Here is a 131,005-nt window from a genome sequence, read left to right as displayed (position 1 = left end):
TTGATCCTATTTTACACATCTTTTGTCATTTCTATTTGGACTTGTTATTCAATGTGATTATATTCACCCTGATATGAGAACTTAGTTGAAAATTACAGAAAGATCGAGGAATGGATGAGAAATTAGCTAGAATCATATTTTTTATGATAATGAGTCAGGGAGAGGATATTATGAGAAATTGCTTGGACACCTAGCAAACTGTAATCTTCCCAGATATTTAAAAAGGATTAAAAAAATAAATGAAGCAAAAGTATGGTCTGTCTGCAACATCCACCAAAGCACCTTCTGATTTGTGTTTAGGCTTCAGAAAAAGAATGATGACCAACCAGAATTATGAGAAAACGAGTATTGCCCAATCGATGATAATAACCCTGCCACATTTGGGTCGTGATGTTTTTATGCCATCTCTTCTTTTTGTCTGTGTGAATTTCCTCCCAAACTTGTCTTGCTTTTTCTTCACACCTTTAAAGTTCTTTCACACAAACTTTACTATAGATGACAAAAACTAACGAAATAACTAAAACTAAAATTGAGAAAACATGTTTAACTGAGGGCTGCACAGTGGCGCAGTTGGTAGAGCTGTTGCCTTGCAGCAAGAAGGTTCTGGGTTCGATTCCCGGCCTGGGGTCTTTCTGCATGGAGTTTGCATGTTCTCCCTGTGCGTGCGTGGGTTTTCTCCGGGTACTCCGGTTTCCTCCCACAGTCCAAAAACATGACTGTCAGGTTAATTGGCCTCTCCAAATTGCCCCTAGGTGTGAGAGTGTGTGTGCATGGTTGTGTGTCCTGTGTGTCTCTGTGTTGCCCTGCGACAGACTGGCGACCTGTCCAGGGTGTACCCCGCCTCTCGCCCGAAACGTTGGCTGGAGATGGGCACCAGCACCCCTCCCGACCCCACTGAGGGAAAAAGGGTGCAAGAAAATGGATGGATGGATGGATGTTTAACTGAACTATATAAAAATTGTATTTGATGGAGAAAAACTACAACAAACTGGGACTCTATCGTAGGTTTATAAAGCTAATTAAAACATACTGAAATTACATATGCAATACTCTTCATTTTCGTTTCGCTACGGCACATTTTTCAGCCATTACAACTGTTTAATCGGTTAAGATGCGGTAAGGGGATTTTCTGAACCGTCTTTAAACGCACCACGAGCATAACGCATTCTGACGCCGCGGTTTAGGATTTACGTAATCACCGAGGCCAGACCACCAGCTGCTGATGAGCGGAGCAATTAGCCAGAAGCCAAAGGTAAAAAAAAAACCCAACTTGGCTATTCGAAATAAACCATGTAAGTTGAGTAGCTAATGGAGGTAAAGTTGGCTAAATGACTAGTTAATAATCCACGACGGTATATCCTATTAAGTTAGCTAACAAGATGTTGCCACATCCATTGCTAGTTAACGCCAGAAATAAACCCAATACTCAATTTCTGTACAGAAGTTGCGCTCACTGTTGCTTTCCACATGTTAAAAAAATTCTTTATTGTCACGATAGAAAGGGCAAAGAGTCAGGATGGAGACATTAGACTAGAACCGGACGGTGATGCAGGTTTTCATCCGGTAAGGAGAGATTAGAACTCGCTGAGAAACAGATATTTGCTGTACAGGGTTTTTACAGATATTTCTGAATTATTCTATATATATATATATATATATATATATATATATATATATATATATATATATATATATATATATATATTTCAGATATTGTGTTGAAGAATTTTCCATATTTATACCTTGGTTAATTTTGTATGTCTGTGTTGTCACATTTGACTAAAATTATTCCATTTTGTTTAATAACTTGTACATATGAATGGTGTTTTACTGAGTACGTCATGTCCAGTGTTGCTATTTGGCACTTAATAATCTGCTACTGACCATATGAATGTTTGAGTGTAATTGTGTCAACTCAATCTGCTAAAACATTGAATTTTGTTAGTGTACAGATGGATGCTGCAGTGAGGTAAAAACACACAAACTCTAAGGACAGGTGAATGCGCAATGAGGGAAAAAAGTAAAGTATGAAACAACAAAAATGACTATAAAAACTAATTTGAAACTTAGCAATGTGTAACTAGTAACTAATAAAAACCAGCAAACACTCTAAAAACAAATCAAAACTGAATTAGACAAAAAGTCGTAACAAATTAAAAGTAAGCTATATTGAAAAACAAAACTTTTATAAACCCGTTTCACACATAGTCTTTTTCTTTCTGTGGAACTGTGTTTGTATTCAAGATTATTAGCCAATCGTTAAGACGTTAAGATTCGCCGTCAACCATGCCAAGAAACTTGAAGTAGGAACCAACAGAACAAAACACTTTGCAAACTTGCTGACTAAACCTGAAACAGAGTATCGTTTTCCACTAATAAACTCGTACTAGTCTGGACTTAAAAGCTGCTCGGCAAGGAGGAAGCTATTACTAAAAAAGCCACATAAAAAGTCAAGTTATGGTTGGACTCAATGGACAAAAGACCAACACGTAGGTGGCACAGCTATTACAACAGTGCATTTTAGCACTTAGTGGAAAATGGAGAATGTGAGTGTAACTTGTTGGAGTTCAAAGTTTAACAATATTAAGACCAAAATGACCAATTCTATTTTTCCCCAAAGAGCAGACAGACCTGGACAAACACAGACGGTGAGGTCGTGAAGGCCTAAAAATATCAAACTTTGACACGTGTTCCAAACACGCTTGCCAATCTGTCAACTGTGTGTCATAAACGGGCAAAAAAGTGAACCTGGTGATGGATCACCTTGAACTACATCGCGGTGCGAATGGAAAACATTCCCCTTGCCTGGAAGCCGTTTGCTGAACATTCAAAACAGGTTCAGCAGATTAGTCAGTGAGTTCCTGTGGTGCACATAGTGAAACCAGATTCATGTGAAATCGGGGTGAAAAGCATTTGACATTTATCCCTGTCTGGTTTATATCAACTTAAACCCAAGACTTGGCTCTTATTTTTAGATATAGGATTTAAACATCACCTGTAGCGTTGATATTTGTGACAATTTGTTTATTTGTTTCACTTCACCTTTAATGTCTTTAGCCAATGTTTCTGTGTCAGTCAGGTCTAATTTTCTCAGTAGGTTTTCCTTTCTGGGTCCAAATGTTACCCCAACAGATTAAAAGTTGTGGTTGGTTCAGACACAAAGACTTTTTCAACCACAAATAAAACACATCCCCAGTACCACAGTATGATGCTGCATCGCTTAGGATCCGAAACCAAATAAAAATACAGGACCAATATCGCTGATACCGATACTTTTTACTGATATATCATCGAATGTCTGACCTTTAAGGTGTTTCTGTTGTTTTTCCTTGAATTATTTTGTTAAAACTTTGTGACAAATTTTGGACAAAGTTTATAGCTACCTTACAAAATACTTTAATAACTTATTTATGTGATAACCAGAAACAAAACAAAAATTTTTTTTGCATTTTTTTTCTAAATAAAGTGCAAAAAATATATAATTTGAGAGCAAATCAAACCAAAATCTAATTTCCATCCCTGGTCCCATCGGGAGGTTAATGTTTTACAATAATAAGAAAAAGCTACTTTACACTGCAGCACAAAAAAGAAGAAAATGAGATAATTAAACAATTCGTAGTCTATAATTATCTTGAATAATTTACAATTTAAGTTGATAAGTTGACATAACTGCGCTAAAAATAGAGTAGTATGCAGTTAAGCTGTGCTAAGCTAAGCAGGCTAATGGTATGAGTAGAAAAATTAGCCTGTGTCGTAAGCCAGGGTTTTCCACACAGCAAACTGACTTCCTCACATGCTTGGAAAGCTTTAGATAGCCTCTGAAGGTCCAGACAGAGCTGTTAAACAAGTGCCAACCAGGAGTCCTCGACCCGTCTCTCACACACTCAAACCAGCACAGTCTGGGTGAGGAACAGCTTGTACAGGACAGGAGCGCCAGATGACTTCTGCCCAGACTGGAGAGGAAGAAGAGGCCAAGTCAACATCAGGCCATCACAGCGAAAACATTTTTTTTTTTTACAAAAACACATAAGAGAACAGTAAACAGATTAGAAAACCCCAAAAAGACCGAACAGTGAGCCCATTTCACAGCTGCTGGCACCTGAATTATACTGGATGAGCTGGATTTGAACAGTTTGGGTTTATGCTGAGATTGAAGCACACATTTAGGGAATCCATTTAGGAATCAGGGGACTAAATGTTCCCTGAATTGCAAAGCTGGTAGAGACATTCCTCTGAAACACTTGAAGCTGTAATGTCAGGAAAAGGTGGGTTTGTAAAGTTGTTGCACGATTGTGGGATCGACAGAAATATAAGCCACACTTTTCAGATATCAAAGTTTGATATTTTTAGGCCTTCTCGACCTCACTGTTGGTCTGCTTGCTGCTTTTAAACAGTTCAAATCAGTCAACAAACACATCTCTTTGTCTCTTGCCTTTCAGAATGCTTAATGGCTTCTCTGTAAATGTGATTTTTTATGTCAAAGGTCAATGCAAAGGTGAAATCAACAGAACTTTACCCTCACACACTTGGCTCGGTCCAGTTATTGTGAAAGACTGACGATTTAAACACCAGCGGCTGTTTGACTTTTAAACTCTTGACAGCGGCTTCGCTCCCTTGAGTGGCATAAGAAAAAAATACAAGGCGTATGACTCAGATGTCTTGTCATTATCCTGCAGCAGATGTTGCTTTATGATTCACACGCTTTCCTGTTTAGTGCTGGAATCAAGCTGGTGTGCTGTTCCCACCAGAGATATGCATCAAGATTCTGTTCATATATGCTTTGCTTCACTTCCAAATCGCTTTTGTAGGGAATTTCTATCCAAGTTGACCAAAGGTGAGAAAAAAGAAGGACCAGTCTGTGTTAAACAAGTCTGCTGGTCCTGGGGTCTGCAGGGGTTTTCAAAGTGGGAATGACAACCAGCTACAGACGCAGAAACACCAAATCTTACCACAAAATGTTGTGCAGTTTTCTAGTGCAGATATCTTTGTACATTTGAAGTAAGACGAAACTAACAAGAAGTTCTTCTGCAGCTTTGTTTTAAGTCAACAATTCCTTTAATATTGATGGAAAAGTGCTAGTTCAATCAACAGATTACTTCACTTATACCAAGACTTTTTCACCATGTTTTAAGTGAAATAATCTGGCAGTGGAACTTGTACGTTTTCATCAATATTAAGGAATTATTGACTATAAACGAAGCTCCTATATCTTGCTGAAAGGTTTGTTAGTTTTGTCTTATTTCAGATGTGCTAAAATATTGACACTAAGCCATATAAACCAAAAATACTCAGTAAGATTTTGTGTTTTTGCAGTGTTATATTTCTGTGAAACTTTTTACTGCTGCAATACTTGACCTTTGATTCATATATGTTTCACTCAAGACAATAAATTTAATTTGAATTGAAAAAATGTACTGAAGGAGGATGTGCATTTCAAAAAATGTCAAAAACACTATAAGAAGTACATAAACAGGGCAATGTCAAGTTTAGCTGAATCGTTAAGGGTGCTTAAAATATTAACCAAAATTAATCAGTCATCCTATTTCAGGACCTTTTTAAGCTCAAACATACAAAACTCCATGAAGCAGATGTTTCCATGAGCTGAAGTCTAAATAAGTACCAAACAGTTTGTAGCAGTAAAATTAACAACCATTGACTAAAGGATCCAATCAGCCTCAAGCAACTCACCACTGAATTTTGTACGTCCATATAAAGTTTTCATCAAGTTTAGGATGTAAAGGACAGATAAATAGCAACAATGGCTGGATGAATGAAAGGGTTGATGAAGTTGGCTAAACGTCTGCTGTTACTGTTTCTTGTTCCTTCTTTTGCCCTCGTTTTGCGCCCTGAAGAGATTCATGACGTCTCCCCACTTTGCTTGACAGTTATGAGATGTATGTTTTGTTTTTTACAGGCATGCTATGCGTTATGGCCAAGCGTTTACACTTTGGTTTTGTCTGATGAAAGACGCAATCAAGAGAGTTGATGCATGGGAAGAAGGGCAACTATTTAAAATATTTTAATCTCTTTGCCTGTAGAATGACTGAAAATAATATTCTGCTCCAAACGTGAATCCAAATGTTTGATTAGCAGCCGCTGCCATTTTGTTTTTCGCTCTGTTGCGTTCCAGAAACGCAACACACACCATGAATGCAAAAACCTTCTGATTGAAAAGATGAAACCGAATCCATTTTCAAAAGCTTTTATTTGGCTTTTCTTCCACTCTTTTACATGTTTGTAACACCGTACAGTACAACGATATTTAAATTTAAAAAGTGCAGTCCAACTAAAATCTCTCTCTGACACACAAAGTGCACAAAACATCAAACTCAGCCTGCTGTGTGCGTGATGTAAACTCTGCAGGCGTGTTAAAAAAGGACTCTAAACCCATCCAGTGTCAGGGGATAGATGTGCAAACGTGAAGGCCGTGCAGCTCGTGGTTATGAATTGGATCCATGTTGAGCGCTTGAAGACAACCAATTCAGGGTGATAAATTATTCTAGACTGAACCAAAAATAAGAGCTAAACACAAACAGGAACAATTTTGACATTTAGACAAAGAAGGCATATAAATATGTCTGAGATTTTATCCTGTAAACAAAATTATTTCTCCCTTTAGAACTTAATATAGTTTATCATTGCCAACTTAAAGTTTGATCCATGTAGCGCTGTTCATTTTAAAATCTCTCTTAGTCTTTTGTCAGCTGTGCAGGACACAGCCTCTTCTAGAGAATAAATAATTATTGGTATTTTGACGAAAAATCTGTAATTTTCTGTTGAAAGCATTTCAGTTTAGGGTTTCCGTGCTCTGCTAATCACATCACTGTACGAATGTAGGTTATCTTCTGCTGCGTAGACTTTCTTGAGATAAAAGCAATGCATGCGTACTTCAAAACAGCATAATGACATCAACTTTTGACTAAGATCGGAAGGAGCGAAGGTCGTGAAAGAGTCTCTGTGCTGTAGGTCGGTTCCTGCTCCTACCATCTGTCATTAGAATAAAACTACAGATAAAAGACAATCTAATAAAACAATTTAAGCCAGTTCTGTCCAGAGGACGTAAAAATTGTGGGATTTGTAGCTTATGTCTGTTTTTTTTGTTTGTTTTTTTTATGGGTCATTATCGTTATATCACAAGAATCCAACTGAACTATCAACCATCCCTGTGTTATTAGGAAGGGTGTAGAATGAAGTTCAAGGTTAAAGTAACTTGAACATCCCAAAAACAAAAATCTTATATTTTTGGGCTTTTAGATCATAGCACCAAAGTCATTTTTGGTAACTTTCCTCACTTCATACAAAATTATGCACATATTTAGCTGTTTGTATACATTTTCTGGTAGTTAAATTGGCAATAAATCCAAGTAGCTGTGCAGATATAATTCTCATAGTTATAAATACAAATTCAGATGATCCAGACAAAAATATAGTTTGTATCCTAGTTTTCAGAATGCATCCAGATTGGGATTGTACGCTGATGTAAACTCGCTGGTGGCGTCCTGCAGCATCTAATATTTCACAGGCTCTGACGAGGGGCGTTGGTTTGTAGAGCAGCGTCCCTCCCTGAGGACAGACAGAAGTTTTTAATGTTATGAAAAAATACAGTACATGACAGAATAGTTAACAACAGTAACATGTAGCCCCAACTCCTCCTGGTCATTTTTGCTAAAAAAAAAAACAAAACAAAAAAAACACAAAGAAAAGCTAAAGTGTATGGGGAAAAATTAGAATTTCTTAGAAAATCTATCAAGATTCAAAATTTCTTTGCTTAGAATTTTGTTTCTTTCACGAGAAATATTTAATCTCCAAGTTGTTCAGAATTACACAAAATATGAGGCAAAACCCACAATGTTCTTAGCTATGTAAGTTAGGCTACTGAATTTTTAAGCAGGTCAGGGTCTACTATTGCTGATGATGCAAGTGTAATAAAATAAAGGTTGTTGCTCTATTTTTGTTTTGTGAGGTAATAATCAAATTCAGAGTCTTTTGATGAAGTCATGTCAAGTTGGAAAGCCAAAGGTCTCTGACTTTGAATGCAACACGACTGCCGTGAATTCAGAATATAGCTAAAACTGTAGAAGAAAACTGTTTGCTCTTCAGGCATTTTGTTTCTTACTAAATAATTTGCGCACACGGTATTGTACAATTTTTTTTTTAGTATTTAGATAAATAGAAGGGAAAAAATACACTTAGTTTCGCCTTGAATTAGCTTCAGCAGTGATTGCGACTAATGACTAATCCCAAGCATTACCCAAATGGAAATTAAAACAAATTCAACTTAAGTTACTTTATGACACTTGTATTTGTATATGAATTTAAATGTACGTCAGTTATAAAGTTTAAAACCAGTTAAATGTTTTGGCTTAGTAACATTTTGTCCAAGCTAAAAGGCTAGTCAATAGTTTCGTTAGTAACTAGTGATGTGACATAACTTTAAGTGACGTTTCTCTCCTTCTTGTTCCTTCATGCTATGTTCAATTTATAATCCACAAGAAGTAAGTCCTAGTGGACTTAAACATTTTCCCTACTACCTGAACTTTTAACACCTAGTAAGGGACCATTCTTAGATACAGTAATGATGCATCACAGTTTAATTTCCATCCATCCATTTTCTTGCACCCTTGTCCCTTAATGGGGTCGGGAGGGTTGCTGGTGCCCATCTCCAGCTAACGTTTCGGGCGAAAGGCGGGGTACATCCTGGACAGGTCGCCAGTCTGTCGCAGGGCAACACAGAGACACACAGGGCACACAACCATGCACACACACACACACACCTAGGGGCAATTTGGAGAGGCCAGTTAACCTGACAGTCATGTTTTTGGACAGTGGGAGGAAGCTGGAGTACCTGGAGAAAACCCACGCATGCACAGGGAGAACATGCAAACTCCATGCAGAAAGACCCGGGCCGGGAATCGAACCCAGAACCTTCTTGCTGCAAGGCAACAGCTCAGTTTAATTTCTGAAAATATAATTTTTTTCCTGTTACCTGCAGAGTCCAGTCGCGCATTCAAAGTTGTTTTGGCAGAAAGCTCCAGATGGTTTGCTGCTCATGATCCTCCATAGAGGGGTCATGCGGGCAATTCTTTTCAGCATGTGCTCTGTGTGTTCCCCCCTTACGTCTCGGATCTGGTCAGAGCCAGACTGGAGCCGTGATACCAGCGGACCTGCGTGTGCCTGGCAACCACACAAAAAAGAAAATGCACAGGAATGTCTATTAGTTGTTGAAAGTTCATCACAAGTCGATAAACTACCATGTTGATTTTGATTTTCTGTCTCTAAGTTATTGGATTTTGGTGTGTAAGAGCAAAATCAATCTAGGTGTATAAAATTTGAGCAATGTAACATCAACATTTTTAACATCTTCCAATGATGATCATCCACTTTTTGGAAGATCAACTGAATTTTATATTTGTAACTTAAAACATTTTAAGATCAGTATGTATCTCCCCTAAAATAGCCACAAAAGAACTTCCCACATTTCAATCAAATCAATAGTCTCCTTACCTGCTGTGCCAGCAAAAATACTGCAATGCACATCACCACCAATGCTTTTCTGTGAGTGAAGAAGCTTTGCTGTTCCATCCTTTCAATGGACTTATAAAAAGTTGGATCAGTTTCTTTTATCTCTAAAGACCTCTGGACTTATCCTGGACCAGGTGGATTCCCTGATGTCCAAAGATGAATCGAGAACTCAGCAGGAGAACTTGACTGATTCTGGAAGTGAAGCAAAAGTTTTCAAGCTGCAGCTTTGTTGAATGTACAACCCAGATCTGCGTGACTGAGCAAACCTGTGTGGGTCGGGTTCTCCTTTATATAGTAAGGCCAAGATCCCAGAGGGGGGAGAACACGAGGGAGGGACAGAATTCCAGTCCATGCAGTGTAATTATAACCCCCCACCCCTTGCACCCTTGTCTGCTTTTATCTCTCTTTTTTGTCTAATCGAGACATGGTGTGTCTGCAGAAAAGTGTCGTTGTCATAAATCAAACCATCAACCATGTTCAACAGAGTGGAAAGTTACTGGAAAAACGATGCTTCCAGTAAGAGATTAAGTAATGTTGACTCAATTTTCATACATAAATGCTATCAGTATGAGAAAATCCTTGTACTGTTGTGCATCAGCTACTGCATTAGTCAAATTCAGCTCAACAGTCATGTACAATATGCTGTAACAAGTGCGATTCAGGCGACACAAAGGGACCTCAGCGTGTCACATGCGTACACATGTGTGCGATTCATACATTTAGGTGTTAGCTGAGGAGGTAGGTCTGAGCATGCTGCTGTTTATTTTGTTTTGAGGAAGAATTTGGTCAATTTTTGCTGCAGTCATTTGTAGGAATGTCCTTTAGTCTGCAAAGCAAACTAACAAAAACAAGAACTTTGTAGTATCTGTGTCCTTAAAAGATAACAACGTGAAGATCATTGTGTTCTGTTCACATCGACTAGATGGAACAGCTGGATTGTTCCTCCAACTCTCCCTTTACTATAGGAATATTTAAAAATACCAACTTTTAACAGTAAATTATGTAACTTAAATGTGCACATGCTCCTGAGTTGAAGACATGCATGCTTCATTATTTAAATTCCTGTAAGTTTTGTGTCAAGAAGACTGATATGAACTGTGTGTGTCATAATTTATCATCAAACATGACTCATCAGAATGACCCTAACAGACTCCATGGGATGATGAAGTCTCCAAATGGAGAAGAGCCTCATTAGCACCCTGCTAATGTCATCCTTAAAAAGTCTTAAATTCATCTATCTAAAAGTTGGCCATAACATGTCTTGGGTTAAGAATGTAAGTTAGCCTTAAATACGTTAATCACAGGTCTTACATTTTGTCATGTCAGGACTACTTAACCTTATATATTCTATGTAGTTTTATTCTTGCAGGATTTTTTTATCAGTCAAACATTTTCACTCACTCCATTCTGACTCAAGACAGTTAAGGATATCAGTAGCAAACTGCTAATGCTTGCTAGCTTGCAAACAGGCCAATAGAAGCTAGGATAGCTCTCCAGCTAGTCATATGCTATCTTCTTTGCATATAGCTAGCTATATGCAATATAGCTATATGCTATATGTAATATTGCAATTGTGTTATGGCAATATCACAATTGCCATAACACAATAAGCTTCACGTGTTAGCTAGCTAACTAGAGAGCTAGTTAGCTAGCCCTGCTACTCTTCAGGTACCTGTCATGGCTTTGGTGTGAGGAACTACACCAGAGCCACAACAGTCGAGTTACAGCTCTCTCTCTAGCTTTAGCTAGCGAGCCATATGCCATGTGAAACGTGTAAAACTGCTGCCGAGAGCCACAAAAAACCCCAGAAATTTTATAGTTTTGGTCTTCTGTATTGCTTTTGTACATCTCTGTTGAAATATAGGTATTTATTTATTTATTTATTTATTTATTAAAGTCTTAGATTTGAGTTGGTGAAACCTGCATAAAGTCTGCGTTAGGCCAACTCAATATATCCCAGAAAAATATCTGAATTGACAGGACAGAAATATAGACTATTAAAAACATGTGCAACAATATGACTAAAGTGCTGATTCTAATGTTCCACCAAGCAATCAAAGGTCACAAAGAAGAACTGTGGCGTTCTCAGAGAGACTTGCCATTATCAGATATGTCTGATATGAAGGTTGTTACAGTTTGCCCTTCAGTACTAATATTTGTTAAGAAAGTTTTTAAAAAGTCTGACTTCACCATGATTTCTGAACTTTAAGCTTAACTCAAATTCCACTTTGCGTCCCGATTTTTGGCAGGTGTCAGACATGACCACATCTGACTGGCTTTCAGTTCATGTGTTGGCTGTGTGCACGGCGCAGGCTAATGTTCACAGAAATAAGTTACTCAGAAAGTCCCTAAATTTGAAAAGGCCTTGACTAAAGGCCAATATCTCTGATAGCCAGTGTGGTAACAGTTCAGCTGCAATAATGTCTGACACTTCTTTTTCTCAGAAATAGGAATAAGAAGTAAATAAAACATAATATGTGGTATTGAGAAATTTATTTTCACTTGAAATGATTTAGATTTGCGTGGTGTAGCCCTTCAGCATGACAGATTAGATTTCTACAGACAAAATGATAGATATTCTAATAATGCAGTTTTTGTAGTTTCAGGACCCAGACACTTGTTCAAGGGATTACCTGAAAGCCAAAACTACACTGTGATAGTAATACGAAAATTAGCTCATTTTCAGTTTAACAAGTCTTTTATGCAAATGAGCCAAAAAACTTGATAACTATACCAGACAGAAAATTTACATTTTATTCACAATTTTACTTGTGTACCGGAGGTTGATTGGGATCATGTTATAAGTTACAAAACACCAAGCGGAAAGATCTTGTAATACTTCTTAACTAATTTACAATGTTAAGAAGTATTGTATTGTATTTGACCTTTCACCTAATTTAGATGCCCTTCTTAAAGTTACTTTAGTTTGTCTGTGCTGGACTTTTAGGTCTGTTCACAACATGATTTTCAAAATATGACAAGCATCAAGTTCAATGCATTGAAATATTATATGATCTTTTTAAAAAATGTTATAAATCCATTACATTTGGAAATAATCCTTAGTTTACATATTTGTTAAACTTGTCACCATGATAGGATACATTAGAGATAATCTGTGAATGAATCAAGCTCCTCTGGTTCCTCTCTGTGCTCTGATGGCCACCTGAAGAAATACACCGCTCCGTCAGAAACAGCCAATCATGCTCTTCTATGTTCTATTCGCTGTGGTGAACTTGCTCTGGCCTAACAGAGAGCAAGGAGGAAGTTGTGAACAGCATGTGCATAAGCATGATTGACAGCACTAAGACCCGTCTCCTTTCTCTGATTGGTTCTTTCTGGTGTATTTCTGCTAACAGCAGTAGGACCCCAGGGAGGACGCAAAAGAGCTTAAATCATTTTTTAATTACCCGTCTCATACTGAAACGTAATAGTGACAATTTTAACAAATATGCAAAAAACATAGTTTAAAAAAGTTACATACTCCAGCTTCAAACCTTCAATGTCAACCTGTCTTTAATTATTGAAATGCATGTTTGCAACCTTAAATGTTTAAAGTAGTGTTGATTTGTTTCTTAACATTGGCTGTCAAATTGGAAGTTTCTCCCGTTATCCCAACATAGCATGATGCAAGAACAGAGCTGAGTCCAGGAGATTCAAGAACGAGCCTTAGGACCCATCTAGAACATTTTGCTTGACCGGGTCAGAATAGGCCGCATCTACCTGTCAGATCTGGTTGTAATTAACGGCTTTTTTTTGCATTGTAGTCTAATTTTTGTGTGAATTTTCTATAATATTACAGTAACTTAGTGACGTCCTTTAGCAGCATTTTCTTTTGTGTTAAAAATGTAAAGTGATGAAAAAACCCAATACATCCAAAAGACCAACCCAAAACAATGGTTGCTTGTGTTGAGATTTCCCCATCAGCCAAAAGACTGAGGTGTGAAAGCAGATTTCCATTTGGCACCATGAAGGAGGCAACAGCTTGATGGGATCACTCTCGGATGTTAAATCTTTTTGTTCGGGAACTTCAATTATCCCACTCCCCCTGAGATAAACTGGCAATTACTATCTATACTCCTTTGTCTGACAGGCATAAAACAATAAAAACATTGCAACGAACATTGTAATTTATTCTCAGAATGCGTCTAAAAAGTGACACAGCACTGTGTAAGCACAAAGTCTGCCTTGTTGACTCATTTCATCACCTCTTACATTTGGATGAACAAACACTTCTTTTCTCCATGAACTACCCAGAATAGACGAGGCTGCTCTTTTTGTCATCTCTGGTTTCTGACTCGCTGTCTGTTTCCTTCTCTTGTTGGCACCTTCTAGGGAAACATTTACAGGAACATGCAGACCTGTGTGTGTGTGTCCCTGTAGTTTCTGTGCTGTACACCTGTCCGAACAGATCAGGACTGACCCCAGAAAAAAGGCAAACAGTTTCTTGGTTTAAATGTTGGTGAGGAGGAACTGAACATGTTTCACGTAGTGACATGAAAACAGGCTGCAGATGACCATGACCTAGGCCCATGATTTTTACGTGTCTAATTCCACTTGTGAGGGTGACCCCATGTGTGTTTGTGAAACCACAAACTGTAGATGTGGCTGTTAAGGTGGATACCCGTCAGTGCAGGGAGGTTGGCAAACAGTGATGACTGATATTTTTGTGCCCTACTTAGCTTCACGTTTCAGTGCCAAATGACTGCTAAAAGACCAACTCTGCACATTTTCTGCAGCATAAACCAATATCCTATGCCTATGAATAATTTTATTGCTGGGTATTGCTTGATATGAAAAAAAGATAGTTAAAAGATCAAATTTATGATCTTGTGGTGGGGAAAAAAGCAGTAGTGAGGTTGAAAAATTTGCTGCAGCTTCCAGGCATATTGAATTTATCCCTATCAAATAAATCAGTGACTGTAATTTGAGATGATTCATCTTTCCATCTTGTGTGACCAACGTAACCGCAAAAAGCATTCTTTCTCCTGTTTACTCTCTTCTCCTTTATGTCGATTGCTGTGTCAATGGGTTATCTTCTGAATGTTCCCTTTCTAGATCTAAACATGTGATGTATTTGACTATTTGTAACCAGTTAACCTTTTCTGCCCTACATGTGAATGTTACGTGTCATTCCTAAAAGGCTTTTCCTGATACAGAGGTCAGAAAGATCCAACCACAGATGTACAGATCAGCTTGTACAAAACAGACACGCAAGACACAACCTAAGCTTTTCTGGAGAATATCTGGGTCATTTGAAGTATGTAATTTTGATTTAATTTGCCTTCTCCGAAACTAAATGCTGCGTGCTTGTTCTTGTGCAGTTTTCTGACAGAAGGGCACCATCTGGTGGGTATACTGTGGTACTGCATCTTCATTTTTGGGGGTGTATTTTGGTTTCCTCTCAGAATAAACTTTTAATTCTTGTACATGGTTGGGTTTTAAGATTATTTCGAGAGAGTGCTTTCTTTGGGTATAGTTTAATATGTTTTACCCCATTGGCTTGAAAAACAATGAGCCACCCAGCCTTTGGGAGGACCTGTTCCCCCCACTTCCAAGTTTGTCCAAAATATGTCCCTTATATAATTTGCCCACTTCTGCTTTTTTTTTTACCATTAAGAGGTCACACCTACATGCTTCAGATTAAACAGATTTGAATACTCAAAGATAATTGGAGCAAAAAATTATTTAAAAAATATTTATGTAATGTTTCTACAGACAGAAAAAAATAGCTCTCTAAGCAGCCACATCTTTTGGACTGCAATTAAATTTAACTTGTTAGACTCAACTCCGATTACTGCCTGAAATACAATTTTAAAAAAGTTAAAATTCACCAACAGCCTGAACTAGTCTGATAAAACCGAAGCCATTACCCCAGCTTCTCCAGTTTGGATAAACAAAAAACCCATTAAATTTAAAGTTTTGTTTAGCACTGCACATCTAGGCCCTACAGGAAGTTGGTAAAGTCACTTTAAAAAACTTTTTAAAAAAGAGAAAATAATCAAAATTACAGACAACTGAGCGTCTTCATGATTGTTACAAAACAGTCAGAAGCTTCTCCAATATTCTAATATAGCATTACTGGAGATCATCTGCCCACAGCTGTTAGCATCTACAACTCTGAAGAAAATATGAGTTAAGTTTAAAATTTCACTCTGCGAGTAGTAAAGTAATTTTTAATTGTATAAAGCATTTTTTAAAGAATTGATTGCAGATATTTCAATGTCTCCAATGATGATCAAATAAAATTGGTCACCTGGAACAAGTGGGAGCCATCATTTCTGCACTTTTAACAACATTACTGCAAGTCAATTGAGCCGTAGCATCTTATCTCCAAGAACCTATTAAAGAACAAAAAAAAAAAAAAATATTTAAGAGAGGATTCCAATTTTCTTAGAGAGTCATTCTTTTAGGATAAAATTGATGACCCAGCAAGGACATCCTGACATACATTTCCAAGAAGAAAGGGAATTTTAAACCATACAAATGAAACATTTTTGGTTTTGGACAACACACAGAGATAAGGCTTTAGAAAATATGCTTTTTATTTTATTAATCATTTTCACTTATAATAAAAATTGCACCCTCTCCTCCCGTCCTTTTAACATCCAACACCGTCATACCTCCTCATCATCATATTCAGTTGGCGTCCTCTGGGACATCCCAGTGGCAGCATAAAGTTTTCTTCAGGAGATTCTTTTCATAAATACATCCAAAACAGCAAAAAGTTCAGTTTGTCGACAGCAACAATGTAACCCTGCAACCCCCTGAGTAGATACGTCCCAACATGGCTGATGCCTTGTCCATTAAAATATCCCCCATCCCACTTTATCTTTGGTAATATAGCATAACAGAGGAAACTGGTCTTCATCAGTGGTGCCACGTCATCCAGAGCTTTCCTTTTATACAAAAATATTTTTCGGTCCACTTCAGCCCTGTTATGAAGCACAGATCAGATTTAAAATGACACCGGACAAAAAAAGGAAGTAAACACACACACAGAAACTGCCTTTAAAGTGCTTTAACAGTGATTGGAAACTTCCCGCTTTCAGTCTTGAACTAATCACACTAAGCCCTGTTCAACTCTTCCTAGGTCAGTGCGTTAGTGCTGAGCAACTGAGTCATTTGGCACCGCCTCGAGTCCTTAACGACACGTACAAGACTCAGCCACCATGTCCTCCAGCTCCCTGTAGTCCACCTTCTTCTTGTAGGCAACCAATACGCTCATGGGCATGTACTTGTAGGGAACGCAAGACGGTGGAGGGACATCCCCTACTCCCAGCTCTTTGATGAGTGTCTGGATGATGGCGTGGTTGGGCGAGTGGTAGCCATAGTGGAGCACCCTTGGGCAGTCCCCTTGGCAGTATCTGGGGTTGTAATCCCGGGGAGCAATGAAGTAATGACCCAAGCCGAGTTCATTGAATGCCAGGTTGAAGGAGTGGAGCTTACAGCGGTTTTTTGGGACTTCAGTTTTGCGTTTGAAGTTCGAGATGTCGGAAAAGATGGATGCTGGAGAGGAGGTGGAGGAAGACAAGGAGGACGCAAAAGCATCTTTCAGCTCGTCCAGAGAAGAATCTTTGGCCTCTTTGGAGCTACGCCGGCGGCGAATCGTAGGCTGCTCCCACCACCCGACTCGCCTCATTAGGTTTTCCCCCTCAGCCCCAAGTAAGTCCCCCATCCACTCCTTTACCTTCCTCTCTTCCTCCAAATACAGAAGTAGAGAGGGGACTTCCAGCTGAGGCTCGCCGCTCAAGCCCCTTCTACCCCAAAGAGGAGTCCACCACCACGAGGGACTGGCGTCCCCGTCAGCAGGCTCTGCACACCAATACTGGGCGATGAGGGTGAGGTGTCTTTGCTCACCCTGATCCTTTTCCTGTGAGATGTGGGCACTGACATGTGCCGTGATGTCCGTCTCCGTCCAACGCTGGTGGGGCTCCAGGGTGACCAGGCTGCTGGCGCCCAGTGAGGTGATCTGAGCCCTGCAGAGGGGCGGCTCTACGGCTTGGGTGGTGCCTGAGGGTGTGGAGGAGGTGCGCAGGTGGACAAATGAAGCTCTGACAAGCTGCTCTGAGGGTAGCGTGTCCACTTTGTATTGTACAGTGAAGGTATAGGTGAGATCTGAGAGAAATTGAGAAAAATTTACATTTTCTTATTTTTATACAAGAACAAAATCAGCCTCAAATTAAAACTTCAGGATTGAGTCTCTTATTTGGGCCTTTGATCTAGATTCAGCAATCTGTGGCCTAGAATAAGGAAAGAAAATATACAGATCCTTGTCTGTTAAAGCAAGCTTTAGCCACAGTTTTTCACACTTTCTAAAGGGCTTTAAAAAAATTTCTTGATTTTTGCTGCTTATTTGTATGAATGCAAAAGAGCAAGCAGTGCAAAGTGAATAAAAAGGGTACAAAGGAAGTCGTTTTACGTCTATAAAACCTACAGGGCTGAAGGACTCAAAGAAGAGGACCGGAAAGGGTGACTGTCCAACCAAGACAGGATTCATCCTCCAACTGAACAACAATTGCATTTTCATCTGTAGCCAAAGTTTACAACAAGACTTAAATCTGATTTTAGTGTCCAACATCACTTGAACACTAATAAGGTTGAGTCAGAATTAGCAGGAAAAAGACAAATGAGATATGCATTTTCACAAAGGATTCAACCAATGTTCAATTCAAATCATCACTGAGCTTGTTCTGGATTTGCCTTGTAATTGTTTGAGGGTTTTTTTGGCTCTCATTTCACTGACCCATTAACATAAAGAGAGTTACTTTGAATTAGCCAGTAAACTTCTTTCAGCACAATAGATGGAATTGGAAGTTAATAGTGAGACAGGCTGCCTTCAGATACCCAGGGTTGGTCAAATAGACTGAGGATTAAGATGGAAGCATCAACCAATACAATCAATCCAAATTCAAAAACCAGTAGTGCGAGCTAGTTGATATGGTCAGGAGTTAAGCTAACTCCCATTGGGAAATAGGCAAGATACAATAATTTTTTATTTTGTACTCTCAAACCCTGTAGAAATATGTTAACTGCATTAAGTTAGACAGAACTGTTGATATCAAATATTTAGTTTGAAGCAAATTCTCAAAAGTACCATTTGTTTTAAATTGTGCTACGATGCAACACAGCCATGCTGAATTTGGTTAGGGTTGGGAAGAAACCTGCTTTGCATGAAATTCCAACTGCTTTGACTGTTCTGTTAATAGTTCCAGTTTCAAAACCTTAAAGGTTCACTTTTGAGTACAAACTGAATTCATAGCCATGATATCCTTCAATTTTTTCTATTCATAAAAAAGTTTAAGTAGGAAGTGTTTCCTACTTTTTGGGTTGATAAACTGAACTACTCTTTTCAGACTTAAAACAGTTGGTTTAGATGCATTTTGACTCTCCTGGTCCAGCTGCTTCAAAGTTGTAGCAGTTTTTGGTGGGGGATGGGGTTACCTTTCTAAAGTGACGGGATACATTTTCCTCACAATAAATTGGAAAAAAAAAAAGGTTCAAAAACTTATGATACACTTTGTACCCAGATATTAAACTTGAATTATTTTAGGCTCCAGATTTATCCAATCCAACCATGAATAGTAGAGCTTTGCTATATTAAAAACAAACAAACAAACAAAAAAACTGTTCCTTCACCTCCTGAAGCGGGCAGGTAATGGACCGAGGACGCCGCGGGTCTCAGAAGACGCACTGTGTTGGAGCCGAACTTCCGGTGCTGCTTGGGTCTGCCGTCTGGTTCGGCTGCGCTCCGGTACAAACTGAGCATGAACTGCAGGTTCTGATCGGCCTTCTGCTCGTCCGTCAGCGGCCGGTGGTGCGCGCCTCGGTGACTCCGTCGGCTGCGCCTCGGCGCGGGCTGGCGGGAGCCCATCTTCCGCCCGGTGAGGACTCCGGTGCAGGTGGAACACAGCAGGTAGATGAAGCAGGTCAGGACGCAGACACGCAGGAAGCCGTGCTTTGCGCGGGTCGCCCTCATTGTTCGTGAATACAACCTCTGGTGCTAGCGAGCTCCACCAACGAGGCTATAGTCGGCAACCATCCTCCGCACGGCCGAGGGCGTGACTTACAGGCGCACCTGACGGCTGGCCATGTTGGACGTTTTCACTTCACTTCCTGCCCCAATTGACGGGCGATCCCAATTAACCACTCGGAGGGGAGCGATCAGCCAACGAGAACGCAGGGAAGCCACGTGAGTGTTGCGTAAAGGTGCGTAAAAAATAAAACTCCCACATTTTGAGACACTTTTGGGAAAACATTACGTGGACTGGAAGGAGACACAGAAAAACTCAACTATGTTGATTTTTTTTTTTTTTACCCTACGAAACGCACAATGAGCTTTTTTTCATGGGAACTAGATAGGTTGACACACGTCTTACTATAGCAGCAACACCAGTTTGAAACCCTCAGTAGATCTTGTCTGGTTCTCAAATGATTTAATACAAATCAGTTCTAACTGAACACATCTGGGACCAATTTGGATATTTGAACTGTTGCACAGTTCGAACCAACTAAGTCCAGAATCAACCCTATTCAAACAATTAGCATGTGATCACTAGAAGACATCCATGCTCAATAGTTGATATGTTTTTCTGCTTACATTTTCTTGATATACTAATCCTCAATAGAGGATTGTGCTTTGTTGTTAAAATCCGTCACTGCATTTGGTGTTTGCTGTGGGACACAATGACAGTTCCTCTGTAGAACCAAGAAACTTAATAAAATACATAACTTATGACACTGTGTGTTAGCTAAAGCAGGGTGTGTAAAAAAATATCACAATTTATCTCACTGAATAACATGATAACTTGACATTATCACTTCCTGTATGACCTTAGTGTCAGTGTAGAATAAGTCTGCATTCACAACTATATTTTCAGCATTGCTCCAGTTTATATTTGTTTTTAAGCAGCTTAATTTCAGTCAGATTAGGTCTGGATTTTGTCAAGGCTGTTGGTCTTTTGGGTTTCTGCTGTTGACTTGTTTCGTGGGCTTGTTTTGGGCCATTACAAAATCAGTTCTATCGTACATCTTCATATTTAGACAGCAACAGAGTCCACTCCTTTTGGTATAGAAAAAGGCATCAAACTATGTCTCTTTTTAAGAGGAGGCACAACATATCAAAACTTATCAAAGCTATTAAATCTATGTGACAAAGTATATTGATTCTGAAACCCTTAATATGTTTTCTGCTATTATATTTAGGAAATAATACAGCAGGCATATGAAAATGTAGCTGTTTCTAAACATGCTCTACCAGCTACTCCGTGTCAGGTGAGTTAAAGAGTAGATCTAGTCTCTCAGCATCCTCTGTACTTGCATAACTTTAACACCACTAGGGGGCAGAATAATCTCCATTATTGTCATCATTCATGCAGCGCATGGATCTGCAACCTGCAGGCTCGTTGGAGCTTTCACAATGACTCTTGGCTAAAACTGATAAAGAACAAACTCATGGTTCTACATGTAGATATAATAGTAAATGCAGTAAAAAAAAAAAAAAAAAAAAAAAAAAAAAAAAAAAAAAATATATATATATATATATATATATATATATATATATATATATATATATATATATATATATATGTGTGTGTGTGTGTGTGTGTGTGTGTATTAAATTTGCACAGCTAAGAGTACTTGTAATATTTTGATTTTAATATGTTTTTCTTGTCATTAGTTTCCCTCCCCGACAATAATCAACATCACATAAAAAGATTTATTCATCATCTTTGTGTAAAATTTTAGCTTTTTTTAATCTTAAAACATAAAAATAGAAATAAAATTGTGTGTTTTTTTTCTTTATTACAACTAATGTCCTATAGTAAATATGTGTCAAAACGTGAAAGTTGCCTTATTTTAAAGAAAAATAATTTGATTTTAGCTGGATTAGCTGGATTGAGGGCAAAAATGGCTTATTATTTGGTAAAGAGTGGACTTCTAAAATGCCAACCTGGAGTCGGTAGACTGCACAATACTCTGAAGATGTAACTGAAACTGGAGAGGGTTACCTCTACAGATTAAATCTGTGTTTTGTAGAATTGTGTCCAAAAGAGGATGAATCTTTTCTTTTGAATCAATCTTTTGAATGTTATTTGCAATTCATATTTATGGTAATCCTACAGCTTTATGGCATTCTAGTTGTTTGTATGTGTGCGGTGTGATTAGATGTCTCAAAAACAATGTTCCTGTCGTTACTGTTCAGTTTCTGATAACAAAACCAAACAACAGCAAAAATAACAATCGAAGAATGTAACCAACAACAAACTCCCCGCAGTCCGAATTAAAAGGTGAGATGTCTGGACTTGTTCAAACATTCCTCCCTTCCTGTTTGATTCTGTTTGATGTCGTCTTTACTTCTCCTTTGCCTTAAAATAGCAAAAGATAGTAACCCCCACCCTAGCCCACCACACATACACACACGTTGAGTCAAATGGCACTTTAATGCGGTGACATTCCACAACAGTGATTATCTCCAGTCCCAGTCTGCAGAGTGACTGTGGGAAAACTTTAGGCAGCAAGTGGTAAAGACGGGTATACTCAGGGAGGAAGAGATTTACAACGACTGAGGGCATCAAAGGTCGATGTGCCCGAAACGGCGCTGTCTGAGCTGAAAAAAATAAAATAAATACATACTGGGAATTCACCAGCTGAAGCTTCTCACTCCCTAATCAGTCAGTTGTCTTTGGAACTAAGAAACATCCCCAAATTGAAAAAAACTACGTTTTAATTTGATTGTTTAGATTTTTTCTGAGGCGCTTCCATTCTCGTGAGAGGTATCGCTGGTCAACAAATACTTTTGCGTCCTGCAACGGGAACTTGGATGACTCTAAAGCTTACTCTTGTGCATTAGAGTTAAAGTTTTACCTCTTTAAGAAATTAAATTCTGAGGTATGACGTGACTGCTTTGAAATTTTGCATACGTGTACACAGCACAAACATTTCATCTTTGTCTTTGCCTATTTTTGGAGGGAACCCCTTTTTAAAATAAATTGGAATTATTTATTTGGAGATTTTTGGAATTGGAATATGTATTGGATCATAATTAGAATGATTTGGAATGTAATTAACTGAAATGCTGTTAGGTTTAGTTAAACCTGAAAACCAGCTTACTGTAAAGACATCAGACGGCTCATAATAAACAGACAGCTTTGGCCTTCTTGCTTATTGATTTAATGGGGAAAAAAAATCAGGTATTTATCAATCTAAATCCAACAACCAGTAACTTTAAAAGAGCTGGAATATCTTCCCACTAGATAACGTAGTGGAAAATATATCTCTGTCATTGAGGCTTTGGTTGTTTAAATGTTATGTCTTCATTTCTTTTTCCAGTTTTACTTGAAATTGTCTAGAAACCTCAATACAGACCTGATTTACATACTTTTGAATAAAGCCCTTTCCATGGGGCCTGAAAAGTGATATATATTCATTTTTATATAAATAAAAAAAAGGTTCATGTGGTCATCTTTGCCTACAATGCGCAATTCTTGCCTAAAATCGCAATAAATCTATGTTATTGTAACAAAAATATCTAAGAAATAAAACTGTTGTTTATACAAATGTGTGATTTTATTTTTTTTTACATATCTGAAATAAACAAGAATAGATAATACCTAACTGTAAAACTACACAGATTTTCTTGGTTTTTCCATATCCTTGTACCGTCGCTTTAAATTTTCCGCTTTATTTCCTATGAGTTGTTCTATTGGATAGTCTTCTCTGATGGGGCTCTGCCATTGGTCGTCCGTTCTTTCAATCACAGCGCGCGTTTGCAGTAGTGGGAGGAGCCACATTTCTCGCTTGGGAAAGGTGCTGGGTAAAAGTTTTCCCAAAGTTTTCGGCTGGGTCGCCAGTGCAGAAATGAAACCGGAAATATTCGTCTCAGTCTCAAAAATAAAACAGTTGTTTTGCTCTATTTTTTTTTTTTAGAAGAAATAAACTCCTTTAGCCAAGTAGTTGACCCAAAATATTTTTAAAGTATGCTCTAGTACTATACCCAGTTGGTCTGTTGTGACGAAATTATGCTAAAGTGCCCTTGTTTTGCGAACAGACCTACCGGATATAGCTAGGAACATTGCCAATAACTTTACACAAGGCGAAAAAAAAGTTTTTGCCCTCCCCCTATTCGGGTTCACTCGCTCCGTTTTCCCACCATCCAGTCGTTGTTGATGCTTGAGCGGTGATGGAGAGGCTAGAGGAACCGCTACCGGCGCCGCTGGGCTGTTAACCACCGGCAGAGAGAAGCCTCGGTACGGAGCGGCATGGAGACCGTGGAGCAGCTTGTCTCCTTCCACCACATCCAGGTCCAGCTGAACGGGGGCGCGCCTTGGGGGTTTACACTGAAAGGAGGACTGGAGCATGGCGAGCCGCTCATCATCTCTAAAGTAAGCTAACAACACAAATGTTCTTTAAAAAAAAAAAAAAAAAATCATTCTTCATACACAACTTCAGTTTGCCAACATTGCCTCCGCATATTATTGTAATGGAATTTTAAAACGGGGATACTGCTGCAAAAATGCACGAATGTTATGACTTTCATCCAAGCACTTTTGTTACTGTTGGTTCTGTTGAATTTAACTATTAGCAAACAGGTTGGAAAAACGGGGGAGTTATGACTGACTGCACTTCTTCAGCTTGTGCACCGGTTTAACTGACAGTTCAACATGTTTTATTATATGTTTTACACACATTTGAAGATGCATATCATTGAATACATTTTTGTGCAAGTCATAAATCTGAAATTTGCTCAATAACACTTTGAAGTTAAACATCTGATGTTAAATATCAGAATTTGAAGTATTTTATTTCTTAAGTTTGATTCTTGTGCTCCAAATGCACCATGAAATAACTGAAAAGGTCACAGTGACAGGTCAAGCAGATGCTAACGTTTAACTTTGATGGATAAGTACATGATTTAGTACAGTGCACAGAAATTAAACCAAAAAAAGTTCATTTTCATGCTTTTGTAAAAAAGAATGCAAGATGTATTTGTTGTACACCTTTCAGCATTTACATGTCGGTTTATTTATTGATTGAATTGTGGTGATTCTTAAAAGTAGTTTACATGGGAGTCCCTAGACGAAAAGGGACATTGTTCCTGTCCATGATTCTCCTTTCAATTCCAGGCAAAACCCCCAAAGTGTTGACAGACGGCTAGAACCACTTCACAGAAGACATGGCCTGGGGCAGGAATGATGTGAGGGGGGGTTTGGTGGAATGGGGTTAGAGGGAGTCTGTAGGATGTGGGAATCCCAGAAATGAAAGATGCTGGTTATCTGATGGGGGCATTCTTAAAATATCTTTGCTTTTCACGTGGCTCTTGGATTACTTTAGTGAGTGGGTGCATACACCGTCCTTTTACTTTATAGCCATGCTGCATGACAAATGGTGTGGTGTTCCGAAGCTGGAAGTTTTAGGACTTGACTCCATCTTGTTCTAAAAGTAGAGGACGGCCAAAGTATCCTCCTTGCCTCTTGAGGTGGTTCAGTCTCCGCGGGCGTTGAGCCACTGCAAACAAGAAACGTGTCTTTGAATTGCTGCAAGTAATTATTGCAGTGTGTGTTCTGCTGGGGGTGGCCTGGGCTGCCTTTTACCTCCGCTGCGTCCCGCACACTTTATGCAGGACCTGCAGCAGCGGCGGTGGCAGCAGCTGCTGTGGTGGTGTAAACGTTGGCCGGTGTACGTTTTAGAATTCACCACAGCAGGGAATGGAAAACCTGGCTCAGTCTTCTGGAAACGCCCGCGCGCGCACACCGAGTCGCACACAGTAACACGGCCCCTGGGAAAATGTGACTGGAGGGTTTGGTGGAAGGGGAGAGAGAGACTGTTGCAGGAGATAAAAACTCAGACTGTGCTGCATGGCTGTTTTGTGTCCATTGGTTCATTGGTCTGTTCCACTCAGAAGGCAATTGAGTGCTTGACAATGAGCGAATACGTTTCAGAGAAGGGTTTCAGGTGCTTAATGCATAGAGGGAACAACAGACAAGCTCCAGTAGAGGCGTGTGTGTGTTGAGGACATCAGTCACACTGTCTCAGTAACGGACTGCTGCCGAATGCCATCATTACTGACTGGCACAGGTGTGTGTGAAGTAGGAATCAATGTACACGGGAGGATAAAATCTGTTTTCCAATATTGGAAAGAGACGATTCTGACTTGAACATAATCAATCTATCAATCAGTCAATCAAGTCTGAGCAACAAGGCAGTTCAAAGTACGTTACATCGTAAAAACACAAAAATAGTCATAAAAACATCATAGTCACCAATTGAGAAACCAGTAACGAACATTACATTTTGTCAAATTTAAAACTCAATTATCCTAATGTTGATGTTAAATTCTGGCCTAATCTTGTGAAATTCACCAGATTGGTTTATGGTGAATACAAGGTCACGCATAGTTGGCGTCTTACAAAATCTGTATTATTTCCCCAATTCCACTTTTTCCATTCTAAGGCTGGGCGACATGGCTTGAAAATAAAATCTCTAAATTAAAATTTTTTCTCTATTTTTTTCAAAAACTTGCTTTTATTTCAATCATCTCTTCAGTGAGTCCATTCTAATTTGGTAATTGCTAACCTGTCTAAGAGTCAACCACTGTAATCTTTTACTCTCCGGTGAGAAAGGTTTGACTGACAGATTGGCCCACCAAGTTATGTCGTTATGCCTCACTGTTGCCAACTCGACAACTTTCTTGCTATATTGAGCAACATTTCAGAAAATATTTGTATCGGCCAAAATCTGAATTTTCAGGTTAGGCTTTTTAAAAGATCAGTAATCGGCGATCGACCAGTTTTCTGGTCGATCGCCGACCAGTTCAGGCCTCCAGAGTTCATACGTTGTAGAAACTTTTGCTTCTGTTCAAGTCTACTCCAGGTTCAAGTCTACAATCTGCAATCTGAAGGCTTGTAATTGTGATACTCCTGCTGAATATTACCAAGAGGATGTCGATTATTATTCACCCACACTTTCCCGAGTTTCCTCTCTTCCTCACTGCGCCTCCACTGCTCTTTTCCAGCTTTAAGTTCTCAGTCACTAAAAATGTGAATCAAGTGTTGGCATTGAGGGCAAGGTGATTTGATCCCAGCGGCTCAATATTTTATTGTTATGGGGGAACTGCATGGAATATAATTATCGATCGTTCTATCAATTATTCTGACGATTAATTGATTATTCTGACAATCAATCAATTATTCTGGCGATTAGTTTGTTCAAAAGAATCTACACATTCTGGAGATTTTTCATTTAACTACTTAGGCCTTTTTAACACAATATTAGAAATACGTTAACAATGTTTATAAACAGTCATTCTTTTTCTAAAAAAGTGAAATAACATAGCATTCCTATAGTGAATTTGAATCCAGGGAAGCTAAACCTATGCCTTCATCCATAGCAGCTCTGATGAACTTTACACACCACAGCATTTTTTTTTTTTTTTGTGCAGTTTGAGTTTTTTATTCACATTTTTCACTTTTTACAATGTATCTTTTGTTAACCCCCTCAAACGTAGCAAGTTGCTTTATAACGGTATGTGTACAGTCTGCTCTTGATGCTGGTAAACAGGCTGCTACTTCTGCAGGAAAAACACTAAATCAAGGTAATCGACCCAGAAATGTTGAAGAATTTTCCAACAGGCCGTGTGTTTCCCGAGCCCTGCCGTGTCCACGTTTCTGTGTAATTCATCGACATTGTCAAACAAATTCAAAGCTAGTTTCTCTGCAAATGTTGCAAAACAAACTTGTTTTGGAGGCAGCGATATGCATCAGTCACAGGAACAGTAGAAGACAAAAGCATCTATTCAGACACGGGAGAAGACGGAACAAACGACACGAGCCGTCTTCAGGAGGGTTTTGGGGATTATTCGTTTACAGTTTGGCGCGCTGCAATTGTCCTTCATGTCTTTGCTTCGGAGCTTCTGCTGCATGACAGATTTCATGAACAGATTTTTTCCGTTCGACTTTTCTTCACAATAGCGCTTTTCAATACCTAAACATGTTTTGGTTCTCCGGTTCTCATGAGAGTCTCGATGTTTAGCTTACGGATCCATCCTGATCCATTTGCTGTCTTAATGTGATACAGCAGGCCAGAGTCTCCATTTCTTTGCCAGCTAATGGATAAAAAAAAACTGTCAGGATAAAAATCTGCAAGTTATTCTCTTATTGAGATTGAAAAAAAAGAGAAAAGAATGGCCTACATCTCTACAACTGTCTCGTAAGAGCACGTCTTTACTGGAGTGGGTATGCCCCACTTCCCCCCCCCCCCCCCTTTTTTTTTTCCAAGGATGGTGCTCATGTGTGAGAGTGCCAGTTGCCCTCTCAGGATGTCCTGAAGACTCTGCGCGGGTGTGCATGGCCCTGCAGAACGGGGGAGGGGCAACTCCTGCAGCTCGAGACAGCAGAGGGATACAAGCCATTTGGTCAACATTCCTCCGGGAGCATAACTAATTACTGCTGTAGATTGTGTGTGCGTGTGCATGTCTGCGTGCGAGTCTTAAGCGTATTTGCGTACGCACACGACTCAGACTGGAAAACTACACTCCATACGGCAGCCGATTAGACGTACGATGACATGGTGAGTCTGGGGTTTTGTCTGCTCAATAAGTTACTCAGTCAGTCAATTGCTGCGCTGCTCACTCAGCCATTTAGCGAGCCAGTCAATCTGTTAGTGGCCAGGATTTAGGTGGCATGTAATGGCCTGAGTTTGCTTTGACGATCAAGTGGAAGAGAGAGAGAGAGTGTTTTAATTTTTTTTGTAAGAATTCTAAGCAGCTAAAAAGGAAGTTTGTACAATATTTTTTTCCCCCTTTCTGGTGATATTAAACAGCTTTAACTGTCACGTTGATTCATTTAAAAGAATTTGGGTATTTCTGATTTGTCACTGGCTCGTTTCTTTATCCTATTGGTTTGGAATCGGCACTGAATGCAACATTCAACAGCTGCAATATTATTCCAGTGGAAATCTGCTGGGTCTTGCAGCTGATTGGCTCAGATCGCTACGCTGCTGAATGTTAGAATATAAGGTAATCTTATTTGTATAGCACATTTTTAGCAACAAGGCAGTTCAAAGTGCTTTACGTGATTTAGAAGGAAATGCAAACAAAACAACAAAACGAAAAAGACAAAGAGATACAAAACTGAACTATTGGTTCCCCATGTATAATGGGAATAAGTAGTCAATGATTTATTAACTAATAGGGGTTTCTCTTAATCTTAAGTTTGTTGTGGATCAGAGAGGTATAAAACTAATTGTTGGTTTCAGTTGTTCTAGGTTGAGTTCTAAATTTGTACAGTAAGAAGCTAAATGTTGTTTCTCCGTGTGTGATTCCTGTTTTGGGTGGCTAAGTAAACTAACAGGAGTTCTCTGGGTTTTGCTCAGATATTAAAAGCATAAAGCTAAATGTTGGTTGGTTGTCCATGTTTGATTCTTGTCCAGGGCTGCTTTTTGTCAGTTTAAAACTAGATGTAAAAGCCTCTTCTTCCCTGCTTGGCATAAATATTACCCATGATACCTCACTTTAAAATGCTCTACAATGATGGCCAAGGCTCGGCTCACTCCAGTCAAAGACAAACAGAGACAGTGCTCTCTAGAAAAGAAATCAGTAAAGAACAACTTGGGCTACGTCAGGATGTCAGGACACCAAATGTAGTTGAAATACCTAGACGCAGTGCTACTCGATGTGCTTTGGCTGGAATTTGCAAAACAGCCAATCCAAGAGTGCCATTTATTTTCCTTGGTGCTCTGAATCGAGCAAAAAACGATTTACCAACCTCGATCTCTGTTCGGTTGAAGTGAACTCTGGTGCGGTTCGAATGCATATGTGAATGCCAAGGGGGACCAGAGACCGCTTCAAAAGCAGGAAATGGACTTTCTGGGTAACCAAAACAAACATGTCAGTCTTGCGCTAGTGGGAGTAATGATTCACAGTCTCCTACCAACGACTGAAGAGAAGTCCTACAACCGCTAAAATTTGAAGCTGCTCTGTTTTTGTTTCACAAAGAAGGAAGAACTCTCATGTCGTCTTTAGAGGATTTGGTGTCGTTTCCTTCAGCGGTTCTTGGTGCGGCGCCACCACAGGTGAGGTGGGGGAACAGGTTTTTCAAATGGTTTGGATTGTACAGTGTGAAGGAGAACCAACCAACCGATCCAACCAAGTCTTGATTGCTAAATGTGATCACAAGAACATAAATTTCAAACTTCACCTTGTAAAACAGATTTGCTTTAAAAAACCCAAAAAGCTACATTTTAACCGTCCATCTGGTAATTCGTTGGTGTATGTCAGTTTGTTCAAAAGTCGGCTTTGCCTGTGAACAAATCATAACAGTGTATGTGTGGATGTTTTCAAATAAAAGGTCTGCCAACAACTGACAATTTTTCTTTTTCTTTTGCTGATAATTTTATGCCATGACTCAATTTGTAATATTGAAACAGATTTACTTTGAATCCCTCTTTTCTACAACTGTTCCTGTCCAACAAGCATTGCAAAATAAAACCCACATGCGGGTAGATCGCGCTGTTTAATGTGACACCAATACACGTATGAAAGTGTGTTGAAATGTGGAAATACCCGAGTGGGAGTGTTGTGTGTGTGTTTACTGACATGCAGCGATGTAAGTTGTCAGTCCCATGTGTTTCGAGGACATTTTTATGTAGATTTGTGTCTGTGTTCAGAATGCGGGCATGATGAACTGCTTTGATTATCGTGTTTAGCCCCTGTAAAGCTGTCAGCTCACTTTCATATGTGGTTTTATGATCTATTGAGCGCTCCCTTCTGATTTGTGTTGTGTCGGGGTGTGTGAGGGGGGCATATTTCTGTTTCTAACTGCGCTGTGGTCCCAAACCAACGAGGCGACATTCCCGTGGGACGGCGGAACGTCAGGGAATATGAGAAGCAGTTGTTGCTTGATTTGAGAGTCTCTCTTGCGTATTTTGGTGTCGGGGCGCTTTTTCCCAGCCTAGTGGTTTCACATTGGAGAAATATTTTCAACACCCGTTTTAAAGATGTTTTTATGGGAAACCTGTTTCTGCTGTCGCTTCTATTCGCCTGATTTCTCCAGCTGAGCTTTTTCAAAGTAGTTTTTTTTCGCAGGAGCACTGTGCCTTGTTTTTGTCTTAACCAGCTTTAGACATATTACCTTATTCCTAGCTAACGAAACCGCAGAAAGGTTTATAGTTCATATATGAGGTATTGACTCTTATAGGTGTCCAGCATATAAAGTCGCAGGAAGCAGATTTCCACTTTCAGCAGCTCTGAGTCATTTTTCAACGTAATTTTTCAGCAGAATCAGACAAAGATCCTACGTCATCTGCAACAACGAGTTACACCTGGGCAGTAATGTAGCCAAATGTTAAGCCATCTTTTTCAATTGGTGTCACAGTTTGGACCTCTACGCTTTTTCATATGGATTAACAGATCATCATATGCCATCTTTTATGACAAATTATCCACCTTTGCGGGTAGACACACGTGTCCAGATGAATCTAGAGATTGAACACTTTTGTAAGCAAAAACGTCTGTGGAGAAATCAAAACCTTGCACCTGGGATCGTCTGTAACATCCGTCAGAGACCAAGCCAGGCTGGCTAGCCTGCAGTCTGTTGCTTTACACATCTGGCATTCTTGTCTACCATCATGCTGTCTACGCTTTCAAATCATGGTTTACTCTAATAACAAGTAGTGGGACACTCGACTTTAATTTCCTTGTTGTCTTTTGAGTTTCAGTAGAAGATCCCTGTAAAAACATGCTTCGCAATGATCCCATCCAGCTGATCTCTGATCAGTACCAGCAGCAAAGATAAAAGACAGCAGGCTCCTTTTATTCCTGTTCTTAAAGCTTCTCAGTTTTAATTGTCTGATCCAAAGCAGAGCTTTGAACTCGAGACGCATCGATTGGCTGTTTCTCTCCATGAAGCTGCCGTCAGCCACTGATGTTAGCGGCTCCTTCCTTTGGTTCAGGTGCTGAAAAGTGGCTGTGGTGTCGGTGTCAGGGTTAGTCACAGTGGAAACAGAACAGCAATCCTGTCTGCTGTTATCGATTTGGTAGAAAATCCTCGAAGACATCGCATTTTTGCTATGCTTGATACTGGAGAGAAAATGTTGCGCTGAGCTGTGAAGGATCTTTGGAAACCGCAGAAAAATGCAAAACAAAAATAAAAGCTTTACGTTTTCAACCGGGCGTTATATTGTTATACCGGGTATACGGGCTTTGTTTCTGCATTTTTCACAACAAAAGATGTGTCGTGTCATGCTGAAATACTGCCTTAATCACCTACTTGACACTTATTCTCATCAATCCGACAGTGGATTTCCTTTGATGTATTGAAATCCCTAACTCGTCATCAGACTTGTAGGATTCAGTAGGTTTAGCGCAGGATAAACTTCTTAAATCACCAAGCCTTTGTGTTTAAAAAAAAAAACAAACAAAAACCTGAACGTAATGTTGAAACAGTGGCTGCAAGATTATGAAGCATCCTGAGTGCTTAAGATCAAACTGTGGTTAATGCTGGTACTAAAGAGCATTGCAGAGGCTTTTCCGATTGTTGCAGAGAGGAAACATTTAGTTTTTCCTCTTAATATCTAAAACCTTTGAAAACATAATTTAATTCACCCAGAGGAATATTAGCTGCTCTTCGTGTTGACATTAAGACAAATGCAGAAGAAGAATGTTTTGACGTGAGGTTGTGGGTTTGCCTCCAACTGTCCTGTTTAGATCTTGTAAACAACCGTGTGTGTGTGTGTGACTGTGTGTGTGTGTGTGTGTGTGTTTTCCTTCTGCATTCCTGGAAAGGTAGCCTCCAGTAGCAATGCGCTCAGTGGGGGGTAGATGAGGATGCCTTCAGATAGGGATGCTGTTGTCTCTGCTGTGTGTTTGTATGTGTTTCCATGTCTCCTACTTTTCCAACTGTCTGCCTAACCAAAAACATATGTCACACTGCAGCGGAGTACAGTACACAACACATTGAGGATCATAATAATAAAAAAAAAAAAAAAGAGACGTTTCCCCTAAATACTTGCTGTGTTTAACTTTCAAAACGGTAAAAATAAAATAAAGTTATTGTCAAAATAGGTTATCAAGTCATCATTTGAAGAATTTTTCTATTTACAAAATGAGCTCAAATTCACAAATGACCGGAAAGCAGCTGTTATTGGCGTTTGGGTAAATGTCAGACTGTTTCCATCTCATTTGATGAGAAATTCCTATCAGTAAAAGTAATGTTAGGCCATGAATTAGCATAAATTTTCATCTTAAGAAAACTTGAAGTTCACATATCAACCTCCTGTGCTATTTTTAGTTTTTGTGAAGCCATTTATGAAATTGAAGAACATCTTTGTCAGATTTTCAGCCTGGAGGGGAAAAAAAAAGGATAATAGTCTGCTTTGAATAGTCTGCTTTTCTAGCTAATGCAGTATTGTCAGCACAGGTGGATTCAGTTTATCCATAATATTTGTTTCATGTTTTCTAAAGTTGAAAATGTGAAAGATGGAGAAAAGAGGAAGCAGCTGGTGACCGGAACTGGCCAATGTCAGGACTATGAATTTCGCAGTCTGGAAACTCTACTCGGTCTCTCTGGCAACAACGCTGATCGATGTGGACACAGAACGCAGACTCGATAATAACACAGCATATCAATGCAATAGATATGAAGTCAGAAGAAGGACAACTGATACAAGAAGTTTTTATTTTTAGCTAACTTTATTTTCTCCTCCATCTCCAGACACATTTTTGGTAGAAACTGTGAGATGGTAAGAAAGAGCAACAGCATTAGGAGATAACAGGAAGGCTAAACATATGACACCAAAACGATTCTGTTGTATCATTTTGAGCTTTCAGTGTGTTACAGAACATGGTGGATTTGAAAATGCTGGCAGCTTTTTGGAAATTGCAGAGTTACTTCGGGGTCTACATTTTCTAGGGAACAGACTGCTGTTTTAATGGCGCTAGGCCCGCTAACCGTGCTAATGTAGGAGGCTAAAGACCACTAATAATTTCTCCTCTGTTTTAAATTAATAAAACCCTGTTTCACAGAATCTGCTCTTATTTGTAAATGATGAATTACTTCTAGTAAAGAAGCTGTTGTTTTATAATCTTCCATTTTGGTTGTTAATGAGAATCTGTTAAAATCGGTATCAGAAATTAACTACAGAAATACAATCAGTGAACCTCTAGTTTAACCACTTAGCAAATATCTGCAGTCATAGGAGTATAACTAATGAGAAGAAAAGAGAATCACTTGTAATAAGATTAAATAGTTAATAAGGTTGCAGATTTAGCAATAAGTCAACAATTACATTCCAGACTCCTGAAAATATTTTCTCCCTGCTCTTGAAGCACTGTCAGATTGCACAAATCCATATTGATTTATATGTAGTGAAAAAACAAAATAAAAACTATAATGAAACTGTGTTTTAAAAAATATACAAAAATAATTAAATCCGGATCAATAAGGCAGGGTAAAAGCAACCATGACAGTTTTTTTCTTTTCCAGAAATGATCTAACAGAGTTTTCAAATGAAATGTTTTTCAGACAAATACTTGGCTGCTGGAGGAATGCTGCAGAGTGTGTGTGTTGCAGTGTGTGTGTTGGGTGGGGTTGGAATGAATGCATCTCTGATCTGCAGAGCCTTCAGCTGTTTCTCTCAGGCTGCGTCTGGAGGCTCACACTCACATACACACACTTTCTCTATACATGAGGACCCAACGGAAACGAGGCTTTTTGACGCAGCATTACAACGTGTGTCTCCCGTTAGTGAAACAGAAGTTGGACAAAAAAATCATCACGGTGTCGGTTTATGCAGCAGCGCTCTGATGGTGGTCTAATTGGATGCAATAATTGGTAGGTTATCATGTTTGAAGTGTCAGACCCTGCATATTGATGATCTATTTGGCCAAGTAGACAGATGTAAACGTATAAAGACGCAGAAATGTGGGTTAATCAGAATCGATTATACAGTATCATCGCCATTTTGAGCAATTGAATTATCTCAGTCATATATTTTTCTGATATGCTGCCCATGATAAAACAGGGTAACTTTGCAGAAATGCATTCCTGGAACCTACTGAAGTCTTTGCCAAATTGAGGAAATATCCAAAGTATTGCCAGGAACTGACATCTTGACTCCTCTGTGCTTTCTGAAAGTTCACCAAGATGGTGAAAAGAGGATTAGTTAAGATTCCTCTGTGGAAAAATACAGTTTCCCTTTTTTAAAAAGCTTTTTACATTCACATGCTTCCTTTGACTTCATTTTTAACCAAAATAATAATCTTCCCACTGGAACAACTTTCACACTGAAGAGTGTTGCTGCCAGTTCAACCCGGTAGCGAAGGGGTAGAGTGTTTTTACTGGAAAATTATTGTTTTTTTTCAGTATTCATCCTAAAACCCCTGGATTGTTGCCAGTATTTGATAAAAACAATGTTGTTTGAAACAAATGATGCAAATCCAAATAATAACAATTGCATTTATTCAAAGACGTTTATTTGCCTCTTTACTTGCAGACATATAGCATATAGCAAGTAAACGGGCAAGGCTAACCCTTTTAGGTTATCTTAATAATTTTTTACGGCTAATCCAAACTTAATCCTGGTTTTAGCTCCTGTTCCTCTGCCTTCCAGCTGTTTCATTCAGCTCTCTGCCATTAAAAGACGTTTACGTGCTTTTACGGCAGGTTATGGGGAACCTTTACAGACATGGTTAGTCCTATGCATCTGTGTTTACATTTACAGTTTATGGTAATCTAGTTTTACCACAGACCAAAGGAAAATGCTGTACCACACATGCGTGCCGCATCCCCAAACACATTCCACGATACAGTGTGGTCCACGCCCGTGGCTAACCCAACGAGAGGAATTAAAGCCGAGTTTTTGACACAACAGTCTCTTTGTGTATCAGTCTGTCATGCTGCCATCCCTCCTGTTTGCGCTGTTTGTACTCTGTGGCGTCTGTCGGAAACATCCTCGCGTTCCTCCTTGTTTCTCTGAAGGTGTAGTTCCCAGGGAAGGTTTAGTGTGAGTCAGAACCTCCACTCTGCTCTCTTCTTGTTAGAACCGAGACCTCTGGATCTGCCAAGTTGCAGAAACAAAAACAGACAGTGGAGCTATTTTTCTGGCTTGAATTCGATCTTGTGTTTCTTCCCTCTGTGCGTATTTATATCTTTTCCAATCACTGCAGTCTGCAGAAAAGTGTCTAAAACTTCTCATAGTTCTGCATGCACTCTGGATGAGAGCTAAAGTCTCTCTGTTTTTGATACAGATTGATGTAAGGTTAAAATGGAGGAAAGTTGGATACATTGACATGGATTAAGCGGGATAAAATGGTTACACATAAGAAAAGAATGAAGCGATTTTACTGCATTGAAAAAGAAAGTTGGAGAGAAATTGACGTAAATAACAAAAACGGTCTGGCGTCTCTTTAGTTCATTTTAATATGGCGGACTAGAGTACAGTTAAGCCTGTTCACCGCTTTAACATTGTGTACCTGTGATTTAGAAAGACGTTCAGTAATATAATCCTAGTTCACTTTAAGGAAAATGTGGTTTTATGAAGCCAATAAATAATATTAATTTGGTTTGATCAGGGAGCACATCGTATCATGTTGCATACAAGTCATGGATATCAGCACCAAGACAAATTTTAATAAGGTGACTTTTTTATGTTTTTTATGTGACTTTTGTAAAAAAAAAAAAAAAAAAAAATGTATTTGTCGGAACTGTCATTATGTCGTGATGGTAAATTATTAGATAATTATCTGTGGAATAATTGAGCTTTTCTGCCTTCTTTCACCGCTAACTAGAAGCAACCAATCAGGGCCAAGGGGCGGGTCGTAGCGTTGTCAATCATTCCCATGTGAGCCTGACATGGTGGCCATGCTAAGAGTAGTTAGCATGGCCACTGATGATGGCGGATAAATAGTTTTCCTGCAAGTTGTTTCTCCACCATTGGCACATTTGACAGTGCGTTCACGAGGTTGATTGATTGGTTGTTTCTGGTCAGGAACGGTGAATTTCTTCAGACTGTAATGGCAGCACAGGGAGGAGGTGGAGGAGCTCAGTCTTTTTATTGGTTGTCTGTTTTAAATTATACTGTGACAACCTGGTGACAGTTTCATCAAATGTGTAAAAAGCATATTTTTATAAAGGTTACATGCTGCAGCTTCAACGCTAAGTTAGCTGGTTGAACCACAGTGCTATTTTGAGGTAGTTCAAATTACAGAATTTCTTGTGACTGCTCAAAGACCTCCGATGTTCCAAGGTTGCAGCGCTTCTTTGATTTCTCAAAAATAAAGACACAATTCAACGTCTATGTTGCTCACATTGAGCCATAGCAGCAAACTATGAAAAAAAGAGGCCTAGGTCAGTAAGGTGCACTTTAAGAAGTTAATATTTCACCAATACTGAAATGGTGTGTTTGCGTGTGTGTGTGACAGGAAGAAAGATAAAGGGCAACACTTTCATGCAGATTTTTTTTTTCAAAGACACTGATGGATCAATCCTGCTCCCAACAGGCCGCCGACCTTTTAACCCAGGCTGTTGTCGTTGCTGATCACCGGATCTAATGGCTTCCATAACCCACCAGAAACGCACAGCCGGAGGCCGTTCACGGGGGTGTGCATTTAGCGACGCTGCGGACGCCCTAAAGTCCACGACTTAACGTCCAAAAAATTCAGTGCTTGTAGATGCAAATTTGTGAAGTTGAGACTGTGGTTGGCAAACGGTGTAAGAGCTCCCAGCAGTGCACAAACGTCCTTTTGTTTGTCTAAATTTATGTTTAGCTCTCAAAACTTTCCAGACTGGGGATATTGGAAGAGCTCCTGAGTAGCAGAGAGTTTGTATTTCTATATTTGCCTTCGAGATGCAGTTAAGAATCACCGTTTTGATTGTGTTCGCCTTAACTCACTCATCAGTTATGTGCTGGCTGCTCTGCCACCCACTTGTTGGCAAAGGATATTTTGTCCTACTGAAGTAACAGCCTTACGTTATTTCTGCAACCTTGGTGACGTTTTATCTGCACTATTTTGTGGGTATTGATCATTTCTCACTTTTGGGGGTTTTATCCATTTAATACCTGGCTTATTTTTGGTACAGAAAGCAACCGTCTACCACCAGATGGTTCAAGCTGATTGCTAACTAGTACATGCCTTGGGCTTCGTTTTCAAATTTATAAAGAGAAAAAATTGTTCTGGGTCTGCATTTTGCTGAAGCTTTAAGCTGCTGTTAGCGTATTTCCCGTTTTGATATGACTTGTTGATAATCCAGTTGTCCCAATTCTTCATATGCAACAGAACTTCCATAAAATCTGCCTCTCCTGCTTTATTAACCGAATACTCCCTTTAAACTAGAGGTGTGCCGATCAATCGGCCACCAATCATAATCGGCCGATTTCCGTGAAAAAGTGTATAATTGGTGATCGCCGATCACAGTCTCTTGTTGCCGATCACACAAACCGATCACCTGCATCTCATTTCTCAGCCTGGCTGTGCAGCTGGCCTCCTCTTTCCTTCACACTGCGCAAACGCGCAGCAACAAATCCTAAGCGATGTGGAACTACTGTATAACGCACTGAGTGAATGGGAAAGTTTGCGTGTTGCGGCGGAAAATTGAAGCAGGTCAAAATGCATCAACATGACGAATCTAATATGGCATAAGAACAACGGCATATTTGAGGGAGTTTGGCTACATCGAGGCTCACTGCAGAAAAAAAGACGATCAGATAGCAGGTAAAGCAGCGCACAGCTACAAACACTCACCCGGATTAGCATGACGGTCATAAAGCTAAACAAATAACCTAACCCGCAAAATTATTGAAGTCTTCAAACTGCGATGTAAGACTCTGGTTCTGCTCTCGCTGTTGAACCGCTGCTACGCGCTACAGGTAGTAATATTTGACAGACGGAGATTCGCTTCTGCTCCACCTGGTAGTGACTCTGACACCGAACCTCTGTTTAAAGCTGCAGCATCTAACCTAAAAAAATACATTTTACATACGTATTAAAACTTTCGCTGTCCTAACATGAGACAGATAATCTCTGAAAAAATAATCGATCTCCTCCCTGCTCTGCATAATTACTCCACTCAGTCAGAAACAGCCACTCAGAACTAGCAGTAATCAGTTAGGTGCCGTGCTATCAGGACGTTTTCATTCAGTAACTCAGGATTGTTTATTGTAATGGATCCTGTATTTGCCTTTGAATGTTAAGTTTTATACTTGAACCTTTTGGCAATGCTGAGAGGTTTTATTTTGACTCTTTACATTATTTAGCCTCTTCAGAGCCTTCATATGTTATTAGTCTGTTAAAGACAGTATTACCGATAGCAGTACAATTTGCACAATGCCTGTTTTGTTTTTTTCTTGGAAAAAGCTATTTAAAAGCTTTTATCTAAATTAAGGTGAATTCATGGTTCCTTTTTCCACATAATGTAACCGTAGTGCTTATGATTAAAAAAAATATAATTATGTAATCGGTATCGGTGATCGGTATCGGCAGGAAAAAATCCTGATCAGCGCATCTCTACTTTAAACGTCTTACAATTTAATCATTAGGTTTTCAGCTGCTCTCATTCACCAGCAATTACCGTGTCTCTTTATCGCCCTTCAGAGAAAAACAAAGATTCTTGGTAAAGAGATGCAGTTAAACAAATCCATATGTATGTACTGTAGTACTTTTTGCAACCTCTTACAAATATTAATGTATTGTTGTTGTTAGAAATTTTCCACACAAAATGTAGCTGCACTATTTTTTGGGAATACTGCCGACAGATGTAAAGGCAGAAAAACAATTAGCTGCATTTCCATTACAATTGTGAGCAGAAAATCAACAATTTCGCATTTGTGGTGTTTCTACTGAATAAGAAACACATTTTTTTTTTACATCACATGTAATAACGTTTGTTCATGTCATTAAAAACCAGCCACAGCATCATCCTCCTACCACTTCCTGTCATCATCGTCTTTGTGGTTTACGCCAGTGGCAGCATCCAGTTGTTGATCATGTGACTTGTGTGATGCAAAAAAAAGTGTTTCCATTGCGAATTAAACCAATGTTGATACAGCCAATAAAACCACCTCAACCTAGAGCTAAAACTTATTAAAAAATGAGGTTTTCCAAAATTGCCATGTTTCCATTAAGCAAATTAACTTTCAAAATGTCAAATTGCTCAGTTGGAAATACAGCTACTAACAAGTAATTGGAAATGACTTTATGATGAACCTCTGACCCAATCATTTAGAAACATTAACCAGGATACTTTCCCTTTAAGTATTTCGCTACAAAATCCACATCTCTTTAGATATATTGTTTCACGAAAGTCTTTCTGTCTCCAGACGTTGAATAGAGGTCATGTCGCAGTGTGAGTGTCAGGCTTGAGTGGGTTAAGAAGTCACCAACGTGTTTGTGTGTGAAGGGGTTGTAGCGGTGGATTATGGGAGTTCAGAGCCATGCTACGCGGTATGACGGATGGGATCTAAGTGACAGGTTCGCGTTTCGTCAGGGTCGGGGGTTAGTGCAGCGCTGCTGTGCGTCTCTCCAGAGGGCTGCGGCTCATGGAGCTTTGATGTGGCCCGCAGCTCGGAGACGGTAACGAGGGGCTTATTTTAACAGATTAAGTTCGACTTTAATGGCATTAGCGGAGCTCAAGGTGGTAAGAACGTCTTTGGTGCAAAGCGGTGGGGTTTCAGCTGGGGATTTTTCCCTGAGATCACTTGTCAATCAAACAACACAGACGACACACGACTTCTAACTGTTTAAGTCCATCTTTTTGCTTTTTCTTCTTCATCTTTTCATCCTTTGTGTTGTTGGATCCCTCTTATCTCTCTATAAAGGGTATTAAAGGGCATTAAACTAATAAACTGACGGCAATAGTTTCTTTAACAAGGGAGTTCAAGCCTTCCTTTAGCTATTTGTTTTACATGCACTATTTCACAGCCACACTTATGTAGATTAATGCATCTGTGTTTTTTTTTTTAAACGCAAAGTTTAGGCGACATCTTATTTAGTAATATTTAGTCTCATTTCTGCAGTGCAGCCTAGCAAAATATACAGACGAAAAGTCCAGCAGAAAGTGACTCCGGCACATTTTAAATAGTCTCCAACCCGGTTCTGCAATCAAAACAAACAGAAGAAGTTGCTGCTGGGTCGGTGTGGCTGTGGAGGAATGCTCACTCCACTTTCTTTAATGTCAGGTGGACACATCTGCTCACGGAAGTAAAGGCTTTGAGTAGGAATGGGCAATATTGCTTATTTTTTTCATAACAGATATGATTTCCGATTTTTTAGTAACTTTAGTAACAAATTTCAATCAACCCTTCTGTGAGTTGTACAAAGCAATATTAGGGACATGTTACGAGAATTTTAGTTTTTCTTACAAGAATATAGTCAATATTTGCACAAAAAGGACACAATTTTACCAGCAGATTGTCTTAAAATAGCAAGAAAAGAAGTTGTTTTTAAATGAGAACGAACTTGAACAATTAATTTTCATAAAATCACTTCTTTATTCTCCTAATATTCCAACTTCAACCTGGTACTATTTCGAATACATTTTGACTTTATTTTCTTAAATAAAGTCTATTTCGACGTAGAGTTGACTTGAATTCAAAGTCCAAATGAATAGAAGCTGTCAACCATCAAACAAGATGGCCGACCTGGACGTGCTGGCATCATTCTGTCCTATGAAAACCCCAGGAGTGCACTGGTTAAAAAAAAAAATCTAGATTTTCCAAAAACCAAAAATTTTGTTAATCTATCAATGTGATTAATCGCCCAGTCCTAGCATCCAGCAAAACTATCATCTCCATTCACAAATGCTTCACGTTTTTGAGTTGTAAATCATCTGGGGAATTCCCGATTGACATTTTTTCTCCCAAGTTTTGAATTTGGTCGTTTGAGGTGAAGTATTTGTCTATAACATGTCTCAACCTTAGTTAACGTCATCCCACTCAAGAAGTCTGAAATCGACACAGGAGATAAACGCAGGTCCTCTGCCTGAAGGAAGAACACGATTTAATCTACGAGATAAAACTTTGCTGCCATTTATTCACATGCTGGTGTTCCTCCATGTGATCGCGCTCACAGGATCGTTCTGTGGTTTCCAGTCTGCCTGCAGAAGGTCAGAAAACAATCAGTGACTTTAAAAAAGTCAGGGTTGAGATCCCCCCCCCGCCCCCCCGTCTGGCCTGTTCTTGTTTAGCTAGTTACATTTTCTTCATGTTCTGTCTGTTCCACTTCACTCATTTCACCCGTTCCCCCTTCTGTCACTCCGCCATTGAATTTGATCCAACTGTCGGTGACCCGAAGTCTCTGCTCTCCTACGAGGGTGTGTTGCTGAAACCTCATCCCCAAAGGGGGGTAGGGTGGCCACGGAGGGGCTTATCCGTCCGGGGGCATCATTGTCTCGTTTCGCTCCCCTCGGCGTTTCCATGGGAAGGCCGTTTGAGGACAGTTGCAACGCGTGGGATCAACGAAGCGCCACGGCAGCGCACATGCAAACATGGATCCGTCTGCTGGTTGCTTTCGTTGCGAGCGTGGGAGCTTTCTTTCCTTTTCCATGTCGACGGCTCCCCTCCTCCCGCCCTGATAAAGAAGGCCTTGTGCGAGTGTGGGTGTGAGGAAGCGAGGAGAACCTCACATGGCTCAGACTAGAGGGCAGAGGTTGAGGAAGGGTGTGTGTCTGTGTGTGTGTGTGTGTGTGTTTGTGGGAGCAGTTGTATGAGAATGAGGAGCTTGTTTTTCCATACATGCAAGACATGAGGAACGTTATGCCATAAGTGTAAGGAAAAGGCTCATAGAAATGCTTAGTAGTGCTTAAATGAAGGATTAGGACCTCATTATGATTTCCTGAAAAAATAAATGAAATAAGTTCAACTGAATCCACAGCAAAACCATAAAATCTCACCAAGTATTTTTAGTGCAAATATCTTGGAACACTTGAAATAAGACAAATCCATGTACAAGTAACTTTTCAGCTAAATATAGGAGCTTGTTTGAAGTCAGTAATTCCTTAATGTCGATGAAAAGTTCTATTTCCACTACCAGACTATTTCACTTTGATCAAGACATTTCCCCACTTTGTAAGTGAAACCATCTGAAAGTGGAAATAGTACTTTTATCAATACTAAGGAATTTTCTTTTAAACAACTCCTATATCTTGTTGAAGTATTACTAGTAAGTTAAATTTGTCTGAAATATTTGCACAAGAAACCAGAGAAAAATATTTGATGAGATTTTGTGTTTATATCACAAAATGTGAAAATTTACTGCAGAGGCCCAGAGGATTGTGCTGGTAAAAGAAATCATCTCATTTTTAGCTCGATGGCTCTTGGCTGAAAAATACTGCTGACGTCACTCTGAACTACGGAAGCGAAGCACATTTTCAAAAATTAAAAATTCATAAGCAGCAAATTTGGTGATACAATCGTTTTTTCACTCTATCCTGGTGGATAATCACTTTATTCTATCTTTTATGCAGTTTTGACATTCTCCTCTTCTAGGTAGACGCTGGTGTATAAACTGGCTCATTATCGCCCTCTATGGGCTACTACTGGAAACTTTATATCTCAGAGCGCAGCAAAAGTACAGTGGTTTGAATTGGAGGATGTGCTTCTCTGTAAATGAATGCAGAGGGTAATGCCAATCTGTGATCACACATTATTCCCACTGGACGTGGCTGAGATTTCTTCTGGTTTCAGCTCAACTTCCATTTGGATAGTTGGTAGTAACCCACTCACCACATACAAACACTGGGTTTATGTTTTATTCCCAGTCCTTAGCCTCACTCTGGAGAAATCGCCACACATAGAGCAACTTGTGGAAATAAACTCCCCTGAAGGGTCAGTGGAAATAATGGCAAATTTAGGAGCTGTCAAAACAGGAAACGTGGGTAAAAACCTTCAGAGCTTTTTGAAAGAGGTGATAGTGAAACCTCCAGCTCCTCTACTCGTGTTTCTGCGCATATTTTACTTTGGGGACACGGTCACTATTCACGGGAGCCCAACAGACAATAGCAGTGGCACAAAGACTCCTTCTGGTGTCTTTGTCCCCAAAAGGGGCTGCCAACATTGCCGCCATGTCATGGTTTTCATGTCTTCATTCTGAGAAAAAGTCTTCAGATGACTCTCAAGTGTTTCTCTTTCAATTTTCATCTTTACCAATCGTTTCCATCATTATGTTCAGAGAGAAATGAATGACATCGATGTTAATTCTGACTTGTCTGGTTAACAGTTTACTCACTTGGTAGTGAGTAAGGCCTTGTGCATGGCTGTAATAAAGAGGAAGTTTAAAAATCAGCACGGATCACAAGTCTCAGAAACATGAAGAGAGATTTTCAGGAATGTGTTAATATTGGGCAACTTGTAATTGTCAACTAGGATTGACGATGCCACATGCTAACGTACGCCAACAACGGAAAAAGCCAATCAGTCATCCAAGGTAAATGTTCGCTACATGAGAACCTGCTTTGCAAATGTGTTTCCGTTTGCCTCCAACTCTTTTTTTGGGAAAAGATGACAACCGTCTCAAGCCAACATAACGTTTTGCTAATGAAATTGAGGAAGTTGTCTCGAATTTTGCCATTTCCATCAACCTTTTCTAACCCGATACGTCAAAATACGCACTGATGAAAACACGGCTGCTGTGTGGCAGAACAGGAACGCTGATCATCATCTTAAACATCGACCAAGAAACCTGATTCTTCACGAGTCAGGAAGAATGTGTAGGGACCCACTGACAGTAGCTAACAGATACAGACCCACATTTCGTCCACCTGAAAGGCTTCATGCTGCCTTTCATCGAATGAAGCAGCCCAACAGCTTACCCTTGCTGTTACTGTAACATTAAACCCTGTCATTTACATAAAATCTATTCATTTATGTTAACGGGTCTCGATTATTGGCCTCATAGGCAAGTCCAGCTCCCACAGCGTGACTGTGTAAACAGATGATGTTACTATAACGCAGGAAATACAACCACACTTGCATGCATGTGACCTCCAAAGCATTTTTTGTTGCATGTTTTGTTCATCATCTCCATCAGAGTCTCCACACACAGCTGTTACTAACCTACAGACCAAAGCTGATCACTTTTTCTAGTCTGTGATGGAGATTCAGAAGACTCAGGGTGTTTTTGTTTATCTACCTACCTCTTCCCTCCATCTTTTCAGAAATTGGCACTGCACCACAACACAAACACTCAAAAAGCAGCTCCTTAGATCTAAATTTGAATGGGTGTGTCTGATCTGTGCGAGTTTGAGCGTACAGAGAAGGCATTCTTCCACATTTCCCATGTGCCGGGGCTGACCTCACCCAGTCTGGACATCCCACGGCACAGACAGCAGCATGGCACAGACCCACACACACCTAACACTAGGCAGGCAGGCAGGCATGCTGGTCAGGTCATTTGCTTATTTTATGTACACTAAGAAGAAAACCTTCTTTCACCAGATGTTAACAAAAAAAAAAAACCGAGGCAGGCTGGTACTTATCATCCTCTGTGATTATTTGGCACACGAGTTGTTTCTGTGCTTTGTGTGGACACAGTTGGTGTATGCTCTGCTTTGTGACCTTTTTTTGGAGGGGTGCTGTAGGGATTATTAATGACATATGAATGAAAGCACATGTTGTTGGGTACGGTTAATGTATATCTTTGGCTGGAGCTTAAAACTAACACTTGTCAGATTCGGATCTGTATTCATTTCCAAAAGGGCAATTCATTTCTACAGCAGGTCGCAGTAAAAACAACAACACACCGACAGTTAATATTGAACTAGAGGACATGGCACTAAACTCCACTGCTTCAAACCATGGAGGTTAAAAACACAGAAAATGTCGATCTAAAAGTGCTGCTAAGACTAAAAGGTGAGCAATAGGTAATACATAATATTTAAAATTTGAAATCCCTCACTTTGAGACAACAACACACATAACCGTTTCTATGAACTGCAGTTATTTAGCCATTTCGTCCTTTCCTCGTTGATGCGTTCAAACATGGTTGAAAATCATTGTAATGAAAGTTTGAGGAATATTTTATAAATCTTCAAGAAATCTTTAAAGTCTACCAGGTTTGTGTCTTGATCCACAAGGAGGCGATAATTCACCGAGTTGCTAACTAGCATGAGGGTTTTCAAGGCCAGGTTGAGTTTTACAAAACCATCATGAAAAACTGGGACTGACCGGTCATCTGTCTCCATCGTTTACAGTTCGCTAGAAAACGATTACAAAGTGGAAACTTTGGCCATTGCTGAGCAAAGGCAACGTTTGTGTGTGTGTTTGTGTGTGTGTGTGTGTGTGTGTGTGTGCGCGCGTGCGTGTGAAATAGGGGGTTGGAGAGTCTACTTGAGCTGAGTGGAAGGAAAGAATCATAATTGTGATTATTTTGGTCAATACTGACATTAACAGTGTGCATTTCATTCACCTAAGCAACAGATTTGTATCTGTTCCAAATTGGTGTCGACTCTTTGTTTTGATATGACTCTTTGATGATGGCACTTTAAAGTTAATTGCGCATGAACTAACTTTCTTAACGCTGCACTTTGTGTAAAGTTTTTAAGGACTGGAGTTTCAACTACACTTTGTTCACTCTTACAATTATTCTTAGTTTTACCTAATTCTGATATGTTTAGTCATGCTGTTTTCAGTCTAATTGTTTAGATCAGCACTTGGTGAAATAAATAAAGACGTTGTAAAAATGTGATTGTCATTCAACATTTTTATTTAAAGATCTTTGTGATTTTTAGAGGCCAATGTTTACAACATTCAGCCAGGAAATGGGCAGAGAGAGGTGGATCGGACTGTCATTTTACTAGAAATATTGATATTATAGCAATATTTTTGCTTGAAATGCCTTTCTGTACCCTTGACGTTCTAACTCAGGAACTTGCATATTTAAAGATTTGAGCAGGAAATTCAGCTTTTGCCTCGCAAATGTTTTCCCACACCTTGAACTTTTCAACATTTTGCCAAGTTTTAGCTAAACTTGGATGCATGTTATCAAGATTTTATTTGACAGACCAACAGAAAGCGGTGCATAGTTCTGAAACTGAAGGGCGATGATGGTTTCCAACTTCTTTCAAAGAAAATTAAGATCCGGTGCAACCAACCTCCTTTTCAACTCACCTTTTGCACCTTCTGAGTATCTAGACACATTCCTGAATCCGTGAGAAAGGAGTGTCCAGCTCTGAAAAGTTATATCAACACATTTCACTCCCCCCCCCCCTGTCTCTTTTTAATCTAAGACTCCTACTTTAAATCTTTTTTTATTACATGTGCCACCCACATGACCAGGAATCTCAGGAAAAAGAGATCTTGGTGGGGTCTTCCTGGGTGAAATAAAGGGCAAACAAGTAAATGGAAAAAAAAAAATACAACAATGACGACTCATTTGCGGGACCCCACACCAAGTTACGGCAAAACCTTAAAAAGCTAGCTTTTTGTGTGATGCAAGAAGTTTATGTTTAAGCTGCCAGAGTTAATCTTATTTACTGGCAACAACTTTAAACCTCTCTCTGTTGGAAGTCGGACCTTGGTTTCCTGTCTGGAGGTGTTTGTTGTCGAGCGGCAGCAGTGGCTAACAACTTCCATCCCCTTCAGAGAAAACGGTTTTTTTTTTCTAATTACCTCATCAGCTCGCACGTAGCAACATACGCGCCATAATCAACTCCATTATTACCACTCTCTAATTATGCCCCACATGTCTGCATGCTGGGGTTGAGTATATAAAATCCACAGGTGTGTGTGTGTGTGCATGCGTGGGTGGGTGTGTGTGTGAGTGTGTGTCGGACAAATTACAGCTCGCTCCCCTGAGGTCGCCTCCTCCCTTCCTTCTTTCTTCTCTGCCGTTTCCTCTGCCTTCTCTGAGTCATTTGTTTGAGCCTTGTTACCTTCTGGTGCTCGTTTTACGTTCAGCTCATCCTGCCTCACCTTCGTGTGCCTCCATCCTCCCCCCATGGTTTCGTTTCCGTGGGAAACCGATGGATTATTTTCTGAGCTTAACGGTACATTGATAGTTTTAGCAGGACTGGGATCTGACCCCCTCCTGTGTATTTTGTAATCTTCCACCAGCAGAGTTTATTTCGTTGGTGCTACATCTGTTGCATTTCTGCATAATGAAAGGTCATTTTATCGCTCTGGTGTTTTGAGGGTAAGTGTGTGTGCGTGCGTGTGTGAACAGTATTCCACATTATGAGCAGCGATAAACAGTCGTCCGCTGAAGCCCTTTTTGGCCTCTGGTTTGTTTTTAGAGTGAAAAGCTCATTAGAAACAAGTGAAAATAAACACAGTCGAATGCCTTTGACTCAGCCGGTGCCCTTCTTGTGTGTCTGTGGCTTTAAAAAAAAGAAAAGAAAGTGACTGGAAAGAGTTCAAAAACCAACGGATTAGAGTGCTTTTTATGCCGCTGTGTTTCTTTCTAACTTTGCTTGTTGTTGCTGTTCTCAGTTACAAACATGTTTTTTGTTTATTCCACTTTAATAATAACCATACATATTCTTTTGCAAAAATGAATGAAAACCATTTTTAAAATATTTTTTGTGATACAGATTTCTCAAGTGTTTATAAACCTCTGCTAAAATACCGGTGCTGTCGTGTTTTAACTTTTGTACTCCATGTTGACCACAAGTGTTATCATGCTATTATTTATTCCTAATCAACAAGATATATCAAAATGGAGAGAAAATATTTGTTGCTGGAAAGTCATTGCAATAAGCGCGATGTAGTGTTGATGAAATACAGGGTGTTATTTTTCTGCATTTTAAAGCTGCTTTAGTTTTTTTTTTTTTTTTTTCAATACAAAGCCTGGATTTTGACAAAAAATCTGATTCGGACTCAGTATTAGAAAATTCTCTTTCATTATTGGTAGCAAGGTGTCCACACATCCTTAAAAAGTCTTAAATTTGTTAAACAGAAGCAAGTTGACCTTAAATACGTTAATCACAGGTCTTAAATGTTGTTGTGGTGGAACTATTTAATTTAATCTATGTAGTTTTTGTTTTTTCTCACAGGACTTCACTGTTGTGCCAAAATTTGAGTCAAACAGTTTCACTGCGTTCTTTGACTTAACGTGATTGCGGGAACTAGCTGCTAATATTCCCTTGCTAAGATAGCTTGAAAAGGTGCAAATTTATCACCAGTTGTTCATCTAAGCCATTGGCTCCCTTCTGTCTCATGGTTTCCTTATTTGTGATTTTCTTTTCTGCGTTTCTGTCTTCAATTATATTAACAATGGTGTTTTAAAAATCTTATATTTGAGTTGGTGGAACCCTCAGAAAACCTAATGGGGACATTTGTAGTTGTTTCTTAAAGTGAGTAAAACATTTTGTGTCTACGGTTTGTATCTTCAGCTTTTTAGTGTCGTACTTGTTGGGTTTTCATTGAGTCTTCCTCCTGTATTTGTGTTTAGTTACACTGCCTGTCTGTGATTCTGTCTTTATGGATTTTGTTCAGTATCTCTTCTTGTTGTGTGTGTGATTTATGTCTGAATTTAGCCTTGCCTCACACTGCAACACACCCATCTTTTCTTTTCTTTATTTTTTTTTACTTAAAACCAGTCTAAAACATCCCAGTAATGCATTAACAATTCAGTCCTTACCACTGAGCCAAACACACTCACACACAGAGCTTGTTACGAGGGAATGAGACGGGGTTTGTGGGATGTTTTGATTTGGGCTGTTTTGGAGATGCTCTCTGGGGCAAGGTTGCCATGGGGACGGAAACAGTTTAACTAAAAATGTCTCCAAAAACAGGTTTTAAAGGAGTCGTTGTCCTGTCTGCGCCATGGGATCAATGCAGGGCTTTTTTTTTTATCTTAACGATGAGTTTCTTCTTCTTCTTTCTTTCTTTTTCTTTGTGTGAATGTGCCCTTGTTAGCCTTCCAGCTAATTTTCCCGAATCTCATCTTTGTCTTCAGATCGAGGATGGAGGGAAGGCCGCGCACTGCAAGAGGCTGAAGGTCGGAGATGAGCTCATCAACATTAACGGCTCTGCCCTGTACGGCAGCCGACAGGAAGCCCTCATCCTCATCAAGGGGTCGTACAGGATACTGAAGCTCACAGTGAGGAGGTAAACACGCATTCAGACAGCTGGAGCGTTATTCTATCCGTATAAAAGGGAGTTTTTGGCTAACAGAAATAGATAAGTCGCAGTCGCTCTTCTTCTTCTTCTTTTTCTTTTTCTTCTCTTATGTTGACTGACTCACGGCGGTGACAAAGGAAGGAGGACGTGATCGTCCGCTTCCTGTTAGGATTCTGTTTGCCAGACACTTTTAAAGGAAATCTCAGTGGACATCATGTCAAGTCAGTTACTAACCAAACACATACTGTCAGCTGGGATTCTGTGGTCAAACGTTTTACTCGGTGCTCTGCAGTTTCCACTTCAGTCCTAGAGGTGGCAACGTTGGGCCTGTTTGCTAACTGCTAATTTTCAAAGATAAATTTCAGTGATTTAATTTATTTTTCCTGACCTGGACCCAATAGAACAGTTTTGGAATGAGGTGAGAGTCAGATCCTCTCATCCAACATCAGCGTCTGACCTCACAAATGTTAATCTCCTAAACCCTGATGAAACATCCCACCTGCACTCTGAGGTCTTCAGGCTGTTTTTGTCTCCCATGGTGCATTTTAGGCCTGGAGCGGATCGAGCCGTTCAGACAGCAGCTCCAGCGCCATGCGTCTTCTCGAAGTCTGGTTGATTATTTCAAAAAGCATATGAAGACCGTTTCATTCAAGCAAACTTTTAATCAGACGTGTTGTTGTGTCTGTTTTTATTGCGTTGGGTTTATATCCCTATTTCTTTATTCCCTGTTGTTGTTCTTCATTTGTGCAAGGTTCTACATTTATTTACGTTTCCTTTAGAGGTTTACAACAGAAGTTTTCAACAGTCATCGCAACTTTTCCGCAGATCTGACCAATCGCCTTAACGTTTTCTGTATTTCTTGCTTTTCTGACTCGGCTGAGTTTTTGACCGGCCCCCGTTGCCCCTTCATGTTTCGCCTCTTGAAAACCGAACTTTGGTCTCATCTTTCTTTTCTTTTTCTTTTTTCCCAAAACCATTTTTAGATGCTCTGTAGGATTTCCTTCCACTCTATATATATTCAGTCATGGGCGCGCTTCCTGTCTCTGTTACTTTATTCAGCCATTACAGCAGCAGCAGGACGATGATGCAGCGTCTTCTCAGGTAAGGAGGGATTATAACTACATGAGAAAAAGAGAAATGAAGCTATTTCATCTTTTTTTTTGTGAGACTATGTTATGGCAAAAATAAAGCTTTAAAGAATTCAAAACTTTGAAAAAGGTGCCGCACATTCTTAACAAAAAAACAAAAAGCATTGCAACAACCTGGGGGGACTGCTCAATAATAAAATACCAGCTACTGTAAATGTTTACAACCTGCTAAACTAAACAGCAGTGAGGAATTATTAACACAGAAACATAACTGCGTCATCTTTAGCTAATCCCGGTTCAACTAAAACTGAACCCTGCAGCTTGAGGCTGGAAAAACTGAACCTGTAAGTTGTTCCTAATTTGACATTTTCTTATTATGGGCGGGGGGGAAACACCTGCATCGATTTAAATTTAGTTTAGCACACAGTGATTATGATTCTTAGTGATGCATATCAATAACTCCCATCAATGAAATCCTTGATTTACGCTTCAACTTTTAAACGTCACGGCCGGCAAGCCATTTAGGGTCTGCTGGATTTTCAGATTTATTGTTAATTTGCTAACAAGTTTGCCTGGTACAGGATGTGAAAGTGTGTTTTCCCACTTCTCACGTATTGAGCCTCTGTTAATATTTTTGGCTCTGGAAGAGAAACAAACAGCAGGAACATTTCCACACTCTGAATATATATATGTATAAAAAAAAACGAAGTCGTTCAGTTGGAATCTCAGCCTTTAATTAGAGGATGTGGGTTAAACCGCCATCGCCGATCTGAGGTCATCTAACAACATTTCCACATTTACAACCGCAGGTTTTAGATGAACAGCAGGAGATTTTTTTTTTACTTCTTCCAACAGCCGAGAAGTTGAATCAGTGTTGAGAAATGTTTGAACAAACGAAGCTTTTAGGCAGATGCAACCTAATGCGTTTTAAAGTGTAGAAGGATTTCTAGAGAAATGCTGGAAAAACGGTGGGCATAAGTTGGTCAAAATACGCAGCGAACGCAAGAAACGTGAAGGAAACGTAAGAAGAAAGTGGGTTAACAAACTAAACTAGCTCCTAAACTTTAAATTATGATGATATTATTTAAATATTTCCTGACTCTGCACATTTCTGCATCAGGTTTTCATCACTTAAAATGTTGGAAAACAGAAGCCTTTGTCCCGATTGAAATTCAGCACCGTGTGTAAACACATTGTGCCTCGGAAGAGAGAGGAGATGATCCCAGCTGGATTAGGTCGCATACGTGGTGTAAAAGATTTGACAGATTCTTCAGACAGCCCTCTGGAAGCAGCGCCTCTGGTTCTGGAATCAGGCACGGCGTCTGCAGGGAGGTTTGGTCTGTCGAAGCAGCAGCAGCAGCCACACCAATCTCAAATGATGGTAAGAACGCGCAGGATGAATAATTTGTGGTGATTCAGACGGTAAGCAGACAGAAATGAGCCTGAGGAATGCTACTAGTTATGATGAAAATGTCGCTCTGTTACTCATCAGTGTGTTACAGCCTGGTGTGGAGACTGTAGGGGACTTTCCTGCTGCTGGGGTGTGTGAATGTGATTCATATTTAGTTACAACTCCAAACGTCGTGTTTTATTGGAGTTTATGTGACAGAGCAACACAGAATAGTGATTAATTGCGAGTTTGATGATAAATTATCTACTGTGTTCTGCTTGTGAGCATCAGTTTTCAAGTCTTGCCACTGGTCTGGACTTTGACTACGCCGTTTTAACATTCTGCAGAGTTACCAGGACTCCGAGATGATTAACGCTCCCCATGCAGTTTATGCTGAATAATTACTGTTTTAAGATGTAAAGGTAAAAAAAAAAGTTTTTTTCTTCCAATGTACGCAAGGATTTTTCACAAAGAATGACAGTAATAGTGTAAGGACGATTCGTTTTGATAAAGTAACATGTCTTTTGGCTGCTTTTTGACATGATTGTCGATTACATTTTTTTCCATTCCTTTTGTGTAATGGTTAGATTCTCTTTATTTTTCCAGTTAAAACTATACGAAACAAAAAATAATAATTTTTCATTCAAAAAAATACTGCTGTAGATTTGGTTAAAATAAGACGGTTTGTGTTTTGTAGCTTTTCTCAAAGTTGTGTTTAATCAACACACTGATGGCAACTTTACAACGTTTTTCACAATATTTGGTGACTTTTCAGTAGGAATGCACGATATATCGGCACTAACATCTATATAGGTCATGTTTATCAATCCGATAAATGAAACTGGGTCGATTTAAACAACTGACATTAATTTCCATCATTTTGCTTTTTGTGTGTAGGAGGTTGGTCATGTGTTACTTGAATTCAGTGGTGGTTGTATTTTTCATTTTTATTTACAATATATACAATATCAATATATATTGGTTATCGGCCATCAGAGCAATATTAATATTGCATATAGATATTGGCTGAAATTTTCATATCAGTGCATCCTTATATTTCAGACAAAAATTGATATTGAACAAAATTGAATTTTGATTTTTTTTCTTGCTCTCTTTGTGACAAAAACTGGATGAGAACAACCTTCATTCTGGTGCTTCGGTCTCAACTAGCCTTTTTTTTACTTAAGTTTTTCCGTTTTATTAATTTCTTTTGGACATTTAAAATATCTTCCAGTGTATTAGACTTTAAAAGCTTGTCAAAGTTAGAGAATCCTTGCATTATTGTGCCATTACCATAACGTTACTTGAAAATGGTCTCAAAACAACAATGTTATCGCTTAACGCAATAACTTCTGGGACAATTTATCGTCCGGCAAAATTTGCCATCGTGCCTATTGTGTAGGGCAAACTGCATTGCACTTTGACCTCAATTTTTTTCACAAGTTGTATCATAGCATGTCTCTGTCTTGCTCCGAGTCGTCACCATGGCAACAGGAAAGCCTCCAGGACGGTGGGAGTTTTTTTTTAGGCCAGCCAGCAAAACAAGCGGCTCGTTGAGCGATGATGAAACGCTCACATGGTGAACTCCGGGCTCTCGTATAGTTTTAACAGTGGAACAGGCTCCTGAGTCACAAACCAGAACTCATTACCGTCTGTTTTAATGACAGGGGGGCGGGGGGCAGCCATGTTGGAACAAGGATGGTCTGTGAATGTATGGAGCTCCATGTTTCTTAACGGGACTTTATAAGAAATGTGAAAAGATATGAGGAGGTATGAGGCAACGCTGAAGTGGAATAAGATACGACACTGTAATCAGTACGTCTACATGTCCATTTGAAGCTTCATACACACGAGTCATTTTGCTTCTTCGCCATAAGAGGGTGTTATTTATTGAGGTTCTCAACATCCTTTATACTCAGTGTCTCATCTGCATTTAACGCGCATGTTTTTATCAAGGATCTGTTGGTTTATGGCCACTTCCATTTCAAATGACCAAAGCTTTGATTGAAAGCAGCTTCACGGTTATGTTTTCAGACTCTCGGCGGATTTGTTGTCTTGAGGAAACTGGCCAGTAATGGCCTTCCTTGTACTCCGTTTTACAGTGCGCCCCTGAATAAATGGCCTTTTCAGCTGATGGAGCGGGCAAGAAAAAAAGTGGATTTAATTATATGATGTAAATGCAGAGGAAGGAAATGTGGAGCTGGCAAAGAGATGGGATTTTTAAAAAGCTGCTTTTTGTGTAACATTTCTGCTTCACGTGAGTCGGAGGCAGATCTGAGATTCAAAGTGGATTGTTAGAGTTACTAGTTAAAGTCACTCCTCTAACTTTTCTGGTTTTTGTCTGGTTACAACCACAAACTTTAAAATGTTTCTTTTATTGAACAGCACAAAGTGGTGTGTAACTGAAAACTGGAAGGAAAATAATACCGTTTTCCCTTTTCTTAAATAAATTAAATATGAAAGTTGAGTGTTGAATTAGTACTCGGTCTCCTCTAAGTCAGTGCCATTGAAGAAACATTTTGCTGCATTTGAACCAGATTAATCTAAAACTATTGCACTTGAGGATACATACACTTACAAAATTTATATTTTTTGTTGAGTTTAATGTTAAATTTTACTCTGAATATGGGTTTCCCCCAGAAAACCTGCTAAGCCCGGTGGTTGGCTGTCATTCATCCAGCGGCCCGTCCTGTTTTTGAGTTAATTTTTTTTTTACATTTACAGGAAATCTAAAAATATCACTTGACAACAATGTGTTATTGAAAGATTGAAAGATTAATACCTGATCACCAACTATAAAGTCTTAAAAAAACCAGGTGGGGGCTCAAGTAAAGCCTGGTGGCCCGCCAGGCTTATCATACACCGGGAGGAAACCCTGCAGTGTATTCAAGTTAACAATTACTAAATTAATTGGTGATTATTTCAATAATCAATTAATCATAATTATTTTCATTAACCACTCCAATCCTACTTGAAAGCCAATAAAAACACACAGAAGTTTGAATTTAAAACGACAGGAAAACACGAGAGGTATTTCCATGATCGCTGTATAAAAGGACAAACGATCTGTAATTCTCATTACAGGCTTTGTCATTGTTCAGGACATTATTAAGTCTCAAAATTACATCCCATCATGCCTTTGAGGGCTGCCCTCCTTTCTCAACCGTGTTGTTCGCGTTTTAAACAAAAAGGTAAATTAGCTCTGACTTACTGTACCGTTCTGTAATTCTCAGGCCAAAGGAAGGCCTGCAGGCTAAATCTGGCTAACCGCAGGAATTTACTGGCCTGTGCAGCAGTTCAGCGCCGGGTGAGACGGCATTGTGTTTTGGTCAGTTTTCCTTTTTTATTTCTCTACTGATGCTTTATTGGCATTTTAACAAGGCAGCTAAGGAGCAAAGAGAAGCCACACTGGTGTTAACCGCCCTTGTATTTCAGGCAGACCCTTCTTTTAGAGAATGTAGTGAAACCTGACAAACAAGCCGCAAAGAATACAAAAACATTACTATTTTAGAGTGAAAGCTTCGAGAGCTGAACGGACTCCACAGTTTACTGTTTTTTCCACCAGCAGAAAAGTAAACATTAGATACACAATTCAGTTCAGATTCTTTACTTGCTTTTTATTTATAAGCTAAAGGAGCAGCGGGTTATATTCTAAAATTGACATATGGCTATTAACTTGAAAACTTTTTACACTTTTTAAAAATGTTTTGTCCACTTATGTTTGTTAAAGATATACATTTGAACCCAAAACTGTTCATGCCCTGGCAGATTTGGATTTTTAAAAATCTGTCTTTTTTTTTTCTTCAAATTTTGTTTTTATTGAATAATACTTACACTAATAAATTAATATTAGAATGGATAATATAAATACATCTCTATATTTTAGAACTGTACTACTAGTCAGTATATTTATTGCTTGAAATTAGAGCTGCAATAATGATTATTTTAGTAATCAATTATTCTGACAATTGGATGAAGAAATTGGTGCATTTTGCAGATTTGTCATTTAACCACTTCAGCATTTTAAATCAATATTAGACATACATAAAAATTACAAGTAAACAAATATTTCAATGCCTTTGAATGAGAAAATAAACCCCGAAAAAGGGAGAGTCTTCTGAATATCGTAATGCCCACTCCAGTACTTTTCCAATGGAATATCTTAAGCTTTTTTTTTTTTTGTCTGATGTGTATCTGTAAGGGGAAAAAATCTCTGGTTGTCTTTGTTCTCCCGACCTGGAAATGTTCCTTCCTCAGTTCTTCCTGTTTTCTGAGACCCTTTGTTAGATCTGTTGTCTATGTCTCTGTGTTTCTGTGTGCGTGTGTGTGTGTGCGTGCGTGCGTGTGTGTGCGTGTGTGTGTGTGTGTGTGTGCGTGCGTGCGTGCGTGCGTGCGTGCGTGCGTGCGTGTGGGTGAGTGTGTTAGCTACTCCAATTGGGCAGCTATAAACACTGCAAAGGGGCATTCTCCAGCAAATGTATCATTTCCTGTTCCTCCCAAAGTTTTCCCTCAGCACTTCCTGTCCGGCTAAAGTGCTGAAGAAATGCGTTTTGTGTGAAAAGAAGCAGCTTTCACAAGAAGTGAACAAAAGACTAAACAGTTTGTTTACGGCTGCTGATCTGAAGAGGAAGCTGCTCTTTTTAACTTGCAGGTGTGTATAACATGAAGGCTGCAAAGGCAGATGTTTAAATAGTTCCTTATCAATAGTTGCTCATTTTTATCTTGGATGCTTTGGGTTTGTCAAACTAATTCTTCCTTTACGCCTCTTAGGCTTTTCTAGACTCCTAAATTTGAAACATAAACCAGTAATAGGCATATCAGACAACATACCAGGAAAAAAGAAACACACTTGTAACTTAGGTTGTATGTAGCTTACTAGAGACAAAATTCTCACGTTTGTTTCAATTTGTTTTGCTGACTGTAGCAAATATCAAGAATAACCCAGTTTGACTGAAAATGATATTAAAGTAGCTAACAAAGTATTTTCCAAAGAGTTGTTATTGGTCAACTGTGTCACATCTTTGCTGTTTCTTTAATAAGTGACTGACAGACATAGCCCATCTGCAAAGTTTCCAGTCCTGGACTTGTCCATGTTGTTACACTGGGCATAAAATTGGTGAAAAAGCAACTGAAGTCCAAAGGAAAACTAAAAACAAAAACAAAACAAATGAATCAGAAGCTGGGGAATGCTGAGCAAAAAGAATACAAGACAGTCTGAATGCCTTGAAAACCCCATCTGCAATAGATTATTATTTATCATGTTTATTTACATTGGGGCCAGAGGCGTCGTCACACTGTGTGTAAGAGAGAGTAGTCAACGTTCTACATCTCTGCAGTTTGACATGATTTCACTGTCACTTTAAAAATAAAGACTTCATGATTGTAGAGGTGACTTTTAAAATGTCTTCACAGTCTATTAGCATGTTTAGCATTGCTAACTGTAGATAGAAGTCCTTGTGTATTTAGCACGTGGACTAGACATCTCAAAGATCATGAAACCAGAGAAAATATCTATCATCTCCCGTAAAAAAATAAATGTATTGATTGTTTTACTTTAACTCCAAAAAGGAGCTAATCCCAGGATAAAAGGCAGGAACCATCCCAGTCTGACCCAGGCTGGAGTTACGTGGCAACACGACGCGCTCACAGTGGCAGCAGAAGTCTGCGTGCAGAAATCAAAATTGTAATTACAAGAGGGATGATATTATGTTTGTCATGGCAGCGTAAACTGCTGTTTATGACAAAGCTCTTTGATCTCAGCTAACTCTTTGATCCCCACGCCACATTAGCTAAATGTTGGCTTTAGCCGAAGCCCGAACGAGGGAGAGGAAGAGCACATGAAAGGATGGAAATGGGGAAAGGTGGTAGAAAGACAAAGGAGCTAGCACGTGGAATGTCTAATTCTCTTAGACATTACGGCGATAAAATATTGACATGTTTTGACTCGCCGCCTTCCTTAGAAATGAGCACAAACACTTTTACGTCGTTTTGGAACTGAACCGAGGCTGGGATTTGTGGATGAGTAAAATAAATATTTACTTCAGTTTCCCGACAATTTTCAGACCTGAAAACAACAGAAGTATGTACAAGACAAGGTTGTGAAACATGAGAGTGGGAACCTTTGTCATTTTGACCTTGATGAGTTCTTGAGGTGTTTTCACACCGGAGATGTCTATTATTTTCAAAGCTAACGCTAGATTAGCTCATTTATGGCATGAATATGATGAGACCTCAAAGCAGACACAGCTACCAGGTTATGTAAAGTGACTAGTAAAATGACAGGTCACTGTTGTTTCTCGACTGAGTGCTGTAGTTACAGGTGTGCTATAATGTCTCCACAAACAACTCAGAAAGTACAAAGCTGCACCTTCTATCAGAACGTTTCCATGACTGAAGGACTAATGTCGCAGCAAGATCTAGAGAAATTCAGCCATTTGTTTATGTTTAGTTGCATTGATTACTAAAACCAGGAAGACGGAGCACATAACCCCATTTCTTAAGTCCTTCCACTGGCTCCCTGTAGCTCAGAGAATATGCTTAAAAAATACTTCTGTTAGTTTATAAATCGCAGAGCGCAACAAAATACATTAAAGATCTGTTGCTGTGGTATCAACGTTCCAGGCCTCTCAAGTCTTCTGGCCTTTGATTATTAGCACCGTAAATGGAAAACTAGTCAACATTTTTGCTTGATGATTTTGAATGATGGCATTTGACAAAATGCGGTGTTTGGTGGCTGCGTGATGTTTTTACGGTGTAAAACATTTCGAACGGCCCTCGTTGCTGAAAATCTGCCTCGCAAACATCCTTGACCTCACTTTACCTCCCACATGTTCAGAAAGTCAGGATTTCAGCGAGTGGGATCCAGCTGATACCAGGCTGCCATCTGCTGGCTTCCCTACGGCTGGCCTTTCTCTTTAAATCTTAGTAATTGAACCCATAAGAAGCAAAAAAAGGATGTAGCCGGGTTCCATCTAATCAGCGTAATCGGTAACAGTGAAGTCTGATCAGAACATCAAACTCCTGAATCGCTCCTTGAAAGATAAGCGCTCTCGGCTCTGATTCCATTCGCCGCTCGGCTTCACAGTTTGTTTGTGCTCATTTGAAACGCTTGTTGTCATCTGTTCCTCCCAAGCTTCGATCTCTGATTGTCCAGTGCTTCTGCCTCTGAACGCTGACTCACTCTTTTCTTCTTCTTCTTTGTTTGTTTGTTTTGGTTTGTTTTTCTCATTAGTAAGTTGCCTGGGACTGTCAGGAGCTTTTTTGGCAGTAGACACAACATACACTCACTCTCCAACACACACACAAACATTCATCTAATTGCTTGGAATGTTATTGCAGAGAGATGGATGGGTAAAAAAAAGCTCTCATGCACACACACACACACACGCTCACGCACACACGCTCTCTCTCACTCACACACACACACACACACACACACACACACACACACACACACACACACACACACACACACACACACATCCGTTGTTTGGGATTTTTGAACCACATGCTCCCTGGAGAACGGGGCATGCTGAGGTCTGCGGTGCCAAGAACCATGAAGCACAATAGTCTGCCCCCCATCACTCCTTCCCAAGCTGAACAATAGACATTCTTGGCATTCCCCAAGACCTCTTCCTCACACACGCACAAACACACACACACACACACATATACCTTTCTGGATCCGATTAGAGGCCCATCCGTAAACAATTTGGACCGCGCAGTACATCAGAAGTAAAGTGGACACTGAACGGACAAGAGCTGCTTTCAATCATCTTTGCTGCATCAGTCCATTAAAAAAAAAAGATCTGATAAAGGTCTTTTTTCCCCCCTTCATTTAAATCTAATTCTGCTCACATTCTGATTTGTTAAGAAACTGGCAAAGATGGGACTACTGGGTTGGAGGGAGCCTGGCTTAACTCGAACCTTATGCAGCCTGTCCGGCGCTTGAGATCGTCTTGATCAAAGCTACGGCCAAATTAAAGCGATGAGAAGAAAAAGGGAGTCTGCATCAAGATACCTGTTGGCCTGGGGCAAGAGAATTACTAATCAGGAGTTAGCGTTTAAGTCCACTGTATTGCAGAGCTTAGTTTGGGCTTACTTTAACTCCGTTTTTATTCAGGAAGGTGCCATGTAAGCGGCATAGCAAATTGTTTTTTATTAAAAACGCATCTCGTCTGTAACATCACAATACCCTTCGCATCTTTGACTTGTTGCAACTGCTTGGACAAATCTTAAATCTTTTTAGGTGTTTTGCAGTGTGTGAGTTGTTGTTTAACAAAAACCTTCAAGTAGAGACTAAAGACGGGATTTCCCCAGAAAACTTTCTAAGTCCGTTGTTAGGGGGCGCTAGGGTCGTCATCCAGCAGCCCACCATGTTTTTGACTAAAAAAAAAAAAGTTTAAAGTTGACAGAAAATTTGAAAATTACGTTTTACTGGAAGACGTTATTAACAATACCTAAACACCAACTGTAAAGTCTTAAAAAAATACAAATTTAAAATAAGTAACTTGTCATTTTATTCACTAAAGTTGTCAGCATGTAGACTGATGAAGACGGGCAGAGGTTACAGAGTTGCGGTGAATAAAAAAAGCGACACCTGACCTCGTGGTCACATACTGACCGTACTACGTTACCATTGTGTTTCCGACTGTTTCACCAAAGAGACTCTGTACCCCGTCTTTGCTCTCACCGCTAGTGGTGATTGAAAAAAATCTACAATAAAAAAAACAATAATAACCATGAACACCAACTACGTCAGACTGAATGACTCAGGGCCGTCAACAATACTAATTAAAAACATTTTTTCTCCACTAACTGGTCTTCTTCCACTTTTAAAGCTGCTTTATATTTTATTTTATTTTATTTTTTTGGTTTGGGGAAAAAATAATCCAAAAATAGATATGGATCTTTTTTTAAATTGAAAAATGTGTATCTCAACTTCATTCTCATCATTATATGAAAAATGACAAAAATGTCTTGCGATTGATTTCTGGTGAGAAAACTTGTTTATGTTAAAATACAGAAAAGGAACGCTAAGCTAACATATTGGTATTCTGATGGTAGCCTAAAGTCATTTTTGCTCTTACGTTTTTACAGTCAGTTTTTAGGATCTGTTACTGTAGGAACAATGTGGGTTATTTTTTAGAACCAGGAACAACTGAAAAAAATCCCAAATAATACTTGGACTATGACTGCAGATCAATGTTTACTGCACAGTGTCGTCTCTGCTGCACGAATATCGAGCTGTTAGCATGTCATGATAGTCATGAGACCGTCTCATAGCAACAGTGTCGTCAGTCAAAAGGCCTCTTAAGATTCATTGAAAAACCGACCGCGACTCAAGATCCTTTCTGCCCACAGCATCACACGACGACTCTTTGAACATACTTGGATGATAATTTTTTATTGAATTTAATTCAATTCAACAACTAGTTTTCACATGGTCCTTTCATCGGTATAATCTGAGCTTTGGGGTGTCTACAAATTCATAAAAGCAACATAAAACTTATTCAGGGTGCAGACGAGTTATGTTTTAAAAGATTGTGCTAGTGTCCCCCCCTTTTCTGTTGCTGCCCTGGGCATCTGCCTGTGTGGTTCATGTCAAAACCGGCCACTGATCGTTAAACCTACAGGAACCATTTCTTTCATTAATCATCTATCAAATTTTTACAAATTTTCTTTGGTATTTCTGTTAGCAAATAGACATTTTTGTATTTAAGTTGCATGTATTTAACAACCATTGTTAAATTGTTGTTAAATTGACATTAACAATGATTGTTACTTCTGCAGTTGAAGTAATTGAGTGAGTGTCTCCTCTTCCTTTGCGTGTGGTCTCCTACAGTAGAGCTGTCTCCTGAGGCCTGGTTTTTATTAACTGGCCCATTAAGCTGCGACTCCAAGATACATGACACCGCTGTCCCCCCAACACACACACGCACGCACACACACACACACACACACACACACACACACACACACACACACACACACACACACACACACGAACAGAGCAGAGGCATTAACAAGCAGACAGTGCCGTCTCGCCCCAAAATAAATTCCTAAAACTCCGTTTGGAGGTGAAGACATGAATCAAAATGTTGGCTGCCGTCAGCTGAGATCGTAACATTCGTGTTGGTCGTTTCCTCCAGTTCTTTAAGGTTTAAGGCTCAGTCCATCAGCAGCTACAGGAGTTTGTTTGAAAGCTGAGCTCAAACAATTGTCATGGGACGTTTCAAGACCTGGCTCTCTTAAAATTTCAGCTGAAGTATATGAGGATGCAGAGATGGAGTTTAGCGTCTTAATTGGATTTTAAATCAAAACTCCAGAACGGGAACATTGCAAATAAACTCCATTTGCATTTATTATGTTCATTTTAGCCACTGTTCATAGTGCATGCTTGGTTAGTGATGATTGTATTTCCATAGCTGATTTAGAAAAGAACCTGAAGTATAATAAACGAGAGGTATAGAAATGAGAAAACTATTAAAATAAGAAACACTTTATAAAACGTGATTTACCTCAACCTCCTTTAAAATAACTTTCAAGTGGAGAATTGGCGCCATTCTTGTATTTTCCTGGTTTTGTTAAACAAACTAAACACGTCTTGACAAGTTATGAAAATGCCAAAATGTTCATATGAAGAGTCTACATCAATAAAAGAAACGTTGTTGGGGTTTTTTTTAAACTTATTTTAATGTATACTTGTTTCAACTCTTTTTCTGTTGCTTGAAAATGTATTTCTTATAGTTATGCTAGTTTTTTCAAAGTTTAAGTGTACACTTATTCCAGTGAAAAGTTAGTGAATATAAAATGTGCTTATCAATGTATTTTTAAAGGCTACATCTCAACAAGATATACCAACTAAAGAAAATCTCATTCAATTTTTTTTTTCAGCGAAATGATGGTGATGATGATGATAATGATTGTCCTACTGGTAAAAGATATTCAGGGATGTCTGGTGTTTTGAGGGTTTGAACACCTGACAAATGGACCTGAACAGGACTGATGCTGATTCGTCACACTCGTCTAAAAGGGAATGACGGTTCCCTTCTGACTCCGACATTAGTCTTCACCAGTTCACAAAGCAATGTCCATATAAACATAAATTACAAAGTTTGATTTGAAAAAGCTTGACTATCCTGCAAAGTCTCCTTACCTCAATATTTTCAAGATGAATTAGCAGAGTGAGCTTGGACAGTGACGTTCAAGCTCACAAATACAGTTCAGGAAAAACTGGTAAAAAGAAAATCCTTTGAACACACTGCTAAATGTTGTAGAAAGTCTATTCAGAAAAAAACTTAAGGGTGTGCTGTGGATTGAAAATGGGATGTCATGTCAGCTTAAATGCATGCGAAGGTAGACAAATGAATACTTTTTGCAATAAATGTTATGGTTTTACTTGTATTTATCTGAGTAAATTTGAATTCAGGACCTTCACCTGCTTCAGTGATTACTTGAATTGCATAATTTAAATTCATTTTAACTCACATTGACCATTTTGTAAGGCTGAGAATAAATAAAGCTCTTCATAAATCACACATACATAAAGTGGCTTTGTGATTATACTGTATGTTGAGTGAGATAGTAATAATGCAGTTTATTGTTGGTGTTTACCATTTGATGTTCCTCTCAGAAACTAGAATATGCCAATATCTAGAAAACTTTAGAGCCGTTATAACCTGCAGAAACAGGCTCTATATATCATTAGGATGCAGAATTTGCATTGTCACTGCATCTGTTACCTTCCTGCATCTATGCATCTGATGCAAACCAAACTGATGCTGGAAAAAAAATCACTTGAAAGTGTCTTTCCTTTCATAAGTAGAGAGGGACCGCTGATTAGAGACGCACACACATACACACACACACCCACGCATGCACACACACACACACACACCGATAGTCTGGGGACTTAGCAGTAACAAACAGCTCATTGTGCTGCAGAGGCTAAACTGGACTTCACCCTTCCTGCCATCGACCCCCTCTATGGGCCTAGTCTCACTGTACTGATTACCTGGTATGTAAGATGTCTGTGTGTATTTGACCCTTGGTTGTAGCAAACAGGATTGTATGAGGTCCTCTGTGTAGTAAAGATATGTCCTCAAGTGTGTTTGTCATCCAGACATCCATCATTAGGAGTTCAAGGGGCTACAAGGCAAACAGAAGGAGGTCTGATTGCATGCTGATACGCGCACATATACGAATGGGAGACCCATAAAGCAAACAAATAGATCCTAATCAGGTGGCCACGGGGGGTAAAGGGGAGGAGGTTAGTTTCTTTGGGCTCTCTGGCATAGTTAACCTTTCACCTTTTTAGCAAGAAGACTTGGAATTCCAAGAATCTCCTCGCATCCATGTGCACAACATGGACACACGTCTATGGAATGTGTCCCGGAAACCTTTGAAGCCCACTGAGGGACTTGTTTGGAAGTGTCTGCCGTTAAGGGGTTGGTTAAACTTTAACGCCGTTGGTATCAGCGACTCACACCTGCTGATGTTTGTTCAACAAGGTTCCAGTCTGGACAAAGAGTTTAGACCCAAAAAACTCCACACACGGAGATCAAATCAGCTGTGGCCTTTACAAAAGTTTTTGTGTCAGGGGTGGCGGCTGATTTCTCAGGCTTCTCTGTCAACATCATCATTCTCGGAAGATGTGTCAACTCCATTTATCCTGAAACTTTGATGGTTGGACATAGGAAATACTTGGATCAAATTATTGTGAGCTGAGGTAACTAGCAATGAGATGTTGCCTTTAGACGTTTGCGAAATGTCATCCAGTGCAATTACCACTTCATACCTACATGCTAACTTGACTTTGTGACCACCCTCTTGGGAGTCTCAGAGACATGAGAGTGGTGGTCTAACATGCCTTTTCTGTTGTTACACAAGTGATACCAGAAGATAAAATACTGGGCTCATCTTAGAAGTCAGGCTTTAATGAGCTGTGCATTTTCTTCCCTAATTCTGAGTTAAACTGTGAATACTCACTTACTCAACTGAGAAAATAACCAAAAAGTGGATAACTATGTAGTGCTAATCCTCCTTTTATATATGTGTGAATAGGTTTCACACAAATAGACATTAAATTTCAATCTTTACATAGCATGACATAGTTCCACAAATTTAGACAATATTTACATGGTGCTCTTTGCTGTTTTTTTATTTACTTAAACATCATGTGAAGAATCTAACTTTTGCTAAAGAATCTGTATTTCAATTGTCATATAGACTTGCAGCACTGCCAACCTGTGCATTTTCCCAAAGTAACCAATTATATTTATGTCCATGCATCCTGAAAAAGTCTTAAATTTATGTATCTAAATTTAAGGCCATAAAATGTCTTGAGTTATTTGAAAACTAAGGTTTAAATATTAAAAATTTTAATCACAGGTCTTGGCAGGACAATTACATCTCGCATATTCAGTTTTTTTTTCTTGCATTATTTTTCTTTGAGGCTAAAGTTTGAGTCACATGCCAACATCTTCATTGCAATCAAGTCGATTGTGGCTACCGCTAACTAGCTGCTAACATACCGTTGCCAGCCAGCTCTTTTGTATTGATCATGAGTAAGTGTAAATCTATCGCAAGTTGGCTGAATGAAGTTTTTACATTTCTATAGAAATATAGCTCTTACGTTTCATTGAAAACGGTCCAAAAAGGTATCAAATTTGAGTTGGTGAAACTTGCAGAAAACCTGTAAAAAGTTTTGTTTGCTTGGTATCTGAAGATGGGCCTGTAAAATAAACTTTTATCACTTCTGGCCCCATTTTCCAGTGTATGTTTTTGTCCTTGTCCTTGATGCCACAGGTCAGCTTCAGAGACCAGGGACGCTTTGATTAATCAGTGTTGTTAAGTTGGCATGACGATGCACAGCAAATTGGAGGAGGCTACGTCTAATCCTCTGGCTGATTGCTGTACATGATATGTGCCAGAAATTAGATCTGAACCTACACTACCTTAGAAGATCCATCCCTCTAACTGCAACGTATGTCAGCACAGTAGCCCTGCCCACTTCATATTTTGACCAATCACTGCAGTTCTTGGACAGCAATCAAAAGTTGGACTTGAGTGGTGTGTCAAGTGCAAGATGTAAGAACCCTCACACCAGGTAGGCAAGAAAAACAAACAAATCTCAGTTTCTCCTATGAATTATGACCCTAACTTGGGAGATAGGACAGTAGTTAGGAATGTATTCCTTTAATATTGTCTTCATTGAAAAACTGTTATTGCAAGAAGCCATAACAACCTGTTCCCACTATGGGTTAAGCTTTTTTCCAGCTAAGTTAGGGGAGCTGGTCAGAGTGTAGTCAAGCCGTCTAGATACAAATGTATGCCAATGACATCAGGGTTTTATCCAGATGAACCCAGCGCAGTTAGCAAATGCTGTAGCACTTTCCTTAGATTGGTGATTCTCCAAATTGTCCTTTGTCTACTCCTTGGTATGCCAACTCCCTAAACTGCAGCTGTGTTGCCTTTTAAGACCGACGCTGTTGCACAAAGTTTAACTGGCTACTTATCAGTAGCACAAAACGCAGCAGTCTGAGTCATACAGCTTTCATTATATTTCTGTGTGTAAAAGAAATGCGTCTGAGCGATAAAAACAGGGATAAGGTCTTCTGTTCATCCATCACCCCCACTCATTGTGTTGGCCTATAATTATTGAGCAGATTTTTTTTCATACTCCCCTGCAGACCTCCCATCCTCTCTTACATTCCCCGTCTTTCACCACATTTTGTTTTCTCGTGTTTCTGCCAAAGCGGGGGGCTGGAGAAAATCTGGCCCCATCCGCCCCCCCCCCCCGTCTGTTCAAAAAGTCTCTGCTTTCTTTACTTCTTTCAGACCTCTTTTTCATGCTCCGCAAACACACGCGCACGCCGACGCACTCACGTCCAAGGAGGAAGTACCTCTGCATTTTTTCCCCTCCTGTCAAACAATAACAGTGTGGAACTGTTGGTATTATTTTAGCGGGCCGTCCAGCGCTTTATCTGTCCGCCACAAGGCTTCCTCTCTGACGGACTCGCACATCCTGGTGTAGAGGAGGGGGGGGGCAAGAGAGAGGCAGGGAAGGAATGGGATGGGAGAGAGGGAGAGAGAGATATGCCGAGTCCAGTTGGGAGACATAGCCATGTTTTGTCTTCCAGCGAGAGGAGCAGAGGAGGAGGAAAAGAGGAGAAGGAGGGAGAGGGGATGTGAGGATCGTCAGCTGGTTTTTCCCTCTTGGTCAGAAGCTGACTTTACTTCTTCATGTCAGCTCTTAGGCGTTCAGGTGTCACTCGTTTGCATGACATCCCAACTCTCGTCAGACCTCAACTGGCTTGAGGGACAGGGAAGAGGATTCGGGTTGATGAATCTGATCTGAGCCGAGTCCTTCTGAGTGGAAGAAGTTTGAGACGTTAGCGCAGACGGTGCACAATCTGAACTTGAACTCGGCTTGTCTAGGATCCCAAGGGCTGAGCTTGGATCATTTTAGCAGTGGATACCTGTGCTGTCAGGTAGGTTTTGAAAACTTTACATCTGCTCTACAACTCCATCTGTGAAGGATCTGAACACAGAAAATGAAGGTGTTCATTAGAGGTTTGCCTCATTTTCATAGACAAACTCACCTTAGCGAAAGTCCGTGTTTCGTCTCGCTTTGCAGCAGCTTCTGTCAGAGCTCATATCTTCCCGTCTGTCTGGCATTTGCTCAGTGCTTTGTTGAGGCTTCATGTGTGACTCTGATTATGCGCTGTGACCTTTGCGGTTTCAGTCAGCTGTTGCTGTTTCTGGCCATTAAGTGCCACATTCCAGCAAATCTTTTCATAAAGGCCCATTCAGAGTCAGAGCTTTTCCCCCTCTTGAATTCTGATCTTTGTTGTTCATTGATTTTGATCTTAGTTGTCAGTATCTCCCTCTTTAACTAGATTTTCAGTTCGAGATGCTCAAAAGCTGCTCAAGAATTCTGAAAGGATATTTAGAAAAAGAAAGTTCTGTTAACTTTGACGAATTTCTCGGTTTCTTTACAAAAAGACGCCAACAGAAGTGGTGGGATAAGTCATTATCTCTATGTTCAGGTTAAGGATTTACTCTTATCTGTCAAACTGTAGCTTAGTGGACTCAAAATAGACTTCATGTGATTCCTCTTTGGTTGTTGTTTCAAGCAGCAACAGGTTACCTAGTAGATTAAAGTGTCAGAGAGAAGAAAGCAGAAGTCATTCTAAAACTTTATTTGGTTAAATTCAAGATTCCCTCAGACCTCGAGACCTGAATGTATTTATATTTATAAAAAACAAAAATAGAGAGGCAGCATCGGAGATTTGAGATTTCTGATCTTTGGTTTTTGTAAAGTTTTGACCTGCCATTTATTTCCCAAGAGATTTGAGCCAGATACGGTCACACTGAGATTTCCAAAACATTTCCTACATTTCCAGGACAGAGAGGTTAAAGACTCATAACGATAACTTTGGAGCAACTTTGCTTTAATACACTCACATTTGCCAGTCTGCCGAGGCATCTAATAAATTGATGTTGGAGTCATCTCCAGTTCATAACTGAAAAGGAAATTTACTCCGGAGTGGATTTTTGAGTTTCAGACTGGCACATCACCTGTCAGAAATAACGTTTATGGATTCAATGGAAACTGATTTTGTATTTAAATTTGACTAATGGAGAACCGCACTTTTAAATAGCCATTAAACAGTCCTTAAGCAGTGTCCCTCAACCTCGCCCTACAGCACCTGACAAAAGTGGTTCTTCCCTTTTAGTGAGGCTGCGAACTTAGGTTGAGATAGGCCAGGTTTTAGTGCTAGTTAGTTTTTCTAACTTTGTTACTCAGAAGCAGTATTACCACTTCAGAAATGGAAAAATGCTATCTAGCTAGCTCTCCTGTTGGCTACATTCATGCATGTCTACTAATATACTTGGGTTTATTTAGAAAATTGATGGGAGAAAAACTTGATTACATACATAAGACCCAACTTTATAAAATACAACATAGCTAAAACATAAAAGAAGTGCACATAGCTGCTCAGCATTTCACAGACTTTCGTGAGGAGTTCCCCTTTGTAAGTTCTGGAGGTTCCTCTTGTCTGCCATATTATTCTTCTTGTCCAGCAACTCACCATCTATGTGGAGTGTTATGGCAATTCTGGTATGTGTGATTTACTTGTAATTATTAACTTGTACTTGTATCTAAAGCAGTTTTAAAGTATTTTAATAGCTGTGTATTTCTTGATGCATTCAAAGCCATTAAACTGTCAAGAAACCCCCCAAAAAAACTTTAGTGTGGTTAGGATTTCTAAGAGTCTCACTTAGCTCTGACACGTTGCAAATCATGTTTGCCGGACAGAATAGATGCATACATGCTGCAAGGCTTTTCCCACACATTCTTCTGCTAAAATGTTTTACTGATAGTCTGAAATTACTAAGTTAACACGGTAAAAATGAGAAAAAATATATATACAACCGTCTGTTGTAGATTTCAGAGTTTTAATCTTCACATCATCTCTGATCCAACCTCGGGATCACTTTGCTTTTGGAGAAAAGGATAAGTTATCTGGTTTTAAAATAAACACATTATTTCTCCCTGGCAACACAGTAAAACACAACTTATATTTTGGGATATTTGTCTGTCATTTTTCTATTCCCACCCCCTCAGTTATCAAATTCTCTGTCAAACGTCACTCATTTCGTTTTTTTCTTGGTCGTAAATCTCTAAAAGTTGAACTTAATGAAACAGGAAGTGGTACTGAAGTGGCATTTCACTAATACTTGTGGTGCGTTTAATAATGGCATTTTGTCTGGCTGGACTTCAGATAGTTCCCACACAAACAAACGGATAGAAGCGCATATGCGGTATGCTTGACATAAACTTTCTCAGGAATAACTGAGAAAGTTTATGTCAACTTTGTCAGCAAAGTTGAACAATCAGATAGAAATCTGTCTTAAGGAGCCAGAACCAGGAAACTACAGTGTTTATTTTGGAAGTGGGTCTCCTGCTCCTGCTTTATCATAAACAATAATACTCAAAAACGGTCTTTTCCTCTCCCTCGTGGTGCCAGGGTCTGCATTCTTCTTCCTTAATTGTACCTCCAAGTGCTTCTGTGAAATACCCAGAATAGTGTCGTTTTACGGATTTTGGACTTAGGTTGAGATCTCAAATCTCCGATGCTGCCTCTCTATTTTTGTTTTTTAGAAATATATAGCTACAGAGCTTTTCGGCTCTGTAATTCTGGGCTGGTGCTGGGAATTCAAATTTAGGTCACCCAGCTCTATTTTTTTCAAAGTACAAATCTTCTTGGCATATGTCCAAATAATAGTGTTAATTATATATTGTATATACCTAGACTTAATTTTCTGTCTCTTTCTCCAAAAGTCGTATCATCAACCCGTCCATCCATCTATATATCAAGTCTTTACGTTTCGCCTTTTCTAACAGAACAAAGGGAGATTTTTCTTTATTTCTTGCCTATCAATTTTACTCATTTTCAGCTAGAAGCGTAACGATTTTACCTTTCAAATCCGTTGTGCTTTGCAGCAGCTGTATTTATAGACAGACCTCATGTTTCCAAAGCTAAACCTTATCCAACCTTAGCTGTCAACTCAGCAGGTTTTCTAGCTCCTTCCATCCAGCAGCAGCATACCTGACAGTGTGTTGGTTTAAAAGATATGAGCTTTCTTTCAGACTCCAGTGATCATACATCGATACTGTTCTGGTCCCGTTCCCGGACCCCCTTTTTTTCTTTTACTATTTTTTTGTTCTTTGTTTCTTTTTTCTTAAATTCACACTTTCTCTGTGGGGGGTTCAGTTGAATCTGGCCAGTGTGTGAGATCGGAAGTCTGTATAAAGGAATTAGGGAATATTTTGGGATACGGTGGAATGCCTGGCCTCGGCTCTAACTGGAGAACTTACTGCTCATGTGAGATGAGCGTTTTATGGCAGCTCGGGGGGAAAGTCCAAACAGCTTCTAAGGAAGTCACATCCAAAAACACATTTTGCTGAATTCCTCTGCTTGTGTTAATTGTAATTTACTGGCTTAATTTGAAATCTTAAACTATGAATATTCTTTTGGGAATAAATCCTGACCTGGGTCTTCCTCTCTCGTTCACGCAGACGCAGCGTTCCTCTCATCAGGCCTCACTCCTGGCACTTGGCCAAGCTGTCGGAGCCGCTGCCCCCGCCCCCTCCTCAGTCTCCTCCGCCTCCTCCGCTCCTGACCCCCCGACCCCCTCCTACCAACTCCCCTCCGCTCCCCCCTCCTCCGCCTCCGTCTGTCATGCAGCTCCACTCTGGCTCCTACACCCTACCCTGGCACACAACCGACAACAGGTGAGACACAACAGATGGACTGACCTCACATTTACCAATAACCAGTAAAATGATTGAGTTCTAGGTTTTACTTGACAGTAACTTTTAGAGCAACATTTGACTGAAGCCTTTTGGAGCTTTTCATTACAGAAATCTGAAAAGTTCTGTATATCAGAGCTCTATAACGAATAGAGGAGAAACGTTTAGTTGCTTTTCAGCTACAAGAACCCAGAGATGCTTCAGTCTTTCTCTGAAAACATTTGTTGTAAGTTAAAGAAAGAGGACTCCAATGTTTGTTTTAAGCAAAGATCTTTATGGTTCTTTTTACTGTGAAATGGAAATAAAGGCGGGAAAAATTGGTGAACAAAACACAGATACTTTGTGTTATACCTAATAATTTGATACTGACTTAAGAACATTTGGCAGTACGTGATAGCAGCATTTCATTACGTAGAGACAGGCAGGACGTAAAACAGACCACTCCAGTAGTATTTATTTATTTTGATATGGGATTAAATTCTATTCTGTGCTTATTGTACATTCAGATCAAGCTAAGAAGTGTCTGATATTTTGTTTGATGCAACTGGTGACATATTAAGGCTTTTATTCCAGGTGTAGTTTGATATTTTCTGTTAAAAAAGGCTACAAACACAAAAATGTGATCTTTTGTGGTATTTCTTAACTAAGCTTGAATTGATAAACTTAGATTTCCCAAATAGTCTAACGTGTTATGCTTGTCAGCAGTTTTTATTTGCACAGTGTGTCATCCTGTCCACTTGAGTCACTCTTTGCCTTCCTGTGACTCCCATCAGATTTTTTTTCAAGCTGCAAGGCAGTGTCGGGGATTTTTTTGTTCTCTGTGACTGGTTCAATCTCAAAAAACCAACAATTGTCAGGAAACAAGTGACATCACCACATTTTATAGTCAACACAGCCCACGCAGGAAGCATTGATCTATTTTCGGCTCCTATTCAAACATCCTAAAGTGATAACCAATCACATCGCTCTCAGAAGAATTCATATGAAGTTGGGACTTCATATAAAGTTTCGACTTTATATGAAATCGAAACTTATGGATCCATCCAAAGCCCTTCTTGCATTGTTTGTGGAGATTACACACACATTTCAGTTTCTGTATTCATCCCCAGGAGTGTAGTTTTTGGGAAAGTACCTAAATAACAAGTAGCACACCAGGAAAACATAATTAAGAAGCCAACTCATGAAGCATTAACAAGCATATCAGTTATTTGTTATATGCTGGATATATGTATGCCTTTAATTAAGTTGTTAAATTAGCCAAATGCTGTGTCTGTAGCTTATGTTTTACCCAAAAGCCAATAAGATTTAGCCACTTTTTGAACTGACGCAAGAAACAAACTGGCTACAGCTTAGAAACATCTGACATTTTTAGCTAAAACAATAACATTGTTAAATAATTGAGGAGCTAGGCAGCTGACAACCTTCATGACCTCAGTGTCAAGTATAATGGATATATTTTTGTTCCTGTAACACAGCAGGGTTGGAGGACTGTATTGTCCGTTCAGGTTGAACTAAAATCAACCATGTGCTGTAGATACAAGACCCTTTGTGTTTCTGTATGATCTCACCGAGGTAAACTGTAATCTGTTAGAAAGAAAGAGGAAGTCTGCGGCGTCTGCATATTGACTCACAATAAAAATAGCTGCACTGTCCTTGTTTGTCAGCTGCATGCTATGTAAGAGGTTTGTACTGTTCTCCTTATGATAAGAATCAGTGATATAATGCACTGCTATTAGATTTAATAGTCCTACGAGGATTAGATACCAGTACATCTGTGTGTGTGTGTTTGTGTTGGCTTTTCATTCCCACAGTTTCTGTACGCACACACACAGGTTTGGATTTCTACCCATATTCGGACTTTGCATTGATTTCCATTAATTTAAGTAATGGCTGCCTAATCCTAAGACTTACACTAACCTTTACCAATATATTCCTAAATCACTCTTAACAAAAATATAATTCACACCAAGCCTCTAAAACTAACACAAATCCTTAAAAAGGGGTCTGTCATATTTGATTTCGGCTTTTGTCCTCATAATACCTATAGGTCTTCATAAGGTTGGTAAATGTCAGGTCCTGATTATGCTACATAAACAAGAACACACACACCTTTGTATTTCTGTCCACAATAAGACCTGGTATTAATTCAATTCAGTTCTATTTATATACTGCCAATAAAAAAATTTCATCTCGATGTACTTTTCAAAAAAATTGATTCAGTTTAGTCATACATTCCAACTGATCCTCATGATCAAACTGAGGATCAGTTTGATCCTCAGTAATAATCCTCAGTAATTATTACTTTAAATAATTACTTATTTAAAGTAATTATATAATTACTTTAAATAATTTACCTCAGTTAATTATTTAAAGTACTTTTAAAAGTGTTTATCTAAGGAAACAGATTGCATTGAGTTGAAAAAGCTTCAGAACTGTTTTTAGTACAAGTGGCTAGAATTTCACACTTTACTTTGATTGAAATTCAACTTTTTATTAAGGCCCCTCACCCAAGGTGGCATATTAACTACCATTTATTTAAGATTCTACATTTTTGTGTAATCCAAACCATTATTAATATATTCCTAAGCCTTCCCTTAACCAAAATCTAATTCACACCATGTCTCTAGACCTAACCCCTAAGTCTAATCAAGGGGGTGCACCATATCAGGTCTGATTGTGCCCATAAGAACCATCGGTTCTTAGAAGGTTAGTAAATATGCCAGAAACTCTCCTAAATAGGATATCTAGACAAGTACACACACACATGAGGAGGCAGCTCCTGGCATAACTCTGGACAATGACATGTGACTCCCGGAACATGCGGACAAAGAGAGGAAGACATCCAGTAAACTGTGTTTGTCTGAAGAGAGAGGACAATCTGTACAGTGTGAATGTATTTGTAATGTGCAACTTGTGTTTTTATCCAAGCACCGACACAATATGAGGCCTGAAGGAAGGAAGTTTATCTGTTCTCACCATTCTGATCAGCTAATAAAAATTGTTGTTGGTGTGTTTAGCTGACACGCTGAGGATTAATCCAGCGACCTTACACGATCCCTGGGTGTATCTCTGCATCAGCCCTCACATGTCCCAGATTGGTCTCTGATTGGGCAGGAATGACTGTCATTTCCTGTCCAGTTCTGACCTTATATCCTAGTTTCCTCTCTCTGTCAACCAGGTCAAATCTATACAGCCGCCTACTCCACTCACTTCCTTCCCAAAAAAATTTTCTCATGCAGATAATGTAGCTTTCTTTCCCACACTGAGTATTTTTTGTCCATAGTTCTTTACAAACTTAAGAAAAGGTTTTGTGTTCTTCATCTTCACCAATTGTAGTTTTAAAACAGGGCTACATCAAGAGTGACAAGTTGGTCGTTTCTGGATTTATGAGGAAGAGCAGCAACAAGTAGGCGAGGGGCAGCTCTGCATTACTCTATGAAGAGAAAACTCTAATATGTTCTCTGGTGTTTCATGAAAAAGACCTTAAGCTGTAGGAACGGTAGGACAAAAAATGTCTGTAGTTTTTAAGCTTGAATTTTAAAGTCTCGGCATACCTTCATACTAGTTATTGTCCATTGCGCCTCTCTTCCACCTATTGTATATGCCACCTTTTGTTTGGTTTTGTTACTCCCCCAGAGACACTAACATTTAGCTCCAGAACCAAATGAAGCTATTCAGCCCTTCTCCAAGGATTGCAGTGACTGATCAGAAAGTATTTTGCAGAAATGAGCCAAATGACAGTATGAAAGGCTATTTTTAGCTCGTCATTTATCACAATGTCAGTGAATTGAATATGAAATGAAACTTAAGTAATCTAACAAGGAATATGTTTGAAGCACATGTTTTGAGAAACATACTTGCTGAAATGATTTTATAGTATTCTGCAAATGATGTTTGTCATCTTTGCTAAAATGTCTCAACTTGCATTGTTGTACTGATGAATATTTGTACGATAAACATATACATAACATATATTGATAATTGATGCGTTTCTCTTTTCCCAAGACGCAAATATATATTGCTGTTCGAGACCAATTTTCTTTAGATTGTAAAGGTGACTGCTGGTCTAGCCTCAAGGTTTTTTCTACTTCAGTTTGCTTTATTTTTTCAAAAATTTTGTTTAACACAAATTAAAATCAACTTAGTCAACTTTTTGGACAACCGTCCAAAAAGTTGCACTTCGGTATATATGAGCAGTTAATCAGGTACAACTATTAAAAAATTTTTTGAAGCCATGTGGTCAGTGGCTTGGGATGCAGTTAACTTTTCAGAAAGGTTTTTTTTTTTTTTACATTTACAGTTTTGCACTTGGGTTCATCGGGCATAAGTTATCAGATTAGTCACTGTTTAATTTTTAAATTTTTTAGAGAAATAGGTTGAAATAAATGGTCCCAAATTAAAGATGTTGTTATGAGACATCGGCAAATTTATCAATGTATCAGTGATTTAGAAAGTTACTTTCAAAATGGACAGATAATTTGGCATTTGTACAATTTTGATATGTTTTAGAAGGTCCCAGCGATGATGCTGGCTGCCCTTCCCCCACCTGCTGCTGTGAACTCTCAAACAGCTGGGTGTAATGGTACAATAATGGAATTTCCCCATTTTACTTTAAGAAAAGTCAGCTGTTTGAATTTTTTAAAACCCAGCCATGTGTATCACCAGAGAAGCCAAAAACTCACTGGGACATCATCTGGTAGCAAAAAGTGCATGATTAGAATCTAAAAAACAATAAGAAACAACTGATCTTCCTTAAAGACAAATGGGGAATTCCTTTAGTAACCTTCATAACACAACAAAACACAAGACTGTGTTCACACAAAGTTCTACCAGGTTGGAGTATTTTACAGCTGGTGAGATTTTTCAACCATGAAATGTGAATCATAAATACCACAGAGACTGCCTAGAGGTCGTCTACTTGTTAGACCTCAATACTTGTTTGAGATGAAAGCTCGCTAGAGCTTTCTGTCTCCGCTTTCCCCTCCTCTGTCTCCCTGGAAACTTTGGCCATTGTTTGAATAAGACACCAAAGAATTACAAAAGGGTGAGGGATCACTCTGTTCTTCTTTACTGGAAAAAAAAGAAACACCACAATAAAATGTATCTAGGCCTTGTGGGGGGTTTTCACAAAATCAATTCAAACCATTTGAACCAAGGCTGGGGAACACTGCATGCCTCCCACCTGCCCCAGCTAACTTTAAGAGCCAATACGAACTCCTTTTGCCAAAATGTCTTTTATGGATTTCATCAGGAAATAATCTCCTCACAAAGATGTGAAACTACAATTGCACAGTGGGCTGAGAAAAACATGTGTGTGGGTGAAGGTTTATTGATGTCACAAGTCAATTCCATGAGGTTAAAATGCTGAGAATTACATTGATTCTTAAGTATAAGTGACATTTATTGCATTGCTGTTTGCCCTGGAAAAGATCTCTTAGCTGTTTTCCCTCAACACTTATCCATCATTGGGTTATGGTCCAGGTTGTAAGTTAAACTTGAACATCGGAGGCTGTTTTTCAGCACTTGTCTGCATTGCTCTAGTGGTCAAATATAATCTTTTTTTCCCAGTATGTAGCTAGTTAAGAATAAAAATATGCAAATTTATTCAGCTCAACAGACCATTAACAATGACTCATATTTTGTAAGGGTGATGGCTGAATCTTGGTTTGGTTCCAGCAACTCGACTTAGTCTTGCGTTTACAGGGAACTTCTGGAGCATTTTCATCCCTCGCTTTGTCACACTTATTTCTGGCCAAATGGATTTTGGCCATTGCAGACCCAATCCATTTAAGCTACCTTGGCAAGCATGAGGGAAAATCTTTCACTGCATCACACTTGTAAGTCTGAGAAGTGCTTGTACAGGCTGTACAACTGAGCTGTTTGTTGCCTTTACAGAATCTTTTTTGAGAGTAAAACCATGAAGAAGTTCCCTTATAAAATGTTTGCATTTTCATCAAAAGAGTAAAAGGAAGCTGTTTGTTAAGCCGATGTTTCAGTGGCATTTAACCTTTGATATAAAGGAGATGAGATGGGAACAATCTAATGGCGGAAGAAAAGAATGACAGAGAAAGGTGGAAAGAAGATGAGAGGAATCAAGAGATTGCTTCAAGATTGGGACTTGTGGTGTTGGGAGTTGATGAGGAGGAAATCCTTCTTCGCCTAAAGAGTCTTTCTCATAGGGGCTTTAAAAACACATGGGGCTGCCGTGGATCTTCAGCCCCGCTCTAATAGGAAACACATTCTCCAGATGCAGAGTTGAAACTATATATGCAAGGAAAATATGCCCTGCATGTTTGAAATTTAAGGATAGCTCCTTCAGTGAAGTGAAGGCATTATTACTTTTTTGTCCTGAACTGACACCATAGTGTTCCTGAAGAAACCATATAAGTCCTGCCTGCAGGCCAAACAGTTCCTAGCAGAACTATTCATACCCCTTTGTCACAATGTGGTATGTCACAACAACAAACTTCAATGTTTATTATTTGTCATAAAAAAAAGTTTTGAATGATTGTTAAATTCAATTGCAGGAATTCATGTTTTCACTTTTTTTTTTTTTATATATAAAATTGGAAACAGTGACCAAATGTTGGGAATACTTTTGCAAGGCACTGTGTTTAGCAAAAATATTAGTGAATATTTGAAATTTTTTAAAGCAGTTAGAACTACTCAAAGCTTTAGATAAATTGAAGCTGTGTGACCTGTTTCTAATGTTTAGTTTTCTTATGTATCAGTAAGACATTTATCTTCCTGTCTCTGCAGTGACTTGTCCATGCAGTGGTCTCAGTTGCCCAGACCATACTCCTCCACTGACCGAAGCAGCTCCTTGGGATCTATGGAGAGTTTGGACGCACCAACTCCCACCACACAGCCATATTCCGACTCCCACAATTCCCCCATCGACCCCACCCTCTTCAACAACAAGCGAGACTCTGCCTACAGCTCTTTCTCTGCCAGTTCGAACACATCTGACTACGCTGCTGTGCCTCTAAGGCCTGGTGAGGCCTCTTCCATGGATAACCTCCTCCAGAGCCTCGGCCCAGCATATCAAGGTTACCCTGGTGAGGCTTCCACTCTAGGGAGGTCGCCGGGTGAGGCCCCATATGAGGCACATTTAATTGTGCACAAGTCTAGATCATTGACCAGGCCAAAAACTAGGCCCGCCGAGATAAAAGGGCGGCCGTCATCGTGCTGTTACGAGCACGACCAGAGGGAAGGGGGTTTGGACATTGTTAGAAATGGAGAATCTCAAGTGGGGAGAGAGAACAACCCCCCTCAGCCTCCAACAAGAAAGGACAGCTTTAGGGCCACCCGGAGTCGTACTAATAACGCCAACAAACATTGCATATCATCTGCGGTTGAAGATGCTTCTTGTTGTAAAGAAAACCTGCCCTGTCTGAATGTCGATTCTGGAATTCAAAATGGTTTCCCTGCACCAGAAGAGGGTGACCAAACCGAGAACTTAAAAACAGATTCAACACACTCACACTTCAGTCAAAGACAAATTGATGAATTTAGACATATTGAATGTGATGGCAGTTTTGAAAATGATTCTAAGTCCGAGACGCCATCAGAGCACCTCTCTGACTCGATTCCAACCTCAATAGTTCCCATCACCCCCTCTGCTTCTGCTTCCTTACCCTCTGAATCCTCCACAGAGGTTCAAGAGAAATCCCATGTTGACCACTGTCAGACCAATCACTCCTCAGCAGGCCTGCACCGGCACAGTGCACCCGAGAAGCTGCTCGCCACTCAGCTTCAGCTACTGCAGTTCAACAGCAATGACTCTTCTCTGGAGCCTTTCAACCCATCACACCCTTCTGATCGCTCTGTATCGCCCTGCAGCAGCCAGTGGTCCCATGCTTCATCACTTCAGCACACAACGGAAGACTCAACCCTTCCCACATCACATAAACTGGAAGGTAGTCGATGCTCAACTCCAGGATCTGTCTTCCTGGAGGGAGAAGGTGAGGATGGTGCTTCAGTTGAGAGGCTGGAAGCTGTGGGTGTAAATGGGAGGTCTCTGTCACCAGTTCAACATCATACACCTTGGGGTCGTTCTGTAAGCGTACCAGGTGAACCCACTGGATCATCAACCCGGGAACGACTGAACTCTGATCAGATGGCAGAGAGTGATTTTCAGCCACTCAGTGCAGCTGCCAGTGTGGACACCTTGCTGGACGAGCAAATGCTTGTAGAAAAGCAGACAACTGGGGATAAAAATGAGGAAGTGGCAGAAAGAGAGGAAAGTACGAAGAAGTCAAGCTCATCCAAAAACTTTCGGCGGAACCGTCGACGCAGTGAACGATTTGCCACCAACCTCCGCAACGAAATCCAGAGAAAAAAGGCACAACTTCAGCGGGGTCATGGCCCAGGAGGGCTGCTATGCAGCAGAGAAACTGTCCAGGAAGAGGAATGTTCAGACCTTTGTGAAGATGGAACAGACCCAAACAGGCCTGTCCAGAACAAATCTGCCAAAGTTGCCTTTGCTACACCAGGAATCCCTCAAGATTCCCAAACCTCTTCACAGGTCAAGACATCACAAACCTCCAGAGAGCCAGACCGTGGCATCTCCCAGACTCGGACCACATCCATCCTTCAGGGCAATAATCAATCCAGGTCTGTTCAGATTCTGGATCCAGGCGTCCCCAGCTTTGGTGTTGGCATCAGAGTTGTTGAAGAACTGGCTCCTGCTGGCAAGGCTCGTCGTTGGCGATGGACGCCTGAACACAAGCTCCAACCAGAACCAGATGGAGATCGACGGTGTGGAGTCTCGGGTGAAAGGGTATTGGGTGTAACAGGGTCGCGTCATGGAGTTTGTGCCTTCACTTCCTCTTCCTGCTCCTCCTACAGTCGCTCCTCTTCGAGCTCTCGAATAGAGGAGCCAGATATTCTTCCATTTGCGGATAGAATGAAGTTTTTTGAGGAGACTTCCAAAGGCGTACCTGTGTCAAACACCTCAAAAAGGTCCAACCACAGGCAGAACCAACCAGACCGGCATCGAGAGCAACAGACGGGAGATCTAGGACAAAATTCCACCCAAAGAAGATACTCCTACCAAGGAGTACAAGAAGAAAGTGTCCATCCTCCAAACAATGTTGAAGCTAGGAGGCAGTCTGTTAGTGCGATTAGGGAGAGACAGAAAGAGATGGAGAGGGAACAGCTGAGAGAAAGGGAGGAAAGGTTGAGAGAGATGGATAGACAGCAACAGCTAGAAAGACAGGAGAGAGAACTAGAAATGGAACGGGCAAGACTGAGAGAGATTCAGCGAGAAGAGAGGATAAGGCAGAGAGAGAGGGAACTGCAAAGAAAAAAAGAGGTTGAGAAGGAAAGAGTTGAACATTTTCAGCATGCCTCACCTCAGGACTGTTGCAGTCATTCTGGCACAAGAGAACAAGAGCGAGAAATCCAGCTTAAGGACCAATTCCACAACTGGCAGCCCAAACCTCAGACATTTTCTCACTGTCAAAACCAAGTCCAGGGATCAGCTTTTTATCCCATCAGCCATCATCATCAGCCAGAGCAACAGGAGTTTTTGCATCAGGGGTGCAACACAAGGAGCTACACACCCACAGAGGTAGGAGGACTTCTTGCTTGGGTTCATCATTAGAGACATAAATGGATGTACAAGTTCAGAGTTCAAAATGAGTCTGTTTGTAGGGTTTTGAATAAAGTTGCACCAGTCAGAGATTCTTGACAAATTTCCAGTCTTCATATAAAATGATTTGACCTGCTAATAACAATATTAGTTGATTCTGATTTGTCTTTAAGAACAGACTTTGAACCTTTGTTTTGCAGGCAGTAGAGGTAAAAGAGGTTATGTCACACTGTGTGTTTGAGACAACAGTTGTGAAACAAAACCTTTCTCATAAAAATACCACAAAATAATTACGGAGTTGACATATTAAGATTGTCTTTAATAAGGGATTAGCATTATTAACTAAACCGTGTATGTTCCCGAGACTGTGTAGATCCTAAACTGTTCTAACTCGAAAATGGTGCAAACATTTTGAATTTGGCAAAGTTTGAAAACCAAATAAGATCAAACAGAGAGAGGCTTTGCTAAGCCTTCTTCTTAACTACTGTACTTTACGCATTCATCAGTTTGAGAACATAATCCCAACTTGGGTACAAAATATCCATTTTTGTTGCTTTGCCTAACTGAAACATTGACTTGCCTCAGTAGAAAATAGTTCAAACATCTCACTATTCCTGCTAACTTTTGACGTTCTTCACTAATGAAGGAATAGTTTTCTGCTTTTAAGTAGCAATAGTGGAGATAATATAATTTCAGGTTTATATTTCTGGCTCTGGGTGCATACATTTTCAGTAAGTTCACAAACTTGCCAACTCAGACCAAACATCCAGTGTATTTTCAGTCCTGAGTCTAAGTAAAGTCTTTCAGGGCGAAAAATAAACTTTCAACCTCCCTGAAAACAGACTGCTCTTTTAGATTTAACCCAACTGACCACTGGAAGACTAAAAACTAACTCTGCTTTGTCAACTTGCACCTAAAAGGATCTAGTGGTCACTCTTGGATTTGTAGTCAAGTTGCTGCTCTGTCCAAGTGCTCTGCGGTTGAATGGTTGGTCTGAACTGAACCTCACATCCTGCCTGTGGTCAAAGTCTGAAGTTCACATAGAAAATTCGGCAGATCATTGAAATAGTTTGTGGAATTGAGGGGGAGATTGGGCAACGGCAGTGCTCTATGGTTCTGGTGCTAATAGCAGTGTTGGGTTACAGCTTCACCGCAAATTGATTCTAGACTCTGGGGAGCGGAGGTCTAACTTTTACAACTCCCCTGAAATGCATCCCTTAAGTATCCTTATCATCTGACACCAAGTAATCAAAACTGACATTTGTTTTGGGACTAAACACATTTGTAAGATCAGCAAATATTTGAGCCAAGCAGACTCTGGTTTTTGTTGTTCAGTATGATTTTTGCTATACTGAAACTTGGCGGGGGCGAGTCTTGAACCCTGCCCCCCTCCATGCCGTGGTCCTTCTCAAATCAAAGCTTGCGGCTCTGATGCCACGACGATAACCTCAAGTGTTGAAATCTACCTCTGACTATTTTTAACGGGAACAGATGTGCTGAACTTGTGCTTTTGCAGACACAAACTCATGCCTGTGAAAACCCCTCTATTAGGAAAGTATCAACAGATGTTCAGTCCGACTGGACATTAATGCATTATCAATTAAGGTGTGAGCTTTTATCTTTTATTTCTTAGGGTTAAAATGATGTGTCCCTTAATGTGCACTGCATTTTTAAGTTGTTTTTAGGGCTAAATTTGGCCCCAAGTAAAACATCTTTTGCATCATTATTAGCTTAATCAAGCTAAACTTATCTTATTGTCATTTTTATTTCTTAGCTCATTTTTTTTCTAGTACTTAGATTTTTCAATTTAAAGCATTGCAGACTTCCTGGCAAAGATATTATTTCAGAAAGCCACTTTTATTAGCTTTATTCTGCAAAAATGTGCTTCCAGCTTTAATTATCCCAGCAGTGGCCAAAAAAAATCTGTCATCACAACATTCAGTGCCTCCTTAAATGTCAACAGACCTTTAAATGTAAATTAGCCATTCATGAAACAGAACATATTATCTTTAGTAGTTACTTTACACTATTTCATGGATATTACCCGCTGCTGAAAGCAGGTGTCGGCCGAATGTGTAAAATATTCCCCAAGTTATGCCAACAAAAATACCATCTGGATGTTCTGATTTGCATCACAGACAGTAAGGCAGGCTCTTTTTCCTTCATAGTATATTTATGCAGCCTGTCCACCCTGTGGGGAACTGCTGGTTACTTTCACCTCTAAACCAAGAGAGTGCAATAAGTTCGTTCACCACTTCCTCTACTCGACTTTAATATGTTTAAGCACCCCTAAACTCTTCTTCTGCCAGCATAAAGTAGTGTCTTGTAGGATTATAGATAATTATTATTGGAGGTATTGTGACTGTCTTTGATTTTTGTAAGACTCAAATAAGGATTAAAGAGTTTGACGTAGTTAGCAGTGAAGGAAAACTTCAAAATTGTGAAGTTGCAAAGAATTATCTGTAGGTTTGTTCTTGGTGTCAAAACTTTACTTTTTCTTTTAGTTTTGAGCAGATCAGCTGGTTGGTAAATTGGTAAGAAAGTATTGATCTACTATAGAAATACTAAATGTTATTGAACATAGAAAAGGTAAACTTAAGCGACTACCATGACTAACGGTGAACAACAGTTTTTGTGGCATTTCTTGACAGAAAACAGATCCTCTGTTTTCCAAAAGGGCAGCCAACATGACCAAATCCATCATGGTCTGTAATTTGCTAATGCATGCTTGCTAGCTAGCCAGCAAGATAACAAACAAGACATTGGCAGCTAGCATGTGGCTTGCTATCTAGAACCGCAGAAAGAACCCAGAATTTTCACAGTTTTGGTTCCTTGCATTTATTTTGTACATCTCTGTTGTGTAGGTCTTAAATTTTATTCATATTGGTCTTAAAAAGTCTTAAATTTGAGTTGGTGAAACTCTGACAAATTAAATGAAACTGAAATTAAATATCTTTGGACTAACATATCTAACAAACATTTCAGCTAAGAACTGAACAAGCAAGTGTTTGAACTAAACTGTACCTGATAAAAAAGATAGAGATAACAAAAGAATGCGGAAAACAACAATAGAAGGAAGAAAGTGTTCTTAATGTAGCAGAAACAGCCTCCACCCTAATCGGCTTTGTTTCCACTCAAGTGCACTGCAGGGTGGAGTGACACACCCTCTTCCCAACGCTTTTCAGCCTAGGTGTTATTAACCTTCTTTTAATCTCTTCCCAGACGTTTCACGCCCCGCAACAGGAAACGGCCAAACTCAACAGGAAGTACAGCCTGACGGAGAGGTGAGCACCTCACTTTGGAAACGACTTGCATCATTTGTTAATCGGGCATAAAACATTACTTCTTCACCTTTCGCTCTTTGATGGGAGTCTTTCTGAGACGCTCACCTGCTCCGTCTCTGCTCCAACCAGCCTCCAGAGACGTCAGGTCTGGTTTGGTCATTGTGCACCGGCAGGCGGAAAACCTACTTGGTCACGGCTGACTCTGATTTAGCTCTAATGAGCTCTAAGTGTGTGGGGCAATCATCCATGCTCAAGATGTGAGCACAGTTATATGTATTTGGATGTATGTAAACATGTAGGAGAGGGAGAAAGGCATGTTGGGTATGTGTGGCCTAAGATGACCTGACTCAGTGAGCAGGGAATGCAGTAAGGAAACATCTGGAACTTTCAAGAAAAATAAAAAGGCTTTTAATGTAAATTTATGCTCTTATCAGATGAGACCAAAATGTAACAATGCATAAGAAGATTAATTAATCTAAGTACCTTTCCTTCCCCATCAGAGACTACTCCAGCTGGAGACGGGAGTCCAGGCCACCGCCAGCTGTCCATCAACAACAGCAGCATCATCATCATCATCATCAGGTGCACTGGGACTCCAGACGGCCTGTCAGTCGCAGTGATGAGCGAGATGTCTACAATGCCGCCCCCCAACCGACTCCCCTTTACCTTCGAGGACGAGCCATGTCTGAAAACGACCTGCGTTTCGACACCAGCCAACGCTGGTCGCCCTCTATCTACGCCGCCTCGAGCCAGACCCTGAGCGAGATGGAGGAGGGCGGAGACTCATCGAGCGTAGCGCGGCAAAGGAAGAAGAAAACCCCACCTCCGCCAAGACCACCACCCCCGAAATGGGAGCAGTTCCACCGGCGACGGGCGTCTCACCACGCCCTGCTCACGTCCTCCGCGTTTGTCGCTCCGCAGCCCGTCCCATCCGCCTTCGACAGCGCAGAGGAACGCTACTCGATTCACTCGTCGTCCTACGTCCCGCCACCCGATGAGTCCCGGCAGAGGTCCTACAGCCTGCCCCCAGAGAGGCAGGAAGCATCAGAGACCTGTCCTCGATGCAGCTGCAGTCAGACTCAAACTCAGGAGCGCGCATTCTCTCGACCGTCCAGCCAAAGTCCGGCTCCGTTTCAGGAGCATGCCTTCGCTGTTGCCCAGTCCAGCCCAATGTTCTCCAGGAAGGCCTTCAGGCCGGTGGCGCCACGCCATGTGGAAAGGGAAGATGACTTTGTGGCGGAGCCTGTAGCACCTCTACCTCCACCTCTACCTGCCAAGACCAGACTGAGAAGGTGAGAAGAAATACTGACACTTTCAAACAGCCATGTTTAGTCCATTTTAGTCAAACTCTAGGTCGTTTGCTTAGAATGTCCTGTTGGTTTGGGAAGTTGTGAATGCACAACTGAACTCTGTGAACCAAAAAAAGCTAACTCTGGTCCGCTTGAAAACCTACATCTTGGTTTGGTTTAAGTGAACTCTGGCGTGGTCCAAATGCGTATATGAACATCAAGCGAACCAGAGGCTGTTCAAAAAGCAGGAAGTGGATTATAGCATAGGGCATTCTGGGTAAATGCAACCAAAACAAAGACTTTAGTCCAGCATTAACAGGAAAAATAACTGATCGTCTTTTACCAAAGACAATAGAGAAATCCTACAACCGCTAAAATCTACTGTTTTTGTTTACATTTCATGAAGAAGGAAGTTGCGCTTAATGTCTTCTACTGAGGCTTTCATGTTGTTTCCTTCAGTGGTTCTTGGTACTCTGCCACTACAGGCAAGAGAGAGAACAGGTTTTTCAAAGAGTTTGTATCATTTGACACAGAGCAGTAAGAAATCAAACTGCAGCAGCTGAAATGTAACAAACGCTGCAACCGTAAAGGTTGAACACCTGGTTTCTGCGCAACAGAAACCAGATGTTCAAGGTCTTTATTGTCACATCATTGTATTGAGAGGACTTATGAAGTTTAATCTGATGTTGTTTCTGAAATGTTATCTCTGTTCCAGTCCATCTGGGTTGAATGTGGGCCTCAGTCCAGATCTTAAACCACTACCCAGCATCAGACCTGGAGCCGAGCGGGAGAGACCCCCATCTCCTGGAGTTCATAGTCCCTCTCCGGGTTTAGAAGTTGGCAGACCGAGAGAGGGTTATCCTACAGAAGCATACTTCAGTCAAGTTGAGCTTGAGCATCAGCAGGCTTTCACAAACAGAGACTTCCAGGTTGAAGGTCAGCAGAAACACGCCGAGTCGGAAAAAACTCTGACCCCGAGCCCCGTCCACAGCCTGGAGGCCGAGCTGGAGGTTCCCTTAGAGACGGACATCGATGATTTCCAGGAGCTGTCCGTGGAGGACATGCCCATCACCAGCGAGCTGCCGTGCTTCGCACAACCCGTCACAGTGCTGGAGACGGACATCGACACGCTGCCAGATCCCGAGACCTCGCCGTTGGCTGAGACTCTCGATGGGAGCGGCTCGCTGGACGAGGAGGAATTGGAGCTTTTCCCTCCGAGTGGCGAAGGAGAGTCTGGGACGGAAAGCTGGGGAGAAGCCAGTCAGTCTGTGGAACACAGCACCAACAGCCTGGACAGGTAGTTTAACCTGGGCAAGAACTGTTGTTGTCACTAATACTTCATCCTTTAACGGGGTGTCTGCATGTCGTTAAACAATCTTAAATAATCGCATAAAAAATTAAGGCCTTGAAATGTCTTAAATTTGCATGTCTAAAATCAAGGCCTTAAAATGTCTTTAATTAATTTGAAACTTTGTAATCTGGCCTTAAATCCGTTAATCACAGATCTTAAATTTTGTTGTGGCACTATTTAATCTTTGTAGTTTATTTTTCTTGTGGGTCTTTTCTGTCAGGCAAAAATTTGAGTCACACGCAGACATTTTCATTACGTTCTGTGACTGGAGGCGGTTGAGGCCACCGCTAACTAGCTGCTAATATACCCTTGCTAGCTAGCTTGCTAGCTGTTTTGCATCTATCACCAATAACTGCTGTCAGTTATTGTCAGTTGCTAGGACAACGTTCATCTTCGCCACTGGCTCAATTCTGTCGCCAACCCCTGCAATGCTAGGTGCATTCTCTGCCGGCACTACTAAATAAAAAAAGCAGTTTTATTTTCCACATTTCTGTTGTTATATATCATTTATAACGGTCTTAAAAAGGTCTTAAATCTGAGTTGGTTAAACCCTCAGAAACCCTGTTTGAACAGTTCAGGCTTTTCTCCCTGCCTCTGTAGTTTAGTTGCTCACCAGGGGTTGAGATGATTTTCGTATCCCTGTCGTTGCTCCTTTGACACGCTCAGAATTCCCTGCTGTTTTAAAAACCTTTGCGTTTGCTGCCTTTTCTAACCACACGCATAAACAAACCGTCTCCTCCGTCGGTCCTCCTGTCTTCAGGCAGTCCGGTGCCAGCTCCAGCTGTTCGTCCTATTATCACACGTCAGCAGCCAAGGCTCAGCTCCTGTCGCAGATGAAGGACTTCACCGACAGCAGAGAGAAGCACGAGGACGACGAGCTCACCTACAAGGTAGACACAGCTTCATTTCGAACCACTTTTAAGGAGTTTTTTATGGAGAGAAATTTTCATACATTTAACACCTTCAGCTAATTTCAAAAGCAAGACCAGGGTTCATAAAAATGTCTGTATGATAGTGAATTCTCTAAATTCACTATCATACTGACTCAACAAGAGATCCTGTCAGCAGCTACGACAAGTCATTGAAGAAATTGATATGAGTTGCAACAAAGTTTCATTTCCTTTTGGGGATTAATAAAGCACTCTTAAACAACCCCACAGTATGATGCTGCCACCACCATGCCGGGTAGTAGACACAATGTTTTAAGGTTTTAAAGTTATCTTACTCCAACCCATCAAATGTACATTTTGTCACTTTTAATTGAAAAGCTCAATCTTGATCTTTTCTAAGCATCACTGTGAGGTGATGTCGATGCAGTTTCAAGTTACCCAAGCATTCTTGAAAGTACATGTTTATATATTTAACTTTAATCTATAATTTTAAGCCTTTGTGGGTCAGAGGAAATCCATAATAAGTTCTTGATTTTAAATCTCCTTGAAGTGGTTTGTTGTGTAATCAGCCCAATCTAGGGGAAAAAAAATTTAAATCCAGCTACGCATTACGGTTCAAATTTGTTGTTCCGTTGTTTTTCTCACTGCGAGCTGAAACAGTTGTTTTTGTGTTGTGCAGAAGCAGCTGATGGAGAGCCTGCGTAAGAAGCTGGGAGTGCTGAGGGAGGCTCAGAGGGGACTGCAGGAGGACATCAGAGCCAACGCACAGCTGGGAGACGAGGTCCAGTCCAATCCTTCTCACTAGATTCAGTGCTTTAAATCATCTGTGCATGTTGGCAGCCACTCTTACTTTGAAAACTTGATGCGACTCATTTTATACAAGCATGTCTTAAAAAGCGCTTTCTCTAAATAGGATTGGACTGTATTTCAGATTATAAAGTCGCATATCAGATATGTTGTCTGAAGAATTTGTGTTATTTTAAAAATGCTTTTGATTTGATGGTGGTTTAAAATAAAGTTGGGATTAGAAAAGTTATGAAAATCTTGGAAAAGAGGCATGAGATGTCTTAAATTCATTTTTAAAAGTATGTTGACCTTAAATATGCTGATCACAGGTCTTAATTTTTTTTTCTATTCTCGTGTATGCAGTTGTTTTTTTTTTTTCTTGCTGGACTTTTCTGTCAGGCACAAGTTTGAGCCGCAGGCAGAAATTTTTATTCTTTAGCTCACTGCTAATGTTCCCTTGCTAGCTAGCTTTTTGCAAAGCTAGCTGGTAAGTGCAAAAAACTAAGTTCAAATTTATCACAAGTTGGCTGGACAAAGTTTGTACGTTTCTTTTGAAATATAGGTCTTAAATTCCATTCATAAAGGTCTTAAAAAGTCTTCAATTTGAGTTGTTGGTCAACACCAGCAGAAACCCTATTCGTCCATCTCTTCATCCATCTATAGTGAATAGCTCAACACTTTTACATCAATGATGCGAGAGTTAGACTCTAGATCCAGTAGGTTCTAGAACATGACATTTCTAGGCCAGAGGACATCTGTATCTTCATCCCACCAAGGATAAAAGTAGTCAAACATCCTCTCTGTCTATTTTTTTGCTTCCTGTAGGTGGAGAACATGGTGGTATCCGTGTGTAAACCCAACGAGGTGGACAAATACCGCATGTTCATTGGCGACCTTGACAAGGTGGTGAGCTTAATGCTGTCTCTGTCTGGGAGGCTGCTCAGAGTGGAGACCACACTGGAAACGCTGGACCCTGAGACAGAGCACCAGGACCGGGTGAGGAGAAAACTTTTACATAATGAAACAGAAATTAAATGCTGATTAAAGAAAAGTCTTTTTTTTTCTTTTCATTTGGGAGGGGAGGACAGATGTTAAAGATCAAAATTATTATTTATAGTCAGGTTGTCTGCACATCCTTAAAAAGCATTAATTTAATTTATCTAAAATGAAGGTCTTAAAAGATCTTAAATTCATGTAAATAATCCTTAAGTAAGTCAATCACAGGTCTTAAATTTTTATGTAGATTTTTTAAGCGGGCCTTTTCTATCAGAGAAAAGTTTGAGTTGTGTGCAGACATCTTCACTCACTCCGTTCTGTTCCATTACCTGCTAGCTAGCAAACAAACAAGCCATAAGGAGCTAGCATATAGCTCATTAGCAGCTAGCATATAGTTCTCTAACTAATTAGCTAGCTAGCTAGAAAGGTGTGAAGCACAAAGCTGCTGCCAAGAACCACAAAAAGACTCAAGAAGTTTCAGTTTTGGTCCCCTGCATTTATTTTGTACGTCTCTGTCATGATATGGGCATTACGTTTTATTCATAGTAATCTTAAAAGTTCTTAAAATTTTTATTAGGTACCTTATTACCTAATAAAATAAGGTAATTTTTGTCCTGTAGCTCCCCCTGCTGGAAAAGAAACGTCAGCTCATGAGGCAGCTGTCGGAGGCTCAGGACTTGAAGGACCACGTCGATCGCAGAGAGCAGGCCGTCAGCCGGGTTCTGGCCCGCTGCCTCACTCCAGAACAGCACAGAGACTACAGGTGCGCATCAGAATGGGAATTGACTCGCATTCAACCTGGCCGGCGAACTGTCCTTGAGCGCTAAATTGCTTTGTGTACTTTTGTTTTTCCTCTCCAGCCACTTTGTGAAGATGAAGGCTGCCCTGCTGGTGGAGCAGAGACAACTGGAGGACAAGATTCGGCTGGGAGAGGAGCAACTCAGAGGGCTGAGAGAGAGCCTCGGCCTAGGCCTGGGCCTGGGAATGGGGATGGGAATATCGATGGGATACGGACATTACTGAGCAATAAACAAGAAGTGAATGAAGGATGAAGCCGTTGAGTTCAAATCAAGTCCAACACATGGAAGACATGTTATCAATCGCAACAGTTAAGGACATTATCTTAACAGTTGTATGACGACACTAAACACGAAGCTGCTGCAGACGGTTAGTTCGACATGAATATAGGAATTAAAACTGCTTAAGAAGTTACTATCTGATAGTAAGAGTATTCGCACTCAACCACTGGCAAAAAAACTGTTTAACAAATGATCTTCTGACTCTTTTGATTTTATCCAAGAAGCAAGTGAAGACATCCCAAAACGGTCTTACAAGACATTTTCCAGCTCAACAGGTAAACATTAAGGCATGGAAAAACAAAAATGAAGACATTTTAACATCACAGCGAAGACGAAAACCAGCTAGGAGATGATAGATAAGTGTCCGAAAAGCCTGTTTGTCGCATATTTTCAAGGCCACGACAAAGAAATCAAACACTTTGTGCCTTAAACATGTACTGTACTATTAAACTGACACTATGTATTTTCTGTTGTTACACACTTTGTTGCCAAAGACATTTTTGCGAGATGACTGTGTCATTCACTTCTGTTTTCTTTTATATTTAAACCTCCCGGTTCAGAGAACTTGAGGAGGGTTTTTTTTGTTTTCTCTTTGGTGCTTCTCGTATCCACACTAAAGCCAATGTTTCACAGTGCCATTGTCAGCTTTATTAACTGCTAAACATTGATTCTGCAAGACATATACTGTTATTGTGTTATTTTGTGTCACATTACTGTACTTGTGTGGAGTTTGACACTCCGTGGACTGTCACGTAACGACCTTTATGTACAGAAGGCACTAGTGTTCATTATGTATGTGGTTTGTATATTGTGGTGTTGATGTTCGAGAACATTCATTTTAAAAGATGGGTGAGAAGACCTGGAAGAGTTGAAGTTTACTGTATATGTTTACAATGAATGAATCCGGAGTGGAGTGCAGTTTGTGTTGCATCAAGTGAAGTTTGCAAATTTATTTTCGGCCATTTTTTATTCCCAGCTGTCACCTCAGCTGACTTGAAAACTATTTTACTAATTTACCTTCATATGGAGAGAAAGCTCTACATCAGATGACTTTTAGTTCCAAAGTGCAAGAATAAAACCTAACTTTTACCAACATATTCACATTTTTCTAAACTGATTTTAAGCAGAACTTGTTTTGCAAAATTTTGGCAAATTTCATTTGGCAAAAATGAAAAGCACTTCAGGGACAAAAATACACACATCAATAAATAAAACCAAAAATCTAAACATTTTGGAAGTACTAAATATTTTTCAAAATGTTTTTGTTTTCTCCAGGTTTTTCTTTTTGTTGCTGTCATGTGTATTATTTTTAAAAAAATTCTGTTTTAGTCTTCTCGGGCTGTACCATTGGGCCATGACAGGCTAGCTAGCAGGTTAGCTTAGCATACAAACTTAATCTTTGGGGGGACTGTCACAATTTATTTATTGTTCCACCAGCAAAACTCAAAATTAAAGAAATGCTAGTGTTTAGTTCACACTGAAAGCATCAAACAAAAGCAAAGAAAACTACTTATTACATCAGCTAGCTTGTTTTGCTAGCTAAGAGCTTTTTGTCTTATATCAATAGCTGTGAGTTTAAAATCTAGGTAGGCAGGTTTAAGTGTAGCTTTGTCCATTCCCACTATATGCTACAAAATAAGCTAACAAGCAGCTAAAAGAGAACATATCTCCTGTCTCGTTTTTCCTTACAGAGCAAAGGTCTAAATTGGGCGTAAATCGCTGTAAGAATCTTAAAAGTCAAGAAATCTTTAAATCTTAAAAACGTGTAGGTTTTTATCTAGCTGAACATTCCTAGTTGTTTGAGTTCTGTTTTTAAGTTGGCATCTCATTAAATCAGTCACCTAAAGTACTCTACAACCTCAGTCAGTTAAGATCTTGCTACGATATTTGAATACAAGATGCAGAGGGAGATGCGTTTTACCAGTTAGCTTGTTATTCACTTATTTTATAATAGTTTTATGCTACTTTACTGCCACCTACTGGGCAATAGCTGCTAGTGTATGAGGACGTGAGTGAAAATCTTAGAAGAACGGACATGCTTAAAGGAGTTAAGTATTGCCTCTGACAAAAACAAGTTTAAAACACTTTAAAACAAAAATAAATTGAAAAGTCAAGTAAAGAAACATTGCCACTCGTTAATTGCTGTAAAAGTCAACCGGTTCCATTTCAAAGTAGCTTGAAGTCTATTCAAAGGACTCCTGTTGTTTTTAGTTGTAAGCAACCCTTGGATTGCATTGTTCATTGTTGTTGCTGTGTATATTTGTGAATGTTTTCCTGTGCTGCAAACGGCAATTCTCATTGGAAAATTCATTGGAAACATATTGATATTTCAAGGACAAACATTGCCTGATGGACCTGTAAGAGAGTGTTTCTTTTGTTTGTTTCTGTTTTTTTTGGTTAAATTTTTGATTTATTAAAGAAAACATTTTGTTACTGCAAAAACACTTGTGTGAGGAAATTGTACCATAAATAATAATGATTTTCAAACTACCTCCGAGCCGCACTGTGGTGATTTATGCTTTGACGGGCCTCCCCTAAATGTCCTGAGCGAATGTGTGAATGCTTCTCAGGGGAAGCTTACATTTTAAAGTCGTGGGATGGTTGAGTAAACACGGCTTGGGGTTATATGGAGGTTGACAAATGACAAGTGGAGTGAGGGGAGTCGTTGAGCACGTCTGTGGGAGGTGGAGAAATTTACCCTGGAGGCACATTGAGCGGTAATCATGTGTTGATAATACTGATAGCTCTGTCAAGTTACGTTTCCTGGAAGCAGGGGCTGTTAAATATTCCTGCTCAAGTTGTAAACGCTGAAAAACAAGAGCGGAAATAGAGCGGAAAAAAGTAGTGCTGTGAAATAGTAGGCACCCCCCGCCTTTTGCCTCTGTGTTACACAGAGTGAATGAAAGAAAGCAGCCTTTGAAGGATCATATTTATAAAATGGTAAGTGAAATCAAAAACAAACTCACCCTCTGAACTGGTGATTGTTTCACGTTGGGGAGCAACAGTAGAAATCAAGCATTAGAAATAACTGGCGGTGTTTTGGGGCAATTGCCATATAATTATCAAGTTGTGTGGCAAAGTTTCATCTAGTCTTTCTTATTGGTGAATGATGAAAATGTCCTTTAGCTGAAGTTAATGATGCCTGCTTTGGCGTAGATGTGTCTCTGGGTTATTGTGTGACCTCCTCGATGGCTTTGCACCCATTTTCTGACAAATCTGGTTTTTGTAGCCTAATTCATGTTATGAGGTGGATTCTGTTTGCTTTCTTTATTGACAGTAGTCAGGCATGGTTGTGACTAGTGAAAGTCAAAATCTCAGGTAATTCATGATTCAACAACTTATGATATAAAGTGTATAGGTTCACATAGCTATACACTGTCAAACAAGAAACAAGAGGGACAAAACGATGAGGAAGTGTTCCTTGTTTCTCAGTTTGGTCATGATAAACCTTGTTTGGAGGGATGGGTGAGACATTTCAGAAGACTTACCGCCAAAAGGAAAGTTTTTCTAGGAATGGACCGTTTTGTGTGTGATTGTGTTTATAGTAAGAAAGAGGACATCAATGACTAAATCAATGATTTAAGACCTTAAAAGTGAAACAGTGATGTCTGTTGGAAACTTGCAGCCACTTTCTGCACAAAACTGAGCAAGGAGGACCTGAATAGTTCAGTGAGTGGCCACAAGGTGTCGCCCTCCAACCACTGTGAAATAGAGCATGGACGCAAGATTCACTGCATGGCTGCAGTTCCTATGGTAGAGTTGAGCTTTTGGGTTTTATGAGAAAACTGAGGCCTGCCTCAATCAGTTTGACGCTACATTTCATATGCACAAGTCTCCATTTACATACAGATGCAGTTTTCTCTTTTTGTCCTGTATACATTTCTTAAATCATTTTTGACCTGCAAAAACTACCAAATAATGAAGAAATTGTATGACTTTTTTAAAACCTTTTAAATATTATTTTTTACCTTTTAAATATGAATTTATATACTTGTAAATTAATATTTACACAGATTACGTGCCACGTAATTTATAAGTTAATTATGTGGCACGTTGCCTTATTGGTCATTAAAATGGCTAGCTTTTTGCATTTAAGAAATTCAATACAAGATACCAAAAATGTATTTATTTATTTTAGTATTTTCGGTCTCCAGTTTCTGAGAAACATAAAAAGACCGCCAAATCTGAGTACTGAGATTAAAATTCCACTTTTCAAATTTGTTTGATGATCAAAGCACTTTCTGGATTAATTTAGTAACTGACTATAATCGATCCGAACTGTAAGATTTAGGAAAACATTGAAGATTGATTAGTAAAACTGCTCCACTGACCCATTTGAAAACGCCATACACATATCAATAGGAAAAGCAATGACTCTTCACTCGACTAGCTGTCCTGGTATTTAGATATTTAGCATTTTCTTATCAAGTGCAAAAGTGTAACCGGAAATAAACATCCTAGTGCTTCCAAAATAAAATTCACAGTTTGACGGGTTTTTTTTAGAAAAGAAAGAAAAAGAAAATTTCGATTCACATCCCAAACACATGAATAAATCCGTAAAACTAAACCACTGATAGTGAGTATCTGATGGTAAAATTTGTTATGTTGTAACTGAAAAGCAGATTGGAAAGTTTTGAGATTTGAAGGACAAAACCGGAAAATGTAGTCATGTATAGCTTACATGCCACTAGCTTACATGTTGCAGTTTAAGTGGTAAAAAAAAAAAACCCGAGTAAATACCGAAAAATACAGTCAGTTCCAATGTGTCGTGTTTGGATAGATAAATCATATTAAAACGCGCTCGTTTCGTGTTTATGCGCCGTGTAAAAGCCGAGGTTTCGCCGCTGTGGAGAATGACGCAGGATTTATCTTCAAGTTTACTGCTGTTGACATAAGCAGTTCCAGCTGAAGGAGAAGAAGAGAGCGGCGGGGCAAATCCGAGTCACAAGACTTCTTCATCGCCGCTTTTTTTTTTTTCCCAGTCGAAGGCTTAAAGTAAGGCCAAAACTTCTCACCTTCTTCTACTTTTCTCATTTGGTTAGAACAGCAACAACACACTAAGTTAGCCTGTAGGGGGAAGGTATGTGACTTTGCTCGTCAGCAGCAAAGCGCTTATTAAAGCCCCAGCTAATATAATCCACCGGGTCTTCTAAGTGAGTGCTCGGCGCTGGTTCAACCAGCGGAACCACAAAGATGCGACAAAAAAAAAAAAAGTGAGCGGAAGTGGTTACAAAACTTCCCTTTAACTAAAACTGTTGTCATGTCTGGATGAGAGGAGCGGATATGCAGTGGGTCTTTATAACACCCTCCTCATTTTGAACACTGTTCCGGGTGGAATAAACACACTGGCACCCCGCTGACTTTCAGGGCCAATGTTCCAGTTTTTGTCGCGTTTATATCGGAATTATGCCCTGGTCGTGGACAGAGGTAATTAGCTGAAGTTAGAGAAGGAGGAGGGGTTCATTTAGCAGACGCTGGAAGTTAAATGCCTCATTTTTAAAAAATTTGTCTGTGTGTGGGTTGTGAAACAGCCCCTGGACGTATGGAGAACCCCGGCTACAGCAGCGGCTTCGACGGCCTCCATCACCCCAGCGACGACGACGATGACGAGATGGTGGACATCGCGGGAGCCACGCTGGACTTTTCGACCACAGATGACGTCCCCCCGCTCAGCTCAGGTAACCTGCACGCGCATGTGGAGTCACCACTGTACAGGTGTCGACCGTTGACCGAGGTCTGGTATTAATGTGGGTCCTGGCTGACTCAGACTGACCCACTCCTGACATCATTCAGTCCACTGACAGCTCTAGATGTGGTTGTCCTTCATTTTAGCCAACAGGTTTCATCTTACTGGATGAAACGTCCTCAACATGCAAATAGCACAGGTTGCCTGAAGTAACCCCAGAAAGTCTTAAAACCCCAAGTCTGTGGGTTGGGTTCATATTGGTAAGTCTGATATAGATTGTATAAAATCTGAAAAGTTGCAACATGCATTTGTATTCGGCCCCTGTGTGGTAATGTCTCATTGAAACCACTGCAGTTTGTCTTTGTCACTGTCCATTTTGCTTCTAAAGTAGCTCAGACGAGCTGGGTCGGTTTGCATCTGTAGTGTCTGTGGTTGGAAACGTTTAAGTCTTTTCCCCAAATAATCAGGATGATTTAAGTCTGGAAAGTTCCTCCACTGTGTTTATTCTTGTCATTTCTCTCCGGCTGAACGGCGTCTCAAGAGAGATTTGAAACTTGTGCTCCTGAACTTTGTAACGGTTTACCTTTTGATGTACGGAGGACTGAGGCTGTCGAGACTTTTTAATCTTTCTTCAAAAGACCCGTTTTTATTCTTTTCTTTTTTTTTTAGTTTGAGTTTCTTTTATGCTCACAGTTATGGAGTACATTTGTATTTTGTTTTAGCTGCACCCTCACCTCCTCCATCTTTGCCTGACTTATTTGTCTACTCATTTGCATAATACTGATGCATCTGGATCCTGATTAAATCTCATTGAAGTTTGCGACTGTAGCGAGACGTGAAAAAGTTAAAAGTTTGAGTACTCTTGCAATGCACCATAGTTCTGCATTCTAGCTTCAATCGTAGGGAAGTGTGTAAAGAAGTCATACTCTTTTTTTTTTTTTTTTTCTCCTCCCCAATGTTGCCCGGTTACTGATGATGTCATCGTCAGATAATTAAAGTTCCTGTTGCAACGTCCTTGAAATGTTGTAAGAAGGCAACGTGAATAGATAAAATGAGATTTATGGAGATTTAATTACGACTGCATGTTTGACCAGCATGGAAAGTTCTGTCTTCTTTGTTTCTAAGCCCGAGCTGCTGTGGTTTCTGTTTAACTGCGGCCCTTAAGAGCCTAAAATGCCCTAATCTAATTAATAAACCAGCAGTTCAATAAATGCATATGCACATATGTATGATGCATTTCACAAAACGGTGTCCTTAACAATAAACAAATGTGGTGTGTCTGGATAGTTAACAGAATCTATTTATTCCCCTGCACATTTGAGCTGCCTGGTTACTGGTGACCTCACCGTGCCGACTAACTCAAACAGAATAAAACGCGCGTCAGCAGGAAGGATGTCTGGAGAACGTTTTAACTCAACAGTGAGCTGTTCCTGCTGTGTCAGCTGAAGGAAAGGAAAGACGCGCCACCTCGCTTTTAAACGGAACTTTCTTTGTAAATTAGGGAGTCTGCGAATTTACAGTCAGACCTCAGAGTGTCCGGCCGAAGTTGTAGGAGGAAAACCGGAGGAGTTTTTTTTTTTTTTGTTTTGTTTTTTTGCTTTTGTGACCTCAGATTGTTTTTGTATCAAGATGTGGGATTGTCAGAAGAGTTGTTGACTCATGCAGGCCTCAGTCATGCAGAGTTGAGTAGACGTTTCAGAAGACTTCATTGTCTTATACGCTGAACAAGTTTTTGTCTCCGTTCAAATGAACCCAAAGCTTGTTTTGAAATTCTTGAGGTTTTAGTCCAACTCTCACTTCTTCCTTTTTTTTTTTCCCTCTTGAGGTTTTGGAGCAAGTCCACAACTTGCTGTTGTCGTCTTCTTTTCAGAAAGCCTTAAAAGAAGAAGTCAGTGACTGTCTACATGTCCACATGCTGGTAATTAGGATTGTAGAAATCAGTCAAACTGCCTGACATGTAACTGTACCTGAGAACTCCGTTTCTCCCTCTGTTTCTCCTTGCGATACTGACCCCTACTAGCAAATTACTGACACATTTAGGAAACTATGACAAGACACCGTATATCTTCAGCCAAAATCAGCCAACGTTTGTGCTCCAAACCCCCAAAATATAACATATAAGGAGCAGAGAAAACACCCACACAATATATATTTGAATATACTATAATGCTGACATGGCCCATGTTCCTCATAATCAGTAAGAGATAGATGAGTACTAAATTCAAATGATTTCAAGTTATTTTTTTGCTTAGAAGTGAATGAGGGTGCACTTTCTGTTTCCACAGTGATCTTAAGTAGTTATAAATCCATGTATGTGAGGAGTAAGTACACATAAGTGTTATTGCTTTCATCACCTCTGGCACCATTATGTTTTTTTCTGGAGGGATCCTCCTCTTTCCTCTCTCTTCCTTCTCCAGCTCTTTTTGGCGTAAACGCTCAGACTCAACTAGATTGATGGGCAGCGCCAGCGCTCCAGCCTTTTCAGGACTTTCCAAAAATTTCTGAAGTGCACCAGACGTTCTCTGGGTCACTCCAGGACAAGCTCTTTGAGGCTTTCCCAAACCCCTCCCCCTTATTATGTTTTCTTGATGGTAGGGTGGTCCTCGTCTTGCCAAGATGAAAAAAAAGTCTGCACCAATTCAGAGATTGTAGTGTCTTGTAAATGTCTTCTCTGCGGATTTCTCAGTAGATGTCTCTCCTAACCACCCTGGCTTACCTCCACGGCCCTGTCGTGGAAATGAAACCCACAGATTGATGCTGTCATCACCCTGTCTGAACCAAGAGATGGTTTTAATAAGGTGCTGCTCTGTGCCTGGTTTTAGCCACACATGTTGTATGAAATTTATCACTAGGGTAGATTTTTTTTTTATTTTCTTTCCTTTTTCTTCTCTTTTTGATTATTTGCTGTGAGTTATTATGAGGCCCTATTGGCAAACTCAAGGCATTCTTTTTTTTGCAGAGTGTCCACAGATCCTTGAAAAGTCTTTAATTCATTAATCTAAAATTGAGGCCCTAAATATCATGTATTCTTTGTAGGGTTTTTTTCTCTCTGGACTTTACTATGAGGCGAAAGTATTGAGTCATACGCAGACATCTTCACTCACTGCGTTCAGTGACTCAAAGCAGCTAAGACTACCAGTAACAAGCTGCTAATACTTACTTGCTAGTTAGCAAGCGAACAAACAATCTATTAGCAGCTAGCACAGGATTCATTAGCAGCTACATTTTTGGCTCTCTAGCTAACTAGCTAGCAAATGCTAGCTAGTGGCAGATATGTTAGCTGCCACTAGCAGCAAGCACACAAACAAGCCATTAGCAGCTAGCATATAAATTTGGTAGCAAGCAAGCAAACAAACTATTAGCAACTAGAATATGGCTCTTTTGCAACAAGCATTTGGCTTACTTGATAACTAGCTAGCAAACACACAAGCAAGCAAGCCATTAGCAGCTAGTATATAGATCTTTAGCAAAAACTGCTGCCAAGAGCCACAAAAAAATTCCCAGAAATTCCAACATTTTGGTTCCCTGCATTTCTTTTGAACATCTCTGTCATGATATAAACTTTTAATTTGACTTCTAATGATCTCAAAAAGGTCTTAAAGTCTTAAATTTGAGATCTTGAAACCTGTGTAAACCCTGCTATGGTTTCAATACAAAAAATGCTTCCATATGAGCATTCAACAACAGATGGTTTCTGCTAATTTAATTACTAGTGACCAAAGATTGAATTGCTCAGAGTTTCATTCTTGGGTTGTAAAAAAAGAAAAATGTATTTGGACTTTCAGATGGATGCTTAGACCCCTTAAGTAGTGAGTAGGGCTTTTTCTCCTCTTTAATTTGCTGAATTTCCAGTTAGCTTTTATCTTTCTCATTTTGCATGCATTGCTGTTTTTACTGCTCTCAATCTCGACTGTGTAAATGTATTTGTTGGATTTATTACCAGTTGGTGTGTTGTTATTGCCTCTAATGACTTTATTGCTGGGCATATTGGCTTACTGAGTGGTTCATACAGCAGATCGGCTTAGTCACACTTTGACCCTCTTGACATGTGATAATGACCGTGAACTGGGAAAATACTGCGAATTAAGAGGGCATAACATCAGGAAAACACGCGATTCCGATGCTGTTTTTGGATATTGCAATGACATTTACTGCACATTTTTTTGGGCTCTTTTCTCACTTTCATATTCATTACTGTGTCTTTGTCCCGCTAAATCCGGCGAGGACTGTTTCTTTTAAATCTTTAGCTAAATAGAAAACGATCTTATGCTCAAGAAAACACATTAAGAGACGTCGTCTGGACTGAGGCCAGCTTCATTCAATTTCCTCTGACCTTGTAAATATGATTAAAATTCAAAGTTTCAAAGTAATTACAATCAATAATCCAGACATTTATCCAGCCACCGTCATCGAGGTCACATGAAACGCATGTTCCCATGGCTATCGGACCTTGAGAGTTCAAAGTTCGAACTCTAGCTTGAACCTGCGTCTTCTTATCCACCTTCGTTTACGTGCATCTGCTGAAGCAGTGCATGTTTTGGCAGAAATGCGATCCAAGAGATCGCATCAAAATCTTCCTGAGCTTCAGAGAAATATTAAACATTCTGTACACAAGCAAAGTTCCCAGGATGCAAAGGAAAATATTCCCTCCTTCCCTTCAACCCTCTGGTCCTCTGTGCATGTATGTAAATAATTAATGGGCAAAAAAAAAAAAGAAAAAAGAAAGATCTCTGATCAGACCTACTTTTAAATGCGTGAAATAATCCGCAGTGCGCTAACATAAACAAATGACATGGAGCAGAGCACAAGCGCTCCCACTGGGAACAGATTGTTAAATGTTTTTGAACATTACGGGAAAGATGTCCTCTGACGTCCCGCTGAGAGGAGAATTGTTCTGGAAACTCACGAGGGTTTGGTTGCGGCAGAAAGCGTGTGGGAACCTCCCAGTGAACAACAAATGTTAGACTTTTAAGTCTTACAAGTGGAGGAAATGGTGGGAAAAGCATTTTCAGTAGCTGTACAGTAACGTTCTGGAGCAGATCTTCAGAAGCTCTTTCCTGGTAAAATTCCAGTTTTTGTGTGACACCATAATAAGTTGGCCTTTTCTCACCTTTGGTAGAATCCTACATGTATTTATGATAAATCGTAAATTAGAAAAAATAACAAAACATTTTCTCTAAATATAAAGCTATTGTGTTCCTGGTAGTTAGGCGGTCATTTTAGAAATAAAATGGTTTTGAAAATAAATCTTGCGTTTGCTTTATGCTTTATGTTTTAAAATATCTTTTTTTATCCCAAAGAGACATTTTAAATGTTGTCATAACTTGTATCATCCAAGTGTCTTAAGAGTCAGGAAGGATTTTCAGTAGCAGTCAATCTTACAACAAATCTGATTAAGCCTCTGACCGAAGACTAACAGATAACTGCTCAATATTTGAGCAAAAGAGTAACTTGGATTTAGAGTCAAACTTATTTTCAACTAACGATGAAGGGCGTTTCTGTACGGAAATAAGACCGGCAACTATCAAAAGATGATGAAACAACATGTTGCTGAATTTACAAATTATTAGGAACATTTCATGTTTGAAACAAAATAAGTAAGATTCATGTCTAACCAAGTATTTCAGAGGACAAAGCTGTGATCTATTGTTTATTTATCCTGGTTCTCCTGGGGCTTTGAGGAACCTTTTTGTGGTGAGCTCGCATTAATTATTTACGTTGAGAGCAGAGGTGACATCACACAATGCATGAGAGAGACATTGAAAGCTTAAATGGATAAAGATGAACCACTTCCTGTTTGCTGAAATGTCACTCCCTTTTAGTTCTTCTAAATCTCCCTTCCTCAGAAACAACATCCACACTGAAGACTGTTGAGATGCAAACTACTTGCTTATGCTATGTTACTTTCACCATTACAATTACATCCACCAGTCTTTATTTTATTTATTTATTTATAGTTTTTTTTAATGCGTCCTTACCTAAAAGGATATTGGATAACGGATAAAATGTTTTATTTTAGTTTTATAAGAGATTGAATTTAACAAAAAAAATACACACACACACATACCGTATTTTCCGCACTATAAGGCGCACCTAAAAACCTTCAATTTCCTCAAAAGCCAACAGTGCGCCTTATAATCCAGTGAGCCTTATATATGGGCCAATATTGAGCCACAACAGGTCCAGCAACTACGGTAAGCAGCCGCCGACTTCATTTTTACCCATAGAAGAAAAAGCGCGCGGTGCATGCTGGGATAGTTGTCAGAACGCTGGTTTGTAATCTATTAATAAAGTTTGACTGACCTATCTACCTACCGACCTGATAATCAGGTCGTCTGCAGGTCATTTAGCACCACGTTCTCCACGAACATGCTGTGCGCGAACGGAGAAGGGTGACCATTGTCCAGCCACGTTCTGGCCCAGGAAGGCTCTCCTCGCAGCCGGGAGTCGGACTGTATTCCGACTCCCGGAATACAGTCCGTTTAGTGCAGCTCCATCTAGTGGATGCATAATGTAACTCCAGCCTCTACTGTAGTGTCTATTCTATGCGCCTTATAATCCGATGAGCCTTATAGTGCGGAAAATACGGTGTGTGTGTGTGTGTGTGTGTGTGTGTGTGTGTGTATATATATATATAAATCTTAAGCTTAGTGAAACTTTAAAAAATTTCATTTAAACAAATCTCTAAATTCAAAATGGGATGAAGTACTTAAGATCCACCAATTAATTGGCCAGATATTAGAATCTGCTAATTTCCCCCAGATCAGCTGAAAATATTGACTTTAAAAAAAAAAATTCTCCCCTAAATCCTGATCATTGCATCAAAACTAAGAATGTATCTTTTTGTATTAAGGAGAATAATCTGTAATTCTTGTATCAAAACATTCGCAACATTTTTTCCCTTTAAAACTGATCAAATTCTGACTCGGCAGGTCAGACCTATAATAAAAGTAGAAATCAGTGTGATGGGTGCATTTTTACAAAACTGGTGTAATATTGCAGTCTAATCAGGTCAGAATTGAAAGATAATCTTCAGTGCGGTGCAGTATTGTCTGGACTATTAGTGTTGCTTCCGATAGCACAGTAGCTTCTTTTTCATTTCAGTTTGAACACTGAAAGCCCTGAGACACTTGAGTTGTAAAGTGTATCATCCAAGATTGTTGAAATGTTTTTTATTGTGTTCAATCATTAAACCATGAAAAACGACGAGACCTTTGAGAAACATTTAGATTCCCAGAACTGAGTGAAAACCAGGCAGAGTCACCCTGACATTCAGCAGCTCTGTGTACAACATAAACTCATCTGTTTATGCGGTCTTTCACCTTTTTAAACTCTGCAATCTAATTTATTTCCACACTCACCTACCTCTCAGCCTCCCCAAACGTACAGGAAGCTCATTACTCAAGACCTGTAAAAATACTTCAGCAAATCACCATCCACTTCCCCAGACAGCTCAGCCAGTCATGAGTCAGCTAAAGATACTGAGGGAGGGACCTGCGCTGGGGCTTGTTCCTCGAGGAGAAGGAAGATACTTCCAGTTTGACTCGACGGCGGATCCTGAGCGAGGGTGGGGGGAGCGTAACGAGAGATGGGCTGGGAGTTCTGGAGCAAGCAGCTGGATGAGGAGGAACTGGTGGTGGATGGTGAGTTAGTCATTTCTGTTGCGTCCCGGCGATGTGGCTTAAAAGGTGATGCGTTTTTCCTGTTGGACCGCTCCCAGATCTCGTGCCATTAAGAACAAGTTGTTGGTATTTGTCCATCACATTCTGTGCAGCTGCTATTTCTGCCTAATCGTCTGCTTCCTGTGTTTTAATCGTGTTCATCTTGTTCATGTGGTTCTCTCTGTTGTGAGATGCTGACTTTAACTTTTACACAGCAGAGTTTAATCATTAGGTACATTTACTACCCGTCATATGATTTGGGTCCAGTAACTGCTTGAGGTTGCACAATAGAGAAAGGTGTCGGACGAAATCTGACTTCGGTGAAACCTTTTTCTTTTTATCTTTAATCTGAGTGAGGTGATTCTGTTTACCTTTCCTAGTCTTTGGACTGTGATTTCTCAAGGCTCCGCTGACTCTGTTGTGACTTCAAAGCTGAGAGAATATCCATCCTGTTCCAAGGTGGACACAACACACCTTTATTATTTTAGCCCCCAAAAATATTCCCATGAATCATTTTTCAGACACGGAGGAAACTTGTTCACTGTTGTCTCTTTTTGTGTGTCTTTCCTCAGGAGATAAACGGTATTCTAAATGCTTGAGTATGTTGCAATGAATGTTTTCAACACAGCCACAGGCCTGCGGACGGGTACATAGCAATCGCATGCAAATGTCGGGAACGTTGTCATCTTCACAGAACCTAGTTTGTGCTGTCTGAGGTTTCCACCATCTTGGAAAAGCCTAGAAATGCATCGATTAGTTTTGTCCCCGGTTCCAGTCTCCCTGCTTTGACCAGCCAATGCCAATTATAGTCGACACAGACTTCTTACTTGGGACTATATTAAGAACTGTTTAAGGGATGCACAATATATTGGCACCAATATCACTATCAGCGATATTGTTTTTTTTTTATATGGCCATCTTCCTGAAATAATGGCCTAAGTCATTTCCTTTGGCCAAGAGGTGAATTAGGCAAAAAAAAAAATCAATTGGCAAAAAAAAAAAAAAGAGACTCAGGCCATTATTTTAGGGATAAAATAGAATGAATAAAACTTGGCTGATAGTAACAACCGATGCTTATTTCCGTCTTGTTGATATTTCTGGAGGGTCAGAGGTTGATCATGTGATATTCGTTTGGTCATGTGACAGTGTTAGTCAGACACAAGGCTAGGAAAATGTCTGATATAAAATATTGGTAAATGTCCGTTATCGGCTCTAACATCAAGTTTAAATATTTAATATTGGCCCAAATGTTCATATTGGTGAATCCCTTTAATGTTTCTTTCTAGCCTTCTTGCTCTGAACTTTCACTAATTGCATTTATTAGCAGCAGGGGCGATGTCACACTGTGTGGTTAAGCTAGCAGTCACAGTAACACGGAGGGTTTATTATTTAAATCAAGGGAAATGATTAGAATAAACATTAGCACAGTTAGCATTACTGACCTTAGACTCAGTCTCTGAGTGTATTCATTTGAGATTTCCAAAAGACTACAGAGACGTCCAAAACCACCTCAAAAGAATAAAACGACGTTCAGTTCAGCCTTCCTGTTATCTTCTCCAACCTTAATTCGCTGAAAGCAAACATCTCGATTGCAGGTACAAGTTGATGTCCTATGAAGGACGACTGATTCTGGGTAATGACCCAAATTGGAAACCTTTTCTTTTTCAACAGCTTCTTTTATCCTTCATAACTTTTGTGGCTTCATTTTCAAACACGCCACCGTTGCTCCACCTGGCTAACTTTGAGTCTAACAGTAACAACATCTGCACCCAATGTTTTTGTAGCTAGCGAGACCTGTCAGCTCTCTGGTATGATGTATCTATCAACTGACAAAAAAATAATTTAAAAAATCAGCATCAGGCGCCCCGGTTAAAAATGAGCTGTTTTTTTGTTATATTAGTGTCTCGTCTTCCACAGTTATGCCATCAGATCAGCTTATTTTAATGCTTTGAGCATCATCAGCCAGCTTTCTGATTTCACCCCAGTCTTTGCAGTTTTCTGTAAGTTTTAAACTTTAAAAGTCAGTTCTGAAACAAAGAATTGAAACAGTTTTGTCACAGCAAATTGCCCTGAATGTTGTGGGTGTTCATGTCAGCGCGACCTCGGGAGAACATACTTCTGCTATTACTCGCTCTCGTTAGTCCACTCTACAGACCAGTTTAACCTGTCAGTTCAGGTGACGGCTGGAAAGCTACTTCTGCTTTTAATGCGCAGCAACATTTTTCTGCAGAGCTGCATTTTGTGTGACATGCCGACGATTGTGTAGATAGGAGCTCTTTCAGCGGCAAAGTGTGAAGGAATTCTGGATTCCAGCTGCGTTTCTGGACGGTCGGGGAATGTATTTACATTCTGAAATACGCTGCAGTTCATACTCTGTCACCGTGAAATCACCAAAATCAAATATTATTAAAGTGATTGCTTTGCCTCAGGAGCATTTATATCGTGAGTTTCGGCCAAGTTTGAGCCTGTTACATGAAGTAACTCTTACAGTGTATTCACAGTGACAGCTGAACCCTGCCTCCTCACTTGTTCTCAATTCTAGTAACACAGAAATAAAAACACAGTTATATTTTATCTGAAATTGTTGTTTTACCCCCATAATGACCCATCTGTATGAGCTTCGAGCTAAAAGGGCCTGACTTCCTGTGTTACTTCCTGTTTCCATTGGGATCTGCGTTTTATCTATTTTGAAATGCCATTGCAGTAATCAAGATATTTATCTATATCAATATAGTGGAATAACATAATCTAATTTGTCAGTATTTTACTAGTCAATAACAAACAATATATTTTTTTAAAAAGTCCCAATTTCACAATCAAAGGTGGTGCTTGGATATTTTTTTCTTCGTTGTTTAAAAACCACAGCGTCATCCGCAGACATCTGAACATTAACATATGTGCACTCATGTGGTTAATTTCTAATTTCAGCAGGACTTCTAAGAGCACCAGATGTTTTCTTTTTAGTTTTGTTTTTTAGTCATTTTAAGGAATAGATTATATAAAAGTTTTCTTTTATTAAAAAAGAAATCCTCAAAAAGAATCCATCGGAATTCGGTTTTTTATCCAAACATTTGTTCATTGGGAGAAACACTGACAGTCGACTTCCTGCATGTCATTTTTACCACATTGTGTACTGCACTCAGCTTCTCTTCCTCATTGAAGGCAAGAAATCATTTTTCTTCTGCATGAGTCTGAATCCGTTTTGCAGGAATAAACTTGTTGTGAACATTGTTGACTTTAATTTGGTTGAAGCTGCCAGGATAAGTTTCTGCGTTGCACATTACTGGAGAAAACCACAGTGAGGGGAAACGGTCACCCTGATGAAAAGTACGGTGAACTGTACGCTGTTGGTGTCTTGAAACAAAATCAAGCTCAGACATTTGCCTCAAGCTAGTAATAAACCAGATGGTGGCAATTTTAAAACATCTGCTGGTTTTGTCACATATTGTTGAATCTAAACAATTACTGACCACCATGTCTGTAATTATGTGTCTGTGTGGATATATGTTTATATATATATGCATTTTCTTTTTTTCTAACTGTCATGATGGACAAAAACAAAAAAAAGTAGAAAGAGATCTTTGAGGGCTCTGGTTTGGTTACAGAAGGAGGTTCTGATGTACGTTATGGTAAAGTGTTTTTAAGTTACGGAACAAGAGAATACATCCTATGAATAGTGTCAAAAAGGATGATTTTGACACTTTTCCATTACATAGACAGCTTTTTTTATTTCTTACGTTATTTTCAGGTTTTCCCACTGCTGATGGATCCTTGATCAGTGTCATCTATACAGATAAGAGTTATTAAATAATATACGTTTCACTGCTGCGGATTTTTCTTTTTTGACTCGATAGCTTAAAAAAAAAAACACATTACATCACATCAGCATTATTGACAATATGGGCCTAAAATTACCAATGAAAGTGATGAGAAAAATTCATTACTTTGTTTTCAGCTCTAACTTTTTAATCGCATGCAGTAAGAGACTAGAATGTTGCTCTAAAGTGGCTACACTATCGTGCACAATATGGATTCCAATCCATTTTGAAACATAAATACAGAATTTATTTATACTTTCCTAAAGTTATTATTCAAAAACACAAAACAATCCCAATCAGATTTTTTTTAAATTTTCAAACATAATAAATAACATAATAAATGTAACTTTACGCATCATTGTGCACTGATAAATCAACCAGCTCATGAGAGAAAACAAATAAGGAAATTTGGCCCGATTTCCTTAATTTTGGGAGTTTGATCAGCCAATACTTGCAAGAGAAACCAGTCTTATGTAGTCCATTGCCAACAGCCTTTTCACTATATTTAGTAATTTTTTTTTTTCCAGAGGAAAACAATTGGTATCAATCAGAATTGGCAATATCAGGTCTTTTAAAAATCGGCGATCGGCCAGAAAATTGCAATCTGTGCATCCCTGCAGCATTTCTTAAAAATTTTCTGTTTTGCGATTTTCTTCATACAGACATTTCTTCAGGCTAATGTTTTGCTTCTAAAGATGGCTCTGACATGTATAATTTCTCTCCAATAAACTTCGTGCTGCCAATGATTTGCTGCAGCTAGGAGATGTTGGCTCGTTTACGCAGCACTTTTGTTGTGACTCATTGATTTGTTTCAGCCATCAACGCAGCCTTAGTTAATCTTTTGCAGACAAAATGTACATAGAAAGCTTGTCTCTTGGTTCATGAATTCAGTGATTTGATTTAAATGTCACAAATGGTACACGACATGACAAAGTGACAGGAAGTGGAAGCAGCCAAAACAATCTCGCTTTCTCTGTGGAAGACTTGCTTCTGTAAACAAAATCGCCACTGTGCGCTTGATTTATGATTACATCAGCATGTTTAAGTGCAAGTTTTCTGTTACAGATTAATTTCCTGTCTAGTCTTAATAGAACTGAGCTACTCTGAGCTCAGTTATCATGAATATCCTTACAATATGTTTGATTTTTAATTTTTTTTTCTGTAGTCAAACCTGGTGAGGAATTTAAGTGCACCATCCATTAGGTGCATTAGTCACTCCTGGCAGGGAAGACCTGTGCCTCATACAACTGCACTTTACTGCACCATCTAAATGGAAAAACACTGAGAAACACTGTGTGAGTGTGTGCATGTGTTTGCCCGCGCGTGCGTGCGTGCGTGTGTGTGTGTGAGAGAGAGAGACCAGATCTTATACCTCAGCGCAAGTGATAAAGTTCATGCGGCTTCCTTGTTTTTAAGAACCGTGGCAGGTCAATAAAACAGGACGTGACCCATTTTAAAGCACAACAATGAAGTCAGAACCGATGAGTTGATCATTGACCTCCATGTATCTTTATTCTCTCTCTCCTCCCCCACCTTTGCCTCTTTCCACTTCTGTTCCCTCAGGAGGTTATGATGAGTACAGTGCCGGCAGCAGCAGCAGCAGCAGAGCAGCCGGTATGAACGGGAGCGGCCCCACTAAGCTAGTGGACCCTTTGGACGACCCGCTGCCTGGGGTGGGCACCTACGAAGACTTCAACACTATCGACTGGGTCAGGGAGAAGAGCAAGGACCGCGACAGACACAGAGAGGTATGCAGTACATTTGAAGGAATAGAGCGAGATAAAACAATCTGGGATAAAAAAGTGTTAACTTTGAGATTCGAAGGCATGTGCGTTCTGTCGAAGGCGTTAGCATGGAGGCGTCACTAAGGCGAAACGGAGTCGGGTTCAGTTCTCTGGAGGAAAGTGAACGCGCTGCTACAAAGGAGTCAAAGAATCGTGCATCAAATGTTGACAATTTAAAAACCAGGGCTGAAACGATTAATCTGATTAATTGTGATGAATCAAATTAGCAAGAGCTGTAATTAAGGCAAAACGGTATAAAATGTATAGAGTTTGCTTTTAAGGTAAAAAAAAAAAAAAAACAAACTTTGTAAATTAGGGCTGCAGCTAACAATTATTTCAGTTATCAATTTAATCTAAACGATTATTCGATTAATCAAATGAAAAAAAATGGCCACATTCTGCATATTTTTCATTTAAACTTATTTTATACAGTATTGGAAGTACATTAAAAGATGCTAACAAACAAGCAATTCAATTCCTTTTGAAATAACGTCTTTACAGACGGGTATTTTTTCTAAATCCCATGTGCCAAATGTATATATTTTTGCACAGTTTTGGCTTAATTACAGCTCTGAGTGTGTTGTTCTTTCAGAAAATTTACTTTATTTAAGCTGTAAACTCCAGTCAATGATTAATCAGTTATTAATTTAGTTGATAATTGTTTCAGTAATCATTTAATCACAATTAAGCTGATTAATTGTTTCAGCCCTAATTGCAGTAACATGATTATTTACTGCTTTGTGTTGTTTTTTCAGCAAATTATCTTTTTTAGAGTCCATATACTTAGTTAGTTAACTATTATTTTAGTGTTACTGTGTCATTTAAATAAAGCAGGAAGCACTTTGTTGTCTCTGTCACCCTGCAGATCACCAATAAGAGCCGAGAGTCGACTGTGGCCCTGCTGCACAGCGTCAGCGATGCCTTCTCCGGATGGCTGCTCATGCTGCTGGTGGGACTCATGGCAGGTAGTTCACACACTCAACCTTTACGTAATTACTAGCTTACCTAAATGGTGGGTGGGTGGATGTACATTGCACTTGATGAGAAGCTTGGATGTTTAAAGCTTGCAGTTAAATCGTCAAACACTGGGTGTTCAGTGCAATTATATTCAAAAATACTTTATTCATCCCAAATGTTGTAGCTGATACCAGTCATTACAGCAATGATTCAACATTCCTGAAAGCAGGTAGAGTTAAAATGAGTCATATTTACAGTGTCAATAGTCCAGACAAAGCTCTGTTGAATCCAGAGTGGTTCTTTGGTTCATTGGCGCAGAACGAACCTGCAACAGTTGAGTTTTGATTTCCCACAAGGTGAAACACTGCAGGTGTAGAGTCAGAAAATAGAACTGGGATAGCGCTGAAAACAGGCACGGTGACTTTTTTTTTTTTTTTTTTTTTTAAAAAGAAAATGATTATTCTGCAGATTGACCGGAAGCCCAGCAGGAAACTTGGCTTAGGTCTCAGGGAAAGCAGGCCAAGCACTTCACTGAAGAGTTTACACTTTTTGTAACATAACGGCATCAAAGTTAAGAGTGTTTTTCTACTATTATATAAAAGAACTACACAAAGTAGTACATAATTTTTATGGATAAAGCAGGGGAGAAACTTAAAGCTCAAACTTCTTTTTCCTTTTTTTTTTAAATGTCTGAATTTAACACAATTTCTAACCCGCATGCACCAACCATTTATACCGACAGATCAGGCAAGGAGGGTATTATTCAGAGAAGCAGCCATTAGATCCTCAACTCGGGCTGGGAGAACCTGTGGGCAGAATAACCAGGAGCCAAAACCAGGACTACCATGTCGCCTTGAGGAAGATCCGTTGTTCAGATTAGACAGTTTGATCATGTAAATGTAACTGTTTTCCCTACATGGAAATCATTGTGTGTGAGGGAAAACTACATCTCAACACATCTTCTAGCTCACTGTCCTCACTGGGGGTGTAATTACTTTGTCAATGCACTCCATGTTGGCTTGGAAAACAGTTAAGGATGCTCATATACTTAAATTGGCTCAAAAGAGCAACCTGGAAAAATATTGTGCGCTCAACAACAATTGGTCTCCATCCTGAGCTCCGCGTTCTGACCCGCAGGTGCTCTCGCTGGTGGTATCGACATCGCAGCTCACTGGATGACGGACCTGAAAGAAGGGGTGTGTCTCATCGGCTTCTGGTTCAACCATGAGCACTGCTGCTGGACGTCCAACGAGACGACTTTCCAGGAGAGGGACCGCTGTCCGCAGTGGAAGAGCTGGGCTGAACTCATAGCAGGAACGGCTCAGGTAGGACGCCGTTCCATAGGGTCACACGTATTGATAAATATTACTGGATTGGACATCACGTGACTTATTGTGCGCCACACATGTGCCATTGAGTCAGGAGTATCGATGGTGACACAATCACACCAAGAATCTGAAAAAAGGGGCGCAATGTTTCGCTATTAATTTTCAACACTAAAACAGCAAGATAACAGTCCCAGAGTATCATATTTCACAGATCAGTGTGAATTAAAAAAAAAAGGTGAGAAAGTAGTTAGTTATGCTAGCTTGACTATGACAACTTAACATGTAGATGTGCTGTGGAATTCAATTTGTTTGGTTCAGTTAAAAAAAAAAAAAAAAGAAAAGGTTACCCACACACCCATTTTCTGACAAATCATCAGTAGACCAAGTGTTTAAACGAGCCAATCAATGACCGCTGTGTTCAGACGGTGACTTCTTAACCACTGCAAAAAAAAACAAAAAACAAGCAAAAAACATCAGGCCTGAAAACATGAAATTCCACTGAATACTTTGTTTTGGTGTTTTTACGTACTTTTTTGTGTGGAAAATGTTTTTGTGTATTTTTGATGTCCATTCATGATACACTTGAACATGGTCGCTGCTCTGTGGGCGCGTGGAGCTGTTGTCAGTCGGTTGTCATGGCAACGGGACTGCTGGTAGAGTAAAAAGAGCGAGAAAAAGCAGAATATAAATGAGTTTAAGTTGTTTTTCACACCCGTTAATCACCGTTATTTTCCCTTTGGTGTGGCGCTCTGCAGCTGCTGCAATTTCTATAAGTTAAACAACCGACAAAAACTGAAGCACTTCCCTCATTTGTTCGTAAAACATGGTGGTATTCACAACTGTTATCAAGCAGCTAAATGTGTTTTTTAGGAACATCTTTGAGTTCTGCTCTTAACGGACATAAATGTGCACTTCTTGATTCTAATTGTGTTGACATAAAGAGCTTGAGAAAGTTTTTTTCTACCTTATTTGCACAGCCAGTCTTTGAAAGCTGCATGTTTTTAATGTCCTAATAAGAATCTCAGCGACTTGGACAGCAACATAAATGATAATGACGCTTGGGTTCCATCTACTGGCTGCAACATGTCATTGTTAAAGTTAAAGACAACATTTTTTTTTTCTTTTTCTGACTGAATTTATATTTACATTTACTTCTGTATTAAGGTTATTAAATGTGCTTGTTGTGTTTTCAGGGCCCGTTTGCCTACATAGTGAACTACCTGATGTACATATTTTGGGCTCTGCTCTTCTCATTCCTGGCCGTGACGCTGGTCAGGGCCTTTGCTCCATATGCCTGTGGATCAGGAATACCAGAGGTAAAAGTGGACCTCATGTTGTGTTGCGCCAATCTGTTTTATATCTATATTTTCTTCCATCACTCACTGGATTTCTCCTACAGTTACAGCCACATGTTTACGTACATTGCAAAAAAGAACAAACCCTTTTTCTCTCAGTGTCTGACGTTAAATCAGACTAAACTTTTCCTGTTTTAGATCAGATGGGAGAACCAACATTCTACATACTAAATAGCAGAATTTTCTTTTCTTTTTTTCTCTTTCAGTTCTAGAGAAAAATCTAGTCTTCACCAGGCTTTAAATGTGTTTAAATCCAGAATCCAATGCTCTCTGGTAGCTCCCAGTAGTTTTCTCTGTATGACTTTTAGTGTCTGCCCTCTTTAAGGGAGTTTGACCCACTTTCCTTTGGGACATTGCTTTCTCGATGTTTGTTTCGGCAACTACAGATTGAGATTTGGACCTTTGCAATGCCTGGAGTCTATCAAGCCCACATAATTACCCCTCCACCACCATGCCTAGTAGTAGGTGTAAGAATTTAGCTAAAAATGCTCCTGTGTTTTAAGGCCATTATTTTAGTAATCGATTATTCTGATGATTAATTGATTAATCGGATGATGACGGATAATCTTTTGCATTGTCCCAGGTAAAGGCCACAAAAACCAAAATGACAATTTGGTTCTCTAAAGTCTAAAGTCATTGCTTTTGACTTTCTCTCTTGGGATTCTGTTGTTACACAGTTTTAAGTGTCAAACCAGTAAACTTCTACAGAGGTGGTCATACTGATGGTTAAAAAGTAATCAAATAATTTTAGAACCTGATAAAGATCAGATTGTTTCTCTTATGTCTTGTTATGTAAAACCCAAGAATTAAAAGCATAGTATGATTGTCTGTTTATTCAACCCTCCCTTGTCCCTCTTCCAGCACTTAATCTTCTGTTTCCACTTTTTATTTCTAAAGAAGTAAGCAGATAAAGGCTTTGCTTTTTTTTTTTACTCTTCTGTGTGGTCCCAAAAGTCTCACTGATTGATCCATCTCGGAATAAAAAACCCAAACGAAGCTTTTGGCCTCTCGCTGCGGCTAGTTTCACGTACTCAGATCGTTTTCTCCTCTGACTGTAATCTCTCGCAGGTCAGACTCTGGTCAGGAGGCCCGCGGTCAGGAGATTAATGTCTTATTTGAAAGAAAATATTCTCAAAACAAAAAAAGGGAAGTTATTCTCCTCCTTTCCCCCCTTTTTTTTTTAGGGTTTTTAACTCGGAGAGAGAGCAGACACATGTCTGAAGCGATTCCTCACCAAAGTCTAAACATGTCGTCGTCTTTGGAATGGAAAACCTGTCCGTTCACACCCCTCTTCCTCTCTCTCCCTGTCGTTTTCAGATTAAAACAATCCTCAGTGGGTTCATCATTCGTGGCTACCTGGGGAAGTGGACCTTGATCATAAAGACCATCACTCTGGTCTTAGCCGTCTCCTCCGGCCTCAGCTTGGGGAAGGAGGGACCTCTGGTTCACGTAGCCTGCTGCTGTGCCAACATACTCTGCCATCTGTTCACCAAATACCGCAAAAACGAGGCCAAACGGCGAGAGGTGGGCTCAGGGGATGATGCTATGCCTACTGATGGATCGATGGTTTATTTTCTCTTTTGTTGTTGAACATCACCAAGTGATTGTCCATGGTAGATTGAAGTTTAAGCAAACTAAAACTTTATTCTTAGCAGCTCTTCCAACCATGTAACTACATTTAAAATTAAAACGTAACGACTAACATTTTGAGAGTAAAAGCAAATCATTTTCTCTAAAGCAATCAATCTGCAATCACATCAACATTTTAGATAAAAACCAGCTGAACATAATTACAGAATATCTTGTTTGCTTCTTCAGCTAGATAAAACTAATTTTTATTTTTGTGCACCGTAGGACAAGATATGAAATTTATTTCTTCAATCTGATTATTTGTGAAGAATCTTTCTTAATCTTTCAGACTCTATTTTAACTATAAAAGTGCATCTGAAGCCTTTCTGTTGTGGTTGAAATTATTTGTATTAGGATTAAAGGCTGAGAACAGTCACTATCACACAGCAATATTTAGCCTTTATGTTGATTAACTGAAGGCTAAGTATAGCTAAATATCTCCCAAATGACTTGCAATTGTTCAGAATCTTCAGACATTTCGCTTAATATTTTAAACACTTTATTGATACTGGAAATACCCTAGTTTCACACATCTTCCCTCAGTAACAACGTCCACACTGAAGAGTGTTGTCGTTACGTCTCGGTTGTGGCGTTTCGACTGATTCAGTCTTTCCGAGCGGAGAGTCATAAACATCATCCGATCCTGGTCAGCAGATGTTTTCCCAGTGCTTCTGGTTCTGATGGATCTGTTGTTCTGAAACGCTCTCCGTTTTTTCTCCTCTTCCTGCAGGTTCTGTCGGCAGCAGCCGCAGTCGGAGTGTCCGTGGCTTTCGGTGCTCCCATAGGGGGAGTCCTGTTCAGTCTGGAGGAGGTGGGTAGGAAGTTGAGAAATAAACCATGAGCTGCAGTGTGCATACCTGTCTCCCTGTCCTGCTACGGAGCCAGTAGAGTTATCGGCACCAGATGACACAGACGACTTGAATTAGTCGCGTCTTGCTTTCCCTCCTTGTTTGTTCTCTCCCAGCCATGTGACTTTGTACTGGAGCGAACGCACGCTGGCAGCTAATTAAGACCTGATAAACCAGGAATAAATGTTTGCTGCAGTAGTTTGGAGAGTCAGTGTGTTCTTGGCAGCTCTTGGTTATTAAATAACGAAATGTTCAATGACAGGAACAAATTATGATGTAGGGAGGGGAGTGCGTTATTTCAGATCTATTTCAAAATTGAATGCATTTGTTAGTCTTGTTTATTTTCTACCGATGTTTTCTGTGTACTAGTAGGCATTTAAAATAAAAATAAGTGTACAGTGGCTTGCAGAAATACTTGTAATCTCCAACATTGTCTCATTTTGCAATCACAAACTTCATTCTTTATGTGATAAAACAACATAAAAGTTTGTAATTAAGAAGTAAAAGAGAAATGAAGCTATACAAAACATGTGGAAGAAGATATTCTTGTAAAGAAGAGAGAAAAACAATTATTTTCACCTGCATGCGTAGTGCTACGTGTCATTGAGAAGTAAAACCGGACATTTAGCACTGCTTTGTGTTGGTTTATAACTTAAAATCCAAGTTTAATGTATTGCCTCAAAATATGGTAAACATTAAGGAGTATGAATGCATTTTCAAGCCACTGTAGTATTTTTACAGCTTCTGCCACTGAATCAATATTTTTTTAATAATCCTTTGCGCATACAAAGGTAAAAAAAACTCTACCTTTTGCTTACTTCCTGCTTCTCTTGATTCCTCCCCCCCAGGTGAGTTATTACTTCCCCCTGAAAACCCTGTGGCGTTCGTTCTTCGCCGCCCTGGTGGCGGCCTTCACGCTGCGCTCCATCAACCCGTTTGGAAACAGCCGCCTGGTGCTGTTTTACGTGGAGTTCCACGCCCCGTGGCACCTGGTGGAGCTGGCACCTTTCATCCTGCTGGGGATATTCGGCGGCCTCTGGGGGGCGCTGTTCATCAAGGCCAACATCGCATGGTGCAGGACGCGTGAGTGCTGCCTGTTGTAACCTTTTTACTCTTTATGTTTTGTTTATATGTGTGTGTACTAATCGACTTGTCCGTGCGCATCCTGCAGGGAAAACCACTCGGCTCGGGCACTACCCGGTCATCGAGGTGCTGCTGGTCACCGCGGTAACCGCCCTGATCGCCTTCCCCAACAGTTACACCAGAATGAGTGGAGCCGAGCTCATATCCGAGCTTTTCAATGACTGCTCCCTGTTGGACTCCTCTCAGCTGTGCGGCTACAAACAGGTCAGCAGGTGGCTCTTTGTCTCAGTAAGACAAGTTAAGTTATGGATAATGGATCTTTTTTTTTCATTTTTTTTTCTTCATTTTTCTCTTCCAGCCAGTCAACACGTCAGAAACGGGCGTCGATAACAGCCTGGCTGACCGGCCAGCAGGGGCAGGCCTCTGCACGGCGCTGTGGCAGCTGGCCCTGGCCCTCATCTTCAAGATGCTGATCACTGTGATCACTTTTGGCATGAAGGTCAGTTCAGGACACATGTGAGCTCTCGCTTTCTGGAGAGGCGCTTCGTAGACGTTTTATTTCGCTGTTTGTACTTAGCTCCTTGTTAAATTGTCATCGCTCCTCTTTGAACTCGTGGTGTTTTTTCCCCCCTGCGTAATTCTGTGGGATTGCTAAGCATGTGAGGAGACCACAGCTTACAACTGTGTTCACTATACGAAACTTTCCTTGTAGTGTTTTCTGTTTGTAAAAAGAGTTTTATGTGTGTTAAAGTGTTTTCACAACAGACAGACCGATAGATTGGTTTGATTGGACACTGAAATTGCAACATTTATTACATTTTCACACTGCACTGTGTCAAAACTATTCAAATCTTTTGAAAAATCTTTTCATCTTCTCACCTGTGGTGGCGCTCCACCAAGAACCACTGTAGGAAACGACACAAAAACCTCTGAATAAGACAGGAGCGCAAAATTCTTCACAAAGTGTAAACAAAACTGATGTAGTGTCAGATCTTAGAGGTTGTAGGATTTGTCTTTGGCAAAAGACCAAAAGCCATTTCTCCTGTTAACGATGGACTCTTGTGTTTGTTTTGTTGGTATTTACCCAGAATACCATGCTCCATAGTCCGCTTACTGCTTTTGGAGTGGTCTCTGGTTCACTTGGCATTCACATATGCATTAGAACCACACTTGAGTTCACTTCCACCAAACAGTGAACACCAAGGTTTTTAGGTGGACCAGAGTTTGATTGCATATTCACACCTCCCCAAGTGAACCAGACTTTCTAGGCAAATGAACTAAAGTTCAGTTAAAGTGGACCAAACATGGCTGGTGTGAAGTCACTCTTAAATGTAACATATAAATGAAACTTTCACAAATTAGATTTAGGGTACATTCATACCAGACCTGTTTGGTGTGAATGTGCAATCAAAATCTGTTGAGGACCAAGAATGCAAGCTCTGGTCTATCTAAAAATATATGTCCCGGTTCAGTTGATGTGAACCAGAGACTTTTGACTCTATAGCGCAAAGCATCCTGTGTAAATACAACCAAAACAAATGCATCTAGCGCTAGCTGGAGAAATGGTCCATGGGTCATTTACCAAAGACAAAAAAGAAATTCCACAACCACTAAAATCTGACGCTACTCTATTTTTGTTTACCTTGCTCATGTCTTCTTCAGAGGTTTTCATGTCGTTTCCTTCAGTGGTTCCTGATGCAGCGCCACCACAGGCAAGGGAAGAAACAGGTTATCAAATGTTTTGGTTCGTTTGACACAAATGTTGCGATTTTGGTCCCAAATCAAACCAAGTCCATCGGACTATGAGGTGTGAAAATACCCTAAATTTAGGCACCTTCTCACTTTGCTTTTTAAACTCTGGTGGAAAACTGCATTCTTAAAGCTTCCTGACTTTCTTCCATCACCACCCAGGTTCCCTCTGGCCTCTTCATCCCCAGCATGGCTGTGGGAGCGATAGCTGGCAGACTGCTGGGCGTTGGCATGGAGCAGCTGGCCTACTACAACCACGACTGGCTCATCTTTAGAGGGTGGTGCTCTCCAGGGGCTGACTGCATCACACCGGGCCTTTACGCAATGGTCGGGGCCGCTGCTTGTTTAGGTGGGGCTTCGTCTTCTCTGGATTTTTGCTGTTTCAGCCCAGTTCAGTTTATTTATGCAGCTCAGCGTTATCTCTGGTACTTTACATGAGACATTCAGGAGATCTGGCTTGTGACGGGGGAAAATTTCAGAAATGTCATATTGGGCGGTTTCCTCTGAAAGTCCGGAAGCAGCTTGGAGTTGATGAAAAGCAGGCAGCTGCTTGGCCGTTCGATAAAGACGGCTTTAGTCTCTGTGTGGTGGTATTCTGAGAATGTAGAGCTTGAACATGCTAAACTGGTTAAGATTGTGTGTTCAGTCCTTCCTGGAAATGTTTTTAGAAACTTAAAAAAAATAGCAGCGATGGGATGATATAGATATAGGTAGAACAAATGTCAAGTATTTTTAGTTTGAGTACAAATGATTAACCACTGACGTTTATTCAACGAGAGACAATACCTAACTTTGTTTCTTAAATTGGAGAAGTAATTGAAAGAAATTAAAATATTTCAAAGGTTTATTCTCCATGTGCTAAAATTATTTTCTTCTTCTAATTTTTGTAAAACTTTGTGACATTAGTGACCTTTTATTGACGGTTGTCAGACTGGAAAAAAGCAGCGAATTAAGTGTGCTCCTTTTTATGGAAAATAAAGATTGGTAAACATTGTTCTTATATATTTAAACTTGTTACAGAGACAGATTTTTGTTTTATTCTTATTACTCAATGTAAATTAGATCCTTTAAATGCTTCCTGCTAGGTTTTACCCTCACTTAGATGAAAAAAAAGACATCTGATAATTGCTTTCCTTCACAGAACAGAGCGATTTAAATGGTAAATAATCTCGGATCCGAATATTTAAACTCAAGGTATACAAAGAAACTGAATGTCATGTTAATCAGCTCTGCTTCTGCTGTTTCTTTTTTTCTTGTGCGTCTGTGCTGCAATAATTTTTTAACATAGTTGCGTTTACTTAAGTTTACTTAAGTTTCTATCAAGCTTACAACTAAAGAAACACGAACCAGTGTGAGCTTATTTGCACACAATCTTAATTAAATAAATTCTATTCATGTTTGACAGGTCGGACAAAAGGCAACGTTACTTACAGGAAACCCAAAAGAGTTTTAGCATTTCTAGAGTAAACATCAGGAGGCGATTCAGAGAACGGTATTATCTGTTGCATTTCTGACATCTTAATGAGCTTGTTTTCATTCCTCAAAAATGGTTGCCGGACGCTCGCCATAAATCTCCCATCCAGCTGTCGTCAGAAGGACGAGGCTGCCAAGAGACATGTAATTGAATTCAGGCTGAAGCCGTGTACCTCGATGCAACTGCAATCGTTTGTTTTTTTTCCCTGAAGCTGCAACAATCAGGTGGCTGGTGGTGTTTTGTGTGGACAAAGTCTAACGTTGTTCCGACCCGTGTCCCGTTGCAGGCGGCGTGACCAGAATGACTGTGTCGCTCGTGGTCATCATGTTTGAGCTGACCGGCGGGTTGGAGTACATCGTTCCCCTCATGGCCGCAACCATGACCAGCAAATGGGTGGCAGACGCCTTTGGGAGAGAGGGAATTTATGAGGTGAAGTGTCTACAAACAAAAACTTGATTTTTGCGTTTTCTTTAGCCCTCATTTCTAGTTAACGATCTGATCAAAAGGTGTGAACGAGTGGCTCTGCTTGTGTTTGTTCTGCTTTTCTTCTGGTGCATTTGCATTTATTTCTTTACCCTGCCATGTCTATTCCTGTGTGTCTAATCCAGCTAAAGCTGAGAGATTCACTCATTTGTATCTGCAGGCTCACATACGGCTGAACGGTTACCCGTTCCTGGAGCCGAAGGAAGAGTTTGAGCACAGCAGCCTGGCAGTGGACGTGATGAGGCCGAGGAGGGGGGACCCTGCTCTGGCTGTGCTCACACAGGACGGCATGACTGTAGGGGAGGTGGAGGTACGGACACCGAAAACCCCGTGTAGCAAGCCTGCAATTAAAGACTACTGTAGTAATCAATCATTCTATATTTAATTCTATCGATTAATCAATTAATTGGATGAAAAAATTGACACATTCTGGAGATTTTTCAGTTATACAATATCAAAAATATGTTAAAAATGCAACAAACAAATTATTCAATTCGTTTTACGATTAATATTTTTTTGTGCCTAAAATGCAATAAAAGCATTCCTTTAGTGTACCCATCATCATTTATATGTCGATCATTTGAAAAGTTCAGTCTTTTTCAGTTTGACTTAACATCAATCTGTTTTTATTTTTAAGATGATCTGATTAGTAAGATTATATCATAAGGTGCTTAAGAGATATTTTCTTTTACATAATTTGAACTAGGTGCAGCTATGCCCCCTAAAAAGTTCTGGGTAGAACATATTTACAGACAAAGCTTATTTTTTTATATAAAATGTACATATTTTTGTACAGTTTTGGTTTAATTACTGATCTGAGTATTGCCTTCTGAAAATTGTCTATTTTGAATTTGTTACTCTAGTCAGCGATTAATCGCTTACTAAATTAGTTGATGATTATTTCAATAACTGATTAATCACAATTAATCTGTTTAATCATTTCAGCCCTACTATGGCACTTTGTAAAAGTATTCATACCTGATGGAAAATAATATCAATTAAAGTAAAAGCAGGTTCTAAAAAGTATGAAAGTAAAAGCATGCCATACTTTATGGATTTTTATATGTTAAAAAAATAAAACACTCAGAATCACTTCTCATTTTGCCTCCACTTTGTGATTTGAAATTGTCACACAAAATCCCAGTAGAATACCTGAAGTTTGTGTTTGCATTGTGGCAAAGTGTGGAGGAGTTCATGAGGTGTGAATACATTTTCAAGGCAATCTCTTGTCATGTTTATGTTTGAATGATGTCTTGTTTTCCACACGATAGCCTTACGTGTTTTTTTGTTTGTTGTTTTTTCGTAGACGTTGGTAGAGAGCACTCACTACAGCGGCTTCCCTGTGGTCGTCTCGCAGGAATCCCAAAGGCTGGTGGGATTTGTGCTCAGAAGAGACCTGCTCATATCAATAGGTTCGGATTGTGACTGAATACAAACATTCATTTAAATAAATATTCAAATTGTACCATTTTATGTGATTGTGAGGATTGTAGTTGTTGAGACTCTTTTTGTTGTCATTAAGTCCCGGTTTAAAAGGCTTCTGAGCAATTCTTGTATACCTTAACAGATATATGGCGCAGTTTTTAGCCTCTGAAACGGTTATTTTGCTGGTTGAAGTGTAAAACGTTTGGTCTGGAATGCCGATGAGCTCTTCATCTCGTTTTCCTCCGCTCTGCATCTCCTACCAGATAACGCCCGGAAGCGTCAGGACGGCATCGTCAGCGCCTCCCTGGTGGTCTTCACAGAGCACTGCCCTGCCCAGCCGCCCGAAGCGCCCCCTCCACTCCGCCTCCGAGGCATCATGGACCTGAGTCCCTTCACTGTCACGGACCACACACCCATGGACATCACCGTGGATATTTTCAGGAAACTGGGGCTCCGCCAGTGTCTGGTCACACATAACGGGTATGATTTTCTTGTGTTGTATAACACACACCCATGGAGAGAGGGATGTTTAAAGAAAAAGGTCTTAAGATTTAAGTCTAGCTTTTATTGAAAATAGGTTCTTGCAAATTTTACGGAGTTCCTCTCTCTTAGATTGTTTTATTTTTTTTTAAGATGGACCTCCGGTTTTTAATCTGGGCCTGGTTGAGAGGCCAAACATAGAATTGGAAGTTTTTATTTTTACATTTTACAAACAATAGGGCAATCACAGATCACAAACAATGCTTTTAAAGAGTCTGTGTTCAATGTAACATAATTCAAGCCACCTTTGAAATGGTTGGATTTTGAACTGTACCAGATGTCAAAATGGTGAATTCAGTGACATAGCACACGGTCTAATCAGAAGCCAACTTCAGCGTTGGGTGGCTTGTGATTTGCAGAACCTGCATATAATAAAGCCCAGCTTTTAAATGTTTTGTATTCAGTAATCCAGAAGGTTCTAAAAGCTGGAGGGAAAATGTGAACGTTTGCTTCTCAAAAATCTGCCAGATGCAAAGACGATGGTAAGAAAAGTAAAAGAAAAAAATGAAAGAGTTGAGAATAAAGCTGCTGTCACACAGTTAACCATTTTGACATATATGCTAGCAGATTCAAAAACACGTTACACAGGGCCAAACATGAAAAAAATAAGGCAATATTTGGAACTTTAAAACTTGTCACATCTTTGAAGTGTTGTGTCCTCCGTTTCTGATTATTACACGTGCAATGGGATAAAATTCAGTTTTCTTCTGTGTCAGGAATTTGTACAATGCTTTACTGTGATGTCACTTTCTATTTACTATTATGATTTAAGCTAGCTGTTCAGGCATAAAAATCAACCGGCCTATTTAGCGCCCACAAGTACTCAAATAATTATCTGTCATAATCAGAAAATTGGTTATACCATTGAGTTTTAGTCACTCTCTAGAATGCATAGGTGAGGGAATCTTCCTCGGTGTAGACTGAGCGTTGGCATAATGTTTCATGAGATTAAGTAATGTTATAATTACTGATGCAATGTTTGAGCAGATGTGTTAAAATGCTGTACCAATTGGAGTTTCACTGGGCAAACGGGGTTAAACCCAAATGCCTGACGTGGCGTCATTCTTGTGCGACTACAAACGTGACGCGCTAACATGTCCCATGCTTGTCACAATTACGTTTTTATGTCCCCCAGTCAATGGACGGTGTGGTGTGATGCCAAGTAGCTTCAGGCTAATCGTACCGTTGTCCTAGGTAGTTTTTTTTTTTTTTGCAATTATTTTTATTGCCTCTTTAATGGACTTTAAAACTACAGCGTTTGCAAGTAAATGAAGAAGTACAAGTAGCGCAGCATCTTAAAGGGTCCTGAGCGTTGTCCACCTGAAATCGGCCAAAAAAAGACAAAAATAATTATTTTTCATTTCCTTGTTTTAAAACATCGAAAATACCAACATGGGCAAAATGATGTCGGTCATCGTCATAAATTTCTGTGTTGGCTAATTTTTGGTTAATGGCCCAGGCCTCGTCCTATAGACCTACAACCGAGTGAATGGTGCGGTACGGGTGGGTTGAATGGCTTTTACAATGTAAACGGACAAAAAAAGTTGACATTTTTGGTTTTTCTAGAACTTTCCAGCAACAAATGAAAGCTGAGATCTCATTGTTGGACCCCTACAGAATTTTTAGCCTAGTTAGTTCTCCTGTGAGAGCATACGACAAACACCTGAGTGGGGATGTTCTTTTGTGTGCTGGAAAATCGGGATAAATTTCTGTTCAGAGAGCCAGAAAGTGGACTCAGTCTGCTGCTCGGCTGATTGTAAAAGTTACCTCACTTTGTCTGAAATCATTTCCACACCATGCTCCACCGAGGCCCACTAACCTGAACACGTCACCCACAGTACAGCTGCGTGTCAGACTTTATACAAGTCTAATATTGTTCTCTTGGAATCAGACAAACGGACCTCAACAAAAGATACAACCACAGAAAGTGGTTGTATCTCTCTCTAAATCAGAGAGAGAAAGATACAACCACTCTCTGTGGTTGTATCTTTCTCTCTCTGATTTGTTGAATCTCGGCTTTCGGGGCGGTTTGGAAGTGGAAGTCTGTGTGTATTCTCACGATTTCACCGCCAAACAACTTCCACGTACACATGTTGTGGTCTTCCTTTGTTATTTTCTGTCTTTGGCACATTGTGTTCATTCAGAAGGAATGCCACCACCGACGCAGGCTGCGGCCGGGAGAGTCTCAACTTCAAAGTCTAAATCTAAACAGTTTCTTTGTGGGTGTTGGTGTGAAACGGCAGTTTCTCGTTCTGTTTTACAGTTTCGAGGGGATTGAAAAGTAAGATCACAATCTTTAGCAAAATGTCCCTTTGACATTTCCCACGGGGTTGCAGTTTAAAGTTTCTTCATGCCTCTTTAAGTGAAGTGTCTTTGTTGGATCGAAAGTAATCATCAGCAGAAGCGTCTTAAACGCTTTCTCCTCTCGGGGATCCCCTGGAACATTTCTTCTGAAATGAACTGTTTGGGGTTCAGTCCGTTGGTACTTCCCAGCATCGCGCGCGGCCTCTGGCAGGCCGTCGGCAGGCACAACGGGCCCCTGTAGGATTCACACGCGCCTGTTTTAGATGCTCTGCTCTGAGGCCAACAGGACGAGGCCCAGGCTGTGATCAGAGTGGATCCACATGTGAGGGTACAGAGGAATTTAGTGAATCTGCATTGGCGAAAAAAGAGATAAGAATTTTACTTTTAAACTAATATTGAAAGTAAGTGACTCCGTTTATTTGTTGGTTGAAATGACCGTTTTTCTCAGAATTATGACTTTAATCTGAGAAAAGTCTAAATCCTTTGTTGTTGTTTTTCCAGTAGCCCTAATCCTCTGCCGTACATTAAACATCTTGATGTGCTCTAAAATTAAAATAAATGTGGCACCCTGCTCTAAGCTATTCCTTCCTTTCAGCTGAAGCAGATTTGAACCTTTAGTTGACCTAAATTTGAAACTCGGGTCAAGAAAATATACGATGACGCACTTCAAGCGTATAAGGCGGGTCAGTCAGGGTTGATCCCAATTTCCTCCTGTTCTTCCACACTTGTACATCCCATTTTTAGACTTCTCTAGTGTCTATAACAAGAAAACGATCAGTTTCTTTCTCTAGAATGTTTCCTTCAGAAGCTGATACATATATATATAAAAATAAAAAAAACACAACGAACCATTTTCTCGTCTTAAAAGTTCGAGCTTAACCTCCAACTTTTTGTGTTTCGTCATCAGGAGGTTGCTGGGGATCATCACTAAAAAGGACATCTTGAAACACATGGCGCAGATAGCCAACAGAGACCCGGACTCCATCCTCTTCAACTGAACTCCTTTCATTTGTCGCTTCCACCTCCCGTACACGGAGCGGGACGGAGGACACGCACCAGCTCGGACACGCCTCACCTCTCCTCAAACCAGAGACTTCCAGCGTTCATTTGCACAAACAAGTCACGGTCGGCAGAGTTGAAATTCCTGTGAATTTTTTTTTCTTTCTTTTTGGAGGCCTTCTTGGATCCATTGAAGCAAAATGCTCCCTGTAGCAGTGACTCACCCGGAGAGCTTCAGTGGGTGTGGGCGACTCGTTCACATGTGCTCCTTTTGGCACTTTCCTTTCTCTGCGTTTTCTCTCGTTTTTCGAGGGGGAAACTCGGAAGAAGTCTGGAATTGTCCTCCTCCTACTTTCACCTGAGACTGGAGGGAGGAGATGATCCGACGTGACGGATGCCGAAAACTAAAAGAGGAGGTTGAAGGGAGAGGGGAAAAAACTTTTTAAAAATGAAGTGGGTGAAAAGAAGGTAAAGAGGTTTGGGAAGCTCCATGAATACCCCGGAAGTGTCTTCGCAAGTCCAGACAAGACGCTGTTCTCCAGGAGCAGAGGACGCACCGATGGCTTGCCCACAACACCGGAGGGGATCGATTCAGGAGTCCCACGCAGAGGATTGCACATCTACACTCCAATGAAGACATTGACGACAACCTGGGAAGTCCCCAGAAGTGTCTCCTTTATGCTTGAGACTTTGGCGGCAGCCTGGGAACCGACCGGCCACCGTAGCAGAACCGTTCTGATCCAAACACCATGCCATGCCTTATGGGAGATCCGCAGTGGAAGGGCTTAAAGAATCATGACACATTGATTTAATTTAATGTCAAATTGTTGATCCCACTAAATTATTACACTGATTTAAACAGATTGTGTTGTCTCTTTTTATGTTGACGTTTTTCCTTTTGGCTGGCTGAACTTAATTTGAACGTGCTACATTTTTAAAAATCCTGTCAGAATCTTATCCAAGACATCCAAATATTCCTGTTTGAAATTCTTAGACACTTTTCAACCTCTTTATTGCATCATGTTACTGCATTTAGGGCTGAAGCGATTAATCAATTATTGAAGTAAGCGTCAACTAATTTAGTAATTCTTTAATTGTTCACCGCAGTGTACCGACCCATGAGTGCAATAAGGTTGAATTACTCACAATTAATCAATTGAAATAATCTTTATATACATTTAATAAAAATATATACATTTTATATTTAAGATTTAAAAAATCTTTGTTGGTGAATCTGTTGTACCCAGAACTCCTTAAGTGACAGTTTTAGCTTAACCTCATTGAAAGTCTTTAAAAAAAAAAAAATCTAATAAGCACCAATTCCAATTATTAATTAGTTAATCATGCTTGAAGTATTTTTTTTAGCTACAGTCTTTGCTATGAAAGATTAAGCGTACGCTAAAGGAATACTTTGTTATGGCATTTTAGACAATAAAATGTTTTTCGTATTGAAAAAAAATCAATTGCGTATTTGTTAGTAATTTTTTAAGATATAACTAATATTGTATAAAAAATGCTAAAATGGTTAAATTATGTCTAAAGAATGTGCCTGTTTTTAAAATCTGATTAATTGGTAGAATAATCAATAACTAAAAATAATGGCCTAAGTAATTTTTTGCCAAGCGTCTCCCCCACTCCTCCCTTATCTCATCTTTTGGGGAATCCTTTATTTTAGGAAGCTGACCAAATAATAGTTGGGGTCTTTTTAAAGGTGTCAAAATTTAAGGTGAAAATATATAAGACATTGGTAAACATCAATGTCTTTCTGATATTTATTAGACACAAGAGTAATATAAATATCAAATATTGGCCCAAATCTTTACATCGGTGCATCCCCAGCTGTAACGTGAGATGATGTGGAATCGTTTCCGAGTTGTAAATACTTTTCAAAGTCGCCTTAATTAGTGGAATCGGGAAAACGTGTAATTAGACGCTGCTTGTTTTTGTTTCAGACGTTTCATCCCCATCAAATCACGCTCATAAATATTTCACGAGCCGAACAATATTATCCTAGACTCAGTTTTAACCCTTTATAGTCCCAGAGGGTTCATTTCTGATGACTTAATGCAGGGAAGCCGAGACTCGTAAAGTTTCTCCGTTTTTTTATTTTATTTTATTATTTTTTTATTGATCCTTTGAGCTGATTTTCTGTTTTCCTTCCATCAGGGCCCGGAGCTGCTGTGCATGGCCAGCATAAACACCGAGATGAGGGCCGATAGAATTGATTTCAGAAAAACTCTTTGTCCTTTCAGAGTCAGCTTGGCACAGAAACGAAACGTGTCCTGGGAAGCCATGAAAACAACGTGCTTGTTCGTTCAAAGGTGCAACTTTTATCCAACTCTGCCGCTCCGTCATTTCTATATGTTCAAAAACATTTAAAAATACGTGGTTACAACACAAAAAGACTGAAATTCGACTGTATTGAGTTAACATACAACCATTTTTTTCTTTTGGAAAAAATAATGAACTGAATCTGATTTATTACCTTCCGTCAGATCCAACTGACAGACGAGACCAAAGCAGCGCTCCTGAGGAGACCAAATGAATCCTGATTAATCAGGTTCAACTCCATAAAATATAATCTAATGTTGGAGTATTTCTTCCTCACTCTTTATCAATCTGTTTCCATCTGCTATCCACAAATTCCTGTTTTTCATCCAATTTATGCTTTTCATTCAACGCCAGGAAACTCCCCAACCCCACAAAACCCTGTTTTCATTCGTTCTGGATCAACCTTCTGAAGCTGAAATTTGTTTCGCTGCTGGTTGTTTAATTGAGACGCGTCACAAAGTTAAATCCTAATATTGGGACTTCTTATTCAACCTCTAAATGATTGTAGAAGAAAATTAAATGATATTCGAAAATACTGAGTCATTCCTGGAACCCCATTGCTGAGATACATGTAGCTACGCTTCCAACTTCACAAGACTTTTGCTAGATGTGAACTAAAATTAGCATTTGGACATGTTTTAACCTGCCTTCAGAGCAACTGCTAAAGCGATACCACAAATATTGAATTTCTAAATTTCAAAAATGCCTACAAGAGGATGTTTTTTGAGTGTCGTTTAAGCCTCATAAGTTTCCTCTCCACTTTCTCAGATGCAATTAAAAATAAAATTGAAGCGGTTTTCACCTTTTGCACCATTAAGTATGATCACACAAACCTTTAAAGAACTTCTCCATCCCATATTTGTTGCCGCTCCTCTACAGGTCTGAGCTACGGTGTAGGTCAGGCTGACACACATCTTGAAACATTTACCTCCCATTCTTCCACAGCAGCTGCATGTCTCTGAAGACCCTGAGGAAACGTGTAAAAGGTAAAAAAAAAAAGTGACGAAACCTTCTTTTAGCTTTGATGAGGGTAGTTACTCTAGCTTGGCTGAGTGTGGACGGGGTTTTAGTTCAGCTGTAGGTCATTCAAAGGTTCTCCCCAAGCTAAAGATTTAACCTATATTTAGTAAAATCAGAAGTTTTTGCTAGGTAAAAACAAACAAAAAGCACAATTTCACCTTAAAAATGAGATAATATGCACATATCAACTGCCGCCCCTTGACGAGATGCTGCCCTGGGTGGTTGCCTCATTCCCCTTATATCAGAAACTGCCACTGAATGAAGATGGTCAATTACAGAAGAAAATATGGGACAGCATTTCTGTAGAGAGAAAAAGGTAACACCAAAGAAGCTGCACAGAAGAAAAAAAATCATCAGTAAAGGAATGCCATACCTACAGTGAAACATGGTGGTGGCTGCATCATGGTCTGGGATGACTTCTCTACAGATCAAGCTAAATTTTTATTTCTGTCAGCGTAGCATTTCTGAACATCAGTCAGTTTTTGACCAATTCTGTAGGATGAGTGCTGAAGATAGATATATTTTTAACCTTGTGAGTTAAATATGTAAAAGAAAAATAATGGATTCATCAAACTTACTTAACTCATTGTGGTCCAGCTAGAATCCACAACCAAATCTGACTTTATAGACATTACTCTTTGTCACTGTCTGATAAACTTAGATAACTTCTACACAGTAGAGCTACAAATACCTTCTCTGCTTGTTAGAGAGGAATGTCTACATGAATTACTCAGCGGGTGATTGGCCTACTTGAAGCTTTTTATTATCAGGCTTGTGCATGTATTGGCCCCAGAGGGTTTGAACAATGTCTGCTGTTGACCTGCGGAAGCCTGGACTTAAAAAACCAACAAAAGCATCAATAAAATGACACAAAGAGGCCATTAGCCACTGAGAACGGCTGGTGCTCCGACTTTAAAAAGCAAAGCCTTCGTGTAATTGGTGCAAAATATCAATAGGAACTCCAACGCCAGCCTGTTTCATCCACACACAGATTATTCATATAGTGTTATATTACAAACACACACTCTGGAGTATTTTATACAGAATTTTGTGATGTAGTTTATTTTTCTCGCGGGACTTTTCTGTCTGGCAAACGTTTGAGTCACACACGGATGTCTTCATTACGTGCTGAGAGGCACGTAATGAAGACTACCTGCTACTTACTACCTAGCTAGCAGGTAGTAAACCCTCGCTAGCTTGCTAGCTAGCTTTTTTGCACCTATCATTGGTAAGTAATTTCTGTTGTGGTAATTCATAATACTCTTAAAAAGTCTTTAAATTTGAGTTGGTCAAACCACCAGAAACACTAGAAGTGGAAAGAAACTTGAACTGGGTTTACCACATTTATATATATATATATATATATATATAAAAAAAAAAAAAAAATTCCCTTCTCACCCTCCGCGGGTGGTCTGTTTCATCCTCTGAGCTCGGGTCCTCTACCAGAGGCCTGGGAGCTTGAGGGTTCTGCGCAGTATCTTGGCTGTGCCTAGAACTGCACATTTCTGGACTGAGATGTCTGATGTTGTTCCTGGGATCTGTTTGAGCCACTGCTCCAGTTTGGGGGTGACTGCCCCGAGGGCCCCGATGACTACAGGCACCACTGTGGTCTTCACCTTCCAGGTCTTTTCCAGTTCCTCCCTGAGGCCCTGGTATTTCTCCAATTTCTCATGCTCCTTTTTCCTGATGTTGTAATCACTTGGTATTGCTACATCCACCACAACGGCTTTCCTCTGTTCTTTATCCACCACCACAATGTCCGGTTGGTTCGCCATTACCATCTTGTCTGTCTGGATCTGGAAGTCCCACAGGATCTTAGCTCGGTCATTCTCCACCACTTTTGGGGGTGTTCCCCACTTTGATCTTGGGGCTTCCAGTCCATATTCTGCACAGATG

The 131,005-nt window shown here is 39.9% G+C and overlaps 4 protein-coding genes across 9 annotated transcripts; 2 read left to right on the top strand and 2 right to left on the bottom strand.

The window, feature by feature from the left end:
• Positions 1-7,367: 7,367 nt before the first annotated feature.
• On the bottom strand, positions 7,368-9,713 carry leap2 (liver-expressed antimicrobial peptide 2). Its single transcript, XM_008435348.3, has 3 exons — positions 9,505-9,713; positions 8,987-9,174; positions 7,368-7,563 (listed from the first exon to the last, which is right to left on the bottom strand). The coding sequence occupies exons 1-3, from the start codon at positions 9,580-9,582 to the stop codon at positions 7,509-7,511; spliced, it is 321 nt and encodes a 106-aa protein (XP_008433570.1). The 5' UTR covers positions 9,583-9,713; the 3' UTR covers positions 7,368-7,508.
• Positions 9,714-16,040: 6,327 nt separating this feature from the next.
• Positions 16,041-19,898, bottom strand: bmp15 (bone morphogenetic protein 15). Its single transcript, XM_008435346.3, has 2 exons — positions 19,159-19,898; positions 16,041-17,637 (listed from the first exon to the last, which is right to left on the bottom strand). Exons 1-2 carry the CDS (start codon positions 19,496-19,498, stop codon positions 16,664-16,666), a joined length of 1,314 nt encoding a protein of 437 aa, XP_008433568.2. The 5' UTR covers positions 19,499-19,898; the 3' UTR covers positions 16,041-16,663.
• Positions 19,899-23,633: 3,735 nt separating this feature from the next.
• Positions 23,634-93,125, top strand: shroom4 (shroom family member 4). 4 transcript variants are annotated; one of them, XM_008435344.3, is made up of 12 exons: positions 23,634-23,903; positions 49,400-49,551; positions 71,132-71,347; positions 78,125-80,939; positions 84,183-84,244; positions 84,745-85,536; positions 86,249-86,830; positions 87,645-87,774; positions 88,454-88,555; positions 89,386-89,556; positions 90,177-90,319; positions 90,417-93,125. In XM_008435344.3, the coding sequence occupies exons 1-12, from the start codon at positions 23,781-23,783 to the stop codon at positions 90,577-90,579; spliced, it is 5,451 nt and encodes a 1,816-aa protein (XP_008433566.1). In that variant the 5' UTR covers positions 23,634-23,780; the 3' UTR covers positions 90,580-93,125. The 4 variants fall into 4 exon arrangements, with proteins under 4 accessions (XP_008433566.1, XP_008433567.1, XP_081455331.1 ...); XM_008435345.3 differs by lacking the exon at positions 23,634-23,903 and adding an exon at positions 27,920-28,086; XM_081599205.1 differs by lacking the exon at positions 23,634-23,903 and having other exon boundaries at positions 49,078-49,551.
• A 2,207-nt stretch (positions 93,126-95,332) lies between these two features.
• clcn5b (chloride channel, voltage-sensitive 5b) lies at positions 95,333-126,621 on the top strand. 3 transcript variants are annotated; one of them, XM_008435342.3, is made up of 17 exons: positions 95,333-95,630; positions 96,167-96,313; positions 109,364-109,548; positions 110,450-110,549; positions 111,679-111,866; positions 113,063-113,185; positions 114,542-114,748; positions 115,584-115,664; positions 116,550-116,784; positions 116,873-117,048; positions 117,143-117,283; positions 118,696-118,882; positions 120,294-120,436; positions 120,651-120,800; positions 121,797-121,902; positions 122,179-122,395; positions 125,667-126,621. In XM_008435342.3, the coding sequence occupies exons 2-17, from the start codon at positions 96,178-96,180 to the stop codon at positions 125,755-125,757; spliced, it is 2,466 nt and encodes an 821-aa protein (XP_008433564.1). In that variant the 5' UTR covers positions 95,333-95,630; positions 96,167-96,177; the 3' UTR covers positions 125,758-126,621. The 3 variants fall into 3 exon arrangements, with proteins under 3 accessions (XP_008433564.1, XP_008433563.1, XP_008433565.1); XM_008435341.3 differs by lacking the exon at positions 95,333-95,630 and adding an exon at positions 95,717-96,062; XM_008435343.3 differs by lacking the exons at positions 95,333-95,630; positions 96,167-96,313 and adding an exon at positions 103,837-103,964.
• Positions 126,622-131,005: the final 4,384 nt, after the last annotated feature.

This window comes from Poecilia reticulata, chromosome 18 (genome assembly GCF_904066995.2).
Source record: "Poecilia reticulata chromosome 18, P_reticulata-male-v2, whole genome shotgun sequence".
Taxonomy (NCBI): domain Eukaryota; kingdom Metazoa; phylum Chordata; class Actinopteri; order Cyprinodontiformes; family Poeciliidae; genus Poecilia; species Poecilia reticulata.
The sequence above is the reverse complement of the archived record's forward strand: the minus strand, read 5'-3'. Positions and strand labels throughout refer to the sequence as shown.

What these genes read in the sequence shown, in the direction of transcription:
- shroom4 (XM_081599205.1), top strand. Translation starts at nt 49,220, where the DNA reads ATGTCTCCAAAAACAGGTTTTAAAGGAGTCGTTGTCCTGTCTGCGCCA. An exon ending in GGAGCTACACACCCACAGAG is followed by an intron (nt 80,940 to 84,182) that starts GTAGGAGGACTT and finishes ATCTCTTCCCAG; the next exon opens with ACGTTTCACGCCCCGCAACA. An exon ending in ACGCACAGCTGGGAGACGAG is followed by an intron (nt 88,556 to 89,385) that starts GTCCAGTCCAAT and finishes TGCTTCCTGTAG; the next exon opens with GTGGAGAACATGGTGGTATC.
- clcn5b (XM_008435341.3), top strand. Translation starts at nt 96,008, where the DNA reads ATGTTCCAGTTTTTGTCGCGTTTATATCGGAATTATGCCCTGGTCGTG. An exon ending in CGTCCCCCCGCTCAGCTCAG is followed by an intron (nt 96,314 to 109,363) that starts GTAACCTGCACG and finishes CTGTTCCCTCAG; the next exon opens with GAGGTTATGATGAGTACAGT. An exon ending in GCTGGTGGGACTCATGGCAG is followed by an intron (nt 110,550 to 111,678) that starts GTAGTTCACACA and finishes TCTGACCCGCAG; the next exon opens with GTGCTCTCGCTGGTGGTATC.
- leap2 (XM_008435348.3), bottom strand. Translation starts at nt 9,582, where the DNA reads ATGGAACAGCAAAGCTTCTTCACTCACAGAAAAGCATTGGTGGTGATG. An exon ending in TATTTTTGCTGGCACAGCAG is followed by an intron (nt 9,175 to 9,504) that starts GTAAGGAGACTA and finishes TGTGGTTGCCAG; the next exon opens with GCACACGCAGGTCCGCTGGT. An exon ending in TGCGCGACTGGACTCTGCAG is followed by an intron (nt 7,564 to 8,986) that starts GTAACAGGAAAA and finishes GTCTGTCCTCAG; the next exon opens with GGAGGGACGCTGCTCTACAA.
- bmp15 (XM_008435346.3), bottom strand. Translation starts at nt 19,498, where the DNA reads ATGAGGGCGACCCGCGCAAAGCACGGCTTCCTGCGTGTCTGCGTCCTG. An exon ending in TTACCTGCCCGCTTCAGGAG is followed by an intron (nt 17,638 to 19,158) that starts GTGAAGGAACAG and finishes AATTTCTCTCAG; the next exon opens with ATCTCACCTATACCTTCACT.